This window comes from Bos indicus x Bos taurus, chromosome 23, assembly GCF_003369695.1.
Source record: "Bos indicus x Bos taurus breed Angus x Brahman F1 hybrid chromosome 23, Bos_hybrid_MaternalHap_v2.0, whole genome shotgun sequence".
Taxonomy (NCBI): Eukaryota; Metazoa; Chordata; class Mammalia; order Artiodactyla; family Bovidae; genus Bos; species Bos indicus x Bos taurus.
The window spans coordinates 25,411,811-25,533,775 of NC_040098.1; the positions used below are offsets into that span (position 1 = coordinate 25,411,811).

The window sequence follows — 121,965 nt, forward strand, 5'->3', positions numbered from 1 at the left end:
TTAAACTTAAAACCTGAAATCATTAAACTCCTAAAAGAAAACAGGTAAAAAAAACTCCTTGACATTGATTTTGGCAATGAACTTTTAGGTATGACACCTAAAACACAAGCAACAAAAGCAAAAATAAATAATAAGTGGGACTACATGAAACTAAAAAAGCTTCTGCACAATAAAAGAAACAATCAACAGAATTAAAAAGTAACTTCTGGAATGGGAGAAAATATTTTCAAATCACTTGTGTGATAAGGGGTTAATATCCAAAATATATAAGAAACTCATACAACTTAATAACAAAAAAATCCAATTTAAAAATGGGTAAAGAACCTTATTGTGTGTTCCTGAACCCCAGTTGCACCATCTGGGAGTGGGAGTTTCCTCCATATATGTATTTAGTAGTTCTCAGACACAAGCTGGGTGTCGTGTAATTCAACTCAATCCTGACACCACCTACTCCAAGATAGTGGTATATTCCACAAGGCAAGGGTTCAGTCCTACAGGATTCCACCAAACCCCCACTTTAGGTGGCCATCACAAGCCCAGGTTGGTACTTGTGTTTCTGGCCAACTTGATACAGATTGGAAGTTCCCATGACTCCCTTGTACAGTTTGATTAATTTGACAGAGTAGCTCACAGAACTCAGAGAAACATTTGGCTTACTGGATTCCCAGCTTATTATTTGAAAAAAAAAAAGTAACTCAGAAACAGCCAAATGGAAGAGATATGTAGGCCAAGGAATATGCAAAGGTTGCAGAACTTCCAGCCCTCTCTAGGCTCATCACTCTCCCCAAATTTTCACCTGTTCACCAGCCCAGAAGTTCTCTGAAGCTAGTTCTTTAGGGTCTTTACAGAGGCTTCATTACATAGAATAGATTCAATTTCACAGTGTACACATATGCCAAATCATTGTGTTGTATACCTTAAACCCATACAATATTATATGCCAACTATATCTCAACAAAACTGGAAAAAATTAAACAACCATTTCATTTCAATCACAAAACTTTAAGAAGGGCTCAAATGGGTAATTTTCTCTTGGGATATCATGAGCAGGATGATTTCCTTCTGTACAGTCACATAGGAGCCTCAGCTTAAATAGGCGCCATGCTTGGTTTTATTCTCTGCTTAACAGTCTTAATTTTTTAACCAGAAGTTGTACACTTTAATTTGTTACTGGGCTCCACAAACCACGTAGCTGGTCCTTCTCATGAGGTGCCTTCAAATACTGGCTGGACTTGACATTGACAAGTCACTCAGTCGTGTCCGACTCTTTGCAATCCTATGGACTGTAGCCTACCAGGCTGCTTGTCCATGGGATTTCCCAGGCAAGAATACTGGAGTGGGTTGCCATTTCCTTCTCCAGGGGATCTTCCTGACCTAGGGATTGAACCCGGGTCTCCCGCATTGTAGGCAGACACTTTACGGTCTGAGCCACGAGGGAATCTAGTCTAAATATTTCTTTGAGCCCCTTTTTGGGCGGGGGGGAAAGAATACTGGAGTGGGTTGCCATTCCCTTCTTCAGGAGGTCTTCCAGACCCAGGGATTGAACCCGGTCTCCCACACGGTAGGCAGACGCTTTACCATCTGAGCCACCAGGGAAGTCCTGGCTGGGACTCAGTTCAGTTCAGTTGCTCAGTCGTGTCCAACTCTTTGCAACCCCATGAATCCCAGCACGCTAGGCCTCCCTGTCCATCACACACTCCCGGAGTTCACTCAGACTCAACGTCTATTGAGTCAGTGATGCCATCCAGCCATCTTATCCTCTGTCGTCCTCATCTCCTCCTGCCCCCAATCCCTCCCAGCATCAGAGTCTTTTCCAATGAGTCAACTCTTCGCATCAGGTGGCCAAAGTACTGGAGTTTCAGCTTCAGTATCATTCCCTCCAAAGAAATCCCAGGGCTGATCTCCTTCAGAATGGACTGGTTGGATCTCCTTGCAGTCCAAGGGACTCTCAAGAGTCTTCTCCAACACCACACTTCAAAAGCATCAATTCTTCAGCACTCAGCCTTCTTCACAGTCCAACTCTCACATCCATACATGACCACAGGAAAAACCAGAGCCTTGACTAGACGAACCTTTGTTGGCAAAGTAATGTCTCTGCTTTTGAATATGCTATCTAGGTTGGTCATAACTTTCCTTCCAAGGAGTAAGTGTCTTTTAATTTCATGGCTGCAGTCACCATCTGTAGTGATTTTGGAGCCCAGAAAAATAAAGTCTGACACTGTTTCCCCTGTTTTCCCATCTATTTGCCATGAAATGATGGAACCGGATGCCATGATCTTTGTTTTCTGAATGTTGAGCTTTAAGCCAACTTTTTCACTCTCCACTTTCACTTTCATCAAGAGGCTTTTGAGTTCCTCTTCACTTTCTGCCATAAGGGTGGTGTCATCTGCATATATGAGGTTATTGATATTTCTCCCGGCAATCTTGATTCCAGCTTGTCTTTCTTCCAACCCAGTGTTTCTCATGATGTACTCTGCATATAAGTTAAATAAACAGGGTGACAATATACAGCCTTGACGTACTCCTTTTCCTATTTGGAACCAGTCTGTTGTTCCATGTCCAGTTCTAACTGTTGCTTCCTGACCTACACACAGATTTCTCAAGAGGCAGGTCAGGTGGTCTGGTATTCCCATCTCTTTCAGAATTTTCCACAGTTTATTGTGATACACACAGTCAAAGGCTTTGGCATAGTCAATAAAGCAGAAATAGATGTTTTTCTGGAACTCTCTTGCTTTTTCCATGATCCAGCAGATGTTGGCAATTTGATCTCTGGTTCCTCTGCATTTTCTAAAACCAGCTTGAACATCTGTAAGTTCACGGTTCACGTATTGCTGAAGCCTGGCTTGGAGAATTTTGAGCGTTACTTTACTAGCATGTGAGATGAGCGCAATTGTGCGGTAGTTTGAGCATTCTTTGGCATTGCCTTTCTTTGGGATTGGAATGAAAACTGACCTTTTCCAGTCCTGTGGCCACTGCTGAGTTTTCCAAATTTGCTGGCATGTTGAGTGCAGCACCTTCACAGCATCATCTTTCAGGATTTGAAATAGCTCAACTGGAATTTCATCACCTCCACTAGCTTTGTTTGTAGTGATGCTTTCTAAGGCCCACTTGACTTCACATTCCAGGATGTCTGGCTCTAGGTCAGTGATCACACCATCGTGATTATCTGGGTCGTGAAGATCTTTTTTGTACAGTTCTTCTGTGTATTCTTGTCACCTCTTCTTAATATCTTCTGCTTCTGTTAGGTCCATACCATTTCTGTCCTTTATCGAGCCCATCTTTGCATGAAATGTTCCTTTGGTATCTCTAATTTTCTTGAAGAGCTCTCCAGTCTTTCCCATTCTGTTGTTTTCCTCTATTTCTTTGCATTGATCACTGAGAAAGGCTTTCTTATCTCTTCTTGCTATTCTTTGGAACTCTGCATTCACATGGGTATATCTTTCCTTTTCTCCTTTGCTTTTTGCTTCTCTTCTTTTCACAGCTATTTGTAAGGCCTCCCCAAACAGCCATTTTGCGTTTTTGCATTTCTTTTCCATGGGGATGGTCTTGATCCCTGTCTCCTGTACAATGTCACGAACCTCATTCCATAGTTCATCAGGCACTGATCTAAGCCCTTAAATCTATTTCTCACTTCCACTGTATAATCATAAGTGATTTGATTTAGGTCATACCTGAATGGTCTAGTGGTTTTCACTACTTTCTTCAATTTAAGTCTGAATTTGGCAATAAGGAGTTCATGATTGAGCCACAGTCAGTTCCTGGACTTGTTTTTGTTGACTGTATAGAGTTTCTCCATCTTTGGCTGCAACGAATATAATCAATCTGATTTCGGTGTTGACCATCTGGTGATGTCCATGTACAGAGTCTTCTCTTGTATTGTTGGAAGAGGGTGTTTGTTATGACCAGTGCATTTTCTTGGCAAAACTCTGTTAGTCTTTGCTCTGCTTCATTCCGTATTCCAAGGCCAAATTTGCCTGTTACTCCAGGTGTTTCTTGACTTCCTACTTTTGCATTCCAGTCCCCTATAATGAAAAGGACATGTTTTTTGGGTGTTAGTTCTAAAAGATCTTGTAGATCTACATAGAACCGTTCAACTTCAGCTTCTTCAGCATTACTGGTTGGGGCATAGACTTGGATTACTGTGATATTGAATGGTTTGCCTTGGAAACAAACAGAGATCATTCTGTCGTTTTTGAGATTGCATCCAAGTACTGCATTTCGGACTCTTTTGTTGACCATGATGGCCACTCCATTTCTTCTGAGGGATTCCTGCCCACAGTAGTAGATATAATGGTCATCTGAGTTAAAGTCACCCTTCAGATCAGATCAGATCAGTCGCTCAGTCGTGTCCGACTCTTTGCGACCCCATGAATCCCAGCACGCCAGGCCTCCCTGTCCCTCACCAACTCCTGGAGTTCAATGAGACTCATGTCCATCGAGTCAGTGATGCCATCCAGCCATCTCATCCTCTGTCGTCCCCTTCTCCTCCTGCCCCCAATCCCTCCCAGCATCAGAGTCTTTTCCAATGAGTCAACTCTTCTCATCAGGTGGCCAAAGTACTGGAGTTTCAGCTTTAGCATCATTCCTTCCAAAGAAATCCCAGGGCTGATCTCCTTCAGAATGGACTGGTTGGATCTCCTTGCAGTCCAAGGGACTCTCAAGAGTCTTCTCCAACACCACAGTTCAAAAGCATCAATTCTTCGGCGCTCAGCCTTCTTCACAGTCCAATTCTCACATCCATACATGACCACTGGAAAAACCATAGCCTTGACTAGACGGACCTTTTATGGCAAAGTGATGTCTCTGCTTTTGAATATGCTATCTAGGTTGGTCATAACTTTCCTTCCAAGGAGTAAGCGTCTTTTAATTTCATGGCTGCAGTCACCATCTGTAGTGATTTTGGAGCCCAGAAAAATAAAGTCTGACACTGTTTCCACTGTTTCCCCTTACGGTCCTTTAAATAACTCGGTTGGCTAGAGTGAGCAAGATAGCTCCCTCATGTGGCTGTCAACTGGGAGTGCCCTGGGACCGTCAACCGTAGTATCTATATATACTGGTGGCTCAGTGGTAAAGAATCTGTCTGCCAATGCAGGAGATACAGTCTTGATCCCTGGATTGGGAAGATCCCCTGGAGAAGGGAAAGACTACCCACTCCAATATTCTTGCCTGGGAAATCCCATGGTGGGCTATAGTCCATGGGGTCACAAAAAGTCAGACATAACTTAGGGACTACACAACAACAAAATATACACCACATCTTCTTCATCCATTCATCTGTTGATGGGCACTTAGGTTGCCTCCATATCTTGGCTATTATAAATAATGCTGCTCTGAACACTGAGCTGCAGGTTCACATTAGTGTTTTGGTTTTTTTCAGATATATCCCCAGGAGTGCAATTGTTGGGTCATACTGTAGCTCCATTTTTAGTTTTTTGAGAAACCTCCATACGGTAACTGCACCCAGTAAAAGTCATTCTCAGATGACAAGAACTTCAATTTATCTAAATTCTCAAACCCAGATCATAGTACTCAGTGGATTTCACAAAGCTAAGCAACACAGAAAAAGAAAAGAGTTGTTTTCTTTTATACTTAATTCTACGTCTACATGTTTTCAAATACAGTAACCAGAAGTTTGCCATCCTATACGCAGATGCAGTCAAAAGCGAGTGACTTTCTTAATGGATCTCACTTGAGGTTTGAGATGACCGCAGAAGGCAATCAGGAGTTTGACAAGTGGTCTGTGGGAAATCAGGGTATTTTTTTCTCACAGATATTGAAAAGCCCAGGAATGCAGAATAAGCAGATGCCCAGGGCTCTGAGAAACTCTAGCCTGATGGATTAGTATTTTCAGAATTTTCCGTGAGTGGTGTGTCCCTTCCGGGGAGGCCTGTCACTCTCAGACCCCACCCCAGCTTCAGCACAGGCAGTCCATCCAGAGCGATGCCTCCCAGATCTGGTTTCTGTCAGAATCATGAGAATGTGGGTTGTGGGAAATGGTTACATGGGTTCTGGTGTTGTCCCCACCACAAACAAGGTCTGGTCCTTGCCTTCAGGCCATGCAAAGGGCTGTGGTGTGTCACCTACAGACACATGTAAGGAAACCACAGAAGTAAGCCAGTGGAGTAGGAAGTCTCTGAGTTTTGCAACAGCCACAACTCTGAACAACTCATAAACCCATCTTTGCCTGGTGCATTGATTTACTTGACTTTGAAAAACCAGAATTAAAAGGTGGGAGCACTGATTCACAGCCCTTGCATAAGGGGGTTGTAAGTAAGACTAGTAACAGCTAGTCAGAACAGGAAGCTGCTTTATATTTATTATTTCATTTAATCTGCACCACAATCCTATGAGGCAACTATTATGATCATCCTCATTTTACAGTTGAGGAAACTGAGGCTCAGAGAAATTAAGTAACTTGCCCAATGTAGGCTACAGTGAACATTTTGGCCCCAAGGGAATTTTATTAATGAATTAAATCTATAGCTTCCTCCATAGAGAAAGGATCAGATTTGTGGTTACCAGAGGCAAGGAGTGAGAGAAAGGAAAATTGGATGAAGAGGGTCAAAATGTACAAACTTACAGTTATAAGATAAATAAGTACTAGAAATGTAGTGTGTGTGCATTCTAAGTCATTTCAATCATGTCCAACTCTGTGTGACCCCATGGACTGTAGCCTGCCAGGCACCTCGGTCCATGGGATTCTCCCAGCAAGAATATGGGAGTGGGTTGCCACATGAGTTTCCTTTCCTGGGGCCAAGCAAAACGGGAAACATAAGTTCTGTGCCTCTTGGTATAATGACAGTAACTAGGTGCCCACCATTTCCTGGGTGCTCAACTGTCTTTTATACTTTTTGTTTCAATTACATTACACTAAATGGCAATCCACTCCAGTATTCTTGCCTGGAGAATCCCATGGATGGAGGAGCTTGGTAGGCTACAGTCCATGGGGTTGCAAAGAGTCGGACACGACTGAGCGACTTCACTTTCACTCTTTAAAACAGTTATTATTCTCCACTTAACATGTGAGGAACTGTCTCAGAAGGACTAATTTACCTACATTTGTACAACCAAAAAGTAGAATCAAGATTCAAAGTCAAGAGCTTTCTAAACATCAAATGAAATTTCTACCTCTCTTGGAAAAAAAAAAAAGAAAACCAAACCAATTTCATAACTGTTTCTCCTTATGCCACCTCCTAAGTATAGATGATTTTATTCAAGTTTGGGGAGGAGGAGAGAGGAAAAGAGAGAAATGAGAATGTGTTTTTCCACTCAGCCAAGTCTTCGTATGTATGAAGTGGATACCAAAAGATAAGGCTATGTGCTTTCAAGTTTCCACGTGGAAAGAAATTTTCCTCTCTCCACACACTATACTAGCGGTTGGTTTGGACACCAGGACCACTCAACTTGACTATTTCTCCTACAGGCAAAAGAAAACACCTCCGAGTCCCAGATACTTGGGTGCAGAGTTGCGGAGCTCAGGAGAGTCACAGGCGGCTACTAGGGGAAGACAGGGAGCCATCATTCCCTGGGGGCCTATGCTAGGGAAGTTGGAGACAAAATGGTGCAGTGCGCCACCTTGTGAGGAGGGGAGGATCTGCAAGTCGTGGAGGGACGCTGTAACTCAGGGCCGAGCCTCCAGGGGACACCATGTACAATGTACTTGGAAATGTGGGCTGGGGAGGTCCTTCAGTCCCGGTTCCCAGAGCCAGCCTAAGGCCACAGAGAAATGACTGCTGCTGCTGCTGCTGCTAAGTCGCTGCAGTCGTGTCCGACTCTGTGCGACCCCACAGACGGCAGCCCACCAGGCTCCCCCGTCCCTGGGACTCTCCAGGCAAGAACACTGGAGTGGGTTGCCATTTCTTTCTCCAATGCATGAAAGTGAAAAGTGAAAGTGAAGTCGCTCAGTCGTGTCCGACTCTTAGCGACCCCATGGACTGCAGCCTACCAGGCTCCTCCATCCATGGGATTTTCCAGGCAAGAGTACTAGAGTGGGGTGCCATTGCCTTCTCCAATGACTGCAATGGGTCCTTGTTGAAAATGCTATAGAACCAACATGAAAAGTCACGAACTTTAAGCCAGTGAACCTGTTTCTGTCACTAATTACCCAAGTGACTGAGCTTGAGCAAGTCATCTAATTCCTCTGGGCCTCATTAGCAAATGAGAAAGGTTGACAGGTGATCTACAGGGGCCCCTCCAGCTCTAACTTTGTGAGTTTACCACAGAAGAAATTGCCTTCTCTCTGACTGTCTTACCGACCTTCCAGTTTCCACCCCTTTTATACACTTGCCACCAAAATTCTATGAAATAGCAGCTGCGCTCTTTTCCACATCTGTAATAAAGCATACAACAGCATCCACACGTGGGCCTTGTGCTACTGTCCACCTACTGCCACGTTCATTCACTCATTCATTCACTCAATCATTCTTTCAAGAACTATACGTATCCCCCACTGTGTGGGCTTTCCTGGTGGCTCAGATGGTAAAGATCCTGCCCGCAATGTGGGATACCTGGGTTCAGTCCCTGCGTTTGGAAGATCCCCTGGAGGAGGGCATGGAAACTCACTCTAGTATTCTTGCTTGGAGAATCCCCATGGACAGAGGAGCCTGGCGTCCTACAGTCCATGGGGTTGCAAAGAGTTGGACACAACTGACTAAGCGCAGCACAGCACCCCACTGGGTGCTCCCACATTATCCCAGGCATATGCCGTTCCCCTAGTACACAAAGCTTCTTTGAGCCTCAGTGCTTTTGTTTATACTGTTCCCTTTGCTAGGATTGCCCTTCTCTCATTTTCCTCTAAGTAAGTAACTGTTAGTTACTCAGTCACGTCTGATTCATTGTGACCCCATGGACTGTAGCCTGTCAGGCTCCTCTGTCCATGGAATTCTCCAGGCAAGAATACTGGAGTGGGTTGCCATTCCCTTATCCAGGGGATCTACCTGACCCAGGGATCAAATCTGGGTCTCCCTTATTGTGAGCAGATTCTTCACCATCTGAGCCACCAGGGAAGCCTCATTTTCCTCTAGAGCAACTCAATCATCCCAGTGCAAAAGTCATTGCCTTTCTGGAATGTCCTGATGAGCTATCATCCTGTGTGTCTTCTCTAAATTTCAGACTTTGATCATAGTACTTGGCACATTGTTTTGAAATTACATGTGACCATGTGTAATGAGATAATATCTTAATACACACAGGGGTGTACTTTTTTCCTCAATGTCCTTCACCTCTATACTTCTCTCACCACTCAGTTGGAAGATTTCTGAATGTACTACCCTCAGGGTAGGGCTATTACTGCCAAAATGAACAGAGAAAAGTTCATTGCACAGGTAAAAGCACCTATATGGACTTGTGGGATTCACAGCAAATTTATGAAGCTGATAGCTATGAGAGAAAATATTCTTTTAAATTCCAAGAGGCTGAGCACTTTAAGTATGAACATCAATGTTTATACCATAAGTAGAAGACTCAGGGGAGAAGGCAATGGCACCCCACTCCAGTACTCTTGCCTGGGAAATCCCATGGACGGAGGGGCCTAGTGGGCTACAGTCCATAGGGTCGCAAAGAGTCAGACATGACTGAGCGACTTCACTTTCACTTTTCACTTTCATGCATTGGAGAAGAAAATGGCAACCCACTCCAGTATTCTTGCCTGGAGAATCCCAGGGATGGGGGAGCCTGGTGGGCTGCCATCTATGGGGTTGCACAGAGTCGGACACGACTGAAGTGACTTAGCAGCAGCAGTAGAAGACTCAGGAGCAAAAAGAACCCACTTACCAGTGACTCCAGCCCCACCCCCACCTACAGACTAAGTAAAAATTGCCCCCACTAAACAGTGAAAAATGGCTTCTGGGCTCCTGCCTCTGCCCATCCTCAGACCAAGTTGCAGGTAGGAGTGAGAACTGATGTCCTATCTCCTCTCTGGAAGGCAGCAGAATGCAGATGTGCCCTGAGCAGCTGGTGTGTTTCAGTGAAAGAAGAAATGTGGTGTATCTGGGCAAGAGAGGGACCAGTGAGCCTCAGAGCAGTAGGGAGACCAGAATCTTGGGAACTTTGTGTCCTCAAGAAGCATAAGAGATGCTTGAAAGATCACCAGTGACCCCAGATGCAGTGACCACCATGGCTCTCATGACCAGGGGCTCTGCAGGCGGCTGCTACCAAGACGGTTGGCTGCCCACCCACCATGTGTATTTCTTACTTTTCTTCGTGTCTTCAGTGGCTACCACAGTGGCCAACAGATGTTCACTTTGTAAAATAATACAGACAGGAAGATGGAGCAGTAAAGAGTTACCAGGGAATGTGAGCTCTGTTTGCACATTTTTCCTTAACTTTCCTTGTAACCCCCAAGAATCATTAATAATAGAGTAACTCTCCAAGGCATGGAAAAACAGAGAGAAGACTGACGGTTGCCAAGGGCAGAGGATAGGGGGAATGGGCAGATTTTGAATGAAAGAAACACATTTTCAGTTATGAGATTAATAAATTCTGAGGATTGAATGTACTGCCTGATGACTATACTTATTAATAAGAATATCATATTCTTGAAATTTGCTGAGAAAGTACATCTTAAATGTTCCCACCACACCCCCACACACAAAAAAAAATACCTAGGTGAAGGGATGGAGATGTTAACAAACCTTATTGTGGTTCTCATTTCTCCATACATACACGTATCAAATCATTACACTGTACAACTGAAATTTACACCATGTTACTTATCAGTTATATCTCAATCAAGCTGGAGGGGGAAAAAAACTAACATTACCAAAATCATTCAGAAATAATAATAGTAATTCTGACACTAGCACTCTGATGAAACATGAAAAATAAATGACAGCTATATAGAATTTCATAATCTTCAGGTTCACAAGGTTTGTGAATACAAGCTGAGACAGAACACAAAGATTTCAAGTGTCTTTCAACCATTAACAGTTTATTATATTAGCCCTTGATATATTAACTTTTCTCCCAGAATTTTATATAGTCAATACATCATAAATACCTGGAGAGTTTCCTTACAAGTATAAATATCAGGCCAACCTCATCTGTATTTAGCAATTTTAATAAACATGTGCTAGGCCCTTAGCCCCACCCTTTCCACCCACCCCATCCTGTACAGCCCCTCCCACACTCTCTTACATGGTGGTTATGTATCTGTTGCACTTGTGACCCAGAAGTCAGTTTTGCTAGCAGAGCCCCCACCCACTGACTTCATGGCCAGGAAGATGGTCATCATAGCACATAAGCAGAATGGGACCTGCATTGTCCTCCATCTATTTTTAGGGGGTTGGGTCATTGGAACATCTCAGGACCATATAAAGATGCTGAAGCCCCAGAAAATGACTCTATCTAATACAAAACCTGGAGAATCCCGTGCAGATATTACGAACAGATCTGGGAAGTGAAGAGAAATGGGAACCATGTAGGACTCATGACAGAGTTCTGGCTAAGGAGGGGCGTTTCCACAGCTTCTTCAGCTGAGCTGATCTGCCACCTGATCTGCCATCGGGTCATGCAGGTGGCGGACCATGGGGGTGACGCAGGTGCAGCCCACGGTCACCAGCACCTTCTCCAGTTGGAACAAGCCAGGACAGCCGTTTTGCTTCCTCCGGAGGACCAGAAACTCCTGCTGGATGGGGACGGAGTTCAGGGTCTTGTCTTCCTGTCCCTCCGCGTTGATGCAGCCCATGTGTCTGCACTGGGCCTCCGCGATCTCAGAGGGGAACCGGTTGGCGTCCCGGGTGATGCTGCAGGAAGAGCAGGGAGAAGCGGATGGTGAGATCTGGCGGGAAAGATGCACAAAGGATGGGGGCCCCGCGCCACTGGGCGCCCACCTGCAGGAAGGCGATGCTGGGTAACACGGGGCCGCAGCGCAGGCACGGAACAGACAGCCTGGAGTCAGGTGCCGCCCGGGGCGGGGTGCTTAACTCCCTAAGTCTATGTTCCCTCAACTATAAAATGGAGATTCTCATATTCCTCTCCCTTGCGGTTGTTGCCAACACTCCGTGATAACAAATGAATAAGAATATGAAACGTTGGCATCCATAAATATTGGATCTTTTAGTTCCTTTTTTTTACATTTTTATTATGAGAGCCATCTTTCATCCTTTGGTTAGAGATTGAACATCACTTGAAGGTCCCCCAGTACACAGTCTCCAAAGCCTGCTGCTTGGGAAAGAAAACCAAAGCCCTGGAGGCTGTGAATCCAATGCCTTCTTTCAATTTCTCCCTCAATTTCTCTCTCCTTGCCAGGAGGCATAAAGGCCAATCCAGCCAACTAGCCACGGTACATACTCCCTTCCGGAGGAAAGTAAATACATGCAGGCAGCCCCAGAAACACTTCTAATAGTCCCCAGACTCTGTTTTCATACTTATATTTAGAGCATCTAAATGAATGCTTGGTACTCCAAGAATCTCTGTGTAAGACAAAATCCCAGGTTTGTACCCTGAACATCCCCACCTAGAATCTTCCTTCCCCACTGGCCTTTCTCCTCCACTCTGCCCTCTCCACTCCTTGAAGACGGAAATCCAATCTGAGTGGCTTTCTCTGAACTGACTTTTCTGGCCCCCCCCTCCCTTATCCCCACGCAGAGACCATTATGTGGGCTGCTTTAAAGAGCCCTCTCTTCCAACACACACAAAAAAAGTTTCTCAGTTTCAAACCCAGGGCTGCATGAAGCAGAAAAAGGCAAAGCATCAGGAGAGGTTGGAAGCAAAACAGGCTTTTGAGCACATAGGAGGACTTAGCCCAAAGTAGCAAGAAAAGGGGCGCTCCCAGGGAAAGTGGGATTTCTGCTTTTAAGAGTCAGTGTAAGGAATATTATTTTTTTCTGTATTTTTGAACTTATTTACTGTATGGTTAGAATAAATTAACATGTTTCCCCTAAGAATATGGAGATCAGTCTCCTTGGCACGTACTTGTAATCCCAGGGGGAGATGGAGCGGTTCTGCAAGTTGCGTGAGAAGAAAACTCCCTGGTTCCGCCTGCGGATACGGATGTCAACCCTCACAATGTGGTCCTCCAGAGTGGGGCAGAGGCCAGAATCCCCAGATCTGGGGGGTTTCTGAGCTGCCGCCTCCCCCAGGAGGGTGAGCCACAATGTCAACAGCAGCAGGAACTTGACCTGGAAGAAGATGAGAATGAGGTTGGTTAGGGACTCTAGGGTCACTTGCTGACAAGAGACAGGTCATGCTTCAGCTGAACTCAGCATCCCTGGGACAGGATCAGGGCTCCTCTCTGAACTTCAGATCATCTCCTGGCAATGAACAATCAGACATGAAGATTCCAGGGTACCAACCTGAGAACTAAACTGTTTGGCCTGGTGAATGCACTCTCCACAGTTCGAGAGCTTTTGAACAGGGAGACATGAGGATATCAGGATCTGAGATTGGGTTTAAATCCTGAGTCTCAACGAGCTTCTGCTTTCTCTTCTTTCCCACCAGAGCATAACACTTGCTTTATAATAATATTCACAGGATTAAATAAAATGTTCTTTGTAATGCACTTATAATAAAAAATAGGGGCTTAAGAAATGATAGCTCTTAATTTCCAACCTCACATCCATGAATCCTCCACAAAACCCTTTGTCCCAGCCATTCCTGCCCCCCTACCCCCATCCATCTAAATCTCCCCCTTCCATCAAGGACCCACTCAGAAGTGGTCTCCTCCAGGAACTGTCCCAAAAGTAGTTCAATTAGAAGTATGTTAATTGCCCTCAAATGATAAAGCTTTTACCATCTAGCATTCAAGCAGCCCTTCTCTACTGTCTGGATATCTAGTATTTATGTTCATACACATCTTCACCTACTAAATGGTAAGTTCCTGCAGGAAACTATGTCATAGAACAGGTGTTTCAAAATACTTTCTGGATGAATGAAAGAGCTGGTAGATGAGTGAATGAACAAAACAATTCATTTAAATTACCAACGTAGTTTAACTCAATGCATTAAGAAAAACACCGTGCAAAACCAAATATAACAGAGTTCCCATGATCCACACTGCCTGAAGGAAGCAGGGGCATTAAGGACATACAACAGAGAAATCAACACACTTCTCTTTAGCTCCAGAACATTTATTTTTTATACTTACTTTGAAACATTGGTTTATCTGGTATTACAGGAATGCACAAAGAAAGCGGTCTGTGAAAATCTAACTAAAATCAAAGAGCTAAAAATTTCTGCAGCTTCCCTTTGTCAGAACCCCACGGTGACCACCGACCCTCACTGGGAATGGACAAGGCTCATCAACGACACTCAACATAATGAAAGTGAGTTGCCTTCATCCTTGGGGCTCCGTGTTGGTCAGACTCACACCTTCCGTGAGTTAAGGTTGGGAAGGTGCCTAGACGTGTTGGTTTAAATGGCCTTCATTTTTTATCTTTTGCAGATGCTGGAGGCAAGAAATGACAAGAGTAAACCAAAAGGTCATGATGAGAGTGCTGTACTAAGGTAACTGATACTAAAAAAAAAAACAAACCTGTAAAGTGAGATTGACCCAGATAAGCCCAAATGGGCCTAATTTGCCTCCAGATAATCAGCAGATGTCTACTTTCGTCTCCCGTAATCATTCATTCATTCAACAACTCTTTCTTATCTCTGGAGTCTGATGATAAAGGACATGAGCTCTGGAATCAGAAGTCCTGGGTCCACAACTTAGTTCCAGGACTCTCACCAGCTGCAACTGAGTTTCCTCCACCAGAAAATGTGGAGATTAAATGACAGGATCCATATAAAGCATGAAGAGCAGGGTCAGGATGTGGAGAGTATTCAGTATAGGAGCTACTGTTAGTCGACCTTTCCCTAAAGATGGGAAAGATGTAGAATTTGCCCCGCTGTACCTTCTATCTACACAAAGCACTATGATCCTGTATTGCAGGACCTCAGTTCCCCAACCAGGGACTGCACCAGGGGTCACAGCTGTGAATGCCCAGAATCCTAACCACTAGATCACCAGGAAGCACTGTGAAGTTTTAAAAAGTAAAAGGAAGCCTGCTTGGAAAAGAGGGTCCTTAGCTTTTTTAGCATCACTTCCTTAAATTTCTTGAGTAAATCCCTCTTTTGTGTCTCCTCTTTCATTTTTTGTGTCGTATTCACTGACTCATTTCTAATTTTCATTATTGAAGCTTTAGAGTAAGTGTACCTTGGGGTTACCAGGTTTATCAATAATTACCAAATAGTGACTTATAATTCTAATGTCATTATTATATTTGCTTATATCTTTAGAGTATTACAGAAAACACTTTGACATCTCTGTAATCTCTAGATTCTCACACCTACCTTGCAGGATAGGTAGAGCTCATATTAGTTACCCCAATAAGGCAGGTGAAGAAGCTGTGTCTGATGCTCTCCAGCCTGCTAGTGCCAGTCTGAGGACTAGAACTAGGTGTCTGTGGTCAGTGTTGCCACAGCCCCTGAAGCTCATTACTGTTGTCATCAACATGGAGTCACCCACAGTGTTTCATCTCAGCTTTGTCTCACTGAGGAGCCAGGCATTTTAAGCCATGTGACACCCATGTCAGAACTGTGTAAGTGTTGTAGGTCATGTAGCTTTTTATCAGAAACCAGATGACATCTGCAAATCACTCTAGTGTGCTCCATGAAGCTGATGATCTGAAACTGTAGATTTCAGTGGTTATGAAACACAGAGCAGGGGCTGGATAAAATTCTTGCTGGTTCTTAAGAATGAGACACAGAAGAGCACTTCTCTGAGAGGCTCAGATTATTTTAGTCTCAGATTCTTCTGTGCTGGCTTTCCCGGTGGCTCAGTGGTAAAGAATCCACCTGCAATGCAGGAGATGCAAGTTCTGTTCCTGGGTGGGGAAGATCCCCTGGAGAAGGAAATGGCAACCCACTCCAGTATTCTTGCCTGTAAAAACTACATGGACAGAGGAGCCATCAGGCTACAGTTAATAGGGTCACAAAAGAGTCGGACAACAATTCTTCTACACCATCTATGAGGCAGGCAAATGGACATCATGCCTTCTCTGTCTAATAGGAAACAGAGGTAAGAGAAAGCACCATCAGAAGGTGGGTAGTGTCAGGACACCAACATGTTCAGCTTAACCCTGTACTTACTCTACTGTGAAATCCCCCAGGAGAATATCTGAACGCTTGTCTCCTAGCTCACCTGTGATTCGTGCTCACCCCCACATAGGGATGTGCTCCAGAACCCAGCCAGCTCCTAGTCCACGAGATTTGCCTTGCCTCTCTATTGAGCATGTCCTGTGTGCCTACACCTCCAATTTCTAATCCTATTATAATGTCCTTTGCCCTGTCATGTTTCTTGCTGACAGTCCAACAGATTTCCTCAGAGAACCAGAAATAGACATGGCTTTAGAACATGAAACTATCCAAAAAATTGTTTAAACACAATGACTTTAAGTTCAGAAATCTTGCTTCTAAACTATTCAAGGGCAGAATGTTGTACTTGAAGTCATAAACCTAGATTCATGTCCCTTTTCTTGGGCATACAGTATCTGATGATGTTAAATCATTTAAATTCATTGAACTGTTGTTAATCTTTACAATGGAGAAAGCAGTCCCAATCCTCTTCATTAGGTTGGTGGGAGACTCAGAGGTAAAAATAATCATGTAACTAGTATTAATATTTAATACTCTAATTTGAAAAGATACATACCCCCTAATGTTTATAGGGGCACTGTTTACAATAGCTGAAATACGGAAGCAACCTCGGTGTCCATCAACAGACAAATGGAAAAAGGAGATGTGACACATATATACAATGGACTATTATGCAGCGATAAAAAAAGAATGAAACAATGCCATTTGCAGCAATATGGATGAACCTAGAGATTATCACACTAAGTGAAGTAAGCCAGAAAGAGAAAGATAAATGTATGATATCACTTATATGTGGAATCTAAAATATGATACAAATGAGCTTATTTGCAAAACAGAAACAGACTTGCAGACATATAGAACAAACTGATGGTTACCAAAGGGGAAAAGGGGTGGGGGAAAGATAAATTAGGAGTTTTGGATTAATATATGTACACTACTACATATACAATAGATAATCAACAAGGACCTACTGTATAGCACATGGAACTGTATTCAGTATCCTATAATAAACCATAAGGGAAATTATGGTCTGTTTATTCAGTTATACATAGCTTCCCTGGTGGCTCAGAGGGTAAAGCATCTGCCTGTGATGCGGGAGACCCAAGTTTGATCCCTGGGTCGGGAAGACCCCCTGGAGAAGGAAATGGCAACCCACTCCAGTATTCTGGCCTGGAGAATCAATCCCTTGGACAGAGGAGCCTGGTGGGCTATAGTCCATAGGGTCGCAAAGATCTGGACACGACACGACTGAGCGACTACCCTACCCTAACTGAATCACTTTGCTGTATACCAGAAGCTGATACAACATTGCAAATCAATTATACTTCTATTTGAAAAAAAAAATACTCACTGAATTCTTTCTCTGTCCTTATTGTTCATTATATTAAGTGGCTAAGTTAACTAGAAACTATGCCTGCAGAGATCTGCTATTTCAGAGTATATGTTTTATCATTCTCAATGATATCAATTAATCCTCCATAAGGAAGATGAGAAGATAATAAGTCACAGAGGAATACAATGCACAGAGAGGTTAGGTAACTTATCCCGTATCCCACATTTAGTAAGTGGTGAAACCAGGTCCCTCCCCCAGGAACTGTCCAAGTGCATCGCTAGGTGGTTTCACTCCCTGCATCCAGGGGTACTCCTTGTCTGCCAGTCATCTTGGGAGAATCATCACCCGTCTAAGGGCCCCAGCTTCCTTGGTTAAAATTAATCTATATAGATCCTAAAAGGCTGGCTAAGCTTCCCTGGGAGATAGGGCCAACTTAACTCTATAAGCAGAGACTATGTCCAGTTTGTGATGCCAAGAATTTCACAAGCTAATGCCAACCATGCCAAAGCCATTAGTAAAGAGCTATGGTTTTCACCCCACTATAACTTCTGGCTACTTTTTATTTTTCTCCAACAGACCAGGGTCAGTATTAAAGTCAGCTGTGTGTTTTAAAGAAATGAAACCCCCAAAGACCCCAATCCAGCCTCATTCCTTAGAAATCTGCTCTCCTGAAATCCTAGGGCTAACTGTACCCACACAGGGGTGATCCTGACCACTCACCACGGCCGTGTCACACAGGACAGTCATCGTCATTTTGCTCTGGTTGCTTGCGTTGTTCAGGAAACTCCTTCTGTGCCTGAGTCGTCTTGTGTGTGCTAATGTGGTGTCTGCGAGAGTACCTGTCAGTTTTATAGCGATCTCTGTCCTTGTTTCAAGTGACCTGCTTACTGCCTAAGTTGTGGTTGCCCCAGAGAAACCGATGAATGTAGTGTTTTTTGTTTTTTCCTATTCCACTTCCTGAAGGGAAGTCAGGGGACTCTAGAGAGGGATGACGAAGAAAGGACCAAATCTTCCTCTCCTGCCCGCACCCCACAGTCATTGCCCTCACTCTATAGCAAATCTCTTAACTGATATACTACGGAGAGGAACCAAATGACAAACTGCTGTCATGAGTTTTCATATTCTTCCACCAAATGGCTAAGAATCTAGTCACGCACCTTCTGTTCTACTTTCCAGTCATGCAATGTGAAACGTGATTTAAGTGCACAAGTCATCCTTCGAGGAGACACAGTAGTAAACTATCTCTAGCTCCACTTTGTGAATGGAAAAACAAAACCAATGAAATGAGTGGCATCAGTGATAGAGTCAGAACTGATATCCCCAGGCAGTTAGTTTCATAGTTTCCCTGAAGTAATTCTGTTTTAACCCAGTGGTTAGACTTACTGGTGTTTAATAGACTGATAATCATTATTCATAAGACAAAAAACAACCGTTACCTTGGCTCTCTCTGACTGAACATGATTTGATTTTTTTAACCAAAATGGATTAGCAAGTGGAGCCTTTAAGTCTCTGATGTGTTATTTTAAATGACCTGCAAAAAATTAATTTATCTTAGTTCAGTGCTGGTCAACATTTATTAAGAACATGCTGTATGCTGGGCAATATAGCCTAGGAATACACAGACATTTCTGAAATAGTAATAACTTACTTTTTTAAATGTCCATCAGACTTAGTCACTCAGTCACATTCGACTCTTTGTGACCCTTTGGACTGCAGCCCAGTCCATTTATAGTATAAGCCCTTCTTATACTATAAATCATGGACTAACACTGGGGACATGTGATGAATATATGATGAACACACAGCTGATTATAGTGGAAGCTTTTCACTAACTGGCCCTGTACCACCCATGGCCCAAGCTATTACCAACTTTTAAGTTTCAGTAATTCACATGAAGCTGTCATTCAACACACCTACTGAAGGAAAGCTACACGCCTCAAAATAGCCTGGAGTTAAAACTCCCTTCCAGATCCTCCCCACTATTCTATATAGAATAAAGAACTTTCTCCCCCAAAGAAAGGAATGGACATTAAGATTGATGACATTCAGCTGCCAGCCAATCCCAGTCTCCGGCCGGTCTCAGGAATTCCTTACCCCAGTTGTTGAAATCTAACTAATCAAAAATGATCATGAGGGAAAATCAGACCTCCTCAAAATGATGCATCTCCACAAATATATGTTTTCTGTGTATACCTACTCTCTTCTTGACTTAGCACAGCAGCCCACTAATCTAACTGCTGCCCCTTCTCACCTCATTAAAGGTGATCTGTTCCTGTAAAGTGCCAGTCTCATTTTTTTTTTTTTTCTTGAACCTCACCTTCTGTAACTCCCTTACCTTACATTTTTTGGTGCCGAAACCCAGGAGGTTGAGGTTCCTTCTTGTTCTCCACGGCCAGCTCTTCGGAGCGTGGAAGCCTGCTGAGCTCACTTTCCTGCCCAGGCTTTCAAGACCTCCTGGAGAGGATGCCCTATGCCTTCTTGAGTGGTACAAGCCCTGTGTAAGGGCTTTATTGGTTTTCCAAGTACCCCGAGGAATATTGGCCTCCCTCTCTCTCCCTCTTTCTCTCTCTCTTCCTCTTTTCTCTACACTCTCTTTTTCATGAGACCAACCAACACCAGGATAGAGGCCTTTTGCAATTTGACCTCCCTCCATCCACCACGAATTCTCGCCTGACCCAGTAGCCCAGGTAAGCTCGGACGGTACTCTAGGGCGCCACAGACTATTGTCTTTTCCAGGTTCCTGGGGAACCCTCTGGCCAAAAGGCCCTCTGGGGAGGTACTTGGGGGATGCCCCTCCCTCCTTCAGAGTCTCTCTCTCCCTTTGCCTGGTCAAAGGATTAGGTGATGGATTAGGTGATGATGACCTTTTCTCTCAACCAGACAGTTACTAGCTATTTGCTATGGGGTCAAGCCAATCCGTCCCACGGGACTCTCCCTTAAGCCTGTGTAAAATGAAACCTCAAACCTCTACTCTTGACCAATCTCAGGGTTCATAAACTGGAGTCACTTTGTACTCAAATTTGGCCTCAGTACAAACTAGATAACCAAAATTGCTGGCCTGAGTTTGGGACTTTCAATTACAATATTTTATCAGATCTCACTAACTTCCTCGGATGGAATGGCAAATTGTCAGAGGTCCCCTATACTCAAGCCTTCTGGGACCTTAGAAGCCATCCTTCTCTCTGCAAGGACTGTTCTACCTATCAAATCCTCCTCTGTTCTCTCTCCCCCTCCATTACAAAAGAATCCAAATCTAAAGCTCCTAAAAGGCCCCCTAAACACTCAGCTCCCGATTTGCACCCAGCAGATGAGCCTCCTTCCTACAGCCCCAGAGATGAGGCTTCCGGAGACAAGACCCCCACCCTCTAGCCCTTCCTCCTCCAAATCGGGAAGCGATGACCCCAAAACCCCAAAAGAGATTTCCAACCCCCTCCATCAACCAGGACCCAAAACAAACACATGTTTCCTCTCAGGGAGGTAGCAGGACCAGAGGGCCCCACACGGGTTCATGTGCCTTTCTCAATTTCCTATATGAGCCAAATTGAAGAAAAATTGGGATCTTTTTCAGAAAATCCTGCTAGATATAGGAAGGAATTCCTCCGCCTTACACAAGCATATCATTTGACCTGGAATGATCTTTATTACATCCTAAATGCCACTTTAACCCCTGATGAAAAGGAACGGATACGGCAGGCAGCCCGAGTTCATGCTGATCAGCTCCATAACCAAGATAGGGTTAATCCAGTGGCTAATGATGCAGTTCCTTTAACTGAGCCACAGTGGACACATCAAGCCGGCAATGCTGGCCTCCGGGACCTACATCATATGATCACCTGTTTACTATAAAGAATGCTAAAAAGCTCTCACATTCATGTTAACTACAATAGGATTAGGGAAATTACTCAAGAAAAGGATGAAAATCCTGCCCTTTTTCTTTCACGGCTTACTGAGGCAGTCCAGAAATGCACAAACCTAGATATTTCCACCCCCGCCGACTCCTATACCTACACGTCCAGTTCACAAGTCAGTCAGCCCCCGATATTCACTGAAAACTATGCCAGTTAGAAAAGGGCCCCAAAACCCCTCAGCAAGATTTCCTAGAAATGGCCTTTAAAGTTTTCAATAATAGTGAAAGTGAAGTTGCTCAGTCGCATCCGATTCTTTGCGACCCCATGGACTGTAGCCCACCAGGCTTCCCCATGCATGGAATTTTCTAGGCAAGAGTACTGGAGTGGGTTGCCATTTCCTTCTCCAGGGCATCTTCAATAATAGGGAGGAAGAAGCAAAAAAGGAAAAAGAAAATAAAAGAAAGGCCAAATATGCTTTATTCGCTGCAGCTATACAAGAAAAAAATTCAACCCCTCTGGCCCGCCAACCTCAACCCAGCCCTATGGGACCTAGCCCTCCAGGACCCTGCTTCGGATGTAACCAAACGGGACACTGGGCTAAGTCCTGCCCAAGCCCCTGGCCACCCCCAAACCCTGCCCCACCTGCAAACAATGGGGCCACTGGAAAATGGATTGTCCTCAGACGCTACCCACCAAATCTCAGGGTCCACCCCAGGCCCAACAACAATGGGTCAGGGGCCAGACTAGGGGGGCCCTGGGCACCCCAGACCATGGCTCCTCAGATGAGAGGGGAATTGGCCCAATTGTGCCTGAGTTATTCCAGTGATGGAGCCCAAGCTCCAGACCTCGTCTGTCCCATACAGATGGACTCAGAGCTTTGGGTAATTGGCACAGTGGCCAAACACAAAGTCTCATTCCTAATAGACACTGGAGCAGCCTTTTCACTTTTAACCTCCTTTAAGGGCCCTCTCCAACCTTCAGAAGTGGCCATCAAAGGGGTCTCAGGCATCCCTTTTTATCCCCAAATAACCCCTCCTCTCCTTTGTTCCTTTGACAAAACAACACTAACACATTCTTTTATAGTAGTTTCTCAATGCCCAGTGGCACTGATGGGACATGATCGTCTGGCTAAGCCACAGATTTCTATAAACCTCCCATTCTTAGGTCCCATATCAATTCGTTGCACCCAAATGGCACCTGAACCCGTGGCCAGCCCTCACTCCCAAAACCTGCTCCCTGATCTTCCCCCGATAGATTCTTGGGTCTGGGACACCAAAACCCCATCAGTAGCTTGACACCATTCCCCTATACAGGTTTTTCTTAAAAATCCCTCTCAGGTCATAACTCAAATTCAGTACACCCTGACCAAAGAATCCCGAAAAGGACTTAAACCAATAGTCTCCCGATTGCTCAAAGCCGGCCTTTTGCAGCCTATCTGTTCTTCTCATAATACTTCTATACTGGCAGTCAAAAAGGAACCGTACTTCTGGCGTCTAGTTCAAGATCTTCACAAGATCAATGAGGCCATAATACCCGAACATCCCATGGTCACTAACCCCTACACCCTTCTCTCCCATAGTCCCCCTGACACACTCTACTTCACAGTATTAGACCTCAAAGATGCTTTAATTACTATACCTCTACACCACTCTTCATGGCCCCTATTTGCCTTCACCTGAACAGACCCAGACACATATCAATCTCAACTATTAACTTGGACTGTTACCACAGGGGTTTAGAGATAGCCCTCATTTTTTCGGTCAAGCCCTCCAAAGAGACCTACAAACTTTAGCCTTAGGCTCTACTACCTCACTCCAATATGTAGATGATTTACTGTTATGTAGTTCCTCTCGCCGTAACTGCCTAGTCCACACTGCAACAGTATTAAATGCCCTAGGCAGCTGGGGCTACAGAGTCTCGCTCTCCAAAGCACAAATTGCTTCCACCACTGTCAGTTACATAGGATTGCTTCACACTCCCACATCCAAAATAATTCCAGCTCAGAGACTTCAAGCATTGACACAGACCCCCAGGCCCCAAACCAAGAGGGAACTGCTTTCTCTATTAAGTCTATTAAACTTCTTCCTAATATGGGTCCCAGATTTTGCCCTCCACGCAAAACCTCTCTACCAGGCTACTCGAGGAAACATAGATGAACCCTTATTGGCCCCCACCTCTGTCCACACACCAATACAAACTCTTATCAAATGTTTACTACAGGCCCCCTTCTCTTTACTTACCTGATTACACCAAGCCTTTTTACTTTTTCCCACATTCTCGACAAGGACATGCCTTAGGGATTCTGTGCCAGAAACGGGGGGATATGTGGGGACCTCTAGCTTACTTATCCAAACAAATCAATCTCATCATGCTCGGATAGCCACCTTATCTCCAGACCTTAGCTTCAACTACCCTCTTAATACCTGGTGCCCAAAAACTAACCCGAAATGCTCCTCTACCTGTATGCTCTCCTCATTCCTTCAAAGATTTGCTCTCTCATCAGGCTTTCCTTTCTCTGCCCCCTGCTCAACTATAGATCTTCCACACACACCTCCTCGACCCATCCCTTTCTTTTATGCCCTGTAAACCTCTTAATCCTGCTAGTTTACTCCCTACACCAGATCCAGAAGCAGAATACCTATCTCATGACTGTGTTCAGATCTTAGATATGACACTTAATCCCTTTGAACATATAACTGATCAGCCCCTTACTGACCCCACAGTCCCATCCTGGTTCATAGATGGCAATGCCCAGAAACAAGCCCCATTTGGGGCTGGATACGCTATAGTCCAGGGACAACCTGACAAAGTTATTCCCCCTCGCCTCATCAAATCAGTCACACTCCTAGCTCACACATCCTCACAGCAGGCTGAACTGATAGCTCTTACACAAGCCTTGACCCTGGCCAAAGACCAAAAGGTAAACATTTATACTGACTCCAAGTATGTCTATAACATATTACATTCTAATATTATAATCTGGAGGGAGAGGGGATTCCTAATGCAAAAGGGCACACCTATTCTCAGTGCTTCTTTTATTTCTGAACTCCTCCATGCGACTCAGCTCCTAAAACAAGCTGCTGTGATACACTGCCGGGGACATCAGCAGCATAGCCCTATCTCCTTTTATAACAACATAGCAGATCATGAAGCAAAGCGGCAGGCCGCCTCTGTCAGTTCTGTCTTTGCTATAGCACAGATTGATGAGCCTGACATCCGCACACTACTTTCATATTTACATTCCCTTTTCCATCCCTCTGCAAAAGTACTTAAGACTTCCCTTCAGAACTTTATTGAGTTAACTAAGGACGATGTGATTTATTTAAATAATCTGACCCAAACTTGTACCACTTGTCAGTGGACAAATCCTAATTCTAACATTCGCCCCCCCTCCTGTCCCCACCCACCAAATTCATGGACATCTTCCCGCACAAGACTGGTAGGTAGATTTCACCCACATGCCACCCATAAAAAGGGTTAAATTCCTCCTAGTCTTTGTAGATACATTTTCTGGATGGATTGAAGCTTTCCTGACTACTAACAAATGAGCCCCTACTGTGGCTCACCTTATTCTTACTGAAATCCTCCCCAGGTTTGGAATGCCTTCCTCCCTTCAGTCTGACAATGCCGGGGGTGGGGGGGGTTGGGGGGGTTGCGGCTGAGTTCACATCCCAAATCACCGAAAATATTGCACAAACCCTTCAAATTCCTTGGAAGTTTCACATTCCTTACCACCCCTGGTCCTACTGTAAGGTTGAGAGAGCCAACCGGGTCCTAACAGAAACTCTGACCAAATTAACAATAGAACTTCATCAAGATTGGCCTAAACTAAACTCCTCCCTTTAGCCCTCTTAAAGGTCCGGGCCTTACCAAAAAAACCTCTAAATATCAGTCCGTTCAAGGCCGTGTATGGGAGGCCCATAGTACCTTTAGGAGAAGGGGATGACAGAGGATGAGATGGCTGGATGGCATCACTGACTCGACGGACATGAGTCTGAGTGAACTCCAGGAGTTCGTGATGGACAGGGAGGCCTGGCGTGCTGCGATTCATGGGGTTGCAAAGAGTCGGACATGACTGAGTGACTGAACTGAACTGAACTGAACTGAACTCCCATGATGGTCCCAAACTGCCATCCCACCTTCCTTTTCCCTTGCTTGCCCAGATATGAGATGCCCTTTGGCAACATATGGATAACCTAGTCCCTCGACCACACCCCAATGCCCCGTACCCATGCCTCCAAATAGGAGACAAAGTCTACATGACAGTTCAGTCCCACTGAGATCTAACCCCAAAATGGCAAGGACCCTACACAATAATTCTACTGACCCCTACTGCTGCAAAATTAAAAGAAATCACCCCCTGGGTGCACATTACTTGACTAAAAAAGGTTATGCAGCCCAATGATGAGAATGCTTACCATATTAATTCTTACCAAGTTTCTCACACAGGCCCTACAGCTCTAAAGTTCTCACAGCTTCCACCAGCCCCAACTGATGATGGATGAGCCTATCGGTTCATTTGTATCATGGCTACAGTTATTTCTGGAACAACTCCTGGCATATATCTGGGTTGCGAGTCCTCAAAGATCCATGTTCAAGCACGTTGAAGACTACATCTTCACCCAATGGCTGCAAGGAACCTTTTATAACTTTTATCCTTTTGAAATCCAATTCTTCTTCATAGTAGTCTATCTTATATTCACTTCCCCAAATGTTGGTTAACATCTTCTTATCTTCTTTCTTTTCTCTGACCCAAGAACCCTTTCAAAACCCTAACCTTAACTATCTATTCTGGACCCTTAATTTAACCCATACTCTCCTCAATGTTTCTAACCCACAGTTGGCTAAAGACTGCTGTATATGTCTATCCATAACTCCTCTGGGAGATTCAGCTCTCGCCACATCCATCCTTGACTGGACCACAGGTAACATATCTCTACACCATTTATACCATGAGGAACGTTTATTCGTCTCATATCTTAAATATCTTCACACTAATAATCAAATCTGGAATTCAGACAAACGCTTAGAATCTTTACTCACTGACCTTCCCTTCTATAACAGAAAACCTCCAATAGGAGGCCCTATCATCCAGAGAGTAACACTATTACAACCAGCTCCTTTTTGCATATCTAGAAACTCCTGAAACAGCTCATATGACCAACCCGTGGGCATAATCCCTAAACCCATGTGTAACCATACCTCCACGTTACACTTTGCCACTGGAAAGACTATGTATGTTTCTGGTGCTACAGGACACTCTTTTACTTTTACAGGATGGTTCCCCTCAGCATATTCCTCCATTTCTCCCATTGTTGGAGCCACCATAGCGGGGTCACTGACCATTCTTGAGCAAACGATCAAAACCCCGCCCCCCCACCTGTCTCCTCTTCGCCATCAACTTCAGCTGTTGTATTGTGACACCTGGCCTGTTTTTCTTATATGGGGTGTCTACATACCTCTCTTTCCTTACTAACTGGACTGGAATCTGCACCCTGGTATAACCCCGTCCAAACATTTTTATAACCCCCAATAATCAACCCCTACCTATTCCTCTCATCCATAAGCGAATGAAACAAGCCATTCATTTCATTCCCCTCTTAGTGGGACAAGGGATAGCGGCTGAAGTTGGAACAGGAACTGCCGGCCCAACCACCTCCATCTGAAACTACCAGGCACTATCTAAAGACCTATCAGACAGCCTCCAGGAAATAGCCCAAGGTCTAATAACTATACAAAATCAACCTGATTCCTTGGCAGCCATAGTGTTACATAATAGAAGGGGATTAGATCTACAAACTACAGAAAAAGGAGGTTTGTGCCTTTTTCTTTACAAAACCTACTGCTTCTATGCTAACCAGTCAGGTATTGTCTAGGAAGCTGCAAAAAACCTTACAGATGGAGCCTCTCGAATCCGCCAGAGATTAAACAACTCCTGGCAATCATGGTTGATGAATTGGAACTGGATGCCTTGGGTTTTGCCCCTTCTAGGACCATTCATATTCATTATCCGCAAATTCACATTTGGACCTTGTTTGTTTAATCTTTTCCAGGGATTCCTCCAGGAACGAATCTGAGCCATTTCTCGAGATCAAGTCAAGACTGTCCTTCTGCTTGAGACCCTGGCAGCTAGGATAGACAATCAACACTATGGGCCTTAGACTTCCTTCCTGCCTCCCAGACCACAAATCCCCAACCCTCGTTTACCAGCATGAAGAAGCCCTGGACATTGACAACGCCCATCTCTCTTTCTCTTTTTATATATTCCTTAGGGTCTGGAATGAAGGAAAGTTACATGGCTCAAAATAGCCTGGAGTTAAAACTCCCCTCCAGATCTTCCCCACCATTCTATACAGAATAAAGAACGTTCTCCCCCGAAGAAAGGAATGGACATTAAGATTGATGACGTTCAGCTGCCAGCCGATCCCAGTCTCTGGCTGGTCTCAGGAATTCCTTACCCCAGTTGTTGAAAGTTAACTAATCAAAAATAATCATGAGCAAAAACAGACCCCCTCAAAATGATGCATCTCCACACATATATGTTTTCTATGTATACCTACTCTCTTCTTGATTTAAAGTAGCAGCCCACTAATCTGACTGCTGTCCCTTCTCACCTCATTAAAGGTGATCTGTTCCTGTAAAGTGCTGGTCTCATTTTTTTTTTTTCCCTTGAACCTTGCCTTCTCTAACTCCCTTACCTTACTCCAACAGCTAGGACACTACACACAATTCCAGAAGCCTGCAGAAAGAGACAGCAGAAAACTCTGTAGTTGTATGAATGAGTTACACCAAGCCTCCGTGTTGTGAAATACTATAGCTGCTCAAACATCCAAGTTAGTAAGGTTTTTGTTTGCCCTCCCGCCTGACTCTACTAGTAGACTCTCTACCTTAATGAGTTTAAAATCTAGTCTTGAAAAGAAAGCAAACACACCTATGTTAACCAGTAAGATAACAATATGGAATTGTTGGGGATATTGATAGTTAAACGTATACATTTAATTTTACTAAATGTACCCTCAAGAGATTTCATCTTTACTCAAGATGGTGGAGGAGTAGGTGGACATGGAGTACATCTCTCTCCACAGATATATCAGGCATACACCTCCAGATACAGAACATCTTGCAAAACATCAGCTGAGAGTGAGCGGGAGTCCTGACTATGGGAAAAGAATATATAGAACCACGCAAATCTCAGTTAGACAAAGGAAGGAGGGGGAGAAAGAGGAGAGTGAGTAGGAATGGATCTGCACGTGGAGGGGTGAGGGAACTGAAGCAGGGGTCAGATCCCCACATCAGGGCAACTGTTTGGGACAGAGGTGAAGCATTTGAGGCTATTGTAGAGTGAAGCAGCTTATCTGTGAGCGTCTGAATGGAATGACAATCACACAGAAAATCCTATTTGAGTCTGATCCCTGGGTTGGGAAGATCCCCATACGCACCCCAGAAAGGGATGCAAATCCCCTAGAAAGCGCAGCAGCTGGGAGCTGGAGCATAGAGATTGGAGAGCAATCCCAGGGCAAGGTCGGCTCTTCACTGCGGTGGCCGGAGGGAACCTGAAGAAGGAGATCGCAGTGGGACATGCTTGCAAAGGAAAGCCAGGCAAAGTGAAGGCAGGAGGATACTGCTGAATCATACACAGTGGGTGGACCCATCCCTATAGCCTTGCTCTCCCAACATGTCAGCACTGACACCTGAAAGACCCCAGAGAGGGTGGCTTTTTAAGCACCTGATGTGCTGAACAAGACACCAGCCAGGGTGGCCCTTTAAGTGCCTGACACACTGAGAAATGGAAAAGGACCCCAAACTATGTACTGTGCTTAGTCGCTCAGTCATGTCCAACTCTTTGCAGCCCCATGGGCTATAGCCCTCCAGGCTCCTCTGTCCATGGGATTCTCCAGGCAAGAATACTGGAATGGGTTGCCATGCCCTCCTCCAGGGGATCTTCCCAACCCAGGGATCAAACTCAGGTCTCCCGCATTGAAGGCAGATTCTTTACCGTCTGAGCCACTAGGGAAGCCCAGGAAAGTCCAGTTTCCACAGTAGTTATCACATTCGGCTAACACATGAAAGTTTCCTGGTTCAAAACTGGGTAGAAACATGAGTGCTCCTCTGACTTTTGAGTCTTCAGGGTGGCTCGGTGGTAAAGAATCTGCCTGCTAAGGCAGGAGATGCAGGAGACATGCGTTCAACCCCTAGGTCAGGAAGATCCCACAGAGGAGGAAATGGCTACCCACTCCAGTATTCTTGCCTGGAAAATCCCATGGGCAGATGAGCCTGAAGGGCTACATACAGTCTACTGGGTTGTAAAGAGTTGGACACTTTACACCTTATTCAGGATCCCAACCAGAGGATCCTGTAAGTGCCTGACTTGCTAAGAAACAGAGAAGAACCCCAAACAGGGGCCCTGTAAGTGCCTGAGTGGGCCATGCAACAGGGAAAGACCAGCCAAACAGGTCTTCTGATCGCCAGCTGCCAGAGGCTAGGAAAAGACTCTAATAGGATCATAGCTCTTGCAGCAGGGGCATTTGATGTCCCTGTACACTTGGTGCTGCCAGAGTTCCCATGATTCAAGCAGCTGTGCCACATCTCAATACTCAATGGGGCAGAGCTGCCAGAAGCTAGAAAAAATCCTAATATTACCATACCTCCTGTGGCAATAGATAGCACCCCTGTATATCCGTCATTGCCAGGGTCCCCAAGATCCAAGCTACCGAGCCACCTGCTCACACGATCCCCACTGGGACAGAGCAACCAGAGGCTAGGAAAAAAAACCTGAAGAGTGCCACATTTCCTGCTGTCCTAGCCGCCGGCTCCCCTGAGGACCTGGTACTGCCAGGGCCCCTGCGATTCAAGCAGCTACCCCACCTCCACACCTGGTCCTCCCTGGGGCAGGCCCAAGTCCTCCAGAGCAGCCTCAGAAGCAAACTCCTATGGATGATTTGCACACAGAGGTGGAGATCAAACCACAGTTGAAACCCAAGGGCAGTGTGTCTAAGGAAGAGAACCCAAAATCTTCCCACCAGTGGTACAAGCTGCAGATTAAATCCACACGATCAACTAGGCAGACTCTGTGTCTATGGAATATGTAAAAGGACAATGAGATGTCCCGCAAAATAAAACGCACTAGCACTGGCAGATGCGGACATTAGAGGCAAGAACAAGCAGGAGTAGGACCAGATTAGAGTGAGAACTGCCTCTATAACAGGTCCAGAGACCAGCTCAATATTGGAAGGCATCCTAGGCAGGCGAGGTAGTCTGTGACTCACAGAGACAGAAAAGATACTGACAATTGAGATCCAAGAAAAATATTTATTATTCTTATATTTTAACTTGTTTGGTAGTTGCTTCTGGATTTTTTTTTTTTCTTTTTTCATTTTTTTCCCCTTTAGGTGTTGGTTTTTTTTTTTTTTTTTTTTTTTTTACCGTCCTCCCTCCTCCCTCCCCATACCATCCCTCTGGGTCGTCCCAGTGCACCAGCCCCAAGCATCCAGTATCGTGCATTGAACCTGGACTGGCATCTCGTTTCATACATGATATTTTACATGTTTCAATGCCATTCTCCCAAATCTTCCCACCCTCTCCCTCTCCCTCTCGTAACCCTGTATACGAGACAGCAAAAGAGACACTGACGTATAGAACAGTCTTATGGACTCTGTAGTTGTTGATTTAATTAGTACTATTAAATTTATTTACACTTTTGAGAATTTTGTTTTTGCTTCTTTTTTTCTTAATCATACTTTTTATGTTCTTTAAATACTTCTGCCTCAACATTGGCCTTTTGAGGTTTTAAAGGTTTTCCCCTTTTTTGATTTCTTTTTTAATTAAAAAAAATATATTTTCAACTTCTTATTATTTTTCTACATATATTCTTTTGTTTGTTTTTCTTATTCTTTTTCTGTTGTAGCTATTCTTTAATATATATAAATCTCTTTTACCTCTATTCAGCTTTGCTTTTCAATTGTTTATTTCTTTTCTTCTTTTTCTCACCATATTTATGAGTCTGTTTTTGCTTTCATTGCTTTATTCCCCAGTTGGCACACTGCTTTGGTTTTATTTTCTTGTTTATATTTTAGTTAGTTTTGTTTTTAAATGGCTGATAACATTTTTGCTTTCCTTTTCTTGCCAGGTCAATTTCTTCTACTTTCTTTTTTTGGACTGTTTTGCTTTGTTTATGTGTATATATGTCTGTGTATATATTCCATTATTTTTGCTAATATTTGCCTGATTTTGCATTTCCCATTTGTCTGGGGTTTGCATTTTGTTTCTTGTTTTAGTGTGTTTGTTTTAATCCCCTTTAATGCCATAACAAACCACCTGCGGAATCTCAGTTCCCTGGCCAGAGATCAGGCCCTGAGACTTTGGAGTGGGAGTGCTGAAAACACGACTCAAGACTACCAGAAAACTCCTAACCCTAGGGAATATTTTTTAGTGAGAACTCCCACAAAGGCCTCCACCTGTATACAAGACCTGGCATCACTCAACGAGCTAGCAGCACACAGTGCAGGATGCCTCACCCAAACAATAAACAAGACAAAAACAAACCAAATTATCAGCAAACAGAAGTACCACCTCATACAGCCCTGCCCACCAGACTGCAAACCTAAAGCCAACAGAATCCTGCATAAACCACTGCATCAACCTTACCCACCAAGGGCAGAAACCAAAAGGAACAAGGAATTCAACCACAAAGCCTGAGAAAAGGAGACCTCAAACACAATAAACTTAAAAAAAAAAAAAATGAAAAGGCAGAGAAGTATTGCCCAAATGAAGGAACAAAGTAGAAACATACAAGACAACTAAATGAAGAGGAAATAGGAAACTACCTGAAAAAGAATTCAGAATAATGATAGTAAAGATGTTCCAAAACCTCAAAATTAGAATGGAGAAAATTCAAGAAGCAATAAACACAATTAATACAATTACCAAGGACATATAAGAAATAAAGAATAGGGGGCAGTCCTAAGATGGCAGAGGAATAGGACGGGGAGACCACTTTCTCCCCCACAAATTCATCAAAAGAACATTTGGACGCTGAGTAAATTCCACAAAACAACTTCTGAATGCTGGCAGAGGACATCCGGCACCCAGAAAAGCAGCCCATTGTCTTTGAAAAGAGGTAGGAAAAAATATAAAAGATAAAAAGAGAGACAAAAGAGGTAGGGATGGAGATCCGTCCCGGGAAGGGAGTCTTAAAAAAAGAGAGAAGTTTCCAAACACCAGGAAACACTCTCACTGCCGAGTCTGCGGTGAGCCTTGGAACCTCAGAGGGCAACATAACCGGGAGGAAAAATAAATAAACAATTAAACCCCACAGATTATGTGCCCAACGGTAACTCCCAGCGGAGAAGCAGCACAGACGCCCGCATCTGCCACTAGCAAGCGGGCGCTGAGCAGGGAGGCACGGGCTGCATTGCTTAGAGTAAGGACCAGGCCTGAATGCCCTGAGGGCAATCTGAGGGAACTAATTTGAAATAGCAAACCAGACTGTGGGATAGCTAACCCATGAAAAGCCCTAACCTAAGGCACTGCCAGGCCTGCTCACAGAACAAAGGACTGAGCAGAGCTAGCTGGCTGAGGACCAGCCCATCCCCTGCCAGAGACAGGCAGGCGAGGGCAGCCAGAGCTGGAAGTGGGCAATCACGGCCCCAGAGAGGCATCATCTACCAAACTGCAAGCAGGCTTCATTGCTAACCAAGACTTCCTGGGATTCTGGACGGTCGACATCTGCCAGGAGGGTCGCAGCCAGAGATCAGCTCCCCAGGAGAGACACACGGCATACCTGTGAAGGTGTGCCAGTTGTACAAGCAGCAGGGACGGGGGAGGTGATAAGTTGCAGGGACCGTGCATGCCAAATACCTGGTCACCTGAGCTGCTCGGACCTGGGAAGGGCACAAAACGCAGGCCCAACCGAGTCTGCACCTCTGAGGACTACCCAAGTACCTGAACCTGAGCGGCTTAGACCTGGGAAGTGCACACAGCCCAGGGCCGGCCTCAGACAGTTCCCAGAAGAGCAACCTAGAGCCTAAGCAGTGTAGACAGGGAAACCCCCCGTGAGCGGGGGCAAACCCAGTGTGGCCGAGACACTGCGAGCACACACCAGTGTTATTTGTTTGCAGTGTTCCTCCCTCTCCACAGCACGACTGAAAAAGTGAGCCTTAAAAAGTGTCCACCACCACCCCCTTGTGCCAGGGCAGAAATTAGACACTGAAGAGACCAGCAAACAGAAGAAGCTAATACAAACAGAGGGAACAGCCTTGGAAGTGACAGGTGTAATAGATTAAAACCCTGTAGTTAGCACTGACTACATAGGAAGGGGCCTATAGATCTTGAGAAGTATAAGCTGGATCAAGAAACTATCTGAAAATAAACTGACCCCACACTGTCCACAACACCAGAGAAAGTACTAGATATATTTGTACTAATATCATTCTTTAAATTAAAAAGAAATTTTTTAATTTTTAAGTCCTCCCTTACTCCTTTAATTTTCATTTTTATAACCTACTATTACTTGGCAAAAAAAAAAAAAAGATCCTATTTTTAAAAGTAAACTTCATATATATATTTTTATAATTTTTGTGGCTTGGTTTTTTTTCTTTAATATTGTGTTTTTGAGAATCCAACCTCTACTCTAGATTTCTAATCTTTGCTTTTTGGTATTTTTAATCAATTTTGTACCTTTAAAAACCCAATCTTCAGTACCCATTTTTACTTGGGAGTGAGATTACTGGCTTGACTGCTCTCTCCCTCTTTGGACAGTCCTTTTTCTCCACCAGGTCGCCTCTATCTCCTCCCTCCTCCTTCTCTTCTCTACCCAACTCTGTGAATCTCTTTGTGTGTTCCAGACTGTGGAGACACTTAGGGAATTGATCACTGGCCGGATCTGTCTCTCTCCTTTTGATTCCCCCTTTTATACTCCTGGCCACCTCTGTCTCCTTCCTCCCTCTTCTCTTCTATGTGTAACTATGTGAACATCTCTGAGTGGTCCAGACTGTGGAGAGCACATAAGGAAGTGATTACTAGCTAGCTTGCTCTCTCCTCTTCTGATTCCCCCTCTTCTCCTCCTTGTCACTTTTATGTTCCTCCTCCCTCTTCTCTTTTCCATGTAACTCTGTGAACCTCTCTGGGTGTCCCTCACTGTGGAAAAACTTTTCATCTTTAACCTAGATGTTTTATCATCAGTGCTGTATAGATGGAGAAGTCTTGAGGCTACTGCAAGAATAAGACTGAAAACCAGAGGCAGGGGGCTTAAGTCCAAATCCTGAGAACACCAGAGAACTCCTGACTCCAGGGAACATTAATCGATAGGAGCTCATCAAACCCCTCCATACCTACACTGAAACCAAGCACCACCCAAGGGCCAACAAGTTCCAGAGCAAGACATACCATGCAAATTCTCCAGCAACACAGGAACATAGCCCTGAGCTTCAATATACAGGCTGCCTAAAGTCACTCCAAACCCACTGACATTTCATAACTCATTACTGGACACTTCATTGCACTCCAGAGAGAAGAAATCCAGCTCCACCCACCAGAACACACACACAAGCTTCCCTGACCAGGAAACCTTGACAACCCACCCGTCCAACCCCACCCACAGCGAGAAAACTCCACAATAAAGAGAACTCCACAAACTGCCAGGATATGGAAAGGCCACCCCAAACACAGCAATATAAACAAGATGAAGAGGCAGAGAAATACCCAGCAGGTAAAGGAACAGGATAAATGCCCACCAAATCAAACCAAAGAGGAAGAGATAGGGAATCTACCTGATAAAGAATTCCAAATAATGATAGTGAAAATGATTCAAAATCTTGAAAACAAAATGTAGTTACACATAAATAGCCTGGAGACAAGGACTGAGAAGATGCAAGAAAGGTTTAACACTGACCTAGAAGAAATAAAAGAGTCAATATATAATGAATAATGCAATAAATGAGATCAAAAATACTCTGGAGGGAACCAACAGTAGAATAGCGGAGGCAGAAGATAGGATAAGTGAGGTAGAAGATAGAATGGTAGAAATAAATGAAACAGAGAGGAAAAAAGAAAAACGAATTAAAAGAAATGAGGACAATCTCAGAGACCTCTGGGACAATGTTAAACACCCCAACATTCGAATCATAGGAGTCCCAGAAGAAGAAGACAAAAAGAAAGACCATGAAAAAATACTTGAGGAGATAATAGTTGAAAACTTCCCTAAAATGGGGAAGGAAATAATCACCCAAGTCCAAGAAACCCAGAGAGTCCCAAACAGGATAAACCCAAGGCAAAACACCCCAAGACACATATTAATCAAATTAACAAAGATCAAACACAAGGAACAAATATTAAAAGCAGCAAAGGAAAAACAACAAATAACACACAAGAGGATTCCCATAAGGATAACAGCTGATCTTTCAATAGAAACTTCTTCAGGCCATGAGGGAATGGCAGGACATAATTAAAGTGATGAAAAAAATAACCTACAGCCCAGATTACTGTACTCAGCAAGGATCTCATTCAAATATGAAGGAGAAATCAAAAGCTTTACAGACAAGCAAAATCTGAGAGAATTCAGCACCACCAAATCAGCTCTCCAGCAAATGCTAAAGGATCTTCTCTAGACAGGAAACACAGAAAGGGTGTATAAACTAGAACCCAAAACAAAGCAAATGGCAACGGGATCATACTTATCAATAATTACCTTAAATGTAAATGGGTTGAATGTTCCAAACAAAAGACAAAGACTGGCTGAATGGATACAAAAACAAGACCCCTATATATGTAGTCTACAAGAGACTCACCTCAAAACAAGGGACACATACAGACTGAAAGTGAAGGGCTGGAAAAAGATATTCCACGCAAATACAGACCAAAAGAAAGCAGGAGTAGCGATACTCATATCAGATAAAACAGACTTTAAAACAAAGGCTGTGAAAAGAGACAAAGAAGGACACTACATAACGATCAAAGGATCAATCCAAGAAGAAGATATAACAATTATAAATATATATGCACCCAACAGGAGCACCACAATGTGTAAGACAAATGCTAACAAGTATGAAAGGGGAAATTAACAATAACACAATAAGAGTGGGAGACTTTAATACCCCACTCACGACTATGGATACATCAACTAAACAGAAAATTAACAAGGAAACACAAACTTTAAGTGATACAATAGACCAGTTAGACCTAATCGATATCTATAGGACAATTCACCCCAAAACAATTCACCCCAAAAACCTTTTTCCCAAGTGCACACGGAACCTTCTCCAGGATAGATCACATCCTGGGCCATAAATCTAGCCTTGGTAAATTCAGAAAAATCGAAATCATTCCAAGCATCTTTTCTGACCACAATGCAGTAAGATTAGATCTCAATTACAGGAGATAAAATATTAAAAATTCCAACATATGGAGGCTGAACAATACGCTGCTGAATAACAAATCACAGAAGAAATCAAAAAAGAAATCAAAATATGCATAGAAATGAATGAAAATGAAAACACAACAACCCAAAACCTGTGGGACACTGTAAAAGCAGTGCTCAGGGGAAGGTTCATAGCAATACAAGCATACCTCAAGAAAAAAGAAAAAAGTCAAATAAATAACCTAATTCTATACCTAAAGCAACTAGAAAAGGAAAAAATGAAGAACCCCAGGGTTAGGAGAAGGAAAGAAATCTTAAAAATTAGGGCAGAAATAAATGCAAAAGAAACAAAAGAGACCATAGCAAAAATCAACAAAGCCAAAAGCTGGTTCTTTGAAAGGATAAATAAAATTGACAAACCATTAGCCAGACTCATCAAGAAACAAAGGGAGAAAAATCAATAAAATTAGAAATGAAAACGGAGAGATCACAACAGACAACACAGAAATACAAAGGATCATAAGAGACTACTATCAACAATTATATGCCAATAAAATGGACAATGTGGAAGAAATGGAAAAATTCTTAGAAAAGTACAACTTTCCAAAACTGAACCAGAAAGAAATAGAAAATCTTAATATACCCATCACAAGCATGGAAATTGAAACTGTAATCGTAAATCTTCCAGCAAATAAAAGCCCAGGACCAGATGGCTTCACAGATGAATTCTACCAAAAATTTAGAGAAGAGCTAACACCTACCATGCTCAAACTCTTCCAGAAAATTGCAGAGGAAGGTAAACTTCCAAACTCATTCTATGAGGCCACCATCACCCTAATACCAAAACCTGACAAAGATGCCACCAAAAAAGAAAACTATAGGCCAATATCACTGATGAACATAGATACAAAAATCCTTAACAAAATTCTAGCAATCAGAATCCAACAACACCTTAAAAAGATCATACATCATGACCAAGTGGGCTTTATCCCAGGGATGCAAGGATTCTTCAATATCCGCAAATCAATTAATGTAATACATCACATTAACAAATTGAAAAATAAAAGCCATATGATTATCTCAATAGATGCAGAGAAAGCCTCTGACAAAATTCAACATCCATTTATGATAAAAACCCTCCAGAAAGCAGGAATAGAAGGAACATACCTCAACATAATAAAAGCTATATATGACAAACCCACAGTAAACATTATCCTCAATGGTGAAAAATTTAAAGCATTTCCCCTAATGTCAGGAACAAGACAAGGATGCCCACTTGCACCACTACTATTCAACATAGTTTAGTTGTGGCCACAGCAATCAGAGCAGAAAAAGAAATAAAAGGAATCCAGATTGGAAAAGAAGAAGTAAAACTCTCACTGTTTGCAGATGTCATGATCCTCTACATAGAAAACCCTAAAGACTCCACCAGAAAATTACTAGAGCTAATCAATGAATATAGTAAAGTTGCAGGATATAAAATCAACACACAGAAATCCTTTGTATACCTATATACTAATCATGAGAAAATAGAAAGAGAAACTAAGGAAACAATTCCATTCACCATTGCAACAAAAAGAATAAAATACTTAGGAATATATCTACCTAAAGAAACAAAAGACCTATATATAGAAACTATAAAACACTGGTGAAAGAAATCTAAAAGGACACTAATAGATGGAGAAATATACCATGTTCATGGATCAGAAGAATCAATATAGTGAAAATGAGTATACTACCCAAAGCAATCTATAGATTCAATGTAGTCCCTATCAAGCTACCAACTGTATTTTCAGAGAACTCGAACAAATAATTTCACAATTTGTATGGAAATACAAAAAACCTCAAATAGCCAAAGCAATCTTGAGAAAGAAGAATGGAACTGGAGGAATCAACCTGCCTGACTTCTGGCTCTACTACAAAGCCATAGTCTTCAAGACAGTATGGTACTGGCACAAAGACAGAAATATAGATCACTGGAACAAAATAGAAAGCCCAGAGATAAATTCACGCACCTATGGACACCTTATCTTTGACAAAGGAGGCAAGAATATACAATGGAGAAAAGACATTCTCTTTAACAAATGGTGCTGGGAAAACTGGTCAACCATTTGTAAAAGAATGAAACTAGAACACTTTCTAATACCATACATAAAAATAAACTCAAAATGGATTAAAGATCTAAATGTAAGACCAGAAACTATAAAACTCCTAGAGGAGAACATAGGCAAAACACTCTCTGACATACATCACAGCAGGATCCTCTATGACCCACCTCCCAGAATATTGGAAATAAAAGCAAAAATAAACAAATGAGACCTAATTAAAATTAAAAGCTTCTGCACAACAAAGGAAACTATAAGCAAGGTGAAAAGACAGCCTTCAGAATGGGAGAAAATAATAGCAAATGAAGCAACTGACAAAGAATTAATCTCAAAAATATACAAGCAACTCCTGCAGCTCAATTCCAGAAAAATAAATGACCCAATCAAAAAATGGGCCAAAGAACTAAACAGACATTTCTCCAAAGAAGACATACTGATGGCTAACAAACACATGAAAAGATGCTCAACATCATTCATTATCAGAGAAATGCAAATCAAAACCACAATGAGGTACCATTTCATGCCAGTCAGAATGGCTGCTATCCAAAAGTCTGCTGCTGCTGCTGCTAAGTCGCTTCAGTCGTGTCCAATTCTGTGCGACCCCACAGATGGCAGTCCACCAGGCTCCGCCATCCCCAGGATTCTCCAGGAAAGAATACTGGAGTGGGTTGCCATTTCCTTCTCCAATGCATGAAAGTGAAAAGTGAAAGTGAAGTCACTCAATTGTGTCCAACTCTTCATGACCCCATGGACTGCAGCCTACCAGGCTCCTCTGTCCATGGGATTTTCCAGGCAAGAGTACTGGAGTGGGTTGCCAATGCCTTCTCTGATCCAAAAGTCTACAAGCAATAAATGCTGGAAAGGGTGCGGAGAAAAGGGAACCCTCTTACACTGTTGGTGGGAATGCAAACTAGTACAGCCACTGATGGAGAACAGTGTGGAGATTCCTTAAAAAACTGGAAATAGAACTGCCATATGACCCAGCATTCCCACTGCTGGGCATACACACCGAGGAAACTAGAATTGAAAGAGACACGTGTACTCCAGTGTTCATCACAGCACTATTTATAATAGCCAAGACATGGAAGCAACCTAGATGTCCATCAGCAGACGAATGGATAAGAAAGCTGTGGTACATATACACAATGGAGTATTACTCAGCCATTAAAAAGAATACATTTGAATCAGTTCTAATGAGGTGGATGAAACTGAGCCTATTATACAGAGTGACATAAGCCAGAAAGAAAAACACCAATACAGTATAATAACACATATATGGAATTTAGAAAGATGATAACAATAACCCTGTATGTGAGACAGCAAAAGAGGCACAGATGTATAGAACAGTCTTTTGGACTCTGTGGGAGAGGGCGAGGGTGGGATGATTTGGGAGAATGGCATTGAAACATGTATATTATCATATGTGAAACGAATCGCCAGTCCAGGTTCGATGTATGATACAGGATGCTATGGGCTGGTGTGCTGGGATAACTCAGAGGGATGGGATGGGGAGAGAGGTGGGAGTGGGGTTCAGGATGGGGAACACATGTACACCCGTGGTGGATTCATGTCAATGTATGGCAAAACCAATACAATATTGTAAAGTAATTAGCCTCCAATTAAAATAAATAAATTTATATTAAAAAAGAAATAAAGAATAAATAAACAGAGATGAATAACACAATTACTGGAATTAAAAATACTCTAGAAGGAACCAATAGTAGATTAATGGAACCAGAAGGATGGATGAGTGAGCTGGAAGATAGAATGGTGGAAATAACTGCTGAAGAGCCAAATAAAGGAAAAAGAATGAAAATAATTGAAGATAGCCTCAGAGACCTCTGGGCAGTATTAAATGCAGCAACATTCGAGTTATAGGGGTCCCAGAGAAAGAAGAGAAAAAAGCCCTGAAGAAATTTTTGAAGAGATTATAGCTGAAAACTTCCCCTGCATGGGAAAGGAAATAGTTAATCAAGTCCAGGAACCACAGAGAGTCCAATACAGGGTAAACTCAAGGAGAAACACATCGAGACACATACTAATCAGTGGATACAAAAACAAGACCCATATATGTGCTGCCTACAAGAGACCCACTTCAGACCTAGAGACACATACAGACTGAAAGTAAAAGGATGGAAAAAAGGATTCTATGCTAATGGAAATCACAAGAAAGCTGGAGTGGTAATTCTTATTCTAGACAAGATAGACTTTAAAATAAAGACTATTACATGAGATAAAGAAGGATACCACATAATGATCAAGGGATCAATCCAAGAAGAAGACATAAAAATTGTAAATATCTATACACCCAACACAGGAGCACCTCAATACATGAGGTAAATACTAACAGACATAAAAGGGGAAATTGACAGCAATACAATAATAGTAGGAGACTTTAACACCCCACTTATACCAATGGACAGATCATCAAAACAGAAAATTAATAAGGAAACACAAACTTTAAATGAAACATTAGATCAAATGGACCTAATTGATATCTTCAGAACTTTTCACCCCAATACAGAAGACTACTCTTTCTTCTCAAGTGCACACGGAACATTCTCCAGGATAGACCACATCTTGGGTCACAAATCAAACCCCAGTAAACTAAAAAAAAAAAGAAATCACATCAAGCATCTTTTCTGATCACAATGCTATGAGACTAGATATCAATTATAGGGGAAAAAAACTGTAAAAAGCACAAACATATGAAATTAAACAATATGTTTCTAAATAACAAACAGGTTACTGAAGAAATCAAAGGGAAATCAAAAAATTCCTAGAAACAAATGACAATGAAAACACAACAACTGAAAACCTATGGGATGCAGCAAAAGCAGTTCTAAGAGGGCAGTTTATAGCAATACAATCCTACCTTAAGAAACAAGAAAAACATCAACAACTGGAAAAGAAGAAAAAAAATACCCAAAGTTAGTAGAAGGAAAGAAATCATAAAGATCAGAGCAGAAATAAATGAAAAAGAATGAAATAAACAATAGTAAAGATTAATAAAATTAAAAGCTGGTTCTTCGAGAAGATACAATTGACAAACCATTAGTTGGATTCATCAAGAAAAAAGGAGAAGAATCAAATCAACAAAATTAGAAATGAAAAAGGAGAGGTTACAACAGACAATGCAGAAATACAAAGGATCATAAAAGGCTACTATGAGCAATTATATGTCAATAAAATGGGCAATCTGAAAGAAATGGACAGATTCTTAGAAAAGGTCCATCTTCCAAGACTTAATCAGGAAGAAATAAAACTTATGAACAAGACAATTATAAGCACTGAAGTCAAAACTGTGATAAAAAATCTCCCCTCCTCCCAACCCCTGCTCTGCTGCCCCAAATAAACAAAACCCAGGGTCAGATGGCTTCACAGGTGAATTCTATCAAACATTTAGAGAAGAGCTTATCCCTATCCTTCTAAAACTCTTCCAAAAAATTGCAGAGGAAGGAATACTTCCAAACTCTTTCTATAAAACCACCATCATCCTGATAGCTAAACCAAACAAAGAAAACACAGAAAAAGAAAATTACAGGCCAATATCACTGATGAACATAGATGCAAAAATCCTCAACAAAATTCTATCAAACAGAATTCAACAACACTTTAAAAAGATCATATACCATGATCAAGTCAGGTTTATCCCAGGGATGCAAGGATTCTTCAATATAAACAAATTCATTAGTGTGATACACCATATCAACAAATTGAAATATAAAAACCATATGATAATCTCAATAGATACAGAAAAAGCTTTCAACAAAATGCAACACCTATTTACGATTAAAAAAAAAAACTCTTCAAAAAATGGGTATAGAAGGAACCTACCTCAGCATAATAAAGGCCGTATATGATAAACCCACAGCAAACATTATTCTCAAAGGTGGAAAACTGTAAGTACTCCCTCTAAGATCAGGAACAATACAAGGGTGCCTACTCTCACCACTATTATTCAGCATAGTTTTGGAAGTCCTAGCTATGGCAATCAGAGAAGAAAAAGAAATAAAAGGAATCCAGATTGGAAAAAAGAAGTAAAACTCTCAATGTCATTTGTAGATGACATGATACTATACATAGGAAACCCTAAAGATACCATCAGAAAATTACTAGAGCTAATCAGTGAATTTAGCAAAGTGGAAGGATACAAAATCAGTACACAGAAATCACTAGCATTCCTATACACTAACAATGAAATATCAGAAAGAGAAACTAAGCAATCAATCCCATTTAGCACTGCAATGAAAAGAATCAAATACCTAGGAATAAACCTACCTAAGGAGACAAAAGAACAGTATACAGAAAACTATAAGACATTGATGAAAGAAATCAAAGACAACATAAACAGATGGAGAGATATTCCATGTTCCTGGGTTGGAAGAATCAATATTGTAAAAATTACTATACTATTAAATGTAATCTGCAGATTCAATGCAATCCCTATCAAATTACCAATGGCATTTTTCACAGAATTAGAACAAAAAATCTAGCAATTCATATGGAAACACAAAAGACCTCGAATAGCTGAAGCAATCTGGAGAAAGAAGAATGGAGTTGGAGGGATCAGCCTTCCTGTCTTCAGACTGTATTACAAAGATACAGTCATCAAGATAGTACGGTACTGATACAAAACAGAAATATAGATCAATGGAACAAGATAGAAAGCCCAGAGATAAACCCACGTACCTACGGATATCTTATTTTTGACAAAAGAGGCAAGAATATACAATGGGGCAAAGATAGTCTCTTCAAAAAATGCTGCTGGGAAAACTGGACAGCTATGTGTAAAAGAATGAAATTGTGTGTAAAAGAATGAAATGTTTACTTCTTAACACCATACACAAAGATAAACTCAAAATGGATTAAAGACCTAAATGTAAGACCAGAAACTATAAAACTCTTATAGAAAAACATAAGCAGAACACTCTATGATATAAACCACAGCAAGATCCTCTTATGACCAACCTCCTAGAGTAATGGAAATAAAGAAAAAATACACAAGTGTTACCTAATTAAACTTAAAACTTTTGCACAACAAAGGAAACTATAAACAAGGTGGAAAGATAACCCTTGGAATGGGAAAAAATAATAGGTAATGAAACAACTGACAAAGGATTAATTTCAAAAATATACAAGCAGCTCATACAAATCAATACCAGAAAAACAAACAACCCAATCAAAAAATGAGCAAAAGACTTAAACAGACATTTCTCCAAAGAAGACATACAGATGGCTAATAAACATATGAAAAGACACTCAACATCACTCATTATTAGAGAAATGCAAGTCAAAACTGCAATGAGATATTACCTCATACTGGTCAGAATGACCATCATCAAAAAAATACAAACAATAAATGCTGGAGAGGGTGTGGAGAAAAGGGAACACTTTAACACTGTTGGTGGGAATACAAATTGATACAGTCACTATGGAGAACAGTATGGAGATTCTTTAAAACACTAGAAATAAAACCACCATATGAAACAGCAATCCCACTACCAGACATATATCCTGAGGAAACCAAAATTGAAAAAGACACATGTAACCCAATGTTCATTGCAGCTCTATTTACAATAGCTAGGATGTGGAAGCAATCTAGACGTCCAGCAATAGATCAATGGTTAAGGAAGCTGTGGTACATGTATACAACGGGATATTACTCAGCCATAAACAGTAAGCCATTTGAGTAAGTCCTAATGAAATGGATGAACCTAGAGCTTATTATACAGAGTTAAGGGAGTCAGAAACAGAAAAACAATTATCGTATACTAACATATAAGAATCGATACTTTTGAACTGTGGTGTTGGAGAAGACTCTTGAGAGTCCCTTGGACTGCAAGGAGATCCAACCAGTCCATTCTGAAGGAGATCAGCCCTGGGATTTCTTTGGAAGGAATAATGCTAAAGCTGAAACTCCAGTACTTTGGCCACCTCATGCAAAGAGTTGACTCATTGGAAAAGACTCTGGCAGGAGGAGAAGGGGATGACAGAGGATGAGATGGCTGGATGGCATCACTGACTCAATGGACATGAGTCTGAGTGAACTCCGGCAGTTGGTGATGGACAGGGAGGCCTGGCATGCTGCGATTCATGGGGTCACAAAGAGTCAGACACGACTGAGCGACTGAATTGAACTGAACTGAACTGAACATATATATATAGAATCTAGAAATACGGTACTGATGAACCTATTTGCAGAGCAGTAATGGAGACACGGACATTGAGAACAGACCTATGGCACAGGGAGTGGGGTGAGGAAGGAGAAGGTGGGAGGTATGGAGAGGGTAGCATGGAAACATACACTACCTTATGTAAAATAGATAGCCAATGGGAATTTGCTGTATGACTCAGGGAACTCAAGCCAGGACTCAGTAACATCCTAGAAGGATGGGGTGGGGAGGGAGGTGGGAGAGATGTTCATGTGGGAGTGGACATAGGCAAACTTATAACTGATTCATGTTGATGTTTGGTAGAAACCAAAGCAATACTTAAAGCAATCATCCTTCAATTAAGAAATATTTTTAACATAAAAAATTAAAAAAAGAAAGGGGAATCTAATCAGAAATACTGGCACAAGCGAGCAGTATACATATGGATACAGAAATTGATGCCTAGAAGTGAAGGGCTTCCATAGCAGAAGGCTGAAATTATGGCATTGTCCATGGTGGTCAAGTGGTAGACCATGAAGACAATGAAATCGGAGGCTAAAAAATGACGACCAATGTTGGTGGCTCATACAGTAAAGAGACTGCCTGCAATGCAGGAGACCAGGTTCGTTCCCTGGGCTGGGAAGATCCCCTGGAGAAGGAAATGGCAACCCACTCCAGTATTCTTGCCTGGAAAATCGTATGGATGGAGGAGCCTGGAAGGTTACAATCCATGGGGTCGCAAAGAGTCGGAGACTACTGAGAGACTTCACTTCAATGTTATGAATGGCAAAACATTATGCAACAACTTTGGAGGCAGATACTGTACTTAGATATCCAATAATACCTCTAGAGGAAAGTGAAAGTGTTAGTCGCTCAGTCGTATTCGACTCTGCGATTCCATGGACTGTGGCCTGCCAGGCTCCTCTGTCCTTGCAATTCTCCAGGGAAGAATACTAGAGTGGGTTGCCATTCCCTTCTCCAGGGGATCTTCCTGACCCAGGGATTGAACTGGGGTCTCCTGCATTGGAGGCAGATACTTTATCATCTGAGCCACCTGGAGGGCCCTGGAAAACAGAATATCAGCTATGTGTGTTGGAAGCTATCACCTGTATTTGGCAAGGTAACACAAGGAAGACAGCTCAGGAAAGATTTGGCAGGTCTGAGAAAAAAAAGAAAAGAAAATGAAGAGAGTCTAGAAATTCAGAGCCTTGCAAGATTGAAAAAATCCCAACTATTTCTATCCCTCCCCCAAAGCAAAAGATACAATTGGAAAAGCTTTTGAGACAGGAGTCCCTGGTAAAACCTTTCATCCAAATAAGTTTCCTACAGGCATGAATCAAAATGAAGCATTTGGAAATTTCTTAACATAGGTAAAAGGACTCAGAAAAAAATGATCTAAGGGTAGAGTTCTAGTAATCTACCATTAAATCAAGAGAGGGAGAGTTATAGGAATGAAAAAGCAAAGAAGTAGAGATGTTCTAGGAATTAAGCCACAAAGAGAACTGACTTAAGTAAGTTCAGCAAATTTTTGAGTTCTCAAAATTAATCATGAACCAAACCTCAGTCCTGTAACCATCTAGAAGACGGAACAGGGCACCAAGGGAGCTACACTTGCCATGACTATTTCAGATGTGGCCAAAGAGACCATTGGGGGAAAAAAACCTCCCAGGCAGGAGGTGGAGGCAATGACCTCAAAAAGTATTGAGGAGGTAAGCCCCGCTGGAAAAGCAGAATTGGGGTATGATCAAAGAACATTCCACATGCTCTGGCCATGGGATCCCCACAGTGTCAGCCAAGCAGGATTTCAAGGTTGTAACAGATCAAAACTACTGCATACATTTCCCATTCTTTCTCTCTCTAAATGGAAGGGTTTATCCTAATCTAAACTGACTGAGAGAGATAGTAAATAATTTTATAGGCTTTTCTGCTTATTTTCACTTTTTCATCAGAGCTCTGACTCCTTAATGTTGTTATATAACAGGTTTAAAGAATATTTATAAAGAATTAAATGCAAAAAATAAATTATCACTATCTTATTATCATATCATTCACTATCTTATTCACCAAACAAAAACTATTAGCATATAATTTACTTTAACTCCACTCTTTTTTTTCCAAATGATATTAAAACACTCTCTCTAATTTCCCTGAAGCACTGATTTATGTTAGAGTTAGACTCCCTGAATATGGGTTAAAATATTAGGGTTCAGGATGGGGAACACATGTATACATGTGGTGGATTCATTTTGATATTTGGCAAAACTAATACAATTATGTAAAGTTTAAAAATAAAATAAAATTAAAAAAAAAATAAAGACATTGAAATACAAAAAAAAAAAAATATTAGGTCAGAATGGCCTCAAAGCATTATGGCTTTTATTCCTAACCTTCAAGTTTTGTTGCAGCTCTTCTCCTCAAGCACAACAATTCTTCCTCCTCTTGGTCCATTCAAATGAATTAAGTATAGGTTTTATTTGCCTTTTCAGTCTGGAGATCATTTTGAAAGTTCATGTCCCATTCCCTTTCATAAACCAACTTCTCAATCCCCTATTGGACAAAAAACATGGATCACTCTTATAACTGTAAAGTCAGAGACCCTACAAACTCCACCTGATCGTTTTTTCTCCCTTTCAATGCAAAAGATTATTTCTAGTTTTAGCATTCTTTGTATCCAATTCATGTTTACCTATTTGTTTGAGTCAAATATTCAAACCCATTATGTGTTGGTTTAGCCAAAGATATAAGATGTTACAGAGAAACTCGAATTCTTTTGGCCAACCCAATATTTAATAGAACCTCTGAAAAATGACATTCCATAGCAACAAATTCTTTTTTTTTTTTTTTTTAAGATCAATGTATTTCCACTGTGAAAAGATTTTCAAGAACAAAACGAAACGACTTTACTTTCAGTTTAAAAATCAGAATTCATTACAGTGATTATTTGTCGGGTGAAAATACTGTGCCAGGGTCTTCATATGCTGATGTCTGTGGGCATAGGAATTACTTGGGGCTTAAACACAGAAGCCTTTTTCCCTCTCACTCTTCCTTTCCCTCTCCTTCTCCCTCTCTCTCCCTTCTTCTTCCTGTCTTTACCTCCATGGGTGTGGGGATGTGTGTGTCTGTCTATTGCCTAAAAAATCAGTACAATTCCTGATCTTCTGATGAAAAGGTGAAGAACCTATGAAAGAATTACAGGGGATAGAATTCAAAGGGGACAGAAACGAAGGGAGAGGATTGGAAGCAAAGGCTAAAAAGAAGAAAAGTAACGTATGGTGCGGGGAGACTTAGGAACCCTGGATGGAATAGAGTTGAGGTCAGTGGAGAGAAGTTCCAGATTGCATGCAGGACCACTCAATTCTGAATCTATTCTATGAACCATGGAGCTATTTGCACCAGAATTTTATCTCCTTGTTAACAGAAACACCATTTATTAAATGCTCATTCTGTGTCAGTCACTGTGCTGAGTACTTGACACGGATAAGAAGAAGAAAAATAAAAATACTATCCAAAAAAGAAGAAAATCAACATTACAGTTTCCTCCATCCAGGAGTGCTGTGAACTTTCTGTTAGACCAGATGGCACTTCTGTTTTAGAGAGAACTCACCTTGGGCCTTTTTGGAAGAGCAAAGAAAAAGCCATCTCTCTCCAGGGTAAACACAGAGATGGAAGTTCTATTCTTTGAGGGTGAAACAGAGAAGGAAATTGTTACATATACAATTAACAGGAACTTGAGTTATCACCCCAGAGAAGAGAAATGGAGAGAGATGCCAGTTAGAAACTTCAGAAGCTGACATAACAAGGGAACTTTACAGAGTCCTGAGTCTAGTATTCAAATTGTTTCCACATCTACATTGTACCTTAATTCTCTTCCATGATTTCCATGCCTGGAATAAAATTCTTTATGTGCAAAACAGTCCTATGAGGTCCACACAGCAGCCAAGTGATGTAGAAAGAAAGACAAGGCAGCCTCAGGAAAGGAGCCAGCAGAAATGGGTCAACAAGAATTTGGAATGAAAAGTACTTTCCTGGTGGTCCAGGGGCTGAGATTCCTGTGCTTCCAAGGCAGGGGGCCCAGGTTCGATCCCTGGTTGGGAAACTAAGATCCCACATGCAACAGCAAAGACCCAGCGCAGCCAAAAAATAAATTTTTAAAAAGAAGAAGAATTTGGAATGAGAAAGTAAGCACAATCCCCCCAACCCCCATCTAGAAAACTAGAACCTGGGAGCTTGTTAAAAAGGCAGAATCTCAGTTGATGGATGTTAATCAGACTTAGTATGGTGATCATTTAGCTATATGTGCAAAGATGGAATCGTTGTTTTATACCTGAAATTAATATACCAGGTCAATTATATCTCAATTATATATATAAAAAAGAAAAAGTAAAAATGTTTAAATTAGAAGAAAATAGATAATGAATATATGAAGAAACAGGTTAGCCTCAAAAACAAAGTAATGTAAATTAGAACAGAATTCCATATTTAGGCTATGAAATTGGCATAGATTTTTAAATGTGAAATATTAACAGGAGAATAGTAAAAAGGGGCATTTTCAGGTATTTTAGCCAGGAGTGTATTGGTACAACTTTTGTAGGGTATTTGATAATGTACAGCAAAAACCTTAAAAAATGTCCTACCCCTGGGAATTATTCTAAAGAAATAGAGAAGTACTCAAAGATCCACATACAAGAATATTCAGTGTGGGAAAATTGAAAATATACTGGATTTCTAACAATAGAGTAATAGTTAAGTACCTGTTAGCAAGTATTTATGATAAAACCTATGTAGCCACTAGAAATTATTTTCCAAGAAAATTTAATAACTAAAAATATCTTTTTCATAACAAATCTTGAAAATATTAAGGTACAGTTCTTCATATAAAGCAGGACGTTCCTTTGATGTAGATGTATACTATATACATGCATGTATATATTTGTGTATATATATATTAATGTATACTCGGAAAAAAGCCTGAAAATATATGCAAAAAATAAATGCAGAATCTTGGGCCCTCACGGCAAATCTACTGAATCAGATTCTTCCTTTTTATAAAATTTCCAAGTGATTCTCCTCACATGAAATTCTGTGGTGTACCTGCTTTAAGGAATATTAAAGAAAGTGTAGGACATAAGAAATTTCTTATGAAATCACAGCAGGGCTCACTGGACACATTCCATTTTCTAAAGCTGAGAAATTCAGTCAAGTACCCTTGAGAAGTGATTGGGATAAGAAGGTCAGAGCCTTAAATCTCAGAGCTGCACTCCCTTGAAGCTAAGAACTGTGCACCTCATCTCCTGCTCTGGAGGGTCTCTTGGCAAGGCTAGGGATGGAGAGACCAGGAAAGTGAGGTCTTTTCAGGTCAAAACTCAGCAGCCGCTGCTTTGGGTTGACCTGACCAAGCCACTCATAGGCAAGCTGCAGGCAACTCAGGGTTTCGTGCAGGCTTTCACTTACTCAGCAAAACAAGCTAATTTCCTGCATTGAGGTGAATGGTATTAGTCAACTGACTACCGGAGTGCCATGCTCGGGGAAAGCCCAAGTGAGTGTCTGTCAAATGTTCCTGGCTTCCTCCCACCATAATTTCTCCCCAGCTGTTTCTACCAGGGTCGTTCAGGAACCGGGGATCAGCAACGTATGCTCCTGGACTTTCCCCCAGTCCCATGCAGACAACCCACAAAGTTTTGGGGTGGTGAGTGGGGATGGAGGAGCTTGCCCCAGAAAGATGCCCTTGCACCCATTCTTGCCACTAGGTAGGGATGACCAGCCCCTGAGACAGTGGCCTAAATCTGGTGCATGGTCCCAACCTAGTTTGTTAAAGGAACTCACCTTCCCAAACCATCCACATGCAAGAAACTCATTTTCCAGATTCTGCTCCACAAAATGTTTTCTATTTCTGAGCCCTTCTCCTCTGAAGACCAGATTGTTTTTCTGGGAAGATCATATCAGTTCTGCTGATTTAATCGCTCAGTCATGTCTGACTCTCTGCACCCCATGGACTATAATGGACTGTAGCCTGTCAGGCTCCTCTGCCCATGGAATTCTCCAGGCAAGAATACTGTACTGCCTTCGTCAGGGGATCTTCCCAACCCAGGGATGGAACCCCAGTCTCCCGCACTGCAGGCAGATTCTCTACTGTCTGAGCCACCAGAAGATTTAGGCTCCACCCAAACTCCTGAACTCTTCCACAAAATCCGTCTCTGATGCAAAACCCACTTGTATCTGTCCTTCTTCTGGCCTCTCTGCTTGCTCTCATGGCATTTCATTCAGCAAGTTCTGGAGAAAACTTTTCTACTGTCCCCTTGAATGGCTATTTTTATGTACTTTGGCTTTTTAAAGTGAAAAGTTTAAGTGTTTGTTCCTAATCTGCTCTCTGAATCTAAAACTCTTTAGAAGAGACACCCATGACTTCTGCACACCCACATCCCAACAAATACACTCGCCATGGCTGATGCTCAGTGAATACTTACTCACTTGACTTAATTTGATGGCCATACTAGTGAACTTCTTCCACCCAGTTTCTTACTAAATGAGGAGGATTAGAATATGCCACACAAAAGATGCCACTTTGGCATAAGGATTAATTTGAACTGAAGGCAAACTGAGAAACAGCAGACTCAGGAAAAACTCTCTGCCTTTCCCCGTTTCTGTCTAAACGTGCTCGACTCTGTGTGACCCTATGGACTGTATGTAGCCCACCAGGCTCCTGTGTCCATGGAATTTCCCAGGAAAATTTCCAGACAAGAATATGGAGTGGATTGCCATTCCCTATTCCAGGGGATCTTCCCAACCCAGAAATCAAACCAGAGTCTCTTGCATCTCCTGCATTGGCAGGTGTATTCTTTACCACTGCATCATCTGGGAAGCCTTCTGTCTAAAAACCAGGCATTAATTTCCCTTTGTAAAGGTAATATAGATCTCTATTTGTAAAGGAAATTCACATATTACAAAGAGGGGGACAACTCTTATGGATGGAAAAGACACCAACTTCAGTTGGCATAACAAACTCTACTAAATTATCCTTATCTTTAATTCACTTCAGTTCAGTTCAGTCGCTCAGTCGTGGCCTACTCTTTGCACCCCATGAATCGCAGCATGCCGGGCCTCCCTGTCCATCACACACTCCCGGAGTTCACTCAGACTCACGTCCATTGAGTCAGTGATGCCATCCAGACATCTCATCCTCTGTCATCCCCTTCTCCTTCTGCCCCCAATCCCTCCCAGCATCAGAGTCTTTTCCAATGAGTCAACTCTTCGCATGAGGTGGCCAAAGTACTGGAGTTTCAGCTTTAGTGTCATTCCTTCTAAAGAACACCCAGGACCGATCTCCTTTAGAATGGACTGGTTGGATCTCCTTGCAGTCCAAGGGACTCTCAAGAGTCTTCTCCAACACCACAGATCAAAAGCATCAATTCTTCAGTGCTCAGCTTTCTTCACAGTCCAACTCTCACATCCATACATGACCATTGGAAAAACCATAGCCTTGACTAGACCGACCCTTGTTGGCAAAGTAATGTCTCTGATTTTCAATATGCTATCTAGGTTGGTCATAACTTTCCTTCCAAGGAGTAAGTGTCTTTTAATTTCATGGCTGCAATAACCATCTGCAGTGATTTGGAGCCCCCCAAAATAAAGTCTGACACTGTTTCCACTGTTTCCCCATCTATTTCCCATGAAGTGATGGAACCAGAGGCCATGATCTTCGTTTTCTGAATGTTGAGCTTTAAGCCAACTTTTTCACTGTCCACTTTCACTTTCATCAAGAGGCTTTTTAGTTCCTCTTCACTTTCTGCCATAAGGGTGGTGTCATCTGCATATCTGAGGTTATTGATATTTCTCCCGGCAATCTTGATTCCAGCTTGTGCTTCTTCCGGCCCAGCGTTTCTCATGATGTACTCTGCATATAAGTTAAATAAGCAGGGTGACAATATACAGCCTTGACATACTCCTTTTCCTATTTGGAACCAGTCTGTTGTTCCATATCCAGTTCTAACTGTTGCTTCCTGACCTGCATACAGGTTTCTCAAGAGGCAGGTCATGTGGTCTGATATTCTCATCTCTTTCAGAATTTTTCACAGTTTATTGTGATCTACACAGTCAAAGGCTTTGGCATAGTCAATAAAGCAGAAATAGATATTTTTCTGGAACTCTCTTGCTTTTTTCATGATCCAGCGAATGTTGGCAATTTGATCTCTGGTTCCTCTGCATTTTCTAAAACCAGCTTGAACATCTGGAAGTTCACAGTTCACGTATTGCTGAAGCCTGGCTTGGAGAATTTTGAGCATTAGTTTACTAGCGTGTGAGATGAGTGCAATTGTCTGGTAGTTTGAGTATTCTTTGGCATTGCCTTTCTTTGGGATTGGAATGAAAACTGACCTTTTCCAGTCCTGTGGCCACTGCTGAGTTTTCCAAATTTGCTGGCATACTGAGTGCAGCTCTTTCACAGCATCATCTTTCAGGATTTGAAATAGCTCAACTGGAATTCCATCATCTCCACTAGCTTTGTTTGTAGTGATGCTTTCTAAGGCCCACTTGACTTCACATTCCAGGATGTCTGGCTCTAAGTGAGTGATCACACCATCATGATCATCTTGGTCATGAAGATCTTTTTTGTACAGTTCTTCAGCTTTCCCCATACACTTACCTTCCCACTATCTACTTCCCCTAAAAATTCGACACTCCCTCCTTCCTTTGTCTAGTTATCTCTCTACATTTATGACTTTGTTAAAATGGTATCTAAGCCACTGAGTCTAACTGCATGTTTGAGACCTCACGTCTTTTCTGCAAAAGTCTCTGTATACACACATAATAAATCCTTTCTCTGGTAATCTGTTTTTGTCAGTTTAATTTGCAGGACCCCAGGTACTGAATCCCAGAGGGTAAAGGACAAAGTTTTTCCTCTCCTTCATTATTTTCAATTTCTAGTAGACCAGTAACTTATGAAAAGTCTTAATGAGGACTTCCCTGGTGGTGCAGTGGATAAGAATCCACCTGCTAACGCAGGGGACGGAACATAGGTTCGATCCCTGGTCCAGGAAGATTCCAGGTGCTACAGAGCAACTAAGCCCCTGCTTCACAACTAGTGAGCCCACACGCCGCAGCTACTGAAGCCTGAGCCCTAGAGTCTGTGCTCTGCAACAAGAGAAGCCCACGCATGGCAAGGAAGAGTAGACCCTGCTCACCACAACTAGAGAAAGCCCACACAAAGCAATGAAGACTCAGTGCAGCCAAAAATAATTAAATTTCAAAAAATCTTAGAGAGGGATATTTTGGTGGAAAAAAAAAGCTTACAGGCACACAACATTGGTTTCAAGTATTTAGAAAATTTTTTGAAGGGAGAGGGATCAGTCACTAGAAGATCATACTAAAGCTTGATAAACATCTGTAATGACATTCCAGAGAGGAATGGTGCACCAGGGAGCTCTGTTTGAACTGGACCATCTCCATGGTCTCTTCCAATTTGGGGATCTGTCTCAGTCTTGGGAGTAGAGGTGTGTGTGAGTGCACACATATGTGTGAGTGTTTTAGTGTGTGCATATCTGTAGGGGGTGAGGAGTAATGTACCTTCAGTTTTTTCCTCTTTTTCTGAAAAGCAATTTGAATCATTCTAAGTGCCATCACTTCATGTTTTCCGTGAAAATACAGATTAAGAAGAGAAAAAAATGGAGGTTGGGGAGGACCACAGAGAAAGGCACTGAAACCAGCACACTTTGGAGAAATGTGTCACTTTCACTCCTGTGTGGACTGACTCAGAATGACATATGACTCTCAGGTTCTCCTAGGGTTCCTAGAAATGCTATAGAACCACAGGATGAAACGGGTTTCCTGTGAGAGACAGTTCTTCATCTTTGCTGAGGCGAGGGGATGAAGGATGCTTGAAGAAGGGGGTGGAGGAGAAGGAAATCGAGAGAGAAGAGCGGAGGGAGGCAGGAAGGACAGTGGAAGGGGTGAAACAGAGAGGAAGTGCTTCCGGTGGGCAGAGCTCCTCCCAGATCTGCTCCATTGTATTCGTCCAGCAGGAGATCAGAGGAAGATGGTGGGGACATGGAGGGAAAACGATGACTCTTGAGAAGGTTCTTGGGCACACAGACCTGAGCACTTACCTAAACTGGAGAGGAAGCTGCCTGTAAATTGCACATGACTATGTGCATTACGCAGGTTTTATGCCAACCAAGAAGCCAGAGGGGACCTCATTGCCAGATTTCCTATCCTGTGATCCTCTCACACCCACAGGTGTCCTGAGCACCCCTTCACCTAGCACCCAGGTTAGATTAGCCATTAAGATAGGGGAGACAACTCTATACCTTGGCTTTCTGCCTCCATTGTGACTTTCAGGAGTAATCTGTCTCAACCCTCTGACTAACGAGGGTGTTGGATGGTTTTCCTACAGATGGACCCAGCAAGTGAGCCTTGCCTGGATCCAGGCTTCCTGGTAGTCTCCACCTACAAATGAAGGGATCTCTCTCTCCAGCTCTTCCAGGGCTATTTTTCTCTTTAACAGAATGCTACAGGGGGAGGAAAATGATTATAATATTAATAGCCTTACATTGTAGATAAAGCCATACAGCTCACAAAGTTTTTTTCATATATACCACTGTATTTGAAGCTCACAACAAACCCATAAATCTCTCCACTTCACAGGTTAAGACTGCAAGGAACTGGAGTGCATGGAAGCAGTCATGTCTGACTCTTTGCAACCCCACGGATTGTAAACCACTAGCCTCCTCTGTCCATGGAATTCTCCAGGGAAGAATACTGGTGTGGGTAGCCATTCCCTTCTCCAGTCAAAAGTCACACAGCTATTAAATAGCAGAGCAGAAATTCAAACCCAGGGCTCATGATTCTGAGTCAAGAGAAGGAAAAATAACTTCTTCCAGATGCAGGCTGGAGAACATGTGAAGCCCAGGCTCCCAGGGCCTGGTGGAGAGTGAGGGGTTGTCAGAGGATCAGACTTGCAGGATGAGCAGAATCTTCTAAGCCATGTCTGCCCTGAAGTCAGCATATCTGAGACATTCTGCCTGCTCTCTGAAGAAGATGGGAAATGAAGCCAGTCTTTCATCTTTTTTTAATTCTAAATACTTTTTAGCCTTTGTACATAATCTTACACACATTTATTGGAATACCAAGATAAATGAACATGCAATCAGATGGTTTCAATGACAGCTCTTAAGATGTCTCACTCTACCAACTTATCACCTCTGGTTCTCAAAGATTGTAGAGTGGTAGACAGTTGCCTTTTCTGCATTTGTTATGTGTAATGATAGGAAGAACTTACCAATTACATAACTCTAAATTGCCAGTGTTACTGAAGGTATGATATGAAAAGAATTTAGAATCTTAATTCTCTCCCTTGAGGGAAAACAGAAGAGAATGAGGTAGGAGTCCATTCTAGTAAGTAAAGAACCAGGCAGAAACCAGCATTCATCACCGAGGCAGCAAACCAGGAAAAAAAAGAAAAAGAACTTATTAAAACCAATTAAAGTGAAGTTAAATAAAAATTAATTTTATTCTAATTTTTTTTCTAGGAATTGAATACAATTCCCTGAGACAGTGGGAAATATCCTGGAGTTCCAGTCACAAAATTGAGAAGCACAAATATCACTAACCTTAAAAAATGTGTTTAACAGGATGGTAGACTCATTCTGACCTGCCTCCAAGTGGTACCAGGGCTAATGTGTTTTCTGGGTAGAAGTGACCCCGGTGTCTCATGCATTACTGGAAGGGACCTCAGAGATCATCACCTACTTCAACCACCCCCTCTTCCAGATCAAGAAACCAAGCACTTCCCTGTAAGGAAGTGGCTCAGCCAGCCTGGCACATGAACTCAGCCACTTACTGCCGGAAAGGAACTCAAGCTCAGGGTCCCTGCTGCCCAGTGGGGGGCGGGGGGTGTGTGTCTCACTTCCTCTGCCAGCTTTAGGCTCTCGGGGGAGATTACCTGCCCATCCAGAACCAGGGCACGATGCCCCACCTTTCAAATCCCCTCCCGTTGAGTGGAAGTGGTGGCACCTGGCTCCTGGGGAGGGAAGGGGGACACTCGGGGAGGGAAGGACTTAGTTGGTATGAGGATGGAGCAGCCGGGGAGCTGACCCACAGGGCACCCCCAGCACCTGCCTGATTCCACCAACCACAGCCTCTGGGGAAACCTCACCCCAGGAAAAGTCTGGAGTCATTAGGGCAATGGGTGGGTTGAAAACTCAGGGAAAATGAGAAGGGTACAACCTATGGATTCTTGGTTTCAGGGAGTGTTTCCCCTCCTTTCCTTCCTCATCCATGTTGTCCTGATGATCCCACCTTGCAGGGCTCTTGTGAGGCCCGAGGTGACACTGCCCACCTTGAGCAGGCTTTGTCCCTGGGAGACAGCCAAGAGCCCATTGTCATACACCAAGGCAGGGGTCCTCCCTGTGAGATGGACCTGGGTCAGAGCTATTTGGACTGGAGGTCAGGAACCATCAAGGAAAGCTTGGAAGGACCTCCCTGGGGGCCCAGTGGTTAAAACATCATCTTCCAAGGTAGGGGGTGCGGGTTTGCTACCAGGTCAGGGAGCTAGGATCTCACATGCCTCCTGGCCAAAAAACCAAAACATAAAAATAGAAGCAATACTATAACAAATTCAAAAAAGATTTTTTAAATGGTCCACATCAAAACAAACAAAAAAAAATTTTTTTTAAAGAAAGGAAAGGCCTGGAAAGGCAGGAAAGAGGACAGAGCTCTGGGACTCCACATGGGGAAATCGTTTTCAATGATTTCAATCCAAGGATAGTGAGTCTTTTTCACACATCAAAATGACTCACTTTGTTTTACTGAAATTTGGAATCTACAGTGGTAAGGGCAGAACCATGGAGTATTTCCCCGCTGGCTAGCACCTAACAGCTGCCCTCAGTCACCTCACAAAGGTGAGGTGCACCCCGCAAAGGCAGAAGTTAGCCCCATTTTACAGATGAATTAGCAGCTCAACACTTGAAGTTCTTTGGTAAGTGGCAGAGGACTGGATTCCATCCACATTGACCAACTGTCTGTTTTGACAGCTCTCCTCTCACCCTGACATGTTGTTTATCTAGGAGGGTTCAGGAGTAAGGTAACATAAAATCTTTCAAGAGGTAACTGATTTCTCAAAGACCCCCAAAGTATTTGACCTCTTTTACATGGCACACATAAATGGAAACAAACTTCTCTTTTGGAAAGAAGTGTTTTTTCCCCTGGTATTTGGGCCACCTCTGCCATCTGTGGCCACAGCAACACCCTCAGACGACGCTGACTCACACACCAGATCCCCTCTGCCCAGCAGCCTCGTTCAGGTCCTTGTAGCAGGAAGAGGGGGTCTCTGGGCAAGAAGTAAGAATTATTTCCTTTAAATGCTCAGCAATTATTTCCTTTAAATGCTCTTCTGTTGCTACAAGTTGGGAAACAACACACACACATTTTTAGAAACTCAACGTGGAGATTCACTGAGTACCTAAGAGTCAGGTTATTTTAATACGGGTAACATCTATTTTGACAGCTGATACTCTTCTACCTTCTGTTCTTATGGCTAAATGTGGTATTACAGCTGTTGCCGAATCACCTCATTCACCTGATTACTCTCCCACCCCGTGCGTGCCTGTTTCATCAGGTGTGAAGGAGAGAGGACGAAAGTCCCATTGACATAGCATTCGGCCTTCTAATAAATGCTCCCCTGAGGAGACCTTAGCTCTTCTTCCTATAACACCACATCAAAAGCTCCCACCCTGTCCTGACTCTCTTGGCCCCTCAGTTCCTTCAGCTCTCATTTGCATATATTTTGTAGTTTTCAACTCTTCACTGACACATTAGACATGTATGTGTATCCCCAACCTCGAGGCCTCCAGAGCATCAAGTCCTCTATTTTCAACCCGCACAATACGAGACTTGCTGCCAGTATGCAGTTCCATCCAAGTCCTCCTCTGGTATCACTGCTCACTCCCTGGATTGTACTCCCTGGGGCTCTGCCAACAGAATTTGATATTTCACATCTGTGAAAAAAACATGAAGATAAAACTGAACTCCCCACTACTGCTTCATGGCCTCAGGGTGACAGGCCCCCTCAGCAACAAGGAGAAGGAAGCAGCTCCCAGATCTCACAGCTAGGAACCCACACCACCTCTTCTCGGGGGCAGCCTCCAATCCATGCAACCCAGGCCCCCATCGCGTCACAATTTTTTTTTTTCTTTTTAAATAACCTCAAAAGTTCCTCAGAAGCTACCAAAACCATACAGAGGATAGAAGTCTTGCCCTGGAGCCTCCACTGACTTCTGGCAAACAGACACCAAGGGCTGGACATCAGGAGTTAGGAGGCTTCACAAAAATCCTACACGTAAGGGGATCTCTTAATGGGCAAGAATTCACCGATTTTGAGGGTCTGACATACTGGGTTATTATTTTTGCATGAAGGGGCTTTGATTCCTGTTCAGCAAAGCCATGCAAAGGGTCAACTCTCCTGGACGTTCACACACTGGCCTTCTGTGGCCACTAAGCTATTCTGAATTGGCAAGGTTTGGTTTGCAGTTTTAACATAAATGCTGATGTCCTTGGGGAAGAAATCAGCCCCGCGAAGGCCTAATCCCCAGAGAGCACGGCGGCCTGCTGCCACCTATTGGTGACACGGTGCAAACGCAGGCAGCCCATCGCACCGGGTGGAACGCTGGCAGAAAATACAATGAAATGTGTCCAAAAAAAATCACACAGTATTAAGGCCACGTGGAGAGTACAAAAAATGAGTGTTTATTTAATGTCTTTTGGGTCAAAATTCCATATGAGTCTTAACTGGTGCTACCGCAAAGCAAGCTTTCTAGGTCTGAGGACTTGCCTCAGTCTCTCTCTCCATCAGCACAGAACCACCAGAGTCTGTTCTAGACCAAAGTGCTGGGGGGTGGAAGCCAACACATGGACAGAAACCAGCTGTGACCCCCTAACATACTCAGAAGTTGTGCCGTCTACAGTGAAGAATGGTGTGGCTTGTTTGGGACGGGCAGTGGGGATGGGGAAGGACCCTTGTGGTTTAGTCTTGTGCAGTGAAGACGCATCGCCTTGGTCCCGTCCACCTTCTCTTGACCCCACGGCAGTTTTCCTGACCCGTCCTCAGGCTTCCACCAAGTCTTGACTCTGCTTGTCATCTGTCCTCCACTTCAGTTCAACACTGACATTCAGGGAATGAAGGCAAAGGCTGGGCTGGGGGGAGGGCGAAGAGGAAACCGGAAGGAACTTTCTTGGCCGGATCCCACAGTCCAAAGACGAGGGCCCTCAGATGAGGAAGACGATGCCCTCGGAGACCATGACCTGGTTGTCGTCCTGCATCCTGCTCAGCGCAGCCTGGATCTCCGCAGAGGAGAAGGGCTCTTCGTTGTCTCGGTTGACGGATTCCGTGAGGCGATTCATGCCAACCGATTGTGCATGAGCTTCCCGGAACACCTCTAAGAGGGCCGCCTTGAAGGCCTTCAACCTGCCCAGGACGGGAGAGAGAGGGTGAAGGAGGAGGAAGCCGCCAGAACAACGTCAGAGCCCGTGAGCCTCAGTGTCCCCTACAGACTGCCTCTGATGGCCACTCCGCACCCAAGCTTCTCCCTCAGAGCTAAGCGGTTGTGTTACAGAGCTTCCTGCCCGTAGAGAAATAATAGCATTTTAAAAACCAAAGGCCACTGAGGATGAGGGAAAACTGGCATCTGTACACTGTTGGCAGAAACGCAAAGTGGGATGACATCTTTGCAAGCCAAGTTAGCCACATGTGCTATAATTCTGAGGTGCATCTCCTCTGACTCTGGGAATCCATTCCTAGAAACTAACCCCAAAGCTCCATCCTCATCGCTGCAATGACATACGTTAAGATTGTGTTTTACTGTGAAGAGCAGTCTTAGGAAAGCCAGACATCCCTCATCAGAAAACACAAGAACACACACGTTCATACTATGGGAATCCTGCAGTCACTGAAGACAGACCTCCAAGATTCAGAGAGTGCTTTCAGATACAGTTCATTCGCTGTCCTGGAGACTGGACTTACGCTTGATCTTAATGTTTCTACCTAAATACTTTATAATGTGTTTCAACTTTTTTCAGTGAAGACACTGTGTATGTTAAGGTATTAAAATAAAAAAGCAAACCTTAGCCATGGAGCTCCTTTGGTATCCAGTAAACAAAAAGTTTTTAGATAAAACTGTTTCTGAACCTCTACTGGTAAAAACTGATTATCTCAAAACAAATGACAACCATCCAGTGAGAAGAAAAAACATACATATTTTTTAAGTATACCTACACAACCTACTGAGAAGACTCCAAGGCTTCAGTGAGACACAAATTCTATCCTTGCTCTAAGACTCCTCTTCCTAATGGCACAAGGGATCAGGTTTTAAATTCTCACAGAGAATTATTTATGAAGCAAATGGTAAAACCTAAACAACCGGGGATTCTAAAAATGTATGAGTTCTTTACACAATTTTCATAACTTATTTCAAGCTTGAAATTGTCATCAGAATAGAAAACATTCTAGAAACCCTTGGGCCTCTAGTTTTGAGCTCTGCTGATAACAGCTTGTTTCCTACCTCCAGGGAAGAGGTCCTTCCCTACTCACCTGGATTCACTCAACTCCACCTTCTGGGACTCCTTGGTCTCCTGTGAGTCTGTTGCCTTTGGAGTGTGCACTTGAGGGGAAAAGGTTACAGAGAGCAGAGGACAAGGTGAAGCCATGTCCACGACCCCAGAGGCCCCTCTCCACCCTGAGCCTGCAACCCTGGGGCTCACATGGGGCCAGCCAAAGCAGCTTCAAGAAAGGCTCCGGTCAGGCAGGAGCTCCAGAGCCCACGCTATCTGGGACACTCTCGCCAGGCTTGGCAAAGAGCATGGTGCACCGAGGAGGCAGACGAGGGGGCAAAGCTTATTTCCAAAGTTCTGAGTTTCCTCGATTCTTGGACACAGGGTTCCAAGCAGGGAGCCGAGTGGGAACCCACACGCAAATGCGTAACACAGAGCATTAAAGAGCCAGGCAACCCAGACCCTTTTTACCAGTGGAGGCTGCTTGCTCACCCTGAGGCATTTCCTCCTCCGTGTTGGTGAAGTCATAGGGGTCATAGGAGTCCCCCTCCTTGGCGTCCGAGGGACAGATCCTCCTCCTAAAACACCAGTAGTCCAAATGGAATGCTGGGCCCAGGCCTGTACAAACCGCTGCCTTTTCTCAAAGAGACCAAAGGTCCATGGACTACAGCACAAGCAGGCCCTGCTTCCCAAGGCTCTCTCCCTGTCGCCCACCCTCAGAAATTCAGTCTCAGGCCTCAAATGAGAATCCGGAGGAAAGACTTCTGAAGTGTGAACCCAGCAGTCTCCCAGAGCTTCTCTAGCAGGAAAGAGGCCCAAATCCTCACAAAGAGGACAAAGGGGGCTGTAACGCTCTCTGTCCAAGTCACCTCCACCCTCCAACCCTCTGCAGCGTTGGTCTGGGCAACCCCTCCTGCAGCCTTGCCCCTCCCCCCCCCCAACACCAGAGCCTTTCATCTCCTTCCTCTGCGTCCCATCCAACCTCTTCGTCTTCTGCTCCTGGTCTTCCTGGCTCTTCTCCACTTCATCTTCCGCATCCGATTCATCCTCACTTCGCTTCTTACGTTTCTTCTCCTTCTCGAGAACCTAGGACCAAACCACGTGTGGGTGGGCGGGAGGATCATGGATGCTGGGGACTGAACAGCTCCACCTGCCCGACCACCAGCAGCAGCAGAGACCCCCCCCCCTGGGTCTGATGCCCTGGCCTTGCTCATCCCTGAGCCTAGGACTGGGGTCAGGGGGTCGGCTGTGACCCATCTTTAAAACTGCTGGGAGCCGTGTGCCACACCCGTCTCAGAGCATGCACTCCAGGAGTGTCCATTGAATACAGAAGTGAATGAGAACAAGTCTATTCCATAATGTTTAAGTGGAAAAACAAGCCATTTCTTTGCAGATTAGGTGTTTAAGACAACTCCCACATGAGCAAAGAGACTGTCAAGAAAATCTCATCAGACCCACAGTTGAACCCTCAAGGGCTACAATCCATCTGACTGGTGGGTGGGGAGGACAAGGTGGAGAAGGGAGTCGAGGCCTCCAGGCCCACTGTGTAACAAGACAGACACACACTGTGTCACAGCAGCAGACATGCGGGAACTTCCGGGAGGAGTAGCAGGTGTGAAGGACACCTGAAGAAGCTGCCAAGAGGACGGCTGAGACTCTGGAAACACTTGCTTCTTCAAGGGGCAAAAGAAGGAGCAGACAGAGGAGCCGTCAGCTGAGGTGCTGCTCATCAATGAAACCAGGCCTACAGGGGCTCTGACTTCAGTATTTTAAAGCCTTCCAGCTGGTTCTCACACGCACCAGGGCTGAGAACCACTGGAGAGGGAGGGCACTGGAAAGGCCACTGCTCTCTGCCAATGTTCCAGATGCCAGGGTCAGCCATGCATGGCTGGGAGGCCCGAGCACAGACGACCCACTCAGAGGAGCTGCGGGCACAGCACCTAGACACTCACCTTCTTGAAGTAAGCATACTGGACGAGCTCCACAGCCTCCTCTGCGTCCTGCAGGTCCACAGTCTTACTCATGCGGGCCTTGGCGTGGGCTGTGGCCAAGCGAATCAGGGTTTCCAGGGTCCGGGCTGTCACTGGAGACGTCTGCGGGGAGAGAACAGGGGGAACCATCCTCCAGAAACCCCGCAGAGTGCCCGTCAAACCCACCTGCATAGGGAGGGCAGTCCAAGCCACCTAGCCAGAAAAACCACATAAAATTCCAAAAGAAAAGTAACCGGGGAAACATGACAGAGGGTTGAGGGAGGGGAGACGAGTTGACCAGGGAAGAATTCAACCAGGTGTCTCCCGGCCGGAGGGAGGCCAGTGGGGAAGACCCTTTCCACAGGGCCTGTCACACACCAGGACCCCGCTTTTATGTTCAGTGTCAGCCATTAACAACCTGGAGCAGCTTTAGAGATGAGGAAAAGGGGACTCGAAGAGCTTCACATACTTTGTCCAGAGTCACACCCACAAGTCGGGGGGCGGTACTTATGAGAGGGGTTATCTGAGGACACTCTTTCTAAAGCTGGGTGAACCCCCTGAGGCCCAGATGACGAGCAACGGTGTAATACTAAGCCCTTCAGGCCAGAGAGGAAAAGGGAAGGTATCACGACACTAAAATGACTCCAGTGCTCCTGGTGAGCGGGCACTCCCTCCCCAGCCTCAACCTGAGGGGCTCCGGTCCCCACTCTCTGGGTCACCGTCCCCGCGGGCGGGCTCACCCTGGCGGTGTCCGAGCTCATGCTGTCCTGACTGCGCAGGCGTGAGTACTCCTCCGCGATGTAGGCGGCCGACTCCTGCGTCAGCACCGGCTTGATGATTTTGGCCACGTGGATGTACTTCCGCATGAACGCCGCACTCACCATCTTCTCCCTGGACCCACACACACACACGGTGAATGTCACTCCCCTGCCCTAGCCTGGGCACCTGCCTGGGGTCGTGGCCTTGCCCCTCCTCGGGGAAGCCAGGGCCACGTGACAGGGCAGACATGGCCCGGAACCCAGTGTCACAAACCCCTTTTATACAGGACATGTACAAAACTCTGTCACGGGTTTTTATTTAATTCTATAGTATTACTTAGGAATTACTTGTGACGTAGGTAGTTTAGGTGTTATCTGTCCTACTTTATCAGTGGGAGAAGTATGGCTCAGAGAATTTTAAGTGGACTCAAATTTCATTTTCTGACTCCAAATTCTACATTCTTAAACCAGTATGTTTCAAGAGTACACAGTGTTTCCTACTGCACCACAGCCAAATGTAGAGGAACGCCATGGCTACCCACGCCAGTATTCTTGCCTGGAGAATTTATGGACAGAGGAGCCTGGTGGGCTATAGACCACAGGGTCACAAAGAGTGGGACACAACTGAAGCGACTGAGCACAGCACAGCTGTCAGGCTCTGAGCGCTTGAGCACAAGTCTCCTTTATCCAAACCTACCTGCAGACTTTCCAGTGTTTGTGATCTACCACCCCTTCAACATGCACTCAAAGGGCCATGAGATTTGTGCAACACTTCACATATATGGGTAACAAGACACACCCACCCCAGGTCAGGCGGGTCGTCAAAGCCTTCTATTTTAGGAAAAGACCAAAACCTAAGCTTGATCACCCACAAACATTCAGAAGGCAAGTGACCATGTAAAATTCTGTGAATCCAGAAAAGAAAACAGATCCCCATGATGATGACTCCAAGCATGACCTTGGCCGGGCAGCTCTAACGTGACACAGATGTCAGGTTCCCTCCAGGAGGAGGTGTGGAGAATGCTTACTTCTTCTTCTTGATCCCGTGCAGAAGGTTGTCATGCTTCTCGTAGATCTGGGTGTCCTGCTGGTCATCAGGGCTGAAGTTGGGATCATCCGTGGCCAGGATATCCACAGCACTGCCAAGAGGCATAGCTGAGAAGCCCAAGTCAGGAGAAGGGAGAGTAAGAAAGAGCTGAATCCAGAGAAAAATCGCTTCTTCTGAAGACAGGCAAGACTCACAAAGGATGGACCCAGAAGGAAGCAGACACGTGGGCCCCACAAACAAGGAGGCCACTTGGTCCACAGGAGATGCTCAGAGGTGCTCCCAGACCCCGAAATGGACAAGAGACACACCGTAGGAACCAGGGAGGCGGGGGTGCCTTCCATATCCCAGATGCTGCCACGCCCGCCACCCCAGGCTGGGCCTGGGCGCGGCTTGTTTCTGGGCGCCCCCTCATTGGTCCATCCCCCCGCCTCACCGTCACCATCTTGCTCTCCAGGTGCCCTGTAGCGGTGCATTCGGAGGACATGGTCCGAGATCTCCCGGTCCTGCTCGGGATCCATCTGGTCCAGCATGATGAAGAGAAGGTCAAATCGGGACAGCAGCGAGTCCTGCAGCCCGATGTTCTCCATGGGGGTCTTGTACTGATCATACTGTAGGAGGAACACCGGAGGAAAGGAGCAGGGAGACAACATCAATCGCAAGAAAGAACAAGAATGCCAGATCAGCCATGGGAGAGAACAGAAGACCAGACCCTTGAACACAAACCGAACAAGCCGTGAAGAAGTAAAGCATTTCAAAGCTTCTAAAAAACGGAATTCATCTCCTCCGTGCAGCCCTTCCCTGATCTATGCTCTGTGACCAGAGCCCCAACCTCCCAGCTCCAGTGCCTCTTAACAGGGCGAGTGTGGGTCTCAGAGCCAGCCTCCTCCTTCTCAAGCTTCACTCTGCTCTCACTCCCAGGTAGATCAGCTCTGGAAGATGAGTCCCTCTTTCTACCTGTGATGAAGACATGATGAGCTGGCTAAGCCAGAAACACCTGAAACCTTGGGCCTCCTTACTCAGAAGGTACTGGATAAAGTCTCAACAAAAATGGGTGATAATCTATAAGCCACAGTATCTTAAGGACCCAGGGAGGTTTTCCTGGGATTCAAGAACGCCCATACTCTTATCCTTCAACTCTAGGCCTACCAGCCGATGGCTCCCCAATCAGAGGCCTGACAACCTCACAGGTAACATTAACAATTCTGATCGAGTTCACATTTCAGGACCTGCCATTTTCTCCCTGCTGCTGCTAAGTCACTTCAGTCGTGTCCAACTCTGTGCGACTCCATAGACGGCAACCCAGCAGGCTCCCTGTCCCTGGGATTCTCCAGGCAAGAACACTGGAGTGGGCTGCCATTTCCTTCTCCAATGCATGAAAGTGAAAAGTGAAAGTGAAGTCGCTCAGTCGTATCCGACTCTTCGTGACCCCATGGACTGCAGCCTACCAGGCTCCTCCGCCCATGGGATTTTCCAGGCAATACTGGAGTGGGGTGCCATTGCCTTCTCCATTTTCTCCCTACATTTGCCAAATAAATCCTTCAGAATGACATATCACATGTTATCATTCATCTAAAAATCGTACGCTTTTCAACCCACACTAATCCATTAGAACCAACCTATAGCACCTTCCTAAACCATAGCCCCCAGGAGCCCCTCCAGAGATTTGGATTCAGAGACTCTGGGCTGGGGACTGAGCACCTGTATGTTTAAATACGCTACCAAAACTGGTGTTTTCATGCACTGTGGCATCATAAACTGTCAGCGCACAGCACGGGCTCTGGCTTCAAACCCTCCCTGTCATTTTCTGGTTTGTGACTCCACCAAGTTACTTAACCTTTTATGCTTTCATTTTCTCATCTGTAAAATGAAGATAATATCTCCCTCCCTCACACAGTTAGTGAATGAAAGGAGATAGTAAATGTAAAGCATCTGTAAATATTAGTTAACAGTATAACGATGATACAGTCTTTAAAGGGGGCAAGTTGGCAATCTCTACCATAAAAATGCCATGTACCTGTTAATCCAGTAATCCCATTGCCAAGTATTCATCCCTAAATGTTTAACACGATGAACATTAAGGGGTATTCACTGCAGTTTCAGTCATAACAGCAGGCAGGAAAAAGGGAACACACCAAATGTCTAGCATATGGAGACTCGCTAAACAAATTATCGTACGTCCATACAATGGAATAGTAGACAGCTGCTTAAAAAAAAAAAAAAAAAATCAACCCCCCCTAAACTAAGCAAACCCCAAGCTGCATAAATATAAAAGATTACACCTAAGCACATCATAGTCATACCAAGAAACAAAGACAAATAGATTAATTCTTAACAAGGAGATAATGTATTTACTGGCACAGGCTTCAAAAAGTTTTGGTTTTCTGAAGCACTCAAGAGTTGTCACTGGTTTTCTCTTGGGAAACGAACAGGAGAGAGAAGGCGGGCTATTAATCTCCTTATCTCTCTCTGCTCTGTTCATAAACCCTTCCACCACCTGCGCACAGTACTCTCATTTCAATGTCAATCAGTTACCTGCGTTGTGATGCTGCAGGTCACTTTGGTTTTCCTCCTTGTATTTTTAAAAATGTGTTTTAAATAACTTTCCAGGGGATTCTGATGTGGATGAATGGGTGAGGAACCACTATCCTAAACCAAGGGCAGTAGCCAGATGACGAATTTACTGTAGTCTGTGGTCTGGGTCACCTGGAATAAACTCCACAGCCCAGTTACTAGGCAAAACCAAATGAAGGTGAGGACAGCAGGTGAGTGCCCGACTCCACTCACCCTGCCATAGACGGGGTTGGCAGCTGCCAAAACACTGCAGCGGGCGTTGAGGCGGGCGTGGATGCCGGCCTTGGCGATGGTGACTCGGCCCTGCTCCATCACCTCGTGAATGGCCGTGCGGTCCATGTCAGACATCTTGTCAAACTCATCAATGCAAACCACGCCTCGGTCAGCCAGGACCATGGCCCCCGCCTCCAGACGGCGCTCACCTGGGAGGTAGGGAGGGAAAACACACACTACCATCCAGGTTGTGGGGGACAGGGGGGAGATGTCAATCTACTTCTAAGCATCTTGCGCCATCACATAAGCGGGAGAATGCAGTGAAGAGGTGTCAGCTTCTAAGACTTGGAGCAGACCCTGGGGTCATCTGTTTAAGCTCCGATCTGGACAGTATTACTTGTCCCACTTTGATACCTAAGCAGCCAGCCTCCAACAGCCTTCCTTCACAGATTTCCTCTTTGAGCCTCATCTTCTTCAAGCCATTTCCCAACTAGATCTCTGTTCTCTTTTCACTGGCCTTCAAAACTTTTCCTCTAATGTATAAAGTAGTAACAATCTTCATTTTTCTCTCTCTTCAAATGTCAGCTTTCTCCTTCAGAACTCTCTCTGACAGCCTTCCAGGAGACATTCTGGTCACTATAGGGCCACCCAAACCATTTACATCATTCACTCCCTGTTGCCAGATACTCAGTCCCCTCCAGGCAGGCCTACTCTAACCTCTAAGTTGTATCTTCCCAACACCAGCCAGGGCCCAGAGCAAGCTCAAAGGATCTATGCTCATCTCACCGCCGGACCTCTGCCAAGGACCCTTCCACCCTTACCTGTCTCCTGGTCTGTGGTGACAGCGGCTGTGAGACCCACACCGGAGGAGCCCCGGCCGGTGGTGGGGATGGCCCGTGGTGCCGTGCATAGTACATACCGCAGCAGCTGGGACTTGGCGACCGATGGGTCTCCTGTAATGGGATGGGGCAGCGGTGACTCTAGGAACCCCCCACCCCTGCCCCCGGCCAGTACTGCTTTTCTAGCACAGATCTTTGACACAACAGAAATATATAGTAACGGGTTGTTTGTGTTATTTTTTTCAATTTTTCCTTTACCATTCCTGGAAGAATAGACATTAAAAAATCAGAGAACCCAGAAATAATAAAGACATAACTTTAAAAATTCATTTGAGACTTCTGCCCTTTAAAGGAATTGAAACACAGCTAGGTACAGACACACACATTAACAGATGCCAGATTTCCACAACCACACCCCACAGGGGAAGACCAGGCAGCCACACAAGTCCCCACACTGTACCTATGAGAAGGATATTGATGTCCCCACGGATGTGGCTGCCGTTCTCGAGGTCTCGCTCCACACCGCCCAATAGCAAGCAGAGGATCGCCTTCTTGACATAGTCGTGCCCATGGATGCTGGGCGCCAGCGACCTGGCCAGCTGGTCAAAGATATCCTAGAGGAGGGACAACCATGCAGTGAAAAGCCTGAGGAAACGCCCTGGGGTTGGATGAGCTGGCTTCATACTTCAGGCCACAGAAGATGCTTGAAGAAACATTTTGTTTCTAATTGTAAAAGCTTCTTCTCCAAGACTTTCACACTGATCGCAACATTATCAGGACAGACACAGAGAAAGCCTGGATCCCAACTCCTGCTTGGAGCTTTAATTTTTAAGGAAAACAAAAAAAAGTCTTTCCAGGCCCAAAACATTTTGGGTTTAATGTATACTGCGCTTTAGCAGTAACCTTTGTCACACATGCACATATTCTGTTCAGTTCTAAATATGGGCATTCTGTCTTTAAAGACAGAAATTTTTTAAAGAAAAATAAGAACTAAAACAAAAATAACATATTTCAAATTTAAATAACAATCAATGTATCACTGATACATCCCATATAGGCTTTGTACACTAATACTGTAACTCCTATTCTAATAGTTATATTAGGTTCACTTAACAGGGAGCACAACAGAAATATTAAAGAAAAACACCCTTTTGCTTACTAACTCAAAACTAGAAGCTGGCACCAAATACTTCAGAGAAAAAACCTTGACCTTCCTCCTGATCCCAGACAAAGATGGCCATGCCCAAAAAAGACCCTAACAAATCTATCCCCACCCTCAGATGCCCAGAGGACTGGTCCAGACCTTGGAACGGGTTTTACTGAACTTCTTGATCTTGGCTATGTCCTCAGCAGAGAAGGAAGGCTGAACGTCCTTGCTCATCTGTTTCACGTTACAGGCAATCAGGACAGTCCTGGGACAGAGAGGAAAGCATGAGGCCGTTTTCAGTTGCTAATACCAAGACCTTCTTAGGCTCCTAACCTAGAATGGCAAATCAGGAAAGAAAGGAAGTAGAGGGGAGGGAGAGGTGGGAGGAAAGAGGGGTAAGGAAGAAAAAAAGAAAAGAAAAGCTGTTCTGAATTCAATCACTGATTCTCTTCAGCTACACTAGTGGTAAAAAACCTGCCTGCTAATGCAGGAGACATGAGAGACACGGGTTCAATCCCTGCATTGGGAAGATCCCCCAGAGAAGGAAATGGCAACCCACTCCAGTATTCTTGCCTGAAGAATCCCATGGACAGACGAGCCTGGTGGGCTACAGTCCAAAGGGTCGCAGACAGTTGGACATGACTGGAGCGACTTGGCACGCATGACACAAGTGTGCTCATGGCGCCTCACCTTGTGAATCTAGCCCCTGCTGACCTACAGAAGTGAGTGTACTGGAAGGAGGTGGAAATACGCGAGAAACGCCCAGGCAAGCCAGGAGGCTGTAACCACGAGACCAGTAATTTCAACTATTAGCAAAAGACAGTTCATCTTGCAGGCAGGCAGTGTTCTGTCCATCTAATGTAACTCTCAGGATGATGGCAAACGGGAAAGACTGCTACCAGAATGCACCCTGCCAGCGGCATTCCAGACACCTCAGGACGGACCATGTACCTGAAGGTGCCTGAGGTGTAGCCTCCCTTCTTCCCAGGAAGGCAGCGGTAGGTCCCCACCACCTGCACCCGGTCACCAGGCTTCACTCTGTCCACCAAGTCGTCATCCAGGATGACGTCCACGGAACGGGGAAGCTGGCCGGCGGGGGCCTTCTCTGGCATTTCCTGGATGGTGATGATCTGGTGGTCCTTGTAGACAGAAAGGCCGTATTCTGTCTCAAGGGGATTGTTTTCCTCATCCTGGAAAAGGCACATGGAGCAGTGGTCACCTCAGCCCTATCTTAGAAACGCCACACACTCGTTTTGTTATAAGAAACAAATATAATTCAGAGATACCCTCACAAGACTAGCATCTAGGAACATAAAGCCCCAAGTACCTTCTCCAGTTCTTCACAATCCTGTCCTAGTAACAAACCATCAAATGGAAGGGATGATCTACATACAGCCAGAAGGGACCGTGGTTATATTAACACGTACGTATAAGATTGTCACTTCCTCTGTGCTAGGACTTGGTATTTCCACTCCTAGGTTAATACCCAACACAAATGTTCACCCAAAGCCACATATTACAATGTTCATAGCAGCACTACTCATAATACCCCAAACTAGGAAAAATCCAAATGCCATCAGCAGGATGGTTAAATAAGTGTGTCACATCCATACAAGTGAACACGACGCAGCAATGAATGTATGGAGTGCACCTATACACATGGGTGAATCTCAAAAACATACACTGAACAAAAGAAGCCCGACACAGACAAGCGTTTTAAATATAAAATCAGAAAACTACTCGTAACTGCTGTAGATGTCAGGATCTCGAGGGCAGAGTGGCCTCAAGAGGGACTTCTGAATGCTAGTAAGGTGCTGCTTCCTGATTTGGATGGTTGATTTTATGGTATATTCATCTTGTGAAATTTCCCTGAGCTGTACACTCAATGTAAGCTTTTCTGTTCATTGTGTGTGGTGCGTGCTATGCTCAGTCATGCCCGACCCTTTGTGACCCCCTGGACTGTAGACCACGAGACTCCTCTGTCCACGGGATTTTCCAGGCACGGATACTGGAGTAGGCTGCCATTACCTTCTCCAGGGTTCTGTATATTAAACTTGAATAAAAAACATTTTAAAGTTTTACTTCCTTGCCATTTAAATTTTCTAAAAACACAACAGCTATCGTTTAACAGACTGCCTACTATGTGCAAGGCACTGTGGTGTAACTTCACAAAATTATCTCGTGGGATCATCACCACAACTCAAGTTCCCAAAGCAGGCCTTTTTCACATTTTACAAGTAAGGAAACTGAAGCTGGGAGAGGTTAGAGTTCCCCCACGGTGATCACCAAAGACCATGCTCTTAAGAACCATGCTAGACGGTCTCCAGAACACCTCGTCTGGTGTATTTCAGGTCCTGGGCTAAGAAGTTTGGCCACAGCAATCAGGAGAGTACCCCCCCCCCCCAATTAATTCCAGGAGAATAAATTATAGAAAGTAGGGATCCTAATGAAAAAGAAAGCTGGGTGCCTCAGAAAATCCAAGTGGCCTGAGAGTAAAAAGACAGGGTCCTAGTCCTTGGGGCCATCAGTTACTGGAATATAAGCAAGTCATTCCACCTCTCTGACCTTCACATTTCACCTGGAAACAGGCTGAACAGCTCTCAAGTACAACTCAGTTACAATTCTAAGAAACTAATGGGGAAACAGTGGAAACAGTGTCAGACTTTATTTTTGGAGGCTCCAAAATCACCACAGATAGTGACTGCAGCCATGAAATTAAACGACACTTACTCCTTGGAAGCAAAGTTGTGACCAACCTAGATAGCATATTCAAAAGCAGAGACATTACTTTGCCAACAAAGGTCTGTCTAGTCAAGGCTATGGTTTTTCCTGTGGTCATGTATGGATGTGAGAGTTGGACTGTGAAGAAAGCTGAGCGCTGAAGAATTGATGCTTTTGAACTGTGGTGTTGGAGAAGACTCTTGAGAGTCCCTTGGACTGCAAGGAAATCCAATCAGTCCATTCTGAAGGAGATCAGCCCTGGCATTTCTTTGGAAGGAATGATGCTAAAGCTGGAAACTCCAGTACTTTGGCCACCTCACACGAAGAAGTGACTCATTGGAAAAGACTCTGATGCTGGGAGGGATTGGGGGTAGGAGGAGAAGGGGACGACAGAGGATGAGATGGCTGGATGGCATCACCAACTCGATGGACGTGAGTCTGAGTGAATTCCGGGAGTTGGTGATGGACAGGGAGGCCTGGCGTGCTGTGATTCATGGGGTCGCAAAGAGTCGGCCACGACTGAGCGACTGAACTGAACTGAACTGAAAACCTTGCTTATATGTTGATTCCCTCAGCAGGTGATAAAACTGAAGACAAGGACCGAGTCTTCTTTATATCTGTGTTCTCCTCAGTGCGTGACAATCCTCTGGATACTGTCGTTCTAAATTAACACTGGATGGCGGGAACTTTTCAAAATTACCCATTTTAGTGAGATGCAAGATAATTTGGAACTGGGATATTAATGATTTCTCATCTTGACTTTTTTTTTCCCAATTCTAACATAAAATGAATTTGACTAGAAAGGGAAACAGCTACTGGGAAGCAATTTGCTACTGTTACAGTTATCTGTACATTCTTTGTTTAACTGAAAAGCTAGAAATGGAGGTAAAGAATTTAAGACAAGAGTACTGATTGGATGATTAGCATTGGCTTTTACCTTTTTGTTCTAACAGCAGGAAAATAATTTCTTTATATCCCCCTCCCTCACGTGCATCAATTTTGTTTTCTACTGTTAATTACATTGTATATTTATAGTTCTTTGCTTACTGTTGTGCATATACTGGCAATAAAGACATCAGTATTAATCATCTTCTTTTGTCTCATTAAGTAAGAAGGCCTTACACCATTCTCGTCAAATCAATCTGAACACCAAGACTAAAATCATGCTCTACGCCAACCTTCTCTCAAACCCAGAGTTAAATATTTGCAAAGATTTCAGAGTAACATGACTGCATTAAGTATTTTTCCATATTACTCTATGTAGATTATGAAATCATGATACTTTAACTTTGCTAAAAGATAAATGTACATTAGGTGACCTTTTTCCTTCCTTCAACTCTTCCCTAATTTCCCAAATTTCCTAAGAGAATATTTTCCTTAAAAGAAAAATGGTGGACTTTTCATATTAAACTATGGCTAGCAATCTTCCTTCAAATTAATCCTTACTTTTCACCCTATTTACATCTAGAGGAAGACTTTAGATATTACCTAATTACTTACATTAAAAAACAACTTTGAACCCCACCTCTGAAGAGGTCCGACTAATTCATTCCCCTCACCTTGGTGGGATAGACAGAGCTGGAAGGAAAGGCCACCAGGCTGGTGAGATCAGAATAACGTCGCTCTATGGTCTTCTTGGTAGCAGGACAATAGTGGACACTGCGGACGACTTTGGGACGAACTAGAGAGCCTAGGAATAGAAAGTCACCCGACTGAGCAGCGAGAAGGGGACCTGACCCAGGCAAGTCCACGAGGACTCCAAATTATGTTCTTCCAACTAGTCAGGCTCTCCCAATACTAACTGTCGTCAATTCATTTTTATATTTACACATAGAATAATACCATATCCATGTAAAACCTTAAAGTACCGCTGATCCCGACCAAGCAGCAGGAGAAATGCAGCGTCAGAATGAGGAGACTGCCAGGAGCCAAGACTCCTCCATTCTCAGCAGATTCACCATTCCGCTGGCACAAGTGGTCACTCAAAGCTCCCCCAGTAATTGTGCAACACTTGAGTTCCTTCAAGTTTCACCTGGTAATTTCAGTGCTCCACCTTTTTGAAGCCATAAGCTCCCAAAGCTCGGAGAAAGCAATGACACCCCACTCCAGTACTCTTGCCCAGAAAATCCCACAGATGGAGGAGCCTGGTGGGCTGTAGTCCATGAGGTCGCTAAGAGTTGGACACGACTGAGCGACTTCACTTTCACACATTGGAGAAGGAAATGGCAAACCACTCCAGTGTTCTTGCCTGGAGAATCCCAGGGACGACGGAGCCTTTTGGGAGGCTGTCTATGGGGTCGCACAGAGTCGGACACGACTGAATCGACTTAGCAGCAGTAGCAGCAGCAGCAGCAAGTTCCCCAATTCTATTCCACCTCTCCTGCCTTCCATACCCCCAAGCCCACCCCACCTCCATTCCGTGGGGCTCCAACTGTAGCCCACTTACATTTAGTAACAATGCCCTCCACACAGACGACACAGCTCAGGAAGCAGGAGGTAAGGGTCCGAGGAGAGACGTGTTTGGAGCCGAAGCTGCCCTCCAAGCCTATGTAGAACTCCTCGTACTGCTTGGCATATGTAGCATCAATGGAGGCCACGAAATCCTTCAAGGCCCGCTGGAAGGCAACCAGCTCCTCAAAGGCATTGCTCAGGAGGCTGCAGAGAATCATCAGGCAGAGATCACAGAATTCAAAAAACTTGACCCACAAAACAGAAGTGGACATTCTTATTTGATCAAAGCTTAGGAGTGAAAATCTAGATTCTGCTTTCTCCTGCCATTCTACAAGCCCCAGTAAAACACATCAGAGCTGCAGGCCAGTTTTAACTCAGTGATGGGGAAATGATACTCAGTGAACATAGAAAGAGAGGAAAATGCCCACCATCTACTTTGAGAAGAAGTAAAAAACATAGAGGCAGGTGAGGGTGATGTACTAAGGGCTTCCTGGTCAAAATATTTCATCCATGTCCTCCCCTGGGAAGCTTGCTCCAACCTGGGAAGAGAGAGGAGCCATTCTCACTCAGAACTAGGGATGCGCTCTTGGAAACTCACCGGTTGGCCCTCTTCTCGTTCTTCCTACGAAGGTCATTCACGTTGACGATCAACCGGTACTGGTTGTCACTAATCAGCTCCCGAACTTTGCTCTGATAAATTCCCTGGTCTTCCTGCAAAATAACCACCACATGCTACAGCAGCTCACAAATTAAAAAACTGGATGTTTTTAAACAGAGGCAGCTCTCACAGCAAGATAAATATATCAATCTCTGTGGCAGACCTGGGCCCCCATTTCACCCACATTTTCACTCATTAGCTTCGGATTCCAAATACACCCTAAACTGCCAGTGTATAAATTATAACGACTTCCTCACGGTTATTATTCCTATTATCACCAACAGCTCTTCTGTGTGCATCACTTCTGAACTTTTAATGGGGAATTAAAACGAGCTCATAAGAAGTCTAAAAAGACAAGTAAAAACCTTGTCAAAATGTAAATTAAAGGTACTTTTAATATATCAAAGTATCTTTCCGTTTGCAGAATCTTGTATTTAATTAAAATATTTTATTTCCCTATCATCTGTATAACAGAAAAGGAGTTCTCATATAAGGAACTTACGAGCCTTAGTTATATTTACAAACACAGCACTATCAATCCAAGATGCTTTAGCAATATTCCATGGCTGTCAATCCTAAATTGCCTATAAAATCCCCTTTATTTGCGTACCAACCCTCTTTCTCCGCTTCCCATCAGGTATGGAAAAAGAATGCGGCCAAATTAGAAAGTCCTTTTCTCCAGCCTGGGGGCCTATAACGCGGCGGGTCACTACCGTTTTCCCGCGGTCCTTTCCCCACTCTTCCCCCAAATTAATAGAGTAGGGAACTATCTCTAAAAGGTCAACGTGGGCTTTACACTTGGTTTGCACTTGGAGAAAACCTGTTGACTTTCGCGAGACCTAGCCACCATTTGCACTCGAGAGAAAAATTACAGAATTGCTCTTAACCACTGACTCTGCCGCCAAGAAAGCTACCAGATCGAGGCGGAAGGTCCCGAGCAGCCGCCCCTCCGCCGCAGCCTGGAGCCCCGCGGTCTCCCTTAGCCCCTAGTGTCTCCGCGGCCTTCCTCGGCTCCTGCGCGGCCCCTAAGTCTCCGAGAGCCCTAATTTCGTGACTCGGCGCCTCTCTCACCTCGTCGTCCAGGAAGTCCAGGTAGTCTCTCTGCGCCTCTCGCAGCTCCACATCGTCCAGGACCACGGTCCCCGCCATGCTCGCCGCCTGGGAATCTCTGCGCGGAGGGCCTTTGGCTGATAATCCCCGGCGCGAAAACTTCCCAACTTTTCCCGCCAAGAAAAGTAACCTCAAGGAGGGGGCGGGGTATCGTGGAGCGTATGTACATTCCGATTGGCTGATTTTCTTACGCTACAACAGCGAGCATCCAATCGAGAGCTGCTTCTTTTCCGGGTTTTCCGCGCGGCGTCTCGCGGTGGCGGGAAATGTTCCATCCGGCGCCCTCCCCTCTCTGCCCTTACTGACGGAAAAGCGGACCAATTGGACGAGAGGATGCTCGCGAAACCCGGTCATTGTAGAGCCCGCGAGACCCAGGAGCTGCATTCTGGGAGTTGTAGTCGTCGCCCTTTCCCCTGTAATCTTACAAACGTTCGTGGTTTTTTTCTCAAGTTGTGGTTACCTGCCCTGCTGAAGAGTGAAGAAACTCAGCCCCGTTGTTGGACTGAAAGTAGCTTAGACGTCAGAGAACAGAGGTTTAGAACGCAGGGCGATAAAAACATAAAGGCAAGTCGTTTAAAAAATATATTCAAATCAGTTGTGCATGGATATGTTTTTCAGTCAACCAGTCTCTAGTGGTATCCACGGGGAGAAGTGAATTTCGAGAATCTGAGGGGAAAATAGAATTATAACATCTTTGGAGAGGTTCTTGTAGTTCAGTGACTCGTTTGCTAACTGAATACCGGGGCCTGAAGTACCTCATAAAAATATCAAGCCGCAGAGGAGGGAGAAATGAGAGAAAAATTGTCGGGATGTTACCCAGTCTCACCCCCACTTCCCGCTGCCCTCCGAGATGATCTTATATATGTTACACGAAATTGTGGACGTAATTACTACACCATCCTACTTGCAAGCGGGTAAGTTAAAGGCTTTCTCCCCTTATTAGAAGGTCACAAGTTCTTTTTAAAAAGCTTAGTTTATTGCAAGATAATTAGGAGAACAAAAAAGGTGTTTCAAGCCTCTTAAGTATCTACTCGTAGTTAAAATACAGCAAATTTGAAATTATAAATAATTAAAAGACCAATTGCATATTTGTTTATATATTTAGTTCCATTTTTGAGGTGTAATTTGTAAATTACAATAAAATGCACAAATCTTACATGTACAGCTCAATGAATTTTTATTATGTATACACCCCTGTAACCACTCAGTGCACAGTAAGGAGCAGCCCCCCTGCATGTGTTTTTAATTTAATGAACAGGACTAGACATTTGGTAACTATATCTGAAATTTCGACCAATAATTATTAAATTATGTTTGAAAGTCTCCAGGACTCACTGTACACTTAAATATAATCTGCCCAAGCAAAATGTATATGCCATCTAGTTGTATGTGTGTATTAAGGCAACCCACTCCAGTGTTCTTGCCTGGAGAATCCCAGGGAAGGGGGAGCCTGGTGGGCTGCCGTCTATGGGGTCGCGAAGAGTCGGACACGACTGAAGCGACTTAGCAGCAGCAGCAGCAGCAGCGGGCAGATCGGAGAAGGCAATGGCACCCCACTCCAGTACTCTTGCCTGGAAAATCTCATGGATGGAGGAGCCTGGTGGGCTGCAGTCCATGGGGTCGCAAAGAGTCGACGCGACTGAACGACTTCACTTTCACTTTTCACTTTCATGCATTGGAGAAGGAAATGGCAACCCACTCCAATGTTCTTGCCTGGAGGATCCCAGGAGCGGGAGAGCCTGGTGGGCTGCCGTCTATGGGGTCACACAGAGTCGGACACGACTTAAGTGACTTAGCAGTAGCAGTAGCAGGCAGATACGTTGATCCTTAGTCAAAGGAAAATGGCTGTCATCTGGCTACCTGCTTTTGTTTATAAAGGGAAAAAAAAAAAGGAAGGAATTCTAGCTGAGGATTCTGTTTGCAAGTATGTAGTAAGAGCTAATTATTATTAACTTGAGAATGCCTTTATCACTTGATCTTAACTATCAGTTTATGACTATATTGAAGGTGATGCTGACAATGGCCTCTGCTCTGAAATCAACTTGAAATTAACACTAAAAGAACCAGAAAGCTTAGTTCAAATAAGTTAAAAAAATTATTTGCAATGTTCTACTCAAAAGAGTAGAAATATGTAAACCAAATCTTACCTTTCCTTTTTTTTTTTTTTTTTTTTGGCCTTACTGTGGGACTTGTGGGATCTTAGTCCCTTGACCAGAGATTGAACCCAGGCCCCCAGCAGTGAAATCGTGCAGTCCTAAGCACTGAACCACGAGGGAATTCCCAACAATTTCATTCAGAGTTGTGGAATTCTGTACATAGAACCGTCCTGCCATGGTTTTGGATAAAGCCTGGATTTACTTTAATGTCATTGTCAGCTGTGAAAGACATTCAGATGTTTTTTAAGTTTTCATTTTATATTGGAGTATAGTTGATTAACAATGTTATGTTAGTTTTAGATGTACTACAAAATGGTTCAGTTATACATATATGTGTTTCTGTTGCTTTCCCATTTAGGTTATTACAGAATACTGTGCAGAGTTCCCTGTGCTCTACAGTAAGTCCTTGTCGGTGACATTCAGATATTTAGTCTGTATTATCTTCCTTTCATTAAGGAGTGAGATCTTTGAGCTGAGAAAGTGTATTTCCTTCGTCATGCTCTGCTTCTCCAAACTGTTCAGAAGAGATAGTCAATCACGTTGTTGCTTAAAAAAAAAAAACGTTAGGGGCATTTGTATGATGTCATATAGAGTCCAGCAGAGCCAGTGGCCCTCCTCTACTTACCAGTAATGAGAAAACAGGTGTCACCTGATGAAGCCCGGCATCTGTGGTTTCCATTTTTGCTCAGATTCTTGCTTTCTCTCTGCATCTTTTTTCTCTCCACCCTAGCCCTTAGTAGACCTAAACCAGTCTCCTAAGCTGAAGAAACACTAGGGGGCTCCTTGTAGAGCAAAAGTATGCAGGAAGCCAGTAAAAACAGATTGCAAAGTATAGGTAATACTTAAATTTTCCCTTGTCCTCTAGGAACGAAAGGTACCCGTAGGCACAAAACAAACCCATAATAAATATACTAAATGATATATATCTTTGTTCAAACTAATGAACAATATTATAAGTTGTAGAACTTTTTAAACAACACTCATGATTAATAACTAGTTTTAACAGCACAGGGAATATAGTCAATAATACTGTAATAACTTCGTATGGTGACAAATGGTAACTAGACTTATCCTGGGGATCATTTTGTAATTTATAAAATAGATCACTGTGTTGTACCCTTGAACTTAATATTGTAAGTCAATTATACTTCAATTTTTAAAATAAGTAAAAATAAAAGAAATATTTGGAACACACAAAACCCTAGCTTTAGTCACTCAGGAAAAGTGCTAGAATCCATTACAGTTTTTTGGCATTACCTCAAAGACCACAAAATTTTGGAGGTCAAAAACTCTATACCTCTAGGTGTAGAGCAGCTTAAAGAAAAATCTAGGAGTCCAGACTTTCCCTGATGAAGCAGATCTGTTCTCTTCTGAATCAGAACCTTCTCCCAATGCTGGAGTCTAGGGTCAAGAGGGGGCTTCCCTGGGCTAAAGTGGTAAAGAATCTGCCTACCAAGAAGGAGACGCAGGTTCAATCCCTGGGTCAGAAAGATTCCTTGGAGACAGAAATGGCAACCCACTTCAATATTCTTGCCTGGGAAATCCATGGACAGAGGAGCCTGGCAGGCTATAGAGTGGGGGTTGCCAAAGAGTCAGACATGACTTAGTCACTAAGCAACAACAAGAGCACCAAGACAAGCAGACTCATTTATCTTTTGGGCTGCTCTACTATGTGACTGTGGTAGCCAACTTAACCACTCTGTACCTCGGTTTTCTTTCCTTCAAAATTAGAAGTAGTATCTAGTTCAAAGAATGGTCTGAATATTGTCTGGAACCCGTCCAGACACTTCTTTGAGTGAGACCTTCTTTGCTGCAAATTGGCTAAAGGAGGTATTGTTTGGCTCAGGCTCTGCCAGTGTTGAAAGCATCAGAGGCATTTACTGCATGCTTAAAGAACATTATGGAAGAAGATCACAAGGTCCTTGGAGTTAGCCAGAGTGTCTTATAAAGACAGGAGGGCTGCACAGCCTCTGCTCCATCTTTTGCTTCCTGCAGTCCTTCAAATTAGATGCGCTACAAAGAGCAGAAAAATCCAGGAGCCAGAGAGCTTCAGTGATGCTAATTTGCCCATTAGATTTGACAGCGTAGTTGACCTGCCAACATTTGTGGTTCATTGTCATTTGCCAAGGTTAATTTCAGTAGCCAGGTTTCTTAGTCCCCGAAAAGTAATCATTCTTTTGGGGTTTTTTTTCAGCTTTGGGTTTTTTTTTCAGCTTTATTGAGGTAAAAGTGACAAATAAAGGGTCATCCCCATTCTTAATTGCACAGATTTCACAGAAGCCGTGTTTGAAGAATTTTACTTCGTTCCTTAAAGACTTCCAGAGACAAATTACAAAAAACTTGAGTGAATATAGTATATGAAATTTGCTATTAATAACCCTAATCTATGAAATTTGCTATTAATAACCCTACTCTGTAAATTGTATCTAGATTTATGTGCATTAAAAAAATAGTCCTTTATGCTTTTAACTGCCAATGCAATGACATGATGAAGAGATTTAGCTGTATCAATCAACCAATCAAATATTAGTTTAGCATCTATATATTTTTGTTCTTGACCAGAGACTTTAGGTCAGCACTGCCCAACAGAAATAGAATGGAACACACATATATAAAAATATTCTAGTACCTACATTTTAAAAAGTAAAAAGAAACATGTACGTGTATAACTGAATCACTTTGCTGTACACTTGAAACTAACACAACATTGTTAATCAGCTGTACTCCAACATAAAAGCTTTTTAAAAAGGAAAAAAAATTTTGAATACTAACAGAAAAAAGAAACAAGTGAGGTTAATTTGACAATATGTTATTTAACACAATATATCTAAAATAGCATTTTAACCTATATGTGTGCTCAGTTGCTTCAGTCATATCCAGTTCTTTGTGACCATGGACTGTAGCCCACCAGGCTCCTCTGTCCATGGGATTCTCAGGCAAGAATACTGGAGTAGGTTGCCATTCCCTTTTCCAGGGGATCTTCCCACCCCAGGGATTGAACCCATGTCTACTGCAGCTCCTGCACTGCAGGTGGATTCTTTACCGCTGAGACACCAGGGAACATGTAATCAATGTTTAAAAAATATTAATGAGGTATTTTGCATTTTATTTATAATAAGTTTTTAAAATCTGCTGTAATTTTTATACTTCCCCACAACCCAGTTCAGACTAACTACATCTCAAGTGCTCAATCACCCCATGTAGCTAGTGGCTACCATATTAGACAGTACAGGCTAAGCCTTAGCCTGTGCTGTCTAATGATCTCCTGAAATAGCCTATAGGCCTATTTGCTGTGCAGTGTGGGAGGCACAGGAGATGTAGGTTCAATCCCTGGGTCAGGACAATCCCTTGGAGAAGGAAATGGTAACCTACTCCAATATTCTTGCCTGGGAAATCCCATGGACAAAGGAGCCTGACAGTCTGTATAGTCCATGGGGTTGCAAAGAGTTGTACATGACTCTGCAACCAAGACTTAGCTTGAAATAAAAGCAACCATTCACTGAACATGTACTTTAAGCCAGACACTCTGCTAAGTATTGTGTAATCTCATTTAATCTTTTCAATGCCTTGTTACACGGTTTTTAAAAAATACTTATTTATTTGTCTGCATTGGGTCTTAGTTGCAAAACTTAGTTGCAGCATGCAGAATCTTTAGGTGCAGCATAGGAACTCTTAGTTTACTGCATGTGGGGTCTAGCTCCCTGATCAGGGGTGGAACCCAGGCCCCCTGCATTGGGAGTGAGAAGTCTTAGCCACGAGACCACCAGAGAAGTCCTGTGATATGGTTATTTTTAATCCTCATTTTACAGGTGAGAAGACTACAGCATAAAAGATCCCAGAATCCCAAACCAGTAAAGAACAGAGGTAGGATTTGGCCCCAGTCTATATGACTTTATCAAATAGCATTTAAGAACAAATGAGTATGTTAAGATCCAAATACAAAATCTAACTCATAAAATTCAATAGAATTTACTTAAATATTAAGCAAACAGGTATTTTATATTTTAAAATACTTGCATTAAAAACACAGTATATTGTATTTTTACATTAGTATATTATAGTTTTGCTTATCCATTTTACTGTCAAAGGTATAGAGGGACCTTTCTCTGGACATGATGGATAGTTTAATATGGAGTAGCATCATACAACCTTATAGGTCAATTATACTTCAATTTAAAAAAAGTTGGAGTAGCATCTGTATGTGTCTTGTAACATTTGCTTATTCATTCATTTAATCAATTGCATGTAAGCTATGTATGAGACAGTAAATTATATATAATTTATAATCAGTTTTTATTCTATCTTTCAAGTAAACCATACATCATTATTTTGAAGTTGCAAAATATTTAAAATACCTGTCTTTATTCAGCTTTGAGATGAATTCAGCTTTGAGATGCTGGTATTTATTCATACTGTAAATAATACTACTGGTATTTTATTATATGCAAGATATTTAGGGGGATACAAAGGTGAGATGAAACGTGTACTATCCAGTATCTAAAATAAGGCACAACATAAATAACCGTGAGAAAAGGCACATGTGTTCTAGCATGGTGTGGGGTGCCATATGCATTAAAAGAGGCAGATTTTTATGCATATGTTTTTGAGGCACCTAACAGTACAAGCTGCAGATCCAAATTTGCACAGGTATGATGAGGGGAAGCAAAAGAAAGAGGGTAGTATTTGATTTGAGGATCAAAAGGTGGGCAGTAGTTCCTCTAGGGAGGTGTGACAGCAGTGACATTCTAAGCAAAATGTAAAGGCAGCGTTGACTGGGAGAGGCTGAGGTGCATGGAATGAAGGGTCAGTGGGACAGGTGGGGGCAGGTTAGAACTGGAAGCAATCAGGTGCATCCAGCCTGGCTGTAGAGGACACTGACCAGCAGGGAAAGGAGACTGCTTCAGTTAGTAGGCAAGAGGGAGCCATAGATAGCTTTCGAGCAGAAGAGAGACAGTATTAAATTTGTGCATCAGGAAGACTAATGTAGACAGATCATGTGCGAAATGGATTATTTTAATCAGATAAAAAGAAAGGAGACCTGGAAAAGGTATTCAAAGAAGGGACAGAAAGAAGAGGATGAGAGTGAGATATTCCAGAGTAAAAAATGGACAGATCTAAAAGCTGTTTGGATGAAGTGAGAATGAGGGGGAGAGGGAGATAAAAATTACCTATATGTAGAATAAATACATTCTCACACACAGTGCCTCAGGGACTTACAAAAAGCATGTAGTTGGTAAATGATCTTTAGTTAGAATCAATAGTTATTTTGCAGCTAAGACACAGAAAAAGAAACTTAAGAGACAAGCAAGTCTCTTAAAACACCAATAGTTGGGAGAGGAATACAACTCTAGCATTAGTTTCACAACTTTATCTCAGACAGTATGGAAAAGGAAGGAAATTTATATTTTGTTGAATTTTAAAACAAGGTATATGTAAACTATACTTCCATAAAGTGAAGTATGTATAAATTATGCCTCAGACAAGTTTATTCTAAAAATGTAAGCAAAGAAAATAAATCAAAGAAGCACTATGTGTGTGGTCAGCTTGTCCACATAGTGGGGACTCCGTGGTCAGCTCGTCCATGATGGGGAGGAAGAGCCAGTGGTCTTTGAAGTAAGCTGAATATTTATTTTAGTTGGTACCATGCCATTTGTCTAAAAACCTACAGTTCTAGTCCATAGCATTTACAGTTTGATAGATCAGAGGCCAGGGTTTAGAAAGATTGAATCTCTTCCTATCCTCTATTCACTAAACATTTGACAACATAGGAGCAGATTTTGAAAGATATATTTGTGAAGCACCTTGGTATACAAGCTTTAAAAATGGTTGTACTGATCACTCATCTGTCCTTTACAGAGATATACTTAGATCACCTCCTCTATGCCCCACCCTCCAGCTCATACCCACAGTTCACTTCTAGGACCTTACTACATTCTTCTAGCTCAATTGTAGGAATCTTTAGATAAAAATTAATATAAGCCTCTGTTATTGTTCTTCCAGCCCTGCGCTATTCTTTTTTTTTTTTTTTTAAGAGTGTAGAAAAACCTTTAACTCTTTAATTTTATATGTTAAGTGCTACAACGTTCAAAACAAAAATCTCTGAGAAGCAGAGAAGTTTAGTGTTCACCTCTTTCCCCAGCCTTTCACTGGATTCTTTGATGAGCCTCCAGAAATATCTCAGATCTGAAACCAAACCCAGATGGATATTTTTCCTGGCCTGCGTTCATCTGGTTAACCACCTGTTTCTCTCTGTGCTAATACAGGAAGGGGATATGAGAAAATGGAAGGTGTTGGCTCAGAGCCCTAGAGGTCTGGGGAAGGTGGCTTTTAAAATAATTATCCTTTATTCACGGCCATGTTCCAGTGCCGCCTTCATTAATGTAAATGCAAAGTGTGCCAACAATGTTTTTTAAAAATAAATGAATATCAGAATTGCAGAACTGGAAGTCACCTTAGAAGCCATTTAGTCTAAAGCCTCATTTTATAATCTAGACAACTGAAGTCCAATTTGATTCTGAAATCAATATATTTAAACCAGATTTTTTTAAGGTAAAGAAATATTCAGGAGACAACAAGACCCTGAAGGAAGGGTAGGTTTGAGCAAATCAAACTTTTACAGTTGAAAAATAGTTATTGAAAGAATAAATTAAGACTAGTCAAAAGCAGAATAGAACCATTTGTAAACTAGAAGATGGAGCTGAGAAAATTGCCATAATGCAGCAGAGTGGGGAAAATGAAAACTAAAGAGAAATTAAAAGAATTAAATGATAGAATGAAAAGGTTCAAAATATATCCAGCGGGAATTTTAGATGGAGAAAAACAAAGGAAATAATAGCTGAAAATTTTCCAACATTGATCAAAGACAAGTATCCTAGAATCCTCAGACTAAAGAATCACAATGACTCCTAGGCAAGGAATATTAAACCTTCACTTAGACCCACTGTAATGAAGCCCAGAAATATGGGGAAACTATTAAAAGCAATCCCCAAAAAAAGAGGAACATCCTGAATGGTAACAGATTTCTCAATGTAATATCAAAGGCCAGAAGCGATGGAATAATAGTTTAAAGGTCAAAAAAACCCACAAAAAACCTAACAACCTATAATTCTATACCTCGTTAAACTATTGTTAAAGATGTAAAATATTTTCAGAGTAACACTCTGGACCTTTGTTGAATGGACTCTGTATTTGTCTCTATGCTATGCTATGCTATGCTAAGTCGCTTCAGTCGTGTCCGACTCTGTGCGACCCCATAGACGGCAGCCCACCAGGCTCCGTCGTCCCTGGGATTCTCCAGGCAAGAATACTGGTGTGGGTTGCCATTTCCCTCTCCAGTGCATGAAAAGAGAAAAGTGAAAGTGAAGTCACTCAGTCGTGTCCGACTCTTAGCGACCCCATGGACTGCAGCCTACCAGGCTCCTCTGTCCATGGGGTTTTCCAGGCAAGAGTACTGGAGTGGGGTGCCATTGCCTTCTGCCATAACAAAATACCATAGGCTGGATGACTTAAACAACAGGTCTGGAGTCTGGAAGTCCCAGATCAAGATCTGGAAGGGTTTGGTTTCTGATGAGAGCTCTTTTCCTGGCTTGCACATGTCCACCTTCCTATGGAGTCCTCACATAGCCCTTCCTTTGAGCATGTGCAGAGAACGAAAAAGCTCTCTTACACTTGTAGTAAGGTAACCAGTCCTAGTGGATTAGGGCCTCACCCTTATGATCTCATCTAACCATAATTATCTCCTAAGGACACTTCTCCAAATACAGTCCAGTTGTGGGTTAGGGCCTCAGTTCAGTTCAATTCAGTCACTGAGTCGTGTCCAACTGTTTGCAACCCCATGAACCGCAGCACGCCAGGCATCCCTGTCCATCATCAACTCCCGGAGTACACCCAAACCCATGTCCATTGAGTCGGTGATGCCATTGTCCCCTTCTCCTCCTGCCCTCAATCTTTCCCAGCATCAAGGTCTTTTCAAATGAGTCAGCTCTTCACATCAGGTGGCCAAAGTATTGGAGTTTCAGCTTCAGCATCAGTCCTTCCGATGAACACCCAGGACTGATCTCCTTTAGGATGGACTCCTTGCAGTCCAAGGGACTCTCATGAGTCTTCTCCAACACCACAGTTCAAAAGCATCAATTCTTCAGCGCTCAGCTTTCTTTAAGTCCAACTCTCAATCCATACATGACCACTGGAAAAACCATAGCCTTGACTAGACGGACCTTTGTTGACAAAGTAATGTCTCTGCTTTTTAATATGCTGTCTAGGTTGGTCATAACTTTCCTTCCAAGGAGCAAGCATCTTTTAATTTCATGGCTGCAATCACCATCTGCAGTGATTTTGGAGCCCAGAAAAGTAAAGTCAGCCACTACTTCCCCATCTGTTTGCCATGAAGTGATGGGACCAGATGCCATGATCTTAGAATGTTGAGCTTAAGCCAACTTTTTCACTCTCCTTTTTCACTTTCATTAAGAGGCTCTTTAGTTCTTCTTCACTTTCTGCCATAAGGGTGGTGTCATCTGCATATCTGAGGTTATTGATTTTTGTCCCTGCAACCTTGATTCCAGCTTGCGCTTCTTCTAGCCCAGCGTTTCTCATGATGTACTCTGCATATAAGTTAAATACGCAGGGTGACAACGGACAACCAGTCTGTTGTTCCATGTCCAGTTCTAACTGTTGCTTCCTGACCTGCATACAGGTTTCTCAAGAGGTAGGTCAGGTGGTCTGGTATTCCCATCTCTTTCAGAATTTTTCACAGTTTATTGTGATCCACACAGTCAAAGGCTTTGGCATAGTCAATAAAGCAAATAGATGTTTTTCTGGAACTCTTGTTTTTTCGTTGATCCAGCGGATGTTGGCAATTTGTTCTCTGGTTCCTCTGCCTTTTCTAAAACCAGCTTGAACATCTGGAAGTTCACAGTTCATGTATTGATGAAGCCTGGCTTGGACAATTTATGAATTTTGGAAGGACACAGTTCTGCCCACAGCCAGCTCCCAAAGGATACATTTCAGAAAGAAAGAAATCGATTATGAAAGTAAGGAATGGAGTGCAAAAACATTGGTGAGCAAATAAACTGGTAAACATAAAAGTAAATCTAAAGAAGTATTGACTCTAAAAAGCAATACTGATAATAACGACTAATTTGGAGGAAGGTAAAAACTAGATGGAAATAACTAGCGTTGTCCAATAGTACCTTCCACAATGATAGTATTCTGTATCTCCTCAGTTCAGTATAGTAGCTGTTAGCCACTTGTGGCTACTGAGTGCTTAAAATGTGGCTGTGCAACCAAGGAAATGAATTTATTTAACATTAATTAGTGTAAACCTGAGTAGCCACATGTGACTTGTGGTTACTGTCTTAAATAGCACAACTTCAAGTAATAGTAACATGGCAAAATAAATGTTTTAAAGTCTTTATTCATTTGGAAGGAGAATGACGTTTTGAAGGCAGTTACGTTAAAAGTTTATGTTAAAACTTTTTAGGGCTTCCCTGGTGGCTGAGCTGGTAAAGAATCTGCCTGCATTGTGGGAGACCTGGGATCAATCCCTGGGTTTGGAAGATCCCCTGGAGAAGGGAACGGCTACCCTTTCCAGTGTTCTGGCCTGGAGAATTCCATGGACTGTATAGTCCCTGGGGTCACAAAGAATTGGCCATGACTGAACAACTTGCACATACACACATGTTAAAAATTTAAGGACAGGGGCGTCCCTGGTAGTCCAGTGGCTAGGACTCCATGCTTCCAGGTTCGGTACCTGATGGGGAAACTAGATCCCACATGCTGTGACTAAGAAGTTCATGTGCTGCAGCTAAGACCCAGTGCAGCTGTATAAATAAATACATCTTTTTTTAATTTAAGGATAAAGACTAAAAAAAATTTATCACTGCCAAAGCAATAAAGGGAAAAGAGAAACAAAACACTCTTGATGCATAGAAGACAGTAAAAGAGGTGGGGGAAAAATCAAAGAAAAGCTGAGTAAATAGCATAAAAACTATTATAAAATAAATAAGGAGTGAATTGGTTATTATACTGGAATGTAGAAGTTTAATCAGGAGACTGCCACGTGAAAAAATCAGGTAGCCAAAGATATGTACAGTCCCTTTTATATGAATGCTCTCCTGGCCTCTCATTGAAGCCCTCCAAGCCTTTCTCACTTGCTTCACTACCTTCATGGGTCCTCTTTGAGACATTTAGAATTTTAAACCTTGAAGTCTTTTCTCTGTCCAACTCTAAGCTAGGACACTCAAACCAGCTTGCGGAGGTCCCTCAGGGTGCTTTGTCAGGAAGACAAGGGAGACAGACTGGAGGCAGTGTCTGGAAATTTGAAGTTTCTGGGGGGCCCCAGAAGCAGCACAGAATCTTAATCTGCCTTGTCTTACCTTGTGGGAGCTGCAGCAGGGAGCCATGGTCAGGAGGGTAGTGGAGAGGGACATGACAGTTACTGACACCTAGTGTTCATGCCCTTCCTACCCTGTGTCCCCAGCCGAAGTGTGGAGCCCCCATCAGCCTTCTCACACCCAGCCTTGGCCTTCCAAAGCCAGCCCTGGTCTTTGTTAACAGTCTTCTCTTTTCAAGAGGAGTCAGCTGGTGCTTACAGCTGTGGGTGGTATCTTAACAGAGACAGCAGTCTGGCCCAGCAAGATATTTCTGTCAGCCGTGCTGTGTGAACCGATCCGTTCTGTTTGGTTTCCATTGCAGGGATTTTCCAACAAAGATGTTTGGTACATGGTATGATGGAGGGTGACTGGCCCTGCCTTGAGCTGGCTTCCTCACTGGCCAGCCAGCCTGAAAGATCTGCTGGCCTTTAGCAATAAGCAGTGCAGGGGCCCTGTTGAAGTGGAGGCAAGTAAGCAGGGGGCCGAGTGAAGCCCCCTGCACAAAACAGTGAAGCAGACACACAAGGGCAGAGCAGTGGCTCATTTGGAGGAAGCCTGCTGTTTGCTTCAAGAGGGGACAAGACAATAGGTCCATATTTACCTCTCCCTGTTGACAGATTGGGGTGGCTGTGGTGGTCAGGGAACTCCTTGTTGGGTCCTGGGCAGGTCTAGGTCAGCCTGGATGGATGAAAGCCGGGAGACCAGCTCTCTGTTTCTGTCCCTCCCTGCACAGGCTCCAGCTGGAATGAAGCAGGGGTCCAGCCTAAGGGCCTCAGACATTAGGAAGCTCTACTATCTTGGACCCTCCACAGCGTCATCTGTTGTACCAGGCACATCCCTAATTATCTTCAGCTGCTAAAGGAACCCCAAAGGCAGCAGCCACAAAAATTCTGCAGCAGTGGGGCTTTGGGAGTCCTTTTCTCAATAACATCGTCCTTCACCTACTGCCATTCCAGCCTCTCTCTGAAATACAGGTAGTAACAGAGTGCAGGGCCTTTTGTGTTAAGCTGGCCTAGGTTAAGCTAGATTTAGCTCCACCCTGACCCTCCCATAAGCCCCAGCGCCTTCCAAGGTGTCTACAGTGCCCCCTACAGCACAAGTGAGCAAGTGCACCAGCTCCAGCCCAGAGCCACAGTGTCAGGTGCCACCTGACTGTTGCTGCCATGATTGCCTCTGATACAGTAGAGAACAGGCGCCTGGTCAGCAGAGTGGCCTGGGAATCAGCTGCTGGGCCACCGAGACCAGTACAGTTCCCACATGGCAGTCCTGGTCCAAGACACCTATACCAGTCTCTAGGAGGCAGAGCCATTCTCTAGGACAGTATGGGCTGAGGGTGAGAACTAACTGCCTGACCTGACATTGGAACATTCTTGTGTGGTATTATGCTAGGTGTTATGTGTACAAATGGTTTTAGTCTTTGTAAGCATACATACTGCCCATTTTGGGCCTTAGGGTCTCAAAGCATCCTTGGTGTCTTATTTAGGGTCATATAGTAGAGAGTAGACCCACTCCAGTGTTCTCGCCTGGAGAATCCCAGGGACAGGGGAGCCTGGTGGGCTGCCGTCTATGGGGTCGCACCGAGTCGGACACGACTGAAGTGACTTAGCAGCAGTAGAGAGTAGGGGGCTTCCCAGGTGGTACAGTGGTAAAAAAAATAATCCACCTTCCAATGCAGGAGACATGGGTTCAATCCCTATATTGGGAATATCCCCTGGAGAAGGAAATGGAAACCCACTCCAGTATTCTTGCCTGCGAAATCCCATGAATAGAGGAACCTGGTGGACTACAGTCCATGGGTCTCAAAGAATCAGACACGACTGAGCACGCACTCATACAGTAGGGAGAAAATACACAGATAACTCATAATGATCACCTCCAACTCTCATCCTCAGGGGGAGGTGTGTTAATAGATATTTTCAAACTCTCTGAAGGGAAGACGGTTACCTGTGATGCTTTCACCAAATGATGCTGAATCTGTGGGAAAGACTTCTCTCTCTCTGTGCATTTGACTTTCTCAACCTCTGTTCTATTGTTCAACTTCCCCCCCTTAGCCCGGCCTCACTGAGGCCATGATCAGACCTCCTTCTGTGGTTCCAGAAGGTTGAGAATGGCAGGAACAGGAGAAGCAGGGCCCCTTCCTCTCCCCTTCCACTGCCACCCAGCTCCACCCAGGAATTAGGACTGACTCTGATCAGCAGCCAAACTTGACCGATACCCCAGAGAATGCTGCTGGGTCTACAGTGCGTGAGCACAGTGACATTTTCACACGAGAAGCTGAGTGATCCTAAAACACCCTGGTCTCAGTCAGGCTTGCTCATGTTACAGAGAGACAAGTTGAGACCTGAAGAAATTCCAGGACCTTGGGGTCCTAGGAGATGGGCTTCCCCAGTTCAGAACTTGTCCAAGTTTAGGATCCACCCAAAGCTTACCTTAACATACCCCCTCAGCTCTCTCCCCAGAAGTTTTCTCTTGGCAGAGTGCAGGCGCAAGTGAAACATGAGCCTGGACTATGCTTTAACCCTCCTGATCCAAGGACTGAGTGCCACTCCTCCATAGTCACTGATTCCAGCTGCTTAGGGTCCTTGGGGCCCCAGGACCAGCCTTCCTCCTGCCTCAAGGCTGAAACAGCTCAGGACAAGGCTCGTTCTTCTTTCTCACCTCCAAAATGAAGACGCTCAGTTGTGTCCGACTCTTAGTGACCCCGTGGACTGCGGCCTACCAGGCTCCTCCGTCCATGGGATTTTCCAGGCAAGAGTACTGGAGTGGGTTGCCATTGCCTTCTCAGTCTCACCTCCAAATTAGCAAATAAACTCCTGTCCCATTGCAACTGTGTCCCCTGAGCAAAATAAAGTCTTCCTCCTGTGCTTTGTTTTCATCATTAACATTAAAAACCACCTATTACCCCACCACCACCCCCCCCCCCACCCATAAACCTTAAAGGAGGGAAAAAGAGTAACAGAAACTTTTATTAAATTACACTTTTTAAACTAGTAGAGCTTTCTCATTGTGGTGTAGTTTTCACCCTGAAGTTGTCCGCACAGCCCCCACCCGCCTCCACATACAACACGTTCACCAGTGAGTTTTTTCACGTCTAGGACACTGAGGGAAGGAGAGAAAACTGAAAAAGGGGCAGGACACAAGGTAAACACAGCTAAATCAGATTGCAGCTAGGTCTAGGGGTTATCTGGCTCCGCTTCGAAAGATGGGGAAACCAAGGCTCCTGTCCAGCTCTGCATGACTCCAGCCCACCGTTTGCCTCTGACAGTTGTAGCCTCAGTTAGGTGGGTGAGGGTAGGCTGGAAGGAGGACTGAGAGAGACCAAGGAAATGTTCTCGCCTTCTGAAAACTGTAAGGGTCAAGGCAGAAACTACCTCTTTCAGGAATCCCTCTGGTTAACTCAACCTGGAGAACGAACAGTCCCATCATCCAATGAGCTACTGGGCTGCAGTCCTACAATGGCCAGTCACAACTGGAAAAAGGCGGGTGCTTAACAAGGAAGAAGTTCTTGTGTAGTCCAATTGATTAGCATATTCTAATTAACTACCACACACACACAACTGTACAGTTCACTCTCCACCCTTCCCGTATAACTCCTGCTCACCTCCTAGCTGGTCCTCCTGTCCCCAGTTCCCTCTCCTCCCCAATCCAGTTCATCCCTCTTTACTCCCAAAGGGTTATCTTTTTTTAAAGGCCAAAGTGATCATGTCACCTCTCTGGGTAATTTCCATCAGTGCTTCTCTTTGGCTCTTAGGAAAATGTTCAAGCTCCTTGGATCCTCTGCAGCCCCACATTTCCCCCTCTCACCCCACCCTGCAGAACTAACTGCAGTTCTCCCAAAGGACCACACTGTGTCACCCCTGTGCCTTCTGCAAGTCCCACTTATGTTACGTTGCTAAGTTGTGGCAATTTGTTACAATATATGTGCTTTGCATGTTTGCATGCTAAGTCACTTCAGTCGTGTTTGCCTTTTTTCAACCCTGTGGACCGTAGCCTGCTAAGCTCCTCTGTCCATAGGTTTCTCCACGCAAGGACACTGGAATGGGTTGCCATGCCCTCTAGGGGATCTTCCTGACCCAGGGATCAAACCCATGTCTCATGTCTTCTGCATTGGCAGATGTGTTCTTTACCAATAGTGCCACCTGGCACTGATACAGAGACAGTAGGAAACTAATAGAGAGTATTATTTGAACAGAGTTGGTGAAGAGAAGGGCACATTTGTGTGTGTGCTGGTGTAAAGGGAGGTAGATAAATGTTCATGCCTTTATGAGTGGTCAAAGTGAGACTCAAGAAATTTAAAGTAGAACCAACAGATGTGTATGTCAGCCACTATCAACTGCTTGGGCTATAAAGCAGCCACGCACCTATAACCAATTGTTTATAGGCTCCTCTGACAATGAAGACAATTTGTTCCCCTACGGCTGGGGATGACCTGCGTGCATGCCCTCTCTTGGCACTTTATAAGAAGATACAACACCTTGGAGCCTTATTAATACAAACATCAGCAACAGTACTTTATTCTCAGGAATGGAAAAAAGGAGGGTTAATGTGGAAAGAAGGAAAAGGACCTGAAGGGGAAAGTCAAATGAAAAAGCAGGATGGATAGGTATCACCTCGGGTTGGCCCGGCCTGAAATGCCAGGTACCGGCTGTTGGCTTGATGCACTTGGAACCTCAGCAGCTTTTGTGCCTCATCCTTTGCGATTCTGCTGTGTGCCATAGTGAGGGTGGAGGCTGTGGTCCAACTCTGGGCATTAGACCTCTCCTCAAACAACCCTGAATATTCATTGGAAGGACTGATGCTGAAGCTCCAATACTTTGGCCACCTTTGGAAAAGACCCTGATGCTGGAAAAGAGAAGGCAGGATGAGAAGAGGACAACAGAGGATGAGATGGTTGGATGGCATCACCAGTTCAATGGACATGACTTTGAGCAAGCTCTGGAAGATGGTGAAGGACAGGAAAGCCTGGTATGCTGCAGTCCATGGGGTCACAAAGAGTTGAACACAGCTGAGCGACTGAACAACAACAATGCAGATTATGGAGCCAGCAACAGCCAGTGACCACCTCACCGATACACTCCGCTTCCCAGTGGCTACGCTGCTGCTAGCCTGTTAGCTGCCTGAAGGCCTGCTCCACAGTGCCCCAGACAGCCCAGATCACCTGTTGAAACGCAGCTCCTCAGGGGTGACAGGTTGGTGGTACTGAGCTGTACACCACTGAAACAGAGGGTATATTCCATCACCCACTGGGACAAGCCCTGTGACACTCCTCTATTTCTTTCTGGACAGCGGGTAAGAGAGTGCCTGCATCTCCCCTATGGCAAAGCTGACTTGCTTCCAACACATGTGAATTATGGCTGGATCCAGGGCAACTGACAAACACTTGGCTGAAATAAAGGTCGAGACCAGCAGGACATGAAAGGCACTGACAGCTGTTAAGATAGTTTTCTACGTATGCCTCCAGTAGTCCTAACTCACACTGGGATCTTTCCACGACCTCCTGTAGGTCAGGCTGCCTTTTCTGGAGGTCCTGAAAGATAGCACAGATGGCATCTCCAATGTCTCGAAAGGCATGCCCAGCTCTAGATCAACACTCAAGGTCAGAGGCACCAGGGAGGCCAGCCAATATGGTCTAACAGCTGCTTTCTGAGGCACAGAGAGAAGCAGTTTCAAGTGGGTGGCCTCCCTTTGAAGATGCAGACCAGCTTTTTGCAGATATAATAAAATGTCTCCTGAGACATCCGGAAGGCTTGCCTCCATCTGTGGGGGCTTAGTCTACACACTCAGAGGATCTGCCAAATACGAAGCAGCGTGGGGAGCACCCTGGTCCTGGGGGCTCGTCTTCCAAGGTCGGGGGGACAAAGTGTCTCTATAAGCATAGTGTGAATGACCACAGATGGAGGATGGCTTGGTTCAATTGGACCTGCATGGCCTGGGCCAGGGCAGCCACTGCTCAGCCTCCCCACTCCCAGCCACAGCATAGCAGCCATGCAGCGCTTCCCCAGCTGGATCCACAGAGCATGCCTGGCGGCTTGTGGGCACCACTGAGCTGAGCTGGCCAGAGTGATGTGTGGGTGTGTATGCTTTTCCTCATGATGGTCAGTGAAATGTTTCTCCCCCAGGTAGGTGTGGGCACCCACCAGGAAGCTCAAGGTTGAGTTAGCTGATGAATATCAGCCCTGCCATTATGAACCAGTTAAGGGTGTGAATGTCATTATATCTGTGTAAACCACACATCGGCATCCTCTGCCCATTTTCTTACAGACTCAGCAGTACAGTAGCCAGGACAAAATGGTGGTGATTTAGTCACGAAGTCCTGTCTGACTCTTGCGATAGAATGGCCCAGCACAAATAAGACTAGGTTCTTAGTGGAGATTTGAGATTGTCTTCTTTTCTTCACAGATGACTTCTGCTAAAGGACTTTTAATTTCTCCAGGCCTTCTGACTCTCTTCTCCAAGCTAACATATTAGTGAAATTCAGTGGAAAGTCCCCTCCCATGCGCTAAAATCAAAGAGTGCCTTGAAAAACCAAACTACTTCACAGATTTTACTTGTCCTGATCATGCAGTTCCCCCACAAAGAAACACATGAAGAGATAGTATTTTGGGGGGACAAAAAAGACAAGATCATTTTCAATCTCAGATTTCTGGCTTTTAGTTAAAATCTTAACTCTGGATTTTGACTTTATTATTATGAAGGAGGATCTGCTTCACAGGAGATCCTGTGAAGTTATTAAGTTAAGTTATTCCTTAACATTTTCAGGATGAAAACCACAAGGAAGAATATACTTTAACATGAGAGTTCTGGCATTGCCAACTCATGTGGAAAACCCTATGAACTGCCTAGAGCTTGAACTAAGAAGCTGCAGAGGACTTCTGCTCATGCCACTGCAGTGCCTTTCCTGATGCTTTTCCTCCTAATGAAAATCCACTTCAATAATATTATGTGTCCTTTAGGTTACTCCTCCTCTAAGAGCTAGCGTTCATCCTAGACAGAATTAGAAGTCAGAGATAATGCATTTGTATCCTAGCTCTATTGGCTGTGTGACCTTAGAAAAGTTACCACCCCTCTGTTTTTCAAGTGTTTCTTGTAGAACAAATAGGTTAACTCACCTAACCCTAAAGTCCCTTGATGCACTAACATCCTTATGCGTGTGTGCTCAGTCACTTCAGTTGTGTCCAACTTTTTGCAACCCTATGGACTATAGCCCATCAGGCTCCTCTGTCCATGGAATTCTCCAGGTAAAAATACTGGAGTGGGTTGCCATTTCCTACTCCAGGGAATCTTCTAGACCCAGGGATAGAAATGGCATCTTCTGCATTGCAGGGGGATTCTTTACCCACTGAGCCACCTGGGAAGCCCACTAACATCCTCAGGTTATTTTAAAAGACCAGATCCCACAGAATGTCAGCTGAGAAGATGGCTGAAACGCTCTATCTCAGGGTTTGTCTCCAAGGTAGTTTAATAAATATAATGGGGTAAACATGAAGTCAACAGTTCATTCCACAAATACTTATTGAGCCTTACTATGTTCTAGGGATTGTAATAGGCACAGAGCATAAAGTGAAATAACCACCATAGATACAGAAACCAACCAAATTTCATGTTGGTTATTGGACCAGCATCTTGGAGTAGGAATATACAGTGGTCATCCTCTTCTAAAGTTGTTTATAACTGGAAGGTCTGCTTGTTATTGATGGCTGATTTTTGACTTGGACAGGACTGAATATTCTGACACTTAAGCCTTTAAAGATTAAGCTTATTCCTTTTATGAAGTAATTAAACGTATTTCCTAAAACCCTATCTGGGGTAGAGTTTATTAGTCACTGTCACAATCTTGGGGCTGACTGCAGTTTCATTGCAATAGCATATTCCCCGCCCACCTGTCTGGGAAATTATCTCACTAAACTTTTATCATCTTTCACTTGGAAATAGCAATGTAGCCAACCCCCACTGAACTAGAGGAAATGTAAGTTTCTCTTCTGCTTTCTTGACCTTATGATTTCCTTTGATGTAAGACCTATTCGTGACCTGTCTTCAGCAATAACTCCTCCTAAGATCTTCACAAGTCTGGGCTTCCTCCTTAGTTACTACTAACTCATTACCATCTTAGGGCTTCTCACAAATCATTTAAAGTTCCTCCGAGCAGTCCTAAACTGATCTCACTGGGCCGAATGCAGAGAGATGGACGGAGATGAAGAGGAGTTTCCTGCTGATTTTTCTCCCATCCCATCGCTACATAAGAAACAACTGCTTCTGCTGCTAATAAGCCGCTTTCTATTAATTCGTTGGTGAAAAGGGAAGAAAATTAAGGTTTCTACCTGGCCCCGCCCCACAGCTGGGGAAAAAAAAATGCATGAGGAAGGTTTAAGAACTTTATGTTCCCATTCAGGTTCAAAGCTTCTCTCACAGAAGCTGGCCCCCAGGTCCCCTTTACTAATTGCTCAAATCGCTCCGTTCTTACAAGTTTCTCTCCCTCCAAGCCGCCCCCCAACCCGCGCCACCCGCAGTCTCTGAAGGAAAAGGTGTTCTGTTAAACATGAAAACCTGCGCTAGGTCTTTGAAGTGCAGAAGCCACCGACGAAGACCGAAAGCCTCGCTTTCCCGCCTTCCTGGTTCACGTCGAGAGGGGCTTCTGTTCCCCGAACTTGAACTTCAGGCTCCAAGCAGAGGCAGGTGAGAACCGCCGTCCCCGCCCCGCCCATAGCCCCCTCTTCCCCAGAGCATTGGAAGCCCGTGCTCCACGAACTGTGCACTCGCAGCCCGCACCCACCTTGCAGTCCCGACCGCCCACCGCCTCGCCCCCTCTCTCGCCCCGCCCTCGTCTCCGCCCCGCCCCTCGCTTCTCCTGCCCCCAACGTTGTCTCCTACCTCCTCTTAGACTCGCTGCTCTCCCTCTTTACGTTCTTCCTTTCCTCCTCCTAGCTTCCTCCAGACAGAACTTAGTCACTTTTTTAAAGTACCTTTTTAAAAAAAAAATCCAGTTTATGGGAAAGTTTCAAAAAGGGTCAGAGGAATCCCCTTCCGCCATTTATCTGAAGTCGCCCGTCGTCTTCTTTTGCCGCATTTACCCTGCGTCAGTAGGAGGGGTCCTCTCTCCCTCCCCAGCCACCCGGGGGTCTCTCTGCCACCCACTGAGGGCCTGCAGTTCCAGGGACGGGAAGCCGACTGTGATGTTAAAGAGTTAAAGAACTGCAAAACCTTCCTCATGAAGGAACGGGTGACCTTGAGTACCTTCTCAGACCTCGGGGCGGAGTGGGGAGAAGGAATCCCTGGGCCGCTGATCTGGCTGCTATTCACTCTTGAAGTGAGGGAGTTTATTGGGCTTATTCCAGTCAGATTCTTGGCTGAAAGCAAAGGAAAGTAGGTCCTCAGAGACAGACCCAGGGCGAGGGTGTCCCCGTCCAGGGCCGTCTGAGTTGGATTCTGCAGTTTGGGAACTTGGCGCTCACCAAGGGAAAGCTAGAATGAAAAAGAGAAAAGGGAAAGAAGAAAGAAAAAAGTACTCCAGTGAAAGAACAAACAGAGCCCCAAACAAAACAAAACCTACATGTTCTGGCTTCCCACTTCCTCTGTTTGCAGTAAAGGTTTTCCTGAGCAACTACAAAACAAAATACAGAAGTGATAATTCTTGGTGCAAGACGTTGGCTGCTAAGGAACCTAGAGAAATTTACACTTAAGTTCCACCCTTGACAGTGAAATTGCTCAGGCTTTGTCAGCGTGCTTCTAGTTCTGTTGCAGCTACAACCAGATGTGTAGCTTCCAGAGTACAGTGTAGGCGACTGGGGGGCTGTTTGCATCTGAAACACTGAGCATTCTGAGGCCAGGCTCTTGGTCTAGTGGGCTCAACCTGAAACTGCACACTTCAGATGGAACTCAAACCCACAGTCTTCTAACTGAAACCACACAGTCTGTCTTAGGACTTAGTGAAGCTCAGGTTCTTTTTGTCTGGGCCAGAAGCAATTCAGCAAAGTGATAGGTAAGAAGTAGATTTTTAATAGCCTTTGTAAAGAGGTTGCAGGAAAATGGGGCTCTAGAGGATGGTCATGTCCCAAGTCTCAGGAGAGTTATGGAATAGGCTAGCAAGTGAGGGTCTTTAGCTTTGGGTAGGAAGGAATTCAAGAGCGGAGCCATAGAAAAGTGAAAGCATAGATACACAGTCCATAGGCAGAATGAGGTCTGTCTCAGAAAGTGAGAATGGTCCCCAAAATATGAGGTAGTTAGTTTCTATGAGCTGGATAATTTCACAGGCTAAAGAGTGGGAGGATTATTCCAACTATCTTGGGGTAAAGAGGTGGAGGTTTCTAGAAATTGAGCCACCACCCAGTTGGGACCTTTTATGGTCAGCCTCAGAACTGTCGTGGCACCTGTGGGCGTGTCAGTTAGCATATGCTGATAATTACAATGAGTGTATACTGAAGCTCAAAGTCTACTAAAAGTCAAATCTTGCTGCCATCTTGGGCCTAAACAGTCTATTTGGTTCTAACCAGTTTATGTCATATCCTCAATGGCTGTGTTGTGCCCTGCCCCCTTCCCTCCTGTGTCAGACCTGTCTGTGGTCTTAGGTTCTTTTAATTTTAAAAAGTTAATTGCTAATACTAAAATATCAGGAGACTTGTTATAAAATCTGGATTTCCAGTTTTGGGGGGAAAAAGATTCATTCTTTCCATCAACCCTGGACCTTTATTTCCTCACATTTTAGCAGAAGACAGTTATTAGATACATTACATTGCTGTCTTTACCACGCCAGATGCACATGTTGCTTCCTGTCCAGTCCCTGTGGGAATTTGAGTGTGGGCCCCTGCCCTAGCTCTCTGCCCCCTGGGAGCACTCCTCCCTAGAAGGCTGACCCTCATCTTCTGTACTTAGCCTACTCTCATACCTCCCAGGGACTCTTTGGAGCCTTGCCCTGCCTCTCCCAAGTCTTGAGAAAATATTTTAGGAAGTCAAGTTGAAGCCATCAATTGATATAAAACCAACGGAAACTGAAGAGAAAAGGAAATGAATATGGTCATAGATGACAAACAAATTTTACTTCATCAACATAAATAAAAAGGAGTTGATGAAAGACTATTAGAAGACCTATGATAGGATATGGTTATTATTAACATTGGTATCCTGTGCTTCATTCTTTCCCTCTTCTAGTCCCATGACTTAATTGTTTGTTGAAAATAATAACAGTTCTCTTTATTGAATATTTACCATACACAAAAGATGAACTCCCTAGGTCGGTAGGTGCCCAAGAGAATGCACTGGTCATAGCAAACACCCTCTTCCAACAATGTGAGAGATGACTACGCTACGCATAGACATCATAGATGGTCAATACCCAAATCAGATTGATTATATTCTTTACAGCCAAAGACGGAGAAGCTCTCTACAGTCAGCAAAAACTACACTGAGAGCTGACTGTGGCTCAGATCATGATCTCTTTATTACAAAATTCAGACTTAAATTGAAGAAAGTGGGAAAAACCACTAGACCATTCAGGTATGACCTAAATCAAATCCCTTATGATGATACAGTGGAAGTGACAAATAGTTTTAAGGGATTAGATCTGATAGACAGAGTGCCTGAAGAACTGTGGATGGAAGTCTGTAACATTGTACAGAAGGCCATGATCAAAACCATCCCCAAGAAAAAGCAATGCAAAAGGGCAAAATGGTTGTCTGAGGAGCCTTACAAATAGCTATGAAAAGAAGAGAGGTGAAAAGCAAAGGAGAAAAGGAAAGATATACCCAGGTAAATTCAGAGTTCCAAAGAATAGCAAGGATAAGAAAGTGTTCCTAAGTGATCAATGCAAAGAAATAGAGGAAGAGAGTAGAATGGAAAAGACTAGAGATTTCTTCAAGAAAATTAGAGATGCCAAGGTAACATTTCATGCAAAAATGGGCACAATAAAGGACAGGGACGGTATGGACCTAACAGAAGTAAAAGATACTAAGAAGAGGTGGCAAGAATATACAGAAGAACTATGCAAAAAAGATCTTCATGACCCAGATAACCATGATGGTGTGATCACTCACCTAGAGCCAGACAAAGTCAAATGGACTTTAGGAAGCATCACTACGAACCAAGCTAGTGGAAGTGATAGAATTCCAGCTGAGCTATTTCAAATCCTAAAAGACAATGCTGTGAAAGTGCTGCACTCAATATGCCAGCAAATTTGGAAAACTTTGCAGTGGCCACAAGACTGGAAAAGGTCAGTTTTTATTCTAATCCCAAAGAAAGGCAATGCCAAAGAATGTTCAAACTACTGCACAATTTTACTCATCTCACATGCTAGCAAAGTAATGCTCATGCTCAAAACTGTCCAAGCTAGGCTTCTCAGTATGTGAACTGAGAACTTCCAGATGTTCAAGCTAGATTTAGAAAAGGCAGAGGAAGCAGATATCAAATTGCCAAGATCCATTGGATCATAGAAAAAGCAAGAGAATTCCAGGAAAACATCTGCTTCATTGACTATGCTAAAGCCTTTGACTGTGTGGATCACAACGAACTGTGGAAAATTCTTCAAGAGATGGGAATACCAGACCATTTTACCTGCCTCCGGAGAAATCTGTATGCAGGTCAAGAAGCAGTCAGAACTGGACATGTAACAACAGACTGGTTCCAAATCAGGAACCTAACCTCACTGCTCCTTGTGTATGGTTCAGTTCAGTTCAGTCACTCAGTCGTGTCCAGCTCTTTGTGACCCCATATACTACAGCACACCAGGCTTCCCTATCCATCACCAACTCCCAGAACTTGCTCAAACTTGTGTCCATCCAGTCAGTGATGCCATCAAGCCATCTCATCCTCTATCGTCCCCTTTTCCTCCTGCCTTCAATCTTTCCTAGCATCAGGGTCTTTTCCAATGAGTCAGTTCTTTGCATCAGGTGGCCAAAGTATTGGAGCTTCAACTTCAGCATCAGTCCTTCCAATGACTATTCAGGACTGATTTCCTTTAGGATTGACTGGTTTGATCTCCTTGCAGTCCAGGGGACTCTCAAGAGTCTTCTCCAACACCATAGTTCAAAAGCATCAATTATTCAGTGCTCAGCTTGCTTTATGGTCCAACTCTCACATCCATACATGACTACTGGAAAAACCATAGCTTTGACTAGACAGACCTTTGTTTGCAAAGTAATGTCTCTGCTTTTTAATATGCTTTCTAGGTTGGGCATAGCTTTTCTTCCAAGGAGCAAGAGTCTTTTAATTTCATGGCCGCAGTCACCATCTGCAGTGATTTTGGAGCCCAGGAAAATAAAGTCTCTCACTGTTTCCATTGTTTCCCTATCTATTTGCCATGAATTGATGGGACCGGATGCCATGACCTTAGTTTTCTTAATGTTGAGTTTTAAGCCAACTCTTTCCCTCTCCTCTTTCATTTTCATCAAGAGGCTCTTTAGTTCTTCTTTGCTTTCTTTAGTTCCTCTTTGACACCACCATAAGGGTGGTGTCATCTGCATATTATTGATATTTCTCCCGGCAATCTTGATTGCAGCTTGTGCTTCATCCAGCCTCACATTTCGCATGATGTCCTTGGTATATAAGTTAAAACAGCAGGGTGACAATATACAGCCTTGACATACTCCTTTCCTGATTTGAAACTAGTCTGTTGTTCCCTGTCCAGTTCTGACTATTGCTTCTTGACCTGCATACAGATTTCTCGGGAGGCAGGTAATGGTCTGGTAGACTGCGATGGTAGATGAGCAATATTGCATAAGGTGATGAAATTGTATAGAATTTAATACACACATACAGATGAGTACAAGTAAAACTGGGGAAATCAGAATAAGATCAGCAGGTTGTATCATTTGATTGTAAAATAGTACTGTAGTTTTGTAAACTATAACCACTGGGATAAACTGGATAGTGTACAGAAGAGCTCTCTGTTTTATTTCTTACAATGGCATGTAAATCTATAATTATCTCAATTATTTTAAGTAAACAACCAAAAAATTATATTTTCTCCTGAAAACAAGGAAATTTTAAATTCTTTATTAATTTGAAAAAAATTCCAACTTGCTTTGAATCCATAAATGCTCATTATAATAAGCAAAAGACATTGTCTAAATAAAAAACATACAAGTCTTTTACCCTATTAAAAAAAAAACCTCACTGAGAGTCATCTGGAATAATGTCTTCTCAGGGAAAACATGCTAGCACCTACTAATGATTTCCTTCCCCTTTTTGATGTTCACGAAATGACCTTCAAGAACTTTGCCCAGGACTGGCTCCTACCATTGGAAGAATCAACTTTCTTCCCCCTTTCCCAAATTGGAACAGTGTGTGCCCATCGACAGTCCTCTGGCACCCATCCCTGGCTCCATAGTCCCTGGAAGCCTGCCAATGACCTTCTCATATACAAATTCTATTGGTATCCCAGCTGGAGTAGGTCCAGGCTTGGAGACATAGCTCATTTAAAGGCAAGTATGCCTTCTCTAATAGTATCACACACAGTTTGTGCTTTGGTATCTTCCTACTGGTATTTGTATGATGTGTATCCAACATCATGAAAGTTAGAGCAGGTAAGGTGTTCTGAGGTGGAAGCCAGGAGGTCCTGAATGCAAATCCACATCCCATGATTTTCTAGAAATATGATCTTGGGCTAATTGATCCAATTCTCTGAGCTTCAGTTTGCCCATCTGCAAAATAGAACCAATAGGACCAGTAGTAGCTACCATTATTGTTAGGTGGTAAGATAATAGTGAAAAATAAATGAGATGGTATTTGTAAGAGTGCTGAGCACAAATCGATAGTAACAGCAAAACAGATGAGATGAATATATCTGCTTCCTCATCAATGTGTGAATACATGTGAATGCATGGGACTTCAGAACTGGAAGGTCCTGGAGAAGTTGTCCAGTCCTCCCTCCCACTTAATGAGACCAGTGTTCATGAAACAGCAGATTTCAGCATTAAACTCCATCACCCATTACCATCACAACTTCTGTACCTGAGCAACATACCTGTACCTGCTATGCTCTGTCAAAACTTGGAAAAGCCCTCTTCTTTGGTCCAGGTACTTTAAACCTCTATCTCATTAATTCTTACTACAATTCTGTAATGAATGCCCACTTATCTTCATTTTACAGCTGTGAAAAATGAGGCTTAGAGATGTTAAGTAACTTGTCCAAGGTCACACAGTTAGTAAATGGGATTCAGCCCAATTCTGTCTGAATCTGAAGTCCTTGCTCTTTTCTACACTATTTCACTACTTTAAAAAATGTGTTTATTTTTTTCAAGTCTCGTCCCCCTTTTCTGTATAACTTTTGCTATGGACTGAATGATGCCGTCCCAAAATTTGTATGTTGAAGCTTTAACCTCCAATATGATAGTATTTGAGGATGGGCCTTCAGGAAGTATTTAGGATTAGATGAAGTCATGAGAGTGGGGCCCTCACAGTAGGATTAGTGCCCTTATAAGAAGACTTCCCTGGTGGTCCAGCGGCTAAGATTCCAAACTCCCAATGCAGGGAGCCTGGGTCAGGGAATTAGATCCCGCATACTGCAACTAAAGATTCTGGATGCCACAAAAAAGATCAGAAATGCCACAACCAAGACTCAATTCAGCCAAATAAATAAAATAAATATTTTTTAAAAATCATTATAAGGAAAAGAAAAAGGAAAGACACAAAAGAGCCCTCCCCACCTCCCTCATCCTTGCCCCCATCCCATGCACACAAGGTTCTGTGAGCACTCAGCAAGATGGTGGTCACCTACAAGTCAAAAGTCAAGAAAGGAGGCCTGCCTCAGAATGAAGCCTACCTTTGCTAACACCTTGATCTTGGAGTTCCTCGTCTTTAGAATGTGAGAAATAAATGTCTGTTGATTAAGTCTCAGTCTGTTAAGTCTCAGTCTGTGTATTTTGTTCTGACACTGTCCAAACAAACTCAGACACTTGCTGCATTCTTACCTTCCTTTTCCAAACCTGACCTCATTCAAGGGCTTGCATTTCAGCCTGTCCATCTCTCAGCTCCCAGCCTCCTGCCCTTCCCATTGTCCACTGAAGTTGGGTTATGACAATAGATTTCTTTGAAAGAAAATAGAAGAACGATGAAAAGTGGCCTAATTTCATTTTTAAATGTGCAGTAATTTTTGTGGTAATTATTTGCAAGAAAGATAATTGGACTACCTACTTAATATTTTGGGGCCTCCCTCATGGTTCAGATGGTAAAGAATCTGCCTGCAATGCGGGAGACCCGGGTTCGATCTCTGGGTTGGGAAGACCCCGTGGAGAAGGAAATGGCAATCCACTCTAGTATTCTTGCCTGGAGAATTTCATGGACAGAAGAAGAGCCTGGTGGGCTACAATCCATGGGGGTCCCAAAAAGTCACACATGACTGAGCGACTACTAACACTTTCACTACTTAACACTTTAATACTCTATTTAGGGTTAGTAATGTTTAATTAACACTCCTCACATTTTACATGAAAAATGATCAATGAAAAGTATGTACCAGTCAGGATTCTCTGCAGTAAGCAACAGAAGTCAATTCTGACTAAGTTAAGCACAAACAGGATTTTTTTTTTCTTTTTAATATTGGGAAGGTCATAGAATTTTCCGGAGTATAAAAACCACATTGTGGAACAGACATCCATGATGATGTTTAGATTCATGTGGATACCTAGTGAAAATGTACTGGTTAAGCCAGGATGCAATTTGGTGACCCAAGCATGATCTTGAAGAATAAAGACACCCTTGGCTATAAAAATGGGAAAGCATGGCCTTGAGGTTTAAATTAAGTTTACATGATAGATGACAACCACTATTTCTAATTTAACTCAAGTACAAACACATGTACCATCTCATAAATCTTACAAAATTGAATCTACAGGGCACTGTAAATAATGCATATATCCTATCAGTTGTATTGCAAATACAGACTAACAAGCCCAATGTTAAATAGCCACCTAATTTATTTGTGCATATTTAAGGCTCAAAGTTGCCCCCCAAACTCTCACAATCATTTTGAAGCCACTTTTAAAAATTTGAGAGGGGTTAAATTTAATGGATTAAATCCATTAAAATGGGTTATTGGCGGTCATTCAGACTCAGGGCAAGCAGCCAGTCCTGACATTCTGACTGTGAGGGTTGCAATACAAAACAGCTCATTATTTCTTCCTCCCACCAGAACAGAAAGCACCTTTGTCCGCTCTACAGATGGTTGCTGTAAGTCACCAAGATGCCTTCACTTCTGCTGGCTGCAGGTTAGAGAGATAGGGTGAGAAATAATAATAGATGGTCTTTGGACACCTTTGTCTGGGACACCCTTGGGGTCTAACTTGACATTTTCTCAGGCCATCTTCGAGGACTATCAATACAACCTGAAAGTGTGGTTTCACTGTTATTTGCTGCAGTGAAAGAGGAAACGCCCCACCAACGTTCCCTGTTGCACCATCTTGCTACTTGTAAGATAAGAGAGAAAAACAATGGTAACACAAACTCCCAGCTCTTATTGAGCAGACACTATGTGCCTGGGATTGGGCCAAGCACTTAGATGCTTTCTATCCTTTTATCCTCATGAGAATTCTGTGCAGAGGGCTCTGCTACATCTCTGTTTTACAAATGAGGAACCTGAAGATCTGAAAGGCTGTGCAACTTCTTCAAGGACAAACACATAAATAGAGAAAGAGAGAGCCTGGAATTAGAATCCAGTCTGTGATGGAGCCACCATGCCTTGCTTTGCTCCTTTCTTGTGGGACCCCGGCTTTTCTTTCCTTCTTAGCATTTTTACTAACAAGGACTGCAGTCTCTCAATGCCCTCCAATTCTTTTCACACCTCTCTCTCTTACCTGTTAGTCCCATGGCAATGCCCTTGGAGTGTAACTATTAGCATTGCTCGCTGGGAAGTCTCTGTGTTCTTACTGGAACATCACAGAACACAGTTGGCCTTTGAACAACATGAGTTTGAACCCATGTGTGCATCCATATATACATGGATTTTTTTTCTCATTAGTAAATGCTACAGGCCTACACAATCCGACGTTGATTGAATCCATGAATGTAGAGAATCAGCTATAAATTACATGCAGATTTTTGACTGCAGGAGAGTAAGGTACCCACACTGTTCAAGGATCAACTGGAATGAAATTATTAAAACCAAATGACCACTATCTTAGGGGCCTCTATTTATCTCCCACCCTTTCAGATCATGGTATCTTGGCCTCTTTTCTGAGTTTTCAGCCTCAAATTTCTTTGATTAATATTTAAAAGTACAAGATATTTTAGAACACTAGAACTCTAAAATATATAACTCAAAACAAGAGAAGAAAGTCATCAAGTATATTTTGATGGCTGTGGTTATTACACTGTCTTGTAGTGTGTGTGTGCTCAGTCACTCAGTCATGTCCAGCTCTTTGCAACCCATGGACTGTAGACTGCCAGGCTCCTCTATCTGTGGAATTTTTCAGCAAGAGTACTGGAGTGGATTGCCATTTCCTACTCCAGGGGATCTTTCCCACCCAGAAATCGAACCTGTGTCTCTTGGCAGGTGGATTCTTTACCACTGTGTCACGTGGGAAGCCCTATTGTAGTAGTTACTCTTTTTGGCCACATTGCTCAGCTTGTGGGATCTTAGTTCCCTGACCAGGGATTGGACCCAGGACTGCTGCAGTGAAAGTGCTGAGTCCTAACCACTGGACTGCCAGGGAATTACCTGTAGTTATAATCTTTTAAGTGGTGGTCTCCATTGTTAAGTTATGATCTTCCTTGAGGGCTGGAACTGTTTTATTCCTTTTTATATTTCTAGCACTTAGCTTAGTGCTTCAATAATGTTTGTTGAAAAATTAAAGAAAAATTAATAATTTAATCCTAAATAGACTAAAATAACTATCATTTGCAAAATGTCTGTTAATGTCAACTGGCATTAATGTCAATTTGTCAAACAGCCCTATTTGTCTTAAATTTTTGAGACCATGAAACATAAAATAACGTTTTTAGGTGACAGCTCCTTCTCATCTTGGCCTGGTTCTCTGTTTTGCCAACAAAATTTCCACTTCAGATGCCCACCAACCCCTCTATCACCAAACACCATCTGCTTAAATTGATATTACTGTGTTGGCCAGTCCCAGTGCCCTGAACAATGTAGACAATGGAGGATTCTACCTTCAGGTGGAGGGCAGAATAAGGTGGATACTTCTGGGTGTTACTTTTTTTTTTTTTTTGCCTGCCCTGTGGGGCATGTAGGATCTTAGTTCCCTGACCAAGCACTGAACCCATGCCCCCTGCATTGGGAGCATGGAATCTTAACCACTGAACCACCAGGCAAGTCCCCTGAATATTGCATGATATAGCATTTTGTAGAGCAAAACAAGGAACTGAAATACTTCTGAATATTTCCTATTTTTGTTTTCTGTCATTTCCAACCTTCTTTGCAAAAAAAGCTGGGGGTGGGGGAGAATCAAAATAGGGCCTGGCCTACTTTGGGGTCTCTCCATTTTATTGGTGGTCTAAAACATTCTCAACATAACACAAGTCGTAACTGACTCAGAACTCAAAGCAGCATCCACTGACTCCAAGTCCAGTGCACTTTGCAATAGATTAGGACTTTGCTTCTACTTGAATTTTACTCATCAGAAACCCATTCACTAATTTGGTGACAGAGGTGAGAGTGTGCCTTCCAATTTAGAAAAATGTCAATAATCCCAGGAACATTAATACACAAGAGGAAATTCAAATAACCATAAATTTAACCTCAGTTATGATTTTCCAAAAAGATACCAAGAACAAAGTAATATGATAATGAGGCACTGTTTTACATTTATGATACTACCAACAAAGTCTATACTGATCAATTTGAATGATGGGAGGATTATGCTGAAATCCTCCTTGATGCAGCAAGCTAGATTGCTATCATTTTGGAGAAAGCAGTTTGCTAACACATACCACAGGCCCCCAAGATATGGTTCACACCCTCCCACTGGATCACTTGAGTACATAGGATTTAAATCAATTGAAGAAGATAACCATCTGAAGGAAGATACTGATTTTATGGAAGATGTACTATATAATATAAATAAATCTAAGTGCCTAGCAATACAAGATGGCTTTAAAAAATTATGCTACAGAGACTTCCCTGGAAGTCCAGTGGTTAAGACTCCACACTTTCAACAGTGCATTCAGTCCAAGGTCCCAGCAAACAGATCCAGGGTCACCCCTTGCTCCAGCTTCCAACCACCCTCCAACCTTTTTCCCGGTAGCAACTTTCAGAATCAGCCACTCAGCTGTCTGTGATCACCGGGTCCAGCCAACACCATTTTTTTTTAAGCTAAACTTCTTATTACCAATCAACCATGGGCTCCCAGATTTGTCAGAATTATTTCACTGAGATGCAGGCCACCATCTCTATGCATCTGCTGGCCTCCTACACCTACCCATCTCTGGGCTTCTCTTTCAACCTCAACGATGTGGCTCTGGAGGGTAGGGGCCACTTTTTCCTCGAATTGGCCAAGGGGGAGCACGATCGCCTCTTGAAAATGCAAAACCAGCACGGCAGCAGGGCCCTCTTCCTGAACATGCAGAAACCATCTCCAGATGAGTGGAGTAAAACCCAGGATGCTATGGAAGCCGCCCTTCTCCTGGAGAGAAACCTGTACCAGGCCCTTTTGGATCTACACGGCGTGGGTTCTGCCTGAGGAGACCCCCCACTTCTGTGACTTCCTGGAGAAGCACTTCCTAGATGAGGAGGTAAAATTCATCAAGAAGATGGGGGACCACCTGATCAACCTTGAAAGCTGGCTAGTCCCCAGGCTGGGCTGGGTGAATATCTCTTCAAAAGGCTCACCCTCAAGCACAACTCGGAGCCTCTGGAGCCCAGTGGGCTTTGAGGAGCCCCACTAATGTCAGGGCTTCTGCCTGAAGCCCCTCTCTGCAGCCACTAGGCAAATTTTTAACACCCTGGAGCCTTCTCCCAAGCCTTGGACCAAATGGAAACAATAAAGCTTTTAATAGCAAAAAAAAAAAAAATTCTGCACTTCCCCTGCAGAGGGTACAAGTTTGATCCCTGGACAGGGCAGTAAGATCCCACAGGCCCTGTGACGTGGCCAAAAAAAAAAAATTATGCTACAGCAAATGAAGGGAATGTTATACTGACATTAAAATTGTAATTAGGAATAATCTGTAATAGTATGTGAAAAGAGTGCTTTATGACATAATGTTTAGTTAAAAAATAAGAAACACAAAAGTACATATACTCAAAGATAACAAACAATAACAAATATATATATATATATATATATATATGAAAGAGAGAGAGAGGGAAATTTGAATGTAAGAGGTTTTTTTACCTCTTGATCTCTTGGGATCAGCACCTGAGGGGGAGTTGGACTGAGGCAGAGTGGAATTCCAGGAGGAACTTTCCTGGAAGTTGCAGTGGCTTTGGGGGAGGCAGCTCTTTTCAGGTTGGTGGGCATCTTTCCTCAAGGGAAACGTCTAAGAGAAAGGTTAATGGGAAAAACTAGAGTCTCCACTGCTGCAGCTGGTCTTGAGACCCACTCAGAAGTCATTTGTCTCCATCTTCTATCAATACTGTCCACGTTGGTGTCCCTGCCCCCTTAGCGAGCACTTTTGCTGGTCTAGGTGGCTTTCCTAAGCAGGATGACCAGGACTCTTAGGCCTTAGGAGTTTGAGCTCCTGGTCACTTTGCCCTTCTCAGGCTAAGGCTGCTGCAAGGGAGTACCAAGTAGATTATCTGCAGTCAAATACAATCTCCCATCCCCGCCCCCGCCAATGTATTGGGTTGGCCAAAAAGTTCATTTGGGTTTTTCCGCAGTTACGGAAAACAGGCCTACCTCAGGATGATTCTTTACCTGTTTGAGCAGGTGACTTCTTTCCAAGTTTGCTCATTTCTTGGTATGAGGAAGCTGAAGGGACTGGGCATTCGACAAAACTTGAATAGGATTCCTGCTGTGCACCCTGGTGGAACATCCTCTTCCTGGGAGCCAAGATCTGTAAGCCCTCAGAGCCCAGAGTTTCAGGAACAGGAGAAAAGAATTCTCCCAGTGACTCTGGGTGTGTGGGAAGGCAGGGCCTTGGTTCTTAGACACATGTATTCTGTCAGGGACACCACACCATAGAATGATGGTGGATTTAGGGAATATACTCCAAGGTACCTACGCCTCCCAGCCAGCCTCTCAGTTCTATGACAACTATTATATTGTTCTGTGTGGTGCAGTTCAGAATAGGGCTACGACCCCAGGGTCAGGTACCCACTACCACACTTTGTTTGCTACAAAGTATGTCCCTTACTCAAATGTGATCTTTTGCAGGATCTCCTTTTAGTAGATCAAACACTTTGTAAGCCCTTGAAAAATGGTGCTGAGGCCTGTAAAAAATTATTGTGTGTATGCTTAGTCACTCAGTCATGTCCGACTCTTTGCGACCCCATGTACTGCAGCACACCAGGCTCCTCTGTCCATGGGGATTCTCCAAGCAAGAATACTGGAGTGGGTTGCCATGACTTCTCCAGGGGATCTTCCTAACCCAGAGATCGAACCCAGATCTCCTGCATTGCAGGCAGATTCTTTACCAACTGAGCCACCAGGGAAGCCCCCCAAATTATTAAAGAACCTCAGTGGAGTTGGGAGACCAGAAGGGGGAGCTCTCATGCCCTGCTACAATAGCAGAGCCCAACAGGAAGAAGGGAGAAGGCAATGGCATCCCACTCCAGTACTCTTGCCTGGAAAATCCCATGGATGGAGGAGCCCAGTAGGCTGCATTCCATGGAGTTGCTAAGAGTCAGACACAACTGAGCGACTTCACTTTCACTTTTCACTTTCATGCATTGGAGAAGGAAATGGCAACCCACTCCAGTGTTCTTGCCTGGAGAATCCCAGGGACGGGGGAGCCTGGTGGGCTGCCGTCTATGGGGTCGCACAGAGTCGGACACGACTGAAGTGACTTAGCAGTAGCAGCAACAGGAAGAACACAGAGGCCTTTTCCCCAGTAAGGACTCAGCCAATGAAAAGCCTCAGACTCTTCTTTAAAGAAAAAAAATTACAGTCCTCCTGACTTCCTTTCCCCCTCTATAGAAGGGGTCTACTTCCCTTGCTGTTTTGGGACTTGCATGTGGCTTGCCAAACAGACCCCAAACTACAATTCTCTGCTGATCTGAATCAACACATCTTTGCTAGAGAAATACCTAGCAGTCTATTTGTTTCAGGGCAGCAGATCCTATAAATAGGAAAGACAAACTCAGAGCTGGAATGTATGCATTAAAAATTTTTTTTCTATTTACGCTGAAGTATAGTTGATTTATAATGTATTAATTTCTACTGTACAGCAAAGTGATTCAGTTATACATATATATATATATATTCTTTTTTATATTATTTTCAATTATGGTTTATCACAGGATATTGAATACAGTTCCCTGTGCTACACAGTAGGATGTTGTTGTTTATCCATTCTATATATAATAGCTTATACCTGCTAACCCCAACCTCCAAATCCACCCCATGGACTATTTATTGATTCCAACCAAGATGAATTGTTGCCCCTTCCAGAGTAGGAGTTTAGTGAAGCTAATCTGGGTCTTCTTCAAGAGGTGGTGCTGTACCAGGGACATAGTGCTGGTCTTTGGTAGCAGCTGCAGCTAGAGCAGGCTTGCTGAGTGGGAGCTGGGCTTGTTGAGCCCATACCTGCCTTCCATCCCTCCAACTGTGGCTTCTTTGTTGTGCCAACAGCTGAGGCACAACAAAGAGGCTGGCTGATATCAACTGACTGAGTCATTTTGTCTCCTTAATGTGAGATATCTTCTGTGGTTTAGTTAAGAGTTCTGGGAGTGAAAACTGACTCAGATGCAGAAACTGCATGAGGGAGGGATCATGAGTTTGTACTGGGGAAGCTGCCCTTAGCCTCTTGATCATTCATCCTTGATTATTTTGGTTGGATAGATTGAACAGAATACTTTTGTTGTTACCCATTTATCGTGCCCATAAGAATGATCTGTTCTATTAACCGTCTCCACAGCTTTCTGTGTGGGCAAAGGTCCATATAGTCAAAGCTATGGTTTTTCCAGTAGCCATGTGTGGATATGAGAGTTGGACCATAAAGAAGGCTGAATGCCGAAGAATTGATGCTTCTGAACTGTGATGATGGAGAAGACTCTTGAGAGTTCGTTGGACAGCAAGAAGATCAAACAAGTCAATCCTAAAGGAAATCAACCCTGAGTATCCATTGGAAGGACTGATGCTGAAGCTGAAGCTCCATACTTTGGCCACCTGATGGCCTCACTGGAAAAGACCCTGATGCTGGAAAGTCTGAAGGCAGGAGGAGAAGGGGATAACAGAGGATGAGATGGTTGGATAACATCACTGACTCAATGGACATGAGTTTGGGCAAACTCTGGGAGAAGGTGAAAGACCAAGAAGCCTGGTGTGCTGCAGTCCATGGAGGTAGCCAAGAGTCAGACATGACTGAGGGCCTGAACAACAACAGCTTTCTGTAGGTCAGGCCCTTCTTGCTGCCTCTCCAGCTTTGCCTCACTGCAACAGCTGGATGTACTTTATTTCTCATGGTTAAGGCACTCTCATGACCTCTTATATTTCAGGCTATTATCATTCCCATCAAGGAGCTCAGTTCTATAATGACATCTCTCACCATGAGCTTTGGACCATAAAGGAGAGTCCCCAGTGCGTTTCTCAGTGAATTTTATATCCTTCTTACCATATCCTGCCTTGCTACTTTGGTAAATGTCCTCTTGGCCCTCACATGGTAAACCTGGTTCAATTTCCCGCCTCATCTAATAAATCCACTCAAGTATACCCACTTCTGGAGAAGGAAATGGCACTCCAGTACTCTTGCCTGGAAAATCCCATGGATGGAGGAGCCTGGTAGGCTGCAGTCCATGGGGTCACTAAGAGTCGGACACGACTGAGCGACTTCACTTTCACTTTTCACTTTCATGCATTGGAGAAGGAAAAGGCAACCCACTCCAGTGTTCTTGCCTGGAGAATCCCAGGGATGGGGGAGCCTGGTGGGCCGCCATCTATGGGGTCGCACAGAGTCGAACACGACTGAAGCGACTTAGCAGCAGCATACCCCCTTCTATGAGACATTTGGTTCCTTTTTCCACTGCCTAAAAAAGAAGTCCAGCATTTATTGCTCATTGATTGTGGGCATCACTTTTCTAAGTGCCAAGGAAACATCTGAGTGGTATGTTCTGGGGGGTTCTAACAGTCCTATCGGCTGGGGAGTTCCCTGATGGCCCAGTGGTTAGGACTCTGTACTTTCACTGCCAAGGGCCAGGTTCAATCCCTAGTTGGGGAACTAAGTTCCCACCGACTGTGCAGGGCATCCAAGGGTAAAAAAGAAAGAAAGAATGTTCCCATATTAAATAACAACTTTATATTCTGCTTCCCATTGACCTCCCGTTGATCTGCTGGTACAAATCAGCCAGGATCCACAGCTCCTTCAAGGAACAGACTCTTTTCTCCTTAGCAGACCCAACTGTATCCCTGATGGTTCTTGTTTTGACTTACTGGGTTATGTTATTGGCTATAATGGGTTATGATGGGTCTAGTGTCAGTAAGGCAAAAGTGGCCGAACCTGTTGGGGACACATGTTGTCCTGCAAGGCAGAGACCTCCAGAATGAGGACTTTCATTGCACTGCAAAGATCCACATCCCTTGTTTCCAGGCCTCAGGCTGTCCCAGTTGTAGCTTGAATTTAGGTGTAGCAGACTTGCCAAGGGGAATTCAACTTTTTCTGGAGCCTATTACTTTTATGCTTAAATCTTGAACCTGAGTTTCAGCTTCATCTACCCTCCAGCTATGGGATATGCACCCGTTCCACTGTACTCTGCCAAGGAGGCCCTCTGACTTTTCTGTTTAGCCTTTAATTACTCATTCATTACCCTCAGCCTTTGCTTGTCTTTCTCCTGAACTTCCATTGCCCCCAGGAACAGCCGTTTGATACCATTACCCTTATAATTATTAACTTGCTCCTGCTTCTCAAATACTGGTTCCATCACCTCAGCCAAAGCATGCCCTTCCAAAGGCATGCCCTCCCAGAAAACATCACCACTCCTAATACTGCTGCATGCCTGGCTTTATCCACGCTCCGCCAGCCACCCACCATGGGCTCCTTATTTCTAGCCAGCTGGTGGGTGACCCAGCTTTAGCATCTGCTTTCTTGCACCCACTCTTATCACCACAAGCCAAGTTTCCCTGGGAGGCAGACTCTGCAGTGGAGATCAGCATGCTGGAGGCTTATTGGAGGATGCCCTTGGAGCAACATCTGTAGGGGTGTGAAGAGGCAGGATTGAACAGAGAAGAAAGTCTGACTGTGAGGCTGTCACTGTAGAGGCCTGTGCAGATTCCGTGTGGGTCCTGACAGAGCTGTCCTCAAATCCAAGACATTGGCCAGGCTTTGGATATGGGCTGTCCCTCGGAAGACGACATCTATTTGGATGAAGCTGCTTACTTCAGCAGAGGGTGATCGGAGGGAGGGGGACTTCAGTGGGATCTGCCAGTTACCCACCCTCCCTCTCCAAGCAGCTGGAGGAGGAGGCATAACACCACAATGTCCACCGCCACATTTTTGAAGTTGCTATAATTGTCTTTTAGTTTTTAAAGAAAAAATCAAGTCATTAAAAAAAAATACTCAAGAGAAAAATGATGACATCCTTTTGTCCAGAGACTCCATGGTTTGTCCTGAGGAAGTTTCCCCCACCTGAAGAATGGTCCAGACCTCCCACAAAATAAATAGAAACTCAGGAGTGGCTTGGTCAGTGAAACTTTGATAGGGGGTTAGTTAGCCTGGCATGACTCACCTGTCCCCAACCTACCCAACCCAGACCCAAAACGGGTGTGTTGGGTGTGGATGCCAGTCTGCTCCATAGCCAGACAAGCAGGCAAACCCGTGTGACCCGAACAAAAACATGGAGGCCTGAGAAGTTCTGCTTGCAGAAGCAGAAGTGGCACCCACACTAAAAAAGAAACACAAATCTGATGCCCTAGACTTTGAAAACTGATTTATGTCTTTCCTGAAGTCTGGTGAAAACATGCAAGGACGTGTTACCACACTTCCTTAAAAAATTATAGTTCCTAAAAGTCCTATTTCAACAGCTCTCTCCACCAAAAAAAAAAAATTAATTCATAATCAACCTAAGAAAGGGAAACATTTATTTGAGCCAATTTGAGGATTACAACTAGGAGACAGTCTGTCAGAGAATTCTGAGAACCATTCCAAAGAGGTAAGGGGAGGCCAGTCTAGGTGTGATTTTGGAGAAGGGGGTGTGTGCAATCAAGCATATACCTTGGTAGAGTTACTGCCGTTTTCAAGGAATGATAGTGACAGTCGCTCAGTCACGTCTGACTTTTTGCGACCGCATGGACTGTAGCCCGACAGGATCCTCTGTCCATGGGATTTCCCAGGCAACTGGCGTGGGTTGCCATTCCCTTCTCCAGGGGATCTTCCTCACCCAGAGATCAAACCTGGGTCTCCTGCATCGCAGGCATATTCTTTTCTGTCTGAGCCAACAGGGAAGCCCATTTGAGGAATAAGTATCTTAGTTAATGGTTTTAGTGCTTCTCTAAGTCAGGGAAGAGCAGGAAACTGGATTCATAAAATTTTTTCCCTGAAAATACCTAACAACCTGAGAGCCGGTTCTCAGTTTTCCTGTAGCACAAAATACCTCATCTTGAATCCCTTTTGGGGTGTACCTCTTAATTTCAGTGTTTGGGAGGCATTTCATGACCATTTTGTCTACTCATTAGGGATGCTCACTTCCAGGTGGTCAGGTGAGGATTTGGTTGATGGACCACTCAATGTGCTATTACTGACTAGGCCCTGCTAACAGTAGCCAAAACCTCTGGATCACCTGCCTTACATTCCATTATGGTTCTAGGAAGTGGTTCCCTCATGTCATCTCTTCCCATTCCTAGAATTACACTATGACAATCATTGATCTCATAGAACTATATATTTGGTCAGTCTTTCAATTGATGCTTTTGAAGTGTGGTGTTGGAGAAGACTCTTGAGAGTCCCTTGGACTGCAAGGAGATCCAACAAGTCCATTCTGAAGGAGATCAGCCCTGGGATTTCTTTGGAAGAAATGATGCTAAAGCTGAAACTCCAGTACTTAGGGCACCTCACGCGAAGAGTTGACTCATTGGAAAAGACTCTGATGCTGGGAGGGATTGGGGGCAGGAGGAGAAGGGGACGACAGAGGATGAGATGGCTGGATGGCATCACTGACTCGATGGACGTGAGTCTGAGTGAACTCCAGGAGTTGGTGATGGACAGGGAGGCCTGGCGTGCTGCGATTCATGGGGTCACAAAGAGTTGGACATGACTGAGCGACTGATCTGATCTGATCTGATCTGAATCATTGGGTCTTCCCTGTAGCTCAAATGGTAAAGAATCTACCTGCAACGCAAGAGATCCGGGTTCGATTCCTGGGTCAGAAGGATCCTCTGGAGAAGGGAATGGCAGTCCATTCCAGTATTCTTGCCTGAAGAATCTCATGGACAGAGGAGCGTGGCAGGCTACAGTCCGTGGAATTGCAAAGAGTTGGACATGACTGAGTGACTAACACCACACCAATCATCATTAATTTTATTGGAGGCTCAGTCACACATCTGTTAATGCAGGAAACAATAATCTTGTACAATAGGCAGAATAATAGTAATATAACTAGTAGCTATGTTATTAATAAAGTCATAAGTAAATATTTAAGTGACGAGCTTCCAGTAGGTGTGGCCCAGTATCTCCCAGGGTTGTCTAACCAGTCTGTTTTGCATCCATCACCATCTTTAAGGGAAATGGTATGTTGTTATAAGTTCACTAAAGATCTCTGCAGGTATGAGGCGAGCAGTGAATCATGGTGATCCCTTAAGGACAGACAAAAGAATGTTATCTTGTGAGGAGTTATGGCTGGTGTTAGAAGAACAATTGATATTTATGTTTGAGCTGGTATTACTGCCACTGGGTAGTCTGGCTAATGCAGATGCACAATGGACAGTAGGCAGGAGGGAGGAGGCCAAAGGGCAGAGAAAAAGTTTCTGTTCAAAATTTTCTTGTCTTGCCTTAAAATGTGAGTTTTTATTTCATCAGCTCATCCTAGGTTTCGTTCATCCAAGGCATTGTTAACAGATCTCTCTTTTCTACTGCAGGCAAACTCCAGAGACCTTTCCTCTACCTGTGGACTTAGTGCTTTCTTTCACAAGTATATATGCAAATCAGTTCTATGTATGCAAATCAATTAAGCCTTTCTCTGTACTTTTCCCTTCTCCCGTCCTCATTACTCTCAACAGCATGCAAAAGGCAAGCAAACTCATTAACCAGGGAGGGGAGCTGTAAATTGAGACCCTGTAACCCTTGAATCAGCAAATGTGTTGTGTTTTTTAACTCTGTATTTGACATGACACACTTCACCATAAGAGAATAACCCAAAAATAATTAAAATATATGAATCGACAACTTCTTTAGAGCAGTCGTTTCATTATTCTTAGGACTTCCTATCCCTTTCTTAGTTTCACTGTCCATCAAAGTGTTTCCACCATGTTTTGTCTGGTATAGACTTGGCTGTTCCACTCGTCCTTTCAAAGAATGCTTGTCAACCTGCCTGATTAGAACACACGAATATGAAGTGCATACTGTGCATATACACACAAACACAGTTTTTCATATAATTTCACTGAGTTCATGGACACCTGAATAAGCCCAAATTGTGCTAGTGCTCAGTCACTTCAGTGGTGTCCAACTCTTGCGATCCCATGGACTGTAGCCTGGCAGACTCCTCTGTCCATGGGATTTCCCAGGCGAGAATACTGGAGTGGGTTGCCATTCCCTTCTCCAAGGGATCTTCCCAACCCAGGGATCGAACCTGGGTCCTCTGCATTACAGGTGGATTCGTCAGCAACTGAGCTACCAGGGAAGCCTAAGTCCCAATTAATAACCACTTAATTACTTTCTTTGTCAAGTTCTCAATTCATAAAATTGCAACTGCCAAATTTTAGCTAACTACACCTAGATGCCCTCGACAAGGTACAAACTCTATTTTCTTTTGTGGATTGGCAAATGAAAATCTTTGTAAATTTCATAAAGTATATATAAATTATGTACCAGAGAAGCCAACATTTTAATTCATTCCTTCCTTCCTCTGTTTCTTATTCATTCATTTAACAAACATTTGTTTGCTGAGTACTTACTATTTTGGAGTAAAACATTTATATAAAATTAATCTCCAACTTCAAGAATCAAAGCAGATAATGGGAAAAGTGATATATAAACAGATAATGTTGATGAAAAAACTCATCAATAGTCAACCTAAAAAAGAAATGAAAATTTTTATTAGAGCCAATTTGAGGATTACAACCAGGAGACAAGTCTCTTAGCTCTGAGAATGGATCCAAAGAGGTAAAGGTGGAGGCCAGTTACATAATTTTGGAAAAGAGAGTACGTGCAATCAGGCATACACCTTGGTAGAGTTACTGCTATTTTTGAGGAATAGGTATCTTAATGGTTTTAGTGCTCCTCTAAGTCTGGGAAGATGCAAGAAACTGGATTCACAAAATTTTTTCGTGAAAATATCTAACAACCTGAGGGTTGGTTCTGTCTGTTTTCCTGCAGCACAAAATGCCTCTTCTTGATCTTTACCCTTTGAATGAATTCCTTTTGGGGTGTATTATATAGGTCAGTGACTGCAGTGGCTAATGACTTGATCCTTGTAGAAATGATAGTGGGCAACATATTTTGTTTTTACAGTCCCTTCCCTTTTGGCCTTAATTTCAACCAATGTTTGGGAGGCATTTTGTGACCATTTTGTCCCATGGCACTAGGGGTGCTCACTGCCAGGTCAGGCAAGGACTCCTTTGATAGGCCACTTAATGTGGCATTTACTGGACTGGGACCTGTGAACAGTAGCCAGAAGTCTCTAGATGCCCTGCCTTACATTCTGTTATGGTCCAGGAAATGGTTCCCTCTTGTTGTTTCTTCCCAAATCTAGAGTTAGTTACACTATTATAGTCATTGATCTTATAGACTGTATATTTGGCCAATCATGTCAAGTCACCTAATCATCATTCATTTTACTGGGGGCTCAGTCACACATTTGGTCATGCAAGAAACAATTTTGTACAATAGGCAGAATACAAGTAAGATAGCTGGTACCATTAACAAGGTTATAAACAAGTATTTAACAAAGTATTTAAAGTGAAGAGCTTCCATTAACTGTGGGCCAGATTCTCCCCAGGTTGCTGACCAGTCTGTTTTATCTCTGTCGTTATCTTTAACAGAAATGATATGTTGTTGTCATAAGTAAACTTTACTAAAGATGTCGGAGCAGATACACGCTGAGTGATGGATCATGGTGACCCCTTAAGAATGAACAAAGGAATGTTATCTTCTGAGGAATTATGTGGGCTGGTGTTCAAAGAAGAGCAACTGATGTTTATGTCTGAAGAGGTATTTCTGTCATTGGGAACTCTGATTAATGCAGAATGTAGATGCATGATGTATAGGAGAGGGGAGGGAAGAGACTAAAGAACAGAGAAAATTTTATGTTTAAAGTTTTTCTTGTCTTGCCTGAAAATGTGAATTATTGCCTCATGTATATACATACAAACACCGTTTTTCACATTTCGGTGAGTTCAGGACTGCCGAATAAACCCAGTTAATAACCTCTTAACTACTTCTTAGCCGAACTCTCCGTTCCTAAAATTCTGAAGTCCGCAAATTATAACTAAACTAAAATACCTTAGATGCCTACCACAAGATACAAGATCTGTTGTTTTTGGATATTTCAAATGAAGTCCTTACAAGTTACCTAAAGCATATATGAACTGTGCACCAGAGAAATCAACTTTTTTATTCCTTTCTTCCTTCCTCTGTTAGTCACTCATTCGTTTAACAAACATTTGTTTGCTAAGCACTTTCTATTTTGGAATAATACCTTTACGTAAAATCAACATCCAGTTTCAAGAATCAAAGCAGTTAATGGGTAGAATCAATATTTAAAAGAGACAATTACAACTGGGTGCTGTGACAAGGATCATGGAGGAGCAGGAGAGGAAGGGGTGTGGGGAGGGGTCAGTGGGGAGGGCACCAAATACAGTCTGGGAATTGGGTACGGCTGAGAGTGAAGAAGGCTGAGCGCCAAAGAATTGATGCTTTTGAACTGTGGTGTTGGAGAAGACTCTTGAGAGTCCCTTGGACTGCAAGGAGATCCAACAAGTCCATTCTGAAGGAGATCAGCCCTGGGATTTCTTTGGAAGGACTGATGCTAAAGCTGAAACTCCAGTACTTTGGCCACCTCATGCGAAGAGTTGACTCATTGAAAAAGACTCTGATGCTGGGAGGGATTGGGGGCAGGAGGAGAAGGGGACGACAGAGGATGAGATGGCTGGATGGCATCACTGACTCAATGGACGTGAGTCTGAGTGAACTCCGGGAGTTGGTGATGGACAGGGAGGCCTGGCGTGCTGCGATTCATGGGGTCGCAAAGAGTCAGACACGACTGACCGACTGATCTGATCTGATCTGATCTGAGAGTGGTTTCCAAAAGAGCTTTTTGGACAAGGAGGCACATGAACTGTATCTTGGGAATTTCTTAGAGTTAAGACATTT

At 43.7% G+C, this 121,965-nt stretch overlaps 2 protein-coding genes and 1 long non-coding RNA gene across 6 annotated transcripts; 1 reads left to right on the top strand and 2 right to left on the bottom strand.

Annotated features, from left to right (window-relative positions):
- Positions 1-10,689: 10,689 nt before the first annotated feature.
- IL17F (interleukin 17F) lies at positions 10,690-18,219 on the bottom strand. The gene is made up of 3 exons (XM_027525313.1): positions 18,128-18,219; positions 12,913-13,118; positions 10,690-11,741 (listed from the first exon to the last, which is right to left on the bottom strand). Exons 1-3 carry the CDS (start codon positions 18,158-18,160, stop codon positions 11,468-11,470), a joined length of 513 nt encoding a protein of 170 aa, XP_027381114.1. The 5' UTR covers positions 18,161-18,219; the 3' UTR covers positions 10,690-11,467.
- Positions 18,220-59,577: 41,358 nt separating this feature from the next.
- Positions 59,578-77,132, bottom strand: MCM3 (minichromosome maintenance complex component 3). Of its 2 annotated transcripts, XM_027524521.1 has the most exons (17): positions 76,848-77,132; positions 75,717-75,829; positions 75,114-75,322; positions 74,227-74,357; positions 70,898-71,136; positions 70,103-70,211; positions 69,260-69,413; positions 68,782-68,913; positions 67,961-68,169; positions 65,610-65,784; positions 65,157-65,283; positions 64,111-64,261; positions 63,353-63,493; positions 62,383-62,486; positions 61,893-61,978; positions 61,441-61,510; positions 59,578-60,318 (listed from the first exon to the last, which is right to left on the bottom strand). In XM_027524521.1, exons 1-17 carry the CDS (start codon positions 76,923-76,925, stop codon positions 60,120-60,122), a joined length of 2,427 nt encoding a protein of 808 aa, XP_027380322.1. In that variant the 5' UTR covers positions 76,926-77,132; the 3' UTR covers positions 59,578-60,119. The 2 variants fall into 2 exon arrangements, with proteins under 2 accessions (XP_027380322.1, XP_027380323.1); XM_027524522.1 differs by lacking the exon at positions 75,717-75,829 and having other exon boundaries at positions 76,848-76,900.
- A 147-nt stretch (positions 77,133-77,279) lies between these two features.
- Positions 77,280-121,552, top strand: LOC113881593. Of its 3 annotated transcripts, none has more exons than XR_003508089.1 (4): positions 77,280-77,800; positions 79,401-79,440; positions 82,852-82,906; positions 120,636-121,552. It is a non-coding gene; the product is annotated as an uncharacterized LOC113881593 (long non-coding RNA). The 3 variants fall into 3 exon arrangements; XR_003508088.1 differs by lacking the exon at positions 82,852-82,906 and adding an exon at positions 97,893-98,085; XR_003508090.1 differs by lacking the exon at positions 82,852-82,906.
- The last annotated feature ends 413 nt before the right edge of the window (positions 121,553-121,965 follow it).

Bases quoted from the DNA above. Each gene is read 5' to 3' on its own strand.
- IL17F (XM_027525313.1), bottom strand. From the start codon at position 18,160: ATGACGATGACTGTCCTGTGTGACACGGCCGTG. The intron at 13,119-18,127 runs GTGAGTGGTCAG...ATCTTCTTCCAG, and splicing joins TCCTGTGTGACACGGCCGTG to GTCAAGTTCCTGCTGCTGTT. The intron at 11,742-12,912 runs GTACGTGCCAAG...CTCTTCCTGCAG, and splicing joins ATCTCCCCCTGGGATTACAA to CATCACCCGGGACGCCAACC.
- MCM3 (XM_027524521.1), bottom strand. From the start codon at position 76,925: ATGGCGGGGACCGTGGTCCTGGACGATGTGGAGCTGCGAGAGGCGCAG. The intron at 71,137-74,226 runs GTGAGGGGAATG...TGCCTTTTCCAG, and splicing joins GCTCTGTCTATCCCACCAAG to GATGAGGAAAACAATCCCCT. The intron at 60,319-61,440 runs GTGAGTAGGGAA...CGTCCTGGGCAG, and splicing joins GTGGAGTTGAGTGAATCCAG to GTTGAAGGCCTTCAAGGCGG.